The sequence below is a fragment of the Pan paniscus genome, chromosome 8, assembly GCF_029289425.2.
Source record: "Pan paniscus chromosome 8, NHGRI_mPanPan1-v2.0_pri, whole genome shotgun sequence".
NCBI lineage: Eukaryota > Metazoa > Chordata > Mammalia > Primates > Hominidae > Pan > Pan paniscus.
The window spans coordinates 56,301,458-56,445,636 of record NC_073257.2 but is presented as its reverse complement, the minus strand read 5'-3'; the positions used below and the strand labels follow the sequence as shown (position 1 = coordinate 56,445,636).

Genomic DNA, 144,179 nt, shown 5'->3' with positions numbered 1-144,179 from the left:
CACTTGTCTAGTGGATAGAGCTTGTGACTTAAGCCCTCTCACTCAGGCATCGTAAAGGTTGCTAGAGACACCGCAGGTACATTTTGGAGCTTGAAATTAATCAAAAGATCAACAACATCTCAGCCTTTTTGGAGCACCTTGCAAAATATACAAGTTTACAATATTCTGCTAACTCCCTCTAAACTCCTAAAAGCTCAACAGTGATTTTGTTCTCCCAATTTCCTGAAACCATCGTACCCACTGGATTGGACAGCCTCAGCTGGTGGCCATGTGTGCTACAAGAATCATCCATTGTGGACATTAGATTTGGAGAATATTTCCCTGGTTCAAGCAAAAAAGCTCTTCTATCTTTCTGTCATAACAGTCATTTCCACAGTAAACTCTATAGGCCTCTTTGTAAATTTGGAGGCTAAGCCAAGAGGAGAGAGACATTTTCCCTCTTTTGAGAGTAGGCACGTGAGTACCTTAGAGGCACAAACAGCTCTCAAGACTCATTGTCATGCCGCTTGGTTTCCAATTCTTTGCTTTCAACAAAATTGAAGGAAAACCTAGTGAATTTGTCAGCTGACAAATCACTGAAAATAATATTTGATGATAGATTATGATTTGATTTTTGGCAAATACCTAGGAAAGAGTTCAAAGTACTGACAAAACAAAACTCCATTCTCATCTACTTACATAACAGAGTAAAGGTTCTCAGGCTTAGATTTATAGAAACTGAAAATAAGTAATATTCATCTCTCTATGCATGAACTAATCTATTAAAATGTCCCATATATCTCCTTTAATACTAAATAAATAAATTTACCATAAAATTTTTACTTTTATATACTTTCTCCAAATTTATAATATTTTCATGGTATTTTCATCAATTGAATACTAATAATATTATAATAATTCAACTAACAATAAACATTCTTTTTTTATTATTTTATTATACTTTAAGTTTTAGGGTACATGTGCACAATGTGCAGGTTAGTTACATATGTATACATGTGCCATGTTGGTGTGCTGCACCCATTAACTCGTCATTTAACATTAGGTATATCTCCTAATGCTATCCCTCTCCCCTCCCCCCACCCCACAACAGGCTCTAGTGTGTGATGTTCCACTTCCTGTGTCCATGTGTTCTCATTGTTCAGTTCCCACCTATGAGTGAGAACATGCGGTGTTTGGCTTTTTGTCCTTGCAATAGTTTGCTGAGAATGATGGTTTCCAGCTTCATCCATGTCCCTACAAAGGACATGACCTCATCATCTTTTATGGCTGTATAGTATTCCATGGTGTATGTGTGCCACATTTTCTCAATCCAGCCTATCATTGTTAGACATTTGGGTTGGTTCCAAGTCTTTGCTATTGTGAATAGTGCCGCAATAAACATACACGTGCATGTGTCTTTATAGCAGCATGATTTATAACCCTCAGGTATATACCCAGTAATGGGATTGCTGGGTCAAATGGTATTTCTAGTTCTAGATCCCTGAGGAATCACCACACTGACTTCCACAATGGTTGAACTAGTTTACAGTCCCACCAACAGTGTAAAAGTGTTCCTATTTCTCCACATCCTCTCCAGCACCTGTTGTTTCCTGACTTTTTAATGATTGCCATTCTAACTGGTGTGAGATGGTATCCCATTGTGGTTTTCATTTGCATTTCTCTGATGGCCAGTGATGAAGAGCATTTTTTCATGTGTCTTTAGCTGCATAAATGTCTTCTTTTGAGAAGTGTCTGTTCATATCCTTTGCCCACTTTTTGATGGAGTTGTTTGTTTTTTTCTTGTAAATTTGTTTGAGTTCATTGTAGATTCTGGATATTAGCCCTTTGTCAGATGAATAGATTGCAAAAATTTTCTCCCATTCTGTAGGTTGCCTGTTCACCATGATGGTAGTTTCTTTTGCTGTGCATAAGCTCTTTAGTTTAATTAGATCCCATTTGTCAATTTTGGCTTTTGTTGCCATTGCTTTTGGTGTTTTAGACATGAAGTCCTTGCCCATGCCTATGTCCTGAATGGTATTGCCCAGGTTTTCTTCTAGGGTTTTTATGGTTTTAGGTCTAACATTTAAGTCTTTAATCCATCTTGAATTAATTTTTTATAAGGTATAAGGAAGGGAATCCAGTTTCCGCTTTCTACATATGGCTAGCCAGTTTTCCCAGCACCATTTATTAAATAGGGAATCCTTTCCCCATTGCTTGTTTTTGTCAGGTTTATTTAACGATCAGATGGTTGTAGGTATGAGGCATTATTTCTGAGGGCTCTGTTCTGTTCCATTGGTCTATATCTCTGTTTTGGTACCAGTACCATGCTGTTTTGGTTACTGTAGCCTTGTAGTATAGTTTGAAGTCAGGTATCTTGATGCCTCCAGCTTTGTTCTTTTGGCTTAGGATTGACTTGGCAATGCAGGCTCTTTTTTGGTTCCATATGAACTTTAAAGTAGTTTTTTCCAATTCTGTGAAGAAAGTCATTGGTAGCTTGATGAGGATGGCATTGAATCTATAAATTACCTTGGGCAGTATGGCCATTTTCACAACATTGATTCTTCCTACCCATAAGCATGGAATGTTCTTCCATTTGTTTGTATCTTCTTTTATTTTGTTGAGCAGTGGTTTGTAGTTCTCCTTGAAGAAGTCCTTCACATCCCTTGTAAGTTGGATTCCTAGGTATTTTATTCTCTTTGAAGCAATTGTGAATGGGAGTTCACTCATGATCTGGCTCTCTGTTTGTCTGTTATTGTTGTATAAGAATGCTTGTGATTTTTGTACATTGATTTTCTATCCTGAGACTTTGCTGAAGTTGCTTATCAGCTTGAGGAGATTTTGGGCTGAGACGATGGGGTTTTCTAGATATACAATCATGTCATCTGCAAACAGGGACAATTTGACTTTCTCTTTTCCTAATTTAATGCCCTTTATTTCCTTCTCCTGCCTGATTGCCCTGGCCAGAACTTTCAACACTATGTTGAATAGGAGTGGTGAGAGAAGGCACCCCTGTCTTGTGCCAGTTTTCAAAGGGAATGCTTCCAGTTCTTGCCCATTCAGTATGATATTGGCTATGGGCTTGTCATAGATAGCTCTTATTGTTTTGAGATATGTCCCATCAATACCTAATTTATTGAGAGTTTTTAGCATGAAGGTTTGTTGAATTTTGTCAAAGGCCTTTTCTGCATCTATTGAGATAGTCATATGGTTTTTGTCATTGGTTCTGTTTATATGCTGGATTACGTTTATTGATTTGCGTATGTTGAACCAGCCTTACATCCCAGGGATGAAGCCCACTTGATCATGGTGGATAAGCTTTTTGATGTGCTGCTGGATTCTGTTTGCCAGTATTTTATTGAGGATTTCAGCATCAATGTTCATCAGGGTTATTGGTCTAAAATTCTCTTTTTTGGTTGTATCTCTGCCAGGCTTTGGTATCCAGTAATGCTGGCCTCATAAAATGAGTTAGGGAGGTTTCCCTCTTTTTCTATTGATTGGAATAGTTTCAGAAGGAATGGTACCAGCTCTTCCTTGTACCTCTGGTAGAATTCCGCTGTGAATCCATCTGGTCCTGGACTTCTTTTGGTTGGTAAGCTATTAATTATTGCCTCAATTTCAGAGCCTGTTATTGGTCTATTCAGAGATTCAACTTCTTCCTGGTTTAGTCTTGGGAAGGTGTGTGTGTCAAGGAATTTGTCCATTTCTTCTAGATTTTCTAGTTTATTTGCATAGGGTGTTTATAGTATTCTCTGATGGTAGTTTGTATTTCTGTGGGATCTCTGGTGATATCCTCTTTATCATTTTTTATTGTGTCTATTTGATTCTTCTTTCTTTTCTTCTTTATTAGTCTTGCTAGCGGTCTATCAATTTTGTTGATCTTTTCAAAAAACCAGCTCCTGAATTCATTGATTTTTTGAAGGGTTTTTTGTGTCTCTGTTTCCTTCAGTTCTGCTCTGATCTTAGTTATTTCTTGCCTTCTGCTAGCTTTTGAATGTGTTTGCTCTTGCTTCTCTAGTTCTTTTAATTGTGGTGTTAGGGTGTCAATTTTAGGTCTTTTCTGCTTTCTCTTGTGGGCATTTAGTGCTACAAATTTCCCTCTACACACTGCTTTGAATGTGTCCCAGAGATTCTGGTATGTTGTGTCTTTGTTCTCGTTGGTTTCAAAGAACATCTTTATTTCTGCCTTCATTTCCTTATGTACCCAGTAGTCATTCAGGAGCAGGTTGTTCAGTTTCCATGTAGTTGAGCAGTTTTGAGTGAGTTTCTTAATCCTGAGTTCTAGTTTGATTGCACTGTGGTCTGAGAGACAGTTTCTTATAATTTCTGTTCTTTTACATTTGCTGAGGAGTGCTTTACTTCCAACTATGTGGTCAATTATGGAATAAGTGTGGTGTGGTGCTGAGAAGAATGTATATTCTGTTGATTTGGGGTGGAGAGTTCTGTAGATGTCCATTAGGTCTGCTTGGTGCAGAGCTGAGTTCAATTCCTGGATATCCCTGTTAACTTGCTGTCTTGTTGATCTGTCTAATGTTGACAATGGGGTGTTAAAGTCTCCCATTATTATTGTGTGGGAGTCTAAGTCTTTTTCTAGGTCTCTAAGGACTTGCTTTATGAATCTGGGTGCTCCTGTATTGGGTGTGTATATATTTAGGATAGTTAGCTCTTCTTGTTGAATTGATTCCTTTACCATTATATAATGGTGTTGTCTCTTTTGATCTTTGTTGGTTTAAAGTCTGTTCTATCAGAGACTAGGATTGCAACCCCTCCCTTTTTTTGTTTTCTATTTGCTTGGTAGATCTTCCTCCATCCCTTTATTTTGAGCCTATGTGTGTCTCTGCACATGAGATGGGTTTCCTGAATACAGCACACTGATGGGTCTTGACTCTTTATCCAATTTGCCAGTCTGTGTCTTTTAATTGGAGCATTTAGCCCATTTACATTTAAGGTTAATCTTGTTATGTGTGAATTTTATCCTGTCATTATTATGTTAGCTGGTTATTTTGCTCACTAATTGATGCAGTTTCTTCCTAGCCTCGATGGTCTTTACAATTTGGCATGTTTTTGCAGTGGCTGGTACTGGTTGTTCCTTTCCACGTTTAGTGCTTCCTTCAGGAGCTCTTGTAGGGCAGGCCTGGTGGTGACAAAATCTCTCAGCATTTGCTTGTCTGTAAAGGATTTTATTTCTCCTTCACTTATGAAGCTTAGTTTGGCTGGATATGAGATTCTGGGTTGAAAATTCTTTTCTTTAAGAATGTTGAATATTGGCCCCCACTCTCTTCTGGCTTGTAGAGTTTCTGCCAAGAGATCCGCTGTTAGTTTGATGGGCTTCCCTTTGTGGGTAACCCGACCTTTCTCTCTGGCTGCCCTTAACATTTTTTCCTTCATTTCAACTTTGGTGAATCTGACAATTATGTGTCTTGGAGTTGCTCTTCTCGAGCAGTATCTTTGTGGCGTTCTCTGTATTTCCTGAATTTGAAGGTTGGCCTGCCTTGCTAGATTGGGGAAGTTTTCCTGGATAATATCCTGCAGAGTGTTTCCAACTTGGTTCCATTCTCCCCGTCACTTTCAGGTACACCAATCAGATGTAGATTTGGTCTTTTCACGTAGTCCCATATTTCTTGGAGGCTTTGTTCATTTCTTTTTACTCTTTTTTCTCTAAACTTCTCTTCTGGCTTCATTTCATTCATTTCATCTTCCATTACTGATACCCTTTCTTCCAGTTGATTGCATCGGCTACTGAGGCTTCTGCATTCATCACGTAGCTCTCGTGCCTTGGTTTTCAGCTCCATCAGGTCCTTTAAGGACTTCTCTGCATTGGTTATTCTAGTTAGCCATTCATCTAATTTTTTTCCAAGGTTTTTAGCTTCTTTGCCATGGGTTCGAATTTCCTCCTTTAGCTCGGAGTAGTTTGATCATCTGAAGCCTTCTTCTCTCCACTTGTCAAAGTCATTCTCCATCCAGCTTTGTTCCATTGCTGGTAAGGAGCTGTGTTCCTTTGGAGGAGGAGAGGCATTCTGATTTTTAGAGTTTCCAGTTTTTCTGCTCTGTTTTTTCCCCATCTTTGTGGATTTATCTACCTTTGGTCTTTGATGATGGTGACATACAGATGGGGTTTTGGTGTGGATGTCCTTGCTGTTTGTTAGTTTTCCTTCTAACAGTCAGGACCCTCAGCTGCAGGTCTGTTGGAGTTTTTTGGAGGTCCACTCCAGACCCTGTTTGCCTGGGTATCAGCAGCGGAGGCTGCAGAACAGCAGATACTGGTGAGCAGCAAATGTTGCTGCCTGATCGTTCCTCTGGAAGTTTTGTCTCAGAGGAGTACCCGGCTGTGTGAGGTGTCAGTCTGCCTACTGGGGGTTGCCTCCCAGTTAGGCTACTTGGGGGTAAGGGACCCACTTGAGGAGGCAGTCTGTCCATTCTCAGAGCTCCAGCTGCATGCTGGGAGAATCACTACTCTCTTCAAAACTGTCAGACAGGGACATTTAAGCCTGCAGAGGATCCTGCTGCCTTTTGTTTGGCTATTCCCTGCCCCTAGAGGTGGAGTCTACAGAGGCAGGCAGGCCTCCTTGAGCTGCGGTGGTCTCCACCCAGTTCGAGCTTCCCGGCCGCTTTGTTTACCTACTCAAGCCTCTGCAATGGCGGGTGCCCCTCCCCCAGCTTCGCTGCCACCTTGTAGTTGGATCTCAGACTGCTGTGCTAGCAATGAGTGAGGCTCAGTGGGTGTAGGACCCTCCAAGCCATGCGCGGGATATAATCTCCTGGTGTGCCGTTTGCTAAGACCATTTCAAAAGCACAGTATTAGGGTGGGAGTGACCCGATTTTCCAGGTGCCGTCTGTCACCCCTTTCTTTGACTAGGAAAGGGAATTCCCTGACCCCTTGTGCTTCCCGGGTGAGGCGATGCCTCACCCTGCTTCAGCTCATGCTGGGTGTGCTGCACCCACTGTCCTGCACCCACTTTCCAACACTCCCTAGAGAGATGAGCCTGGTACCTCAGTTGGAAATGCAGAAATCACTTGTCTTCTGCGTCACTCACGCTGGGAGCTCTAGACTGGAGCTGTTCCTATTCAGCCATCTTGGCTCCACCCAACAATAAATATTCTTAACACTTGTAAGAGCCTTGTAATCGCATGAACTACTTTGAAAAATCGATTTTTATTTATATACTTATTTTTGCCGTATACATATTTTTGCCACAAGGAAGTTTGATAAATATATCAATAAAAGACTTTCAGCCATTAAAAAATATATTAGGATAAAATTCAAAGAGGGAAGTGGGAAATGGAAATACAATGTAAGGAGGAAAAGGAACAGTGTTAATTTTCCAGCTATTAAAGTGTTAAGTTCATATATATATATATATTTTTTTTTTGTTATTGTTGTTTGTTTGTTTGTTTAAAGACAGAGTCTCCCTCTGTCACCCAGGTTGGAGTGCAATGGCATGATCTTGGCTCACTGCAGCCTCTGCCTCCCAGGTTCAAGCTATTGTCCTGCCTCAGTCTCCCAAGTAATTGGGACTACAGGCACACACCACCATGGCAGGCTAATTTTTGTATTTTTAGAAGAGACAGGGTTTCACCATGTTAGACACGCTAGTCTCGAACTCCTGACCTTGTCAAGTGATCCACCCACCTCGGCCTCCCAAGGTGCTGGGATTACAGGCTTGAGCCACCGCACCTGGCCTCAAATATATTTTTAAATAGGTGATGATGACTTTCAAATTGCAAGATACTTAAATTCTATTACATACAGTTTTTAAAGAGTGTTATAATATGTTTACTTTAAATGACTAATACATATGTGAATTACATCCCTTGTAATTATAAAATATAAGATAAAATAATTAAAATGTTATCTTTAAAATGTGCATCATTTTCAGAATTCCTGGGGAATATGCAAAAGGGTTAATTATGAAGGCCATGGCTTGGGGGTGCCTCAGGACTCTGCTGTCCACCTCTCCAGCTGCCTCTCTGGATCATACCTTTAGCACCTTTTACCTGGACTATAGCACAACCCCTTAGGGCATCTCCTTGGCTGGAAAGACCTGAGCATGCTACCTGGGAATCTCCTACAAACAAATCTTGTCACATGGCCCCTTCTTCAAAATCTCTGTTGATGTCATCCCACCTGTGGCTTATTGCTGACAGGACTCTGAGCTGAGTCAACTTTAAATCAAGCCATTAATTTAAGCCATAGCCATTAGTTTGAGATGAGGCCGTCAGAGGGTATTGACTTGGATTTTACTCTATCTTGTTCAATAAAGAGCTCCACATTTAGATGGCATAGAACACAGGAAGCAAACCAACCGCCCTGGGGCCGCATCAGGCCTGCAGGTGTGTTTGGCTTGAAATCAATGTGCTTTTCAGTACCTGGCAGGAGCACACTGGGCCAGCCCTCCCATGCAGCCATTCAACTCGGGTGCAGTCATCACTGTCCTTGTGGAGGAAGCCCTGCCTGCTTCCCTAAGTGTGTGTTATTGCCGGGCACCTGCAGGCAATTGTATCTGAGACCTGAAACAGAGTTTTTTCTGTGGTGTATATTAACTACATGATGGTATCATTGTGTCATAGACAACTTAAAGCATCTAATGTTAAGGGCACAATAAAATAATATTGATGAGCAAATTTAAAACAAAAACACTCACATCCCATTTTTCCAAAGGATTCCTTCTGGATCATCATCCTCTCTGGTTCCTGGTTGCTCTCCCCTCCTCATCCCCTGGCTCAGACTCCCTGTGCCATCTCTAAGGTTTGGCTGCTTTGTTTGCACAGGGCCCCAGGAAGTGTGGACAGAGGCAAAATCTCTGGAGGGCTGAAGCATTTGTGCCACGAGCAGGTCATCCTCAGAAGGACCTGAACTACAGAAGATGGAAGAGCACTTTGGGGGATCTTGCAGCTGGACTGCCGCACAGGAAGGGCTGGGACAGGGGCCCATCTGCAGAGCGTATGGCGGACGAGGCCTCTTGGGTACTGAGGGATCCAACTTGCGCCCAGTTCCAGGTGTCTAGGGTCTGGGACCTCTGTCATGGAATACTGGTGCCAGACAGGGCCTATTAGAAGCTGAGGACCCAGAGGTCCCCTTGACTGTTACAGGTCAGCTCTGGGTGGGGTTATTTCTAGGATCAGTTACACCATGCCCAAAATAATGAAACCAATACACTTCTGGTCAAGCTCTCATGTGCTTTGGGAATCTCAGCCAGCAGGCCACTCCTGCTGCCCACCCCACTTGATTGAAATTACAGAGACAAAGGATGCTCTTCCCCATCCATGTTCACAGCAGCACTGTCCACAGTAGCCAAAATATGGAAGCACCCAAGCATCATCACAGATGCTTATCACGGAGAAGCAAAATGTGCTGTAACCCTAACAAAGGAATATGATTCAACCTCAAAAAGGAAGGAGGTTCCGAAACATGCTACAACATGGATGAACCTTGAGACCATGATGCTTAGTGAAATATGCCTGTCACAGAAGGACAGAGACGGGGCCAGGCACAGTGGCTCATGCCTGTAATCCCAGCACTTTGGGAGGCCGAGGCAGGCAGATCACCTGAGGTCAGGAGTTCAAGCCCAGCCTGGGCAACATGGCAAAACCCCGTCTCTACTAAAAATACAAAAATTAGCTGGTCATGTTGGTGCCTGTAGTCCCAGCTACTCAGGAGGCTGAGGCAGGAGAATCGCTTGAACCTGGGAGGCGGAGGTTGCGGTGAACCAAGATCGCACTACTGCACTCCAGCCTGGGCGAGAGAGTGAGACTCTGTCTCAAAAAAAAGAAAAAAGAAGAAGGACAGAGACGGCATGATTCCACTAACAAGGTCCCGAGAATACCGAGAGTGATAGAGACAGAAAGTAGAATAGCACTGTTTCAGTCTTGCAAGCCAAAAAGGGCGCTGTGGATGGATGGTGATCATGTTTGCACAACATTATGAATGTATTTAATACCACTGAACTGTACATTTAAAAATGCCTAGGATTGTAAATTTTCTGTGATATATATTTTACCATAATTTAAAAATTGGGAAAAAACAAAGATTATCAAATTGAGGGAAACAAAGTTTAACTTCATTTAGTAGCAAAGAAAACTAAGTCTAAGAAGAAAAATTACAACTGAGAAGAGTGTGTATTTGTGTGTGATTCAGAGGACAGAAATGGACCCAAAGAGTAGAATTTAGAGGGACTCTGAGATCAGCTCAACACAAAGAGTGTTCTGATGTTCACTTGTCCAACAGATCCGTACCAAGCACCTCTGTGTGCCAGGCACTGGAGAGGCAGTAGGAGCGGAACAGAAGGTCCTGCCTGGGGATGGCCAGCTGGACTGCCCCACCAAGGGCCACTGCCCATCACTGCAGGAAGAACCTGGATACCTGTCTCAGGAGAGTGCCATGCAGCGAGTTCCAGATTTACAGTCAGGTGAGCTGGGTCCAATCTGAGGTTCCTGTGAACCCAATGGATAGTGGATGATAGTGTTTGTGCTTCTTAGGTACTCACAGCTCCGCTCTCAAAAGAGGGAAAACATCTTTCACCTCGCCCTTTGCTCAGCCACTTAAATTTACATAGAGACCTATAGTGTTTATGACAGAAATGATTGTTGGAAAGACAGTAACAAGCCATATTGCATCGGGTTCCCCAGTCCTGCACCAAGAAGGGCACACCAGCTCCAGACACTCCTGCCAGAAGTGTGTGACCTCATCATGAGAAAACTACAGACCCACCCAGACTGAGACATTCTGCCTAGTAACTGGCAGCATCCTTCTAAGTCTCGAGGGCATGAAAGAAAAGGGGCAAAATGAGGACTGTTACAGACTGGAGAAGACTGAGGAGACATGAGGGCTGTGTGCAAGGTGGGATCCTGGAAGAAAAACAGGATCACAGCGTGAAAAGCGCTGGAATCCGATAAAGGCTGCCATTCACTCAATGATACTGCTGCACTATTCATCTCTTAGTTTTCATTATCGTGCTAAGGGGGGGTCTCTAAAATGTACATACTGTATTGGTGAAAACTGTCTGTACTTTATTTGCAATTTTCCTGTAACTCTGAAATTATTTCTAAATAAAAAGCTTTGTAAAATCTCCCACCCCTGGCCTGGCTTGTACCTGTAATCCCAGCTCTTTGGGAGGCCAAGGCAGGAGGATTGCTTGAGCCTAGGAGTTTGCAGCCAGCCTGGGCAACTTGGCAAAACCCCGTCTCTACAGAAAATACAAAAATTATCTGGGTATGGTGATGCACACCTGTAGTCCCAGCTACGCAGGAGGCTGAGGTAGGAAGATTGATCGAGCCTAGGACACAGAGGTTAATGAGCCGAGATTGTGCCACTGCACTCCAGTCTGAGCAACAGAGCAAGGCCCTGTCTCAAAATAAAGAAAAAAAGAAAAGAAAAATTAAAATCCCCACCCTGAGCCCAGCCCCAGGGGCCCCAACCATCAGGCCAAATGTCTGCATTAAGGTCCACAGTGCTCGTCTGCAGGGCACAAAATGGCCTCTGCACAACCCTTGTCACTTGGAAGGTGTGTGCGTGGCTGTGTATCAGCTGATGCTCCCTGGGTCTCTCTGCTCATCTGTCTGCTCCCCACTTCAGCTGAAATCCCACCCCATGCTTCCCCCTTCAGTGCTGCCTGCACACATCCCCCCAGCAACCCTCCTCTGCATGGGCATGGGTGGGAACCATGTATCTTGTGACCTAGGCTCCAGAGGATACTGAGGAAATGTGAATCCACTTAGATTTTTAAAGGGCTGGGAGGAGAGAGGCATCGGTATTGCCAGAGTGACCTTTCCCCAAGGCCAACCTGACCGAGCCCTGTTGGTTCTGGTGCCTCTACCCTGCCCACCTCTTGGCATAGCACACAAATGCCTGGTATGACATCTACATCCTCGTCCAGCCTGGCCCTGGACCTGGTGTCTCTGGGCCGGTAATTCTCCTGGCCAGATAACAAGCATTGTGCCACCTGTGGACCCAATCGCCCTGAGACCTCAGGCCCCTCCCTCGCTCACTTGCCTCCTGGCTGCGCCTCCTCTAGTGCTCTTGCCACCTTCACCCCTGAGTGCCACCTCTAGTGAGCTGGTTAAACCACTGAGATTCCTGCCCACAGGAAGATGCACCTGCTTCCCTAATTCTTTCCTTCTCTCTCAGCCACAGCTGAGAGTGCCCAAAGAGAAGTCCTGCCTAATCACTTCCAGGCTGGGGGATAAAGGGCAACTTATTCTGGATCCAATGATGCTTGTAAATCCATGGAGCAGCCAACAGCATTATCAACAGAGAGGCTGCACATCCTGTCCGCAATGGCTATACATAACTTAATTTTACATACAAAACTGTAATTCAAAACTGTTGAGTCAGGAGCCATTTCAGTCATTCTCAACTCTTAAGAGCTTGTTTCTTTCCACCCCCTATCCCTTTAGCCTCCCACTCCAACTAAGTGTTTTCTTCCCAGAACTCATTAAATCCTCTTCCACTTTCATTTATTTTCTCATTTTCCCCCACAGCCCTTCTCGCTGGTTTTAATATTTTGTTTTCTTTTCACCACCCACTATGCAGCCTCTCTATGATGGCAAGCACTGTTCTTTCCAGAATTCCTAGCTCTTGTCCCCACTTTCGCTTCTCCCCTGTTTCCCCCTGGCTCTCCTGCCCTGATGGCATCATTTGTTGACTTCAGAGGTGTTTACCCTTTTAATCTTCTGAAGTTTGGAAAGGGGATTGCACATTTCCCTCCATGTGTTTTGCGAGAAGACCACATTTGGTGGCAGCTCAGGCACTGCTGAGCAGCCTTTTTGCGATTCAGTTGATCTGTTTGCCTGCTCCTTGGGTTGTTTAGTAAGGCCTCTGCCAGCATGCTTTAGAAAGGGCTGCATGGCTGTCCTGCCACCTACCCCTGGTCCACACTGGGCTCATGGGAAGGCAGCTCAGAGTCTTATCCCTCTCCCCTCCCAAGCACCCCTCCCTTCCAAGCCACATCTGCATTCTGTGAGCCCCATGCAAGATCCAGCTCCATCTGGCTCGTCCCTGTTTGATAACAACTATTTCCCCCATAGACCAATCAGTCTTTCTGTGTAGATGTGGCACTTTCAAGCTTCCATGACAACTTGAACGTGTAGACTTTTATCTTCAAAAATGGTCTTAGGAACCTTCTGCCATATACTATGTCCCCTAGATACAGAGTAATGGGGTCTGCGGTTGCACCTGCTGCAGTGCTGTGTGTAGAAGAGGTACTGCTATTCATGCCCTGCAGACCCCCTCTGGTGCCACATCATGATGCACCTGCCCTCTCCTGTGTGAACAGATACAGACTGAGCATGCAGCCAAGAGTCAGAAGAAAGACCTGGTGCTAGTCCCACATCCTTGTACTTACCGGCGTAGTCCCATATCCTAGTACTTACCGGGCTAGTCACATATCCTTATACTTACCGGGCTAGTCCCACATCCTTATACTTACCGGGCTAGTCCCACATCCTAGTACTTACCAGGCTAGACCCACATCCTAGTACTTACCGGGCTAGTCCCACATCCTAGCATTTACCAGGCTAGTCCCACATCCTAGTACTTACTAGGCTAGTCCCATATCCTTGTACTTACTGGGCCAGTCTCACATCCTTGTACTTACCGGCGTAGTCCCATATCCTAGTACTTACCGGGCTAGTCACATATCCTTATACTTACCGGGCTAGTCCCACATCCTAGTACTTACCAGGCTAGACCCACATCCTAGTACTTACCGGGCTAGTCCCACATCCTAGTACTTACCGGGCTAGTCCCACATCCTTATACTTACCGGGCTAGTCCCACATCCTAGCACTTACCAGGCTAGTCCCACATCCTAGTACTTACCGGGCTAGTCCCACATCCGTGTACTTACTGGGCTAGTCCCACATCCTAGCACTTACCGGGCTAGTCCCACATACTAGTACTTACTGGGCTAGTCCCACATCCTTGTACTTACCAGGCTAGTCCCATATCCTTGAACTTACTTAGTGCTCGGAACATCACTTTCTTAATTTTTTCAAATAAGATGACAATACCTCCCATGCTTAATTCACGAGACTGTAATGAGAATCACATGAGATAATGTATGTCAGCAAAATATTGCTGAAAATACTCTCCACTCAATTATGTTGCGAACCTGAAAATGCTCTTTAAAAATAATAAAATCTACTTTTTTAAAAAAGTGGCCCTTGGAGAGGTTAGCCAGTTTTCTTTCCCAGTCTCTGGACTGATTCTGTGGAGAGAGCATGGGAATGACTCAGTGGTGCAGCCCTCAGTGTGTCCCTCTGCCAGGCAGGAAGGGACTCCCCAGGCCCCACAAGGGGCATTACAGGCTGCTGCCCTTCTGCCTGCTGATAAACCAAAAATTAAGGATATTTGGGACACAGACTGCACAAAGGAAATGCTGGCTAATGAGAAACACAAATGTAAACACCACAAATCAAAGTGCCCTCTCTAAGTGGATGAGTGCAGTTAGGAGGAGTAAGGTCCAGGCCAGAGCCGGACGAGGCCCGACCTGGGGGGCACACTTCTCACACCAGGAACAGTGACCACATGGGGGGAGAGAGGTGTCCCGGCACAGGTAGGGCCACCACCCACTGTGGCCATAACTGAGTGAGGTCAGACTCAGAAAAATGTGAATGTCTATACGATAGGGTTAGCAGACTTCATTCACTGGACAAATAATTTCTTCATAATCAGGATAATTTTATCCATCACCTCTTAAGGGTAAGACATGAATGGTTTCCTTGTACCACTAGAGGAAATTCTGCTCAGAAACCAAGTGCTTGTTAGGGAAACTATTTGATTAAGTATTCTGGGTGAATATAATACTGATCTCAAACAACTGTAGCTGAAGTCATCACAAGTACAATGGTCATTGTAAGCATAAGAATCAGGGGCATATTTTATTTCTAGGTAAAAACTATTTTTAAGATACTTCATAAATCACTGGCAAGGTCAACCACACTAAACATTCCAGAACACACAGGGGAAATCTCCGTGGGCGTGCCCAGACCTCTGGGCTGCAGCGATGCATTGTTCTGAGGCTTCCTGCACGGAGCTGTCCCCGTCGTCAGCAAGTCTGCTGGGCCCAGAGCAGTGCCTGCGGGAGGCTTACTGTGACCCAGCTGTACAGGTGCAGCAGACACCATGGTCCACACCGCCAGTCCCCACACAGTGCGGTGATCACTACGAGGCACACCTACTGCAGGCCCGCTGTCTTCATGCAGCAAATAAGACCACAGCAGCCTATAGAGCTGTTGAGAACATGAAGTAGAGTAACAAAGACAGAGCACTTTACACCTGGCCTGTCATTCGGCCAGTGTTCATCATTTCACAGATAGGGATAATCACTTTTTATCCCAGGCCATGCTGATCACCTTACCCAGGTGCATTTAGTGGTAGGCTCAACCCCAAGCCTACTGCTGAATACACATGAATGCATGCATGAATAATGAATCGCGAATGAGCGAAGAGTTCCCTATTTTTACAGACGAGGATAGCAAGAATCTGAAAAGGCAATATAATGAAAATTGTGACTGGAATTCACAATTTCTTAACCAGGAAAGCAGGTTAAATGGGAGACCACTAAATGGCAGGAGGCCGTCATGCTTTTCTGTCCTCCCACTTTCTAGGTGTGAGAATACAGATGTGATGGCTGGAGGTCCAGCAGCCACCACAGACTCTGAGTTGACCTTGAGGACAGAAGTTGTGTTCTAAAGCTGAAAAAAAAACATAAAGATAAGTGGTGTCAGTGTCCCTCATATCTGTGGGGCAACTCTGTTGTCCCTAGGCACACAACCCACTTTTCACTAATAGAGGCCAGAACATGTCTATCTGATTCTAATCATTGTTATGTTTGGTCTCCATTACTAGAAGCCAAATACATTTCTAACTGAAAAACAAATATTCTGGGCTGGGTGCAGTGGCTCATGCTTATAATCCCAGCACTTTGGGAGGCCGAGGCAGGCGGATCATCTGAGGTTGGGGGTTCAAGAGCAGCCTGGCCAACATGGTGAAACCCTGCCTTTACTAAAAATATAAAAATTACCTGGGCGTGGTGGCAGATGCCTGTAATCCCAGCTACTTGGGAGGCTGAGGCAGGAGAATCGTTTGAATCCGGGAGGTGGAGGCTGCAGTGAGCCAAGATCATGCCACTGCACTCCAGCCTGGGCGATAGGTCTCATTTCAAAGAAAAAAAAAATACATAAATATATATATATATATATATATTCTATGTCATCCCCATCTCTCCTTACAAACTGCTGGCCCCTTCCCCGCCTACTTTGCTGGGCCCCGCTCCTCTCCCTTCTCTGAATACTGGATCAACACAGGGCTCAGGCCTGGGCCCTCCTCAAATCCCACAGCTAATTCCCCTCACTCCTCCCAAAACTCTTTATCTCCCACTCGCCAATCTCAGAACATGTTGTTCAGGCCAAAAGGCTCAGAATCTTCCTGAATTCCTCCCTCAGGCCATGAGCACAGCCCCCATCAGCCCACAGCCCCCTGCCCTGGGCCCCGGCACGTGCCAGCCCTTACAGCCTGCCCCGCACGCAGCCTCAGAGGGTCACTTTTCCACTCGTACCCTTCAACGGTGTCCTGTGGCCCTAAGGACAAAATCCATGTGCCCACCATGGTGGCCAGGGCTCTCTGGTCAGCCTTTGCCTGCCTCTCTGCCCACATATATGCCTTCTGGGCCCACATCAGCTTCCTTTCAATCAGGGCCTTTGCCCTCACCCCTGCTGCCTGGAAACCCCTCCCTGAGGGTGAGTGGCAGCCTCACACTGCAACTGCTGTCACCTCCTGGGCATCCCCTGACCACTGTGAGCAGCCTCCACTCTCTCCATCCTCCCTATCAGCACCTTGCGCTATTTTTTTTTGTAACTTTACTGTTGTCTGAAATCATCTCACTGATTTCTTTGTTTTCAGCCAGGCGCAGTGGCTCATGCCTGTAATCCCAGCAATTTGGGAGGCCGAGGCGGGTGGATCACTTGAGGCCAGGAGTCTGAGACCAGCTTGGCCAACATGGTGAAACCCCCATCTCTACTAAAAATACGAAAATTAGCCAGGCATAGTAGCACATGCTTGGAATCCCAGCTACTTGGGAGACTGAGGCAGGAGACTCATTTGAACCCGGGAGGCAGAGGTTGCAGGGAGCCGAGATCACACCACTGCACTCTAGCCTAAATGACAGAGTGAGACTCTGTCTAAAAATAAAAAATAAAAAATCATTGTTCTCTAGCATACTATTTAGGAAGTGCAACTCTAGAAAACCAGGAGCTCTCTTTGTCTTCATCCTTGGCTTCTGAACCTTGCCTGGCTTAGAGACATTTCTCACTCATCAGAAATTAAAGAGCCATGTCATGGTTACCAAGCTACAGTTTTTGTTCATTATGTATCTTCAGTCTTCATGCTGCTTTCTGGCTATTTCAACCAAACTGACAACAAGGTAGACTTTTGTGAACTGACCTTTCCATTCCTGAGTTCCTGTGGTTGATTATTCTCTCAGTTATAACACCATAAAGCTTAGCATAATTCCAGAGCCCTTGCACGTAAGAAGGGATTTGCTGTCTTAATATACAAAGTCAAATTGGGGATAAGAAAATCATTTCTCTGAAAATGGAGACATTGCCCTACTGTCTTCTGCAACTTGCTGCTGGGAACGGGTCTGACATCCTCCTGACAAGCAATTTATTCATTTCTGAGCAGCATGTGCTCTCAGATTGAATGTTTCTATACCTGTTTTTAATTTGTCAATTAAATTACCTATTTTTAATCACTGATAAAGTAATGGATATAGCTTTGTTTTTTAGAAAATTTGCCTTATACATCGTTACGTAAGTCAGTCTCTAGACCAAGCACTCTTTTCTCCCAGCTCAAGAAAGTTTTCAAATGTTCTATCCTTCATTATTGCTTCTTTGCAGTTATTTCTCGTTCTTCCTCACGATAGGCCATGTTATTCGAAGACTGCTTCTCCTTTTACTAGCCTCCTTGACGGCTGTATTTTTTCATTGCTTTCATCCCTTTGTCCTTTTCCTGTGGATTCTATGAGAGCAATTCGAATTTGCTCTACCGACTGGAGTGTGTTTCTAGGGCTTCAGTTCTTTCCTTTATGGCCACTGTGGAGCGCTGGGCTCTGCTGTTGCAGGTGGGCACCTTTGAAGCTTTTCCTCCTGTCTGGGGTGCTTTTCACTGGGGCTTGTGCCTCAGCCTCTGCATTATCTGAGCTCCTCTAATAATCTTATATCCCCATTGCTCACTGAGAATTTGAAATATGGATCTTTAAATTCTTTTTTATTTCTTCCTAAAAATATTTTTTTCAAACATTGTATTTTCAACCATAGTCAGTGTATTCGGTTCAGAAGATGTTCATTGGTTCGATTGGTCCGTGCTCCATAAAAACCTTGTTACAGAGACACACAGCACACTTTCACCCTCTTGCCACCCTGGGTCCCCTGGCTGAACACCCCTTGAAGAGCTAAAGCTGGAAGGCACAGTGGGTTCACCCCCAGTCCCGATGTCAGTGCTTTGGAGACAGGCACTCATTGGGTGTGGTTGGCTGGGCTGAGGAAGGCAGGTTCTCTGACCCACTTAGGGTCAATGTATGCCCTTGTGAATACAGGGAGGGGCTTATATTGTTCCACCAAATAGGCTACACGGAAGAAAAAGCCATGCCAGTCCTCCCTCCACCCGGCCAGCGGCATTGTACCTTCGGGGACCACATGGTTCAGGACTCAGTGGGACATGTCCGCCCCCTTACCTCCCCAACATTGCAAACCAGCAGGGAGGAGGAGAGGCAAGGCCCACGCTCAGGACAGATGAGCAGCAGTCCCTGCCCCAGGGGAGGGTAAGGTGCTCTCAGGGCTCTGCCAGGTTCAGTGATGGCCACTGGGCCACCAGGCCCCTTCTCACCTACATACCTCTGGCCAACTGAGCCACTAACAATGAAAATGTCCTCAAATGTGCCCGAGAGTGTCTCATTATTTTTGAAGATAATGGAAATCCCTCCCAAGGCTAACAATTGTTGACACTGTTCCTGTGCAGTTTTTGTGTTGCTTTTTGGCTGTTTTCTGTACTTTGATGTGTATTTTAAGAACAAGTTGGAAGAGAGATTACTCAGGGCTACAATAGCCTCAGGTCACCGCTAGTGTCCTTCTCCTTGAATCCCCATAACATGGAGCCCAGAAGCTGGCACTAACAGATTCTCAGTAAAAATAGACAAATGAGTCATGAGTTTTGGCTATTTGGGACTGGAAACTGATCTAGACCCAGGCTGGGATGGATCTAGGGCAGGGGTTGGGCTGTAACAGGTCACAGGGAGGGGGGGACGTCAGAAGCCTCTGAAGGCACAGACACCACCTGAACCGAGGCAAGAGGCAAGTCCCACGTGCAAACCAGGCTGCCCAGGAAGTACAGGGCTGGACGGCAGGACCTCAGTTGTCCGGAGCAGGAGCCCCACCCCTGTGGAGCTGATGCGAGCCACCACGCATCAGGGGGTTCAGGGATAGTGCAGGTAAAGGTGGAGCTGAGTGTCTCCAGCTGCTGCCTGGGCCTTGGGGCACAGGAGAGACCCAGACGCTGTGGCCACGCCTCCAGGGCCCCTGGGCAACATCTCCACCTGTGAACCTCCAGCCTTCGCATGCTGTCCTTGGCCTGCAGGGATCCCAGACCCCCACTGACAACAAGCCTTGCTTCTGCGAGGCCTGTTGCTGCCACGGCTGGTCCTAGTTCTAGGCATGAAATTTTGCCCTAAACACCTTTCTCTTCCACCTCTGGACACTCACAGTGGGATGGGGGAACTGGAGGACCTCCCTGCGCCCGGTGTCTTCATAAAGCAGAGCTTCTTGGGCCCAGGCCCCTCGGTCAGCCGCCCCCAGCGGCGCCTGCTGAGCGAGCACCAGCACCAGGAGTCCGGGCGTGCGTGGGAGTCGCCGTGACCAGGCGAGCCAGCATGGCCAAGGACCCTACCGTCCTCCTATTGCAGAGCGTAGTGACGCGAGGCCAGAGCTGGGCTAGAATAAGTGCCCGGGTCATTAGGGGAAACAAGGAAGGAAAGAGGAGGAAGGGCGAGAAGGCGAGCCCACCCAGCTCAGAAGCGCCTACCGGCAAGCCCACGCCAGCCTCCTGGCCTCGCCCTGCCCACCACCCTCCTTCTTCCCTAGAAAGTGAGTCCTTGACAGAAAAAACTGCCACCGTTCTATGCCTGGAAGGCGCTAGCAAATATGCCACGGGCCGCAGGCAGCCAGCTCTCAGGATCCTGGCCTTGGGCCACGCCCGGTGCGACTGTCACCTTGTCCATCAGAGCTGGGGTCTCTCAAAACTGCCTGCCTGCGTCCTGCCACAGTCAGGGCCGAGGGTGTCCGCATGGGCTTTCAGGAAAGAATTCTCTCCTGGGGAATTTCCCACTGTAGCTAGTTGTTCTCCAGCACATTCCACACAGGCATTAAAGGGAGGTTAAATAGCCGGTCTACAGCAGCAGAGACCCTGGGAGTTCTGAAAGCCGCCGGCTCCATGCCCCGCCTCTGTACAGGGGAGGCTGAAGCCTCTGCGGAAGGCGGGGATATGGGCAGGTGGCAGCGCCGGTGGCAGCGTCGGGGGGCAGCTCGGGGAATGCACCTGTACCCAGCCACCTGTGTAGTGCCTCCTGCCCCTCTGAACTGCCCCCGCGGGCTGGCCACAGGCGTCTCCATGAGTTCAACACTAACACCGCCTGCCATGCACCCTGTTGAAGAAGCCCCAGACAGAGGGCACCGGTAGGGACAGAAAGAAAACACCTCTTATCTTGCTTTTGTGAAACGTGGGCCAGGCACGGTGGCTCACCCCTGTAATCCCAGCACTTTGGGAGGCCGAGGCAGGTGGATTACCTGAGGTCAGGAGTTCAAGACCAGCCTACCCAACATGGTGAAACCCTGTCTCCACTAAAAAATACAAAAATTTGCCAGGCACGGTGGCGCACACCTGTAATCCCAGCTACTGGGAGAGGCAGGAGAATCGCTTGAACCCTGGAAGCGGAGATTACAGTGAGCTGAGATCGTGCCACTGCACTCCAGCCTGGGCGACAGAGTGAGAGTCCATCTCGAAAAAAACAAAAAATTGTGGAACTGTCGCACCTATCAAAACAATTTTTGTTGTGGAGTTTATTGGGGGGGGTGGGGGATGAGGGGAGAAGCAAGAATTATAAATAGAATACCGAAAAAAATGTTTATTAGTAGAGACAAAAAGCATTAGATAATGTCCCTCATGTTAACATCTCTAACAATATTTAAGTTAACGTTAGGTGAGTGGCCAAGCTGAGCGTACACTGGGGCGTAATCCCAGGAATGCAGGCTGGGATGGATCTAGGGCAGGGGTTGGGCTGTAACAGGTCACAAAGAAGGAGGGGTTGTCAAAAGCCTTTGAAGGCACAGACACCACCTGAACCGATGCAAGAGGCAAGTCCAGCATGCAAACCAGGCTGCCCAGGAAGAACAAGGGCTGGATGGCAGGGCCTCAGCTGTGGAGGGCAGGCGCCCCACTCCTGTGGAGCTGATGCGGAGCCACTGTGCATCAAGGGGTTCAGGGATAGTGCAGGTAAAGGTGGAGCTGAGTGTTGGGGGATGTGCTCCCAAGCCCTGCCCTCCTTGCTGCCTTCCAGCCTCTGTGCCCCCCAAGGTACTCTATACCATGGTTCTTTCTCTATTCCACTAACACAAAGGTCAGCCTGCATCCCTGCCTGCTCCAGGTATTTTAATGACAACCTCCAAACATTGGCTTCTTCTCCTCCGGCCCCCCTGCATCTGGTCCTGCCCATTTTCTCCTCCTCTCCTATGGGCCCCTTCAGTCCCAGCCCCTGGCCGGGACCCACTGGGGCACACATTCTGCCCTGTGCTTCTGTTCACCACCGTGGGCTGCCCTTCTCTTTCCATGGGCTTCTATCAAAATCCCACCCAGCCTTCAAGGGCTGCTTCAGTTCTGTCATCTCCAGGGAGCCTGAGTCTCAGCCAGGACTGTCCTCCAAAGCTCCACACTCCCCCCATAGGTATTCACACACTCACCGAGCCTCACTTTGAGACCCGAGCCCCTTGGGGGTAGTGGGGGTCTCCTCCTCTGTGCCCCTCAGCGCCTCACACCCTTCCCAACACTAGGACATTCAGTAGTTTGGAGGATGACTGAAAGTGCGGGTGATACGTGGCTCTGCGACTGTGTGGTTTGCCCCCCACTAATTTGTCACAGTTCAAGGAACATGCCTGAGCGTTTGCATGATAATGAGAGAAAAGACATGAAGGAGGAGAATGGAAATAGAGGCTTTGGAGAAGTTAAGAGTATTGAAGTTGTACTCACTGTGGCTCCCCGGAGTCCTGGAAATCTTGAGGGGACAGTTTAGTGGAAGACTTGATGATGAGCTCCTTCTCTTAAGAGTAGCACAGTGGACCAAAATCATGTGAAGCAAATCCCTCCCACGTGGCTGTGAGCTTTATAGATGTAGTTAGGCAGAACAATGTGTTACTCAAAATTCCTCTCTACTTATTCAGAGACAACTTGTTCTGAGGCCCATGAAGGGTAAAACTTGAGTGTCTTGGGGGCTCGGAGGGAGGAACGTTCCTGCCGGGACACAAAGGTGGCTGAGCTGAGCTGGGTGTAAGGAGAAGGGGCAGGAGAGAGGGGGCAGGCATCCCACCCTCCATAGAAGGACACAGAACTGCAGGGGCCTGCTGTATGTGGACTTCAGGAAACTAGTGTTGAGGGGGCTTCAGCAGGCAGAGATGCAGACAGCAGCAGGGACTCACCGACCTGGTAGGGGCCTCATCGCAGCCAAAAGAGCTCAGGTTTGGGCAAATTACATCAATGTTCTCCATTGGTAGTGAGAGTCTCTGCTTTCATTCATGTACACACAAACACACACACTCACACACAGGCTTAGCTAGCATGCAAACCAAGCGGGTTCTCCAAGTGTTTATCTGGATCAAGTTGACTTGAGTTTAAATGGCAAGCCGTAGTTTGGAGCAGGGTGCTGGCCCTGGTGGCCCACAGAGGGCCTGAATCTCAGTGGATCCTGATCCTCCCCTAGGTGCCCCCTCTCCCTCCCCTATGTACATCTATACATAGAGAGGGCTCCACGCCTGTTCAATTGGACCCCGTGAGTCCATCTGGAGGATGATTAAAAGGGGTGGAAGGATGATATACTAAGTAATGTAGAAAATGGAGTCTTGTTTACTTTAAAGAGGGAGAAGACAGTTTGCCAATAAAACATAGCACTCCATTTCCCTCTAGAATTCTGTTATTAATATTAATCTGCAATGAACTCCTGGCACCTCTCTCACAAGGCCTTCCAAAGGCTTTAAAAATAATAAGGCATGCTCCAGAAGAGCAGAGTGCATTCCAGCAAGACAGCTGGACCAAATTGCCTTCTGCTGGGTGGGGGGAGTGGGAAGGCAGGCAGCTGGCAGCTTCATAAATTAAGCACATTAAGGACACAATTAGGAAAGGAATGTCATCCCTCCATCTCTTCAGCGACACCCACAAACACAGTCTAAACACATACATGAATTCAGCTCACAACTTTACTCTTATACACACAGGCTCCAAAGAGACACACACAAACGCAGAACCACAAACACACACGCAGAGACTTGGGTACAATCTTGACATGGCACACATGCAAAATACACGTTGGCACACACAGACACAACATATGCACAGACATTAGGAAGAAAATACGCAGTGCACTTCCATTGCTTAAGTGTCAATGTCAGATGCTGGGCCCCTGCAGGTTTCTGAAAGTGGCCTGGGGGAAGAGGGAGTCAGAGTCCCACAGAGACCCTCCTGGGCAGAGCGCATCTTTTACGTAATCCTCTGGCATGAAATGGTGAAACACTGATACCCCCAGACCTCTTGAGCCCCGCAGATGATGAGGCTTTGTGGGCCCCTCTCCCTCCACACCCAGTTCTGAAGAATGCTTGGCGTCAAGCGATGCAGAGACCATCCCAAAGTCCCCCTGGGTCCTTTCCCTGGAAAGCATCCAGAGGAAGTCTGTGGTGGCCCAACCCTGCCCAGGCTGAGAATGAGATGATATTTGGCAACCTCCACTATCCCCTTGTTTTAAAGTCAATAATTTTGCAAAACTTTTCATTTAAATCATTGAACAGCGTAACTTTGAGAAATGAAATACATTTTGTAGGATGTAGGCATTATCGCGTGCAATTGCTGTCCTTCTCTGCCCACATCCCTACTCTCTTCTCAGCAAGAAGAGGAGCCTGGGGCACCTGTGGCCACTTTAAGCAAGGCTAAGTCAGGACAGAGAGGAGCCAAGACGTGGGCAGGAGGAGGGCGAGAAGAGGCCGTGACTTTGGTGCAGTCCTTGAGGGCAGCTAGTGTGAGTCAAGTGTTGATTAATACAGATAAGGTCAAGTCTAGAAGGCCAACTCTATTAAACTCAAATCTTATTATCACATCTCACATGGACATTAAAACCTCTCAGATAATGGCAGCTATGTGCACTGAGGGTGACATCGTGGTTTTTCAGGCACTGGAGAAATTATTTTGACAGGGAAACTTACGTGCTGAAGGCAAAACAGCAGATAAGCGAGCTGGGCCGTCTCCTGAGAGTCATGAGACAGGATACAATGCGGCTGTCATGCTAAGTGACATTCAGTCCCTTCAGAGGTCGGCCTGGTCAAGCCTGCGAGACATGGCCCCAGCAGCAGGGTCACCCTTGGGCCACAGAGCCTGCAGAGATGGCCAGGGCTGCACATCTGAGGGGACACCGGCAGGCGAGGCAGAGCCCACATGGCCTAGTGGTGTATTGGTTTATGCAAAAACATCTCTCGGTTTTTTGGATACCTAATACATTCTAAAAGATACTTTTTTAAACTAAATAACAATGGAAGAATAAAATTGTGGACTGTGTGCACCCCATAATGCAGAATGAGCACGAAGGTTTCTGTACATCTTTATTCCTAGATGCTTAAATGTCAAATAAATCACAACAAAATATTCTCTCCGCTCAATGCCATATTATTAATTCAATAGTTTCTTTTTCTCAACTCAGCTATCAGTAAACTTTCAGGAAGCCTCCTCTATATTATACACGGAAAGCACAAGGGTAAATGGTATTTGTTTCCTCTGGGAAATATTTGCTGATTGTAGAAAATTGTGTGAGATCCTTCCCACTTATGGAGAATACCTTCATGAGGCAGAATAGATTTCCTCAAAACTTCAAGAGTGAGCCTAGAGAATCAATGCATGCACACATGTACACACATGAGCACACACACACACGTGCAGTGGTGGGCAGTGGATGGCCCCCAAGGTCCCCGTCCCTGCTATAGAATCCCCTCCCCAGGGCTGTGAGGTATGGGCTATTCTCCCCCAGTGACCGCTCCCTCTACAGCAACAGGGATTCTGCAGAGGTAATTGAGGTCTCTTGTCAGTTGACTTTCAGTTAACCAAAAAGGAGATTCTCGCAGTTGTGAGCCTGACGTGATCAGGTGAGCCCTTACAAGGGCCCTTCTGGAGGGAGAGACTGGAAGTGAGAAAGGGCCGTGCCAGCAGCCCCGACACAAGGAGCTACGGATGACCACTAACAAGGAGCTAGGGGTGACCACTAGGAGCTAACAACCACCCCCAGGTGACACCCAGCATGAGAATGGGCATCCCTATCCTACAATTCAAGGAACTGAATCCTGCCAACAGTCACGTGAGTCTAAAGAAACAGCCCAGGCAACGCTTTGATTTCAGCTTCCTGAGACCCTACGTGGAGAGGCCAGCCACGTCGGGCCTGAACTTCTGTCCTAAAGAAACTGCAAGACAATAAGTAGCTGTTGGTTCCCCGTTGTGTGGTAATTTGTTATGCAGCAATAAAAATCCACGTGCTCACACCAGCACCCTTCCCATAGCCACCTGCTTCTGAGTCCATTCCACAAACAATTCCAATAATCAATATCATGGCATTCAGTAACTCCTGCATTTTATCCCTACGTCTACTTCCCAAATGTCCTGCAAGTGCACTGACACACACACATTCACTCACACACACACACATGCACTCACATGCAAATACATACACATTCACACACACTCACATGTGCACTCACATACAAATACACACACATGCACTCACATGCAAATACATTCACACACATGCACTCACAAATACACACACTCACACATGCACTCATATGCAAATACACACACATTCACACACATGCACTCACATACAAATACACACACATGCTTTCACAATCAAATACACATACATACTCTCACACATGCACTCACAAATACACACATTCACTCACATACACACATATACACATTCACTCACCTTCTCACATACCAATACACATTCACTCACACACATGCACTCACAAATACACACACATTGACACACAGATGCACTCACAAATACATTCACGCTCACACGTACTCACACATGCGCTCAAATACACATTCACTCCCACACTCACTGGCACACTCGCACATTCATTCACACAGTCACACATACACACACTTGCATACACGCACTCAGTCATACACACTTGCATACACACACTCAGTCATACACACATTCAAACATAAACATATTCACACTCATACACACATTCACTCACACTCATACACATACACAGTCACACACATGCACTCACATGCACTCACACACAGGGACTCACATACACATACTCAAATACACATGGACTCACACACGTGCAGTCACACATTCACACACACATTCACACACAGGTGCACACACACAGGCACTCACCTTCACACTCACACAGGCACACTCCAGGGCCGTCTTGCAAAGGAAGCAAGTTCTGGGGAGGATGGAAGATGGGAGGGTTACATGTGAGGGACGGAGCACAGAAGGTTCTTAAAGGCAGGAGTGGGAACGGGAGCCTGGTGGGTGCCCAGAAGGTGGCAGCCGGGTTCCGCTGGAGTCTGAGCTCTTTAACAGGGAAGGTCGGGGCCTGGAGCTGGCGAGGGGCACCCGCAGTGTGGATGTGGCGGAGAGCTCTGCCGGCCATGAGGAAAGGGGATGGCCCGAGCAGGCACCATCACCCAGGTCAGGGCTTGGCATGGATGGCGGCGGGGGGCTCCCAAGCAGAGCTGCTGCGCAAGGGCCTCCTGCCAGCAGAGCAAAAGCAAGGGCAGCACGGCCCTGCCGAGGGACAGAAGCGACTGCCGGAGCAGAAACCGGGAAAAAAAGGGCCCCTTGTCCCACAAGAAGTCAGTTGAGAGAGAAAAAGAGCAGGCCCTTATCCCACCAGGGTAAGTGCCCCCGGCAGAAAACAAAACAAAACAAAATGAGAGGATGCATTCTCCCCTGGTGCCTTCACATTCTCAGCTAAAGACCTGTGGCGCCCACAGTAAGGCTGAGGACGCCATGGAGGCAGAATGCCATGCAACTGTGGGGCCTGCATGCGGCTCCAGGAAACCAAAACCCACTGGGGCTCGGCTCCTCTGGGAAGCAGCCAAGCAGGTGCCCTGCCCTGGCAGGACCATGCCTACAACTCCCCACACAGCCTTTGCCCACCTCCCCCTCGCCCACCCGGACCTGCACCCCTGGGAGCTTGTCACACGTGTTCACTGCCCTGCCAAGCCCCTGGGGATGCCCTTGTGTTTGGCCGTAACTAAGTCCTCATGTTGTGATCCAATCATTTCCCTCGGGGAGTAAGGGAGTTCAAGAAGACCATGGACAGGGTGTTTATTACACAACTTCTTCACAGTAATTCTCCTGCCAGTACTTTCTCACTGTTTAAAATCAATAAGGAAGAGGTACTGTATTAGTCCGTTTTCACGCTGCTGATAAAGTCATACCCGAGACTGGGCAGTTTACAAAAGAAAGAGTTTTAATTGGACTTACAGTTCCACGTGGCAAGGGAAGCCTCACAATCATGGCAGAAGGCAAGGTGGAGCAAGTCACGTCTTCCGTGGATGGCAGCAGGCAAAGAGGGAGAAATTGGGCAAGGAAATTCCCCCTTACAATACTGTAAGATCTCATGAGACTTATTCACTATCAAGAGAACAGCATGGGAAAGACCTGCCCTCATAATTCAATTGCCTCCCACCAGGTCCCTCTTACAACACGTCAGAATTCAAGATGAGATTTGGGTGGGGAAATAGCCGAACTATATCAGGTACCAAGGGTAAAACCCAGGGAGCAGCTGAGGGGCCACCAGGGGCGAGAATGAGAGGAGAGGTGAAGGGCAAGTCCAGGACCCCAGGAGCGTGGGTCCCAGGCAGAGGCAGCCCTGAATGCAGGGAGCAGACCCTCCCCTCCTCCAGCCCCTCTGTTTGCCACCAAAGGGCTAACTCTCTGGGAACCAATCTTACGGTGACCACTGAGCGGGCAGGAAGCTTCCTGCAAGTTGAAAGCATGAAGGAGAGAAGAAGAGGTCTCAGGAGCACAAGCCAAGTGGGGCTGGCACAGGCGAGCAGGCAGAGAGGAAGCACACAGCGGGGGATACAGTGAGGGGGGCCTGGGGTCATGGCAGGCGATTCATGTGGCCAGGGTCCCACCTCCCTGTCAGAGTGCAGGGCAACCAACTGGTCTCTGGGTCAGGATGCTGCCTCACCACTCACCGTTGCACACCCCTGCCAGACAGAGGCCTGTAGCTACCTGGATTTTCCCCCAGCAGAAAGAATGTGGACTTCAGTGAGTGAAAGTCTTCATCACTGGTGGTCCAAGATGCTGATCAAAACAGAGCTTCCTCCTCAGCCTTGACCAATGACAGAGGTTCTGATAACATTACTGTGTATGGCACCATCACAGGCCAAAATTTATAGGGATGTTTTCTTGAATCTAATTTTTATTTTACTACGTATTTTTTGAAATAAATGCATATTTTCCTAGACACTGAGTCAATTCCATAAACACCTGTGGGTGCCAGCAGGCGTGCTAGGAGCAGAGGCCATTGGAGACATGAAGGCTCCTGCTGCTGGGAGATTCACTGGCCATAACCCAAGTGCTATGTGTTGGGTGAGGAAGGCTTCACCCAGGAAGGGACGTTGAGCACGGATAGGGGAGGAGAGGACCAGGTGGGATTTGCAGGGCAGACAAAAGAAAGGCAGTGCAGAAAGGAAATAACTCCTTCAAAGGCCAAGATCTTGATGAATTAAACTAAGGAAGTACCAATATAAATAAAGAAAGGGGGGAATATGAGACCCATTAAAGGAGAGTGAATTCCAAAGGCCTTCCATAACGGGGGTTAAGGAGCTGAGGCATTCACCATGACCCCCTGTGAGGGAGCGGAAGGTGGTGTCACCAGTGGAGACTTGGAAGAGGCCGGAGGAGCAGGCTGCAGGAAGGAAGTGAGTTCAGTCTTGACTGTGTCTGCTGGACATTCCAAAGCTGCTGTCTGCTAGGCAGTGAGGAGTTAGGCAGGTTCATCTGGAGACCAAGGAGCAGGGTTGGTGGTAAAAATAATGATAATAATAATTAATTAATTTAAAAAAACCCTGGAGTGTGAGTTACTCAGAAAGAGCATCTGTTAAATTAGCAGAGAGCAGAGCCATGTGGAGCACACATTTCCTACAGAGTTTGTAGGGTAAAAATACATAAGAGGTGGGTGCAGAGAGAGAAGATGTGGTTGCAGAGACTGATGAAGAACAGACATTGCAAGTAAGAGCAAGGGACATGCGGACCCACAAGCATTATCACTGTGAGCTGGGGATCAAAGCACTTTCTGGGTGCCACGTGCTTCATCGGCAAGGCCTCTTCAGTCTTCCCAAAGTTTCTGTGTAGTTACTTGCTCTCTTCCCCATTTTATAGATGAGAAAAAGAAGTCTCAGAGCTGGTAAGTGATGAGTCCAAAATCACACAGCTCTTACCTGGTGCAGCTGCCGTTGGAACTTACCACACAAAAAAAATGCTCTTTCCACTCTGCTGGGCGGCACCAGGTTTGTCACAGAAGAATGGGAAGGTCACACCTTCAGATTCTAGAAAGAGAACGGGTGAGAGGCGTGACTGTCACCTGCCGACAGGAGAGCAGTTTTGGTGGAGTTTGGGAAGTCGCAGCCAGATTGCAGAGACTAACGGAGGGGCTGGACGGGGAGCGACGTAGGCCAGTTTCTCTTGCCAGAAAGAAGCTCGACCATGGCATGAGACAGGCCTCACTCGGGCTTTGCAGTGAGGGCATTTTTGTTTTCTCTTTTTTGTTGCTGTTGGTGTTTTAAGCTTGTGCATGTTCATAATCTGTGGAGGAAAGAGTCAAAGAAGGAAACATTGAGGACTCGGGAAAGTAAGAAGTTAAATACAGGAAAGAACAAAGTACCCAAGAGGAAAAAGGTGAAGGTGTCAAGATGGAGAAGGAGAAATTATCCCTGGATGAGAGGACAGCGCCTTTGATTCAGAGACCTGAGAACAGCAGGGAAGGGCATTTGTCGGCTTGGGGCCAGGAAGCTGAAGGAATCTTCTTCTAACCTAGGGAAAGATGTGCATGCCAGCAGGGGCTGAGATGGGGCAGTGGGGAGAGGGAATGGAGGAGCATGGTAACAGTGGAATGGCCGTTCCCTGAGGAAGGAGAGCATACCCACCCGAGCCCCATGTGCAGCACAGCAGGAGACCTCACGCCAGTCCTTGACCAATCGCATAACTCTCCTATCTTCTTGGCCAGCCATCAGTTGCAGGTAAGCAGGAGGGGAGAGCAGATGGCTCTACGGGTTCACAGTTGGGCACTGGCAGAAAGTCAAGGGGAGAGGGACTGGCAGGGGCTGGAGTGACCTTCAGAAGACATTTACGAGAAGAAAGGCATGTTGCAATATGTGTTGTAATGGGAATTGGCAAGACCTTTATACCACCAAGCATCTAAGGATGCAGTTTTGAATCATGTCGAGACAGCTCTACTTGGAGCTTTGTTTAAAGGCTTCCTAATCTTCTCCCCCACCCGCCTCTCTTTCAACACATAGTAGATAAATGCTAAATAGACAAATGTCCCAGTTAGCCTCAGTAACAGAGGAAGCCTCAGTAACAGAGGAAACCCAAGCTGTAGGGTTTCCTACATTTTTCCATGGAGGAAAAATGTGAAATGTCCACACACACAGGTGGTGCTCTGTCCCCAGCCGCACTGCATGTGGCCTGGGTCCCTGATGCCATTCCTCTCCAGGAATGGCAAGCACGTCCTTTGGGGCTCTGCATCCTCAGAGCTGTCTTCTTCCACATTCTTCTCCTTGCAGCAGTCTTTGTTCCCTTATCTGTAAAACAGGGCCCAGGACTTCAGGGGCTGCAGCCCTTTAAAATTCTAGCAGTTCGTGAGCCCTCCTCCTCCTTCAGCAGCTGCTCTGTAGCCATTACTTCTGCATCCTCCTAAGACACTATAGAAAGGGTGCACCCAGCCCCAGAATGCTGGGTGACTCAGCCCTTCCTAGCTTCCAGATGGATCGCAAGCCCAGGGCTGCCAGCAGGGGCATGGGCTGGGGACAGAAAACAAGAATGAAAAAGAACAGTGCCTTTTGGCCATCTTCCCAGAGTCTTGCACCTCGTCACCACAGTCTTATTAACCATTTGGTCCAAAATATTACCTTAAAAAATGTGTTGAAAGTAAGCCACTTTTTAAAAATCATGCAACTGTCACTATGGAAAACAGTATGGCGTTCCTCAAAATATTCAACACAGGATTACCATCTGATCCAGCAACTCAACTCCATTTCTAGGCATATATACAAAAGAACTGAAAGCAGGATCTCAAACAGATATTTGTACGCCCGTGTTCATGGTAGCATTGTTCACAACAGCCAAGAGGTAGAACCAAACCCAGTGTCCATCGATGGATGAACAGATAAGCAAATTGTGGTATAGACATGCAATGGAATATTATTCAGCCTTAAAAAGGAGGGTCATTCTGACACTTGCTACTACATGGATGAACCTTGAGGTCATTATGCTACCTGAAATAAGCCAGTCACAAAGGACAGATGCTGTTTCATTAGACTTATATGAGATACCTAGAGTAGTCCAATTCCTAGAGACAAAGTAGAATGGTGGTTGCCAGGGCCTGGGGGAAGGGGGAAATGTGGAATTGTTGTTCAATAGGTACAAAGTTTCAGATTTTCAAGATGAAAAGACTTCTGTAAATGGATGGTGGTGACGATTGCACACCAATGTTCGATGAACTTAATGTCACTGAATAGTACATTAAAATAGTACTTAAAAATGGTTAACATGGTACATTTCATGTTATGTGTATTTTACCACGATAAAAAAAATATTTTAATCACGCAAATGCTTCCTTCTCCTTCCCTACTCCAGGATCAGCAGCCACACTTCTGTCCCAAGGAGTGAAGCTGAGTAGAGAGCGCACCCTCTGCCTGGGACCTGATGAAAGATCCAAGCAGACAGGGGCCCCCTGCGGAACCGTGGACACCGAGCTGCCTCCTGTTCCAGCAACAGCCTGGACCCCCGACTCTGGGTGCAGGGTCCTCACCGGTGTCCCGTGACAGCCGACACGCACTGCGCAGCCCGAGTCGACTGCTCCCACTCCGCGCTCCCCTCCTGGACCCCGCGCAGCTCTCCTGCGCAGCGGCCAGGCTACCTTCCCAGTCTCCATCAAAGACAGAAATTATCGAAATTCTGCCGCTACTCCTGACAGAAGCGAACGTGAGGGGTCTGTGGGCCTCCGACCCTGGAAGGAGCGCGCGGTGCCAGTGTTGGATGAGGACGCAGCGTCGAGCAGGAGAACGCAGCACGAAGGAGGGCGCGGCCGGCAGCAGGGCGCAGCAGGCAGGCTGTGCTGGGTCCCCTGACGCTCTCCCCTGCTTGTTCCACGGCCGCCCCGCAGCGCCCTCTGCCGGCCCAGCCCAGAGCGCCGCTCCCCGACACAGTGCCGCTCCCCGACACACAGCGCGCGCCGGATGTGCGCGCCCCCAGGACCCAGAAGCTCTCCCTGCCGGGCCTCGGACGCGCAAATGCGAAGCCCTACTCTCCGGAGGCACGGGGCTCTAGTGGGTATTATTTTTTATCCCTCTTCAAAAGGCCAGGATGTGTTAGATATGGGCATCGCGTTTCTAGTGTCCCTCTGAATCGACCAGTGAATGGACCCATTTCCAGTAAACTTTCGCAGCAAAATGCGAAAGAGTGAGCCCGGCGGGAGACGAGAAGGGCGTTCACGACGAGGACCCCAAGGGGGAGAGCTTGCGGTTTGAGGGGCTAGGCCCACAGCGAAGGCCTGGCTTCTCTCTTCCCTAAAAAGTCCTTGTGCAAACGAGTCACTGACCACGGCGGAAAGGCTTGCCCGGCCGGGCTCTCTGCAGCCTGCACCGCGCACAAGGCGGAAGGCGTGAGGGCTCCAGACTCCGCCCTTCCCTCTTCCTCCCGCTCACAGCTCCGGGGCCACCTCGGGCCAGGGTCTGGCCCAGTGGACCTCGCCGGCTCACAGTGGTCACCAAGACACTCACGGCGCCCGAGTCCTGCTCACCCCCAGCTTCCGTCCGCTTTCTGACCCTGTGTCGCACGCCCTCACCCCCTAACCACCCCCCGCACCCTGATGCCCTCCGTACCCTCACTCCCATAGTCCTGGCCTCACTGGGAGCTTCAGGCCACTAATCTCACCTCCGTCCCCGGCTCCTCCTGTCCTGCCCCAGCTGGAACTCCATGGCCCTTTCCTTAAAGCGCTGCCTTGAAGACGCCCTGGCCCCCGGCTCAGCCCCTCACCCTCGCGTCCCTCCTGCTCTCCGCCTGCGCGCCGCCTCGCCTGGGCAGCTGGAGGTGTTGGGAGAGGGTGGCTTTGTGCATTATGACCCCGGCATCCTCAGGGGGACCCACGGCTGCTGGGAGCTAATCCCCCTGCAGCCCCGCACCTCCGACCCGCTCCACTCCTCAGCCGCCCAGCACCTCTAAGTATGACGGCCTTGTTTCTGTCGCCCTGAGAAGGCAGGGGGTCAGGGGATCTGCACAGGCCGCCTCCGACACCCCGCCCCCGTGTGCCATCTGCTGCCCCCGCGGCCCCTGGTCCTGCCCTAAGACCTTCCCAAGAGCTCTCTGGGCCAGGCCCCCCCAGGCCATCTACTCAGCCACCAGCCACGCCCTCACCTCCAACTTCCCCCTCCTCTAGGGTATTCCAGTGAAGGCCAAATCCAGTAGGAATTCTCCACCTTACCTTTCAAAGGCCCCCTCAGGACCCCACACCTCTTTCCCCAGCAACCTCCCCCTTTCCCAGCACCTGTTTCCGCACAGCTCCTATTTCTCCTTCACACCCTGACACGTTCACCTTTACCCAGCACTCCACCAAAACCACTCAGACATGGTCAGTCTCTTTTCCGCCTCGCCCTGCTGCACTCTGAGGTACTGGCCACCGCTAAACATTCCCAGCTTGCAATGCTTTCCCACAGGAGGGTCTCAGCCTGCCCCTCGCTCTCCAGCCCCTCAAGCCTCCCTCGCAGCCCCTGTAGCCCAGGAGAGCCCAGCTTCAGGCACAGTCCCTGGCCCTCTGGAGGCACGCTCCTGCCCCGATGACTTCACCCACCCTCACTGTTTAAAGGCCACCTTTCCGCCCGTGAGTCACCAAGGAACAGCCCTGTCCCAGCCAGCTTCTCACACCAGCTCCACACTCGCCTTTCCTGTAGTCCACCAGACAGCTCCTCCCAAATGCCGAATCTTAAACTGAAAACACAAAGGGCAAACTCCTGATTCCCCTCCCCCCCCCATAAAAAAATAGTCCGCAGGCTGGGTGCGGGGGGGGCTCACGCTTGTAATCCCAGCACATTGGGAGGCCGAGGCAGGCAGATCACAAGGTCAAGAGATAGAGACCATCCTCGCCAACATGGTGAAACCCCATTTCTACTAAAAATACAAAAATTAGCTAGGCGTAGTGGCGCGTGCCTGTAATCCCATCTACTCGGGAGGATGAGGCAGGAGAATCGCTTGAACCCAGTAGGCGGAGGTGCAGTGAGCCGAGATTGTGCCACTGCACTCCAGCCTGGGCGACAAAGCAAGACTCCTTCTCAAAAACAAAACAAACAAACAAAAGCAGTCCGCTGGGAACTTCTTTGCCTTTCTTTCGGTTGCTTAGATCCAAATCTCATTTGTCTTCAACTACCCTGCTTCTCCTCCATCCAAACCCACTGTCAGCAAATCCTGCTGGACTTGCCTACAAGGAAAACCCAGAGAGCAGCCACTTCTCGTCACCTCCCTCACGCTCAGCCCAGGACACGCCACCACCGTCACTCCCAGAATCATGTCGCGTCCTCCCTCTTCTTCCTACTTCTGCCCTTACCGACCCCTCCAGGAATCTAGTCACAACACAGCAGCCAGAATGGTCTTGTTAAAGCATTAAGTGAAAGTCATGTCACTTCTTTGTTGAAAATCCCTCAATGGCTTTCCATCCCAGAGTCCTAAGATGTCCCAAATGGGCCTCCTCTGCTGAGCACTTCCCCTCCTCCACCCACAGTGGCCCCCCAAACTCCCCAGCTCAAGCCCTCCCCGCAATGCCACCACCATCTCAGGGTCTCCACAGCACCAACCCCCTGCTTGGAATGCAGCCCCCACGTCTCCCCGCTTGCTCCCTGATGCCTTCAGCTCTCTGCTCAGAGCTCCCTGCACAGCAGGCTCCTTCTGGCCACCTTATTTAAGACTGCAGCTCTCTCCCTCGTCCCCACCCCTTCTTTTCCTCTTCCTCAGTCTAGGTTTCCAAAGCCCTGGCCGCTTTCTCTCATTCGATGTGTCCTGACTTGCTTATTGTCTTTCATCCCTCACTAAACATGTGCTTCAAGCAAGCAGGGATTTTTTTTTTAAGAGACAGGGCCCCACTCTGTTGCCCAGACTGAAGTGCAGTGGCTTTTCACAGGTGTGATCATAGCCTGCAGCAGCTTCAACCTCCCAGGTTCAAGCAGTCCTCCCACCTCAGCTTCGCCAGTAGCTGGGATGACAGGCACGTGCCACCACCGTGCCCAGCTGATTTTCTTCACTGCTAGATGCCCCTTGCTAAGACCATTGAGGAGGATCTAGTGGATCTTTGCCCACTAAATGCATGAGGGAATCCTGTATCTGCCTTCTCTCCGCTCTTTCCTGCCATTTCCATCACATTTTACTCTTGCTCTGCTCCGTAAGGATTTCTCCAGGTGGAGTCTTTCCTGCCTCAGATTTTAGAGTCCATTTTGGGACTCACCGCCTCTAGTGGGTTTTGCTTTAATTTGGGCCACTGTGGACCATTTCAATTTCTAAGAACACTCCCTTGTTCTCCCACTGCTGCTTTTTCATAATTGCCTACGCTTGTGTTTAATCAAAGTTCTGGCCCCTTAATGCCCTCTGAGATGCAGGCTGAAATTGTGTAAACGTGTTTCTGCCTTCTACAGTAACTATTTGGGTCAGGGTATTTTGTGGTTCTAAGCACTGCTGGCTTGCTGACCCACCTGGACGTCTTCTGTGGCCCATCCACATTTGTGAACTTGATTAACTGCCATGGAGCTGGTGGGAGTCTATCAACCGGATGTTGAGGCTCCCCTAGAGGCATCCACATGTAATTATTTGACTTGAAGGAAAGGCCTCCCCACTGAGAGATGAGTGAATCTTATACCTTACACCTTTCCTTCAGGGTGTTCAGCTAAGAGGCTGACCAGCAGAACGAGGCCCTCTCAGAAGGGAAGTAGGTGATCAACCACATGGGGTCCTCGGGGTGCACCCGCCTCGGCTAACAGGTGGCCAAGCTGAGCCCCGGGAAAAGCTGTGGCCTGCTGTTCTGTGTGTGCTCTAAAAGAGTTCCGGAAATCTTTTCCTTTATTCTCCCATAACTGCTTCCTGACCCACCTGTTCCTCCAGCCTCTGGACTTTAGATTTATTCAGTCAGATCTGTAATTATAACAACAAGAGCTAAAATCATCCTGACATTTGCTGTATGCCAATATTGTTGTTAGGACTTTATAGAAATTAACTCATTTAGTTAGCTCATATCACCCCAATCAAGTAGTTACTATTGTTTTGCCAGTTTTGAGAGGAGGGAACTGAACCGCAGAGAAGTGAAGACCTGCCCGTGGTCAAGCAGCTGCTAAGAGGCGTCCCTGAGACCACAGCTCACTCACCAGTGGGGAGCGAGAAAAACAGAGGGCGAGCACATCTGAGACCTGCCGTGCTCGGCCTTTGGGAGTGTCTGTGAGCACATGAGCGTGTATGCAGTCAGGAGTCACCTGGGGAGCTGGCCCAGGGCTCTCACATGAAAGCCCAACCAGCCACAGCCACAGTCGCCCTGCTATTCCTATCAAGACCTTGCATAACAATAAATTGTTCACATGCCAAGGCTAGAAAGGCAACAGACTCTGCAAAGCCAAGCTCTCATTGACCTTATAACCAGAGGACCTAGCTTGTGCATATAGTAGGTTGCTTAATAAATATTTGTTGGAATAAAGACATTAGAAACATCAGAAGTCTCCTTTTGATTTTTTTATTCTGTATGTGCATGTATTTATGTATGCATGTGTACAATGTATATCTGTAGGTACATGTATTATACATGTTTTCATGTATGTGTATAATATACATACACATGCCTACATATACTATATGTAAAATATATTATAAGCATGTGTGTGTTGTCAGAAGTAGCTTTTTACAATCAAACTCTACTGAGGGACACACGATTTGCCTAGTAAAGGATTCCCAAACCAGTAGGAAGCCAGTTTTGTTTCCAGTCTTGAAAAAGAAATATAACTAGCATCAATCAGAATTGAGAAGAATAGTCCTTCTCAACAATATTTCATATTATTAGAGAGTAATCCTGAAAAGATCAGGCTACTACATATACCACACCTGTAGTTAAAATTCAGTTCTGTAAAACCCTGTCTTCTAAGTATATCATTTATGGAGTCAGAACATAAAAGATCTTAAAAATAAATCCTTCAGAAGGTTAAAAAAATCACCAACTTAAAAATAAACACTGAGACATTGATTTTGGAAAGACTCTAACAAGGATGTTGCAGAAAGTCCACAAACACAGCACCAACCAAATTCAGGTTCAAGGCTGCACACCAATCAACAAGAACTGGTTGCGCATGAAACACCCATCCCACTTTTACAAATCTGCATAGAGAAGCCTTAGAAAGCCACAGAGTGCACTCCATATTCCAGTCTGTAAAGGCTATGACTGATTAGCATCACTTTAATATTCAATATAGATTTCTCACAAAGCCCAATATGTATTAGTCTGTTCTCACACTGCTGATAAAGACATACCGAAGACTGCGCAATTTACAAAAGAAAGAGGTTTATTGGACTTACAATTCCACATGGCCTGTAGGCCTCATGATCATGGCAGAAGGTGAAAGGCATGTCTCACATGGCGGCAGACAAGAGAGCTTGGGCAGGCAAACTCCCATTATTAAAGTCATCAGATCTCATGAGACTCCTTCACTATCACAAGAACAGTGCAGGAAAGACACGCCCCCATAATTCAATCACCTCCCAGTGGGTTCCTCCCACAACACAGGGGAATTGTGGGAGTTACAATTCAAAATAAGATTTGGGTGGGGACACAGCCAAACCATATCACAATGTGTTAATAAAACTACACAATTGAAAACCTCTACTATAAGCCAAATATGTAAAACCTTTAAAAAAAATCTCAAACCGAAGATTAGAGGATAAATGGTTTTTTTTTTTCACATGAAATTTCATAAGAAATTGGCTGAGTATGGTGGCTCACATCTGTAATCCCAAAACTTTGAAGGCCAAGGCAGGAGAATCACTTGAGCCCAGGAATATGAGATCAGCCTGCACAACATAGTGAGACTAGTCTTTACAAAAAACAATTTTTAATAAAATAATTTTTTAAAGAAATTGTCCAGAATACAGGGCCAACTAGACTTGAGGGATTGCAGAAAGTGTCCTCAAACTTGGACGTCAAGAAAGATGAACTTGAAAAAACAGTCCTGCGTCCCATCATCCTTGAAGTTAGAACTGTCTGAAATGTGTACAGTATGCATTGCAAAAACCTATTCAAATGTTCCTGTTTTTCTATCCAGATATGTTTTGGTTCTGTGCCTGTCTCACACTTGTCCAGAATGTCTTGCCTGCTACTGAGTCATTTGCTTGAAATCTGTAAGTTCTATCTCAGTGTGCTTAGCACGAAGAACCACACAGGAAGGATACAGGTTCTTGGTGACAGGAATGAATGAGGAGGGATACAGGTTCTTGGGTGATGAATAAGAGATAACCAGGGGAAAAAAAGTCAAAGGAATTGTGTCCAGAAAGAGGAATTAACTTCATGTTAGGTCAAAGACATGACAGGACAAAACTCAACTGAAGAACTGTAAGTTATTTTAAAAAGCTGGATTCATACGGTGGATGGGTGGCGGAGGGAATCATGAGAAACGGGCTGGAGACTTGAGCAGAAGCAACACCACAGGGCAGAACTCTCGCTGAACTCTAGAGGGAGCCGCTGAGCTTCACATCGACCCCCTTCACTCCATCCCTGGGCTAGAGGGCTGGGGGTGCTCTGGTCTAAGTGATGAATCTCTGCAGCACTGAGCAAGGTGTGTTGTCTAATGGGAGAAATTTCAACGGTAATCAAAATTACAGGGCTGACAGGCAGGTCCTCTCCTTTCTCTGCACAAGGCTGGGAAGATACAGCTGGAGGCAGCTGCTATGGGAGGCTCAAAGGATAAACCCAGTACTTGAAGTTTTAACACTTTCACATTTCCAGGGACTGTTCATCATCACAGATTTCTTCTCCCATTTTTTGCTTGCACCCTCTCTCTCTCTCTCTCTGAAATTTTAACATTTAAACAAGTTCAAATCTCTCCTATCGTCAAAGCAAAAAGCAAACAAAAAAATGCCTCAACTGCAATGTTCCTTCTAGCCACCATCCCCCTGTCTCCCACTTAACATCAAGCTTCTCAAGAGAACTGTCTGTATTCATTTTTGTTGACTCACATCTCACTGACTCTCCATGCAGTCCACACAGATTTCTGCCTTCATTAGCTCCCCAGGAGCATATTCCCTCGAGTCATCAATGCTCTCCATGTAACTGGTTTCAGTGGATGGTTGTCAGACTCCTTCTGACTTTCTCATACTTCTCCTGGTTTCCCTAACTCCACATTCTCTTAGTTGTCCTCCTCTATCTCTGGCTACTCCTTCTCAGTTTTCTTTGCCAGTCCACCTTTTTCTAACTGTCTGTATATGTACAGACGACTCAAGGGCCCGTCCTTAATAAGCTCCTCATCTTCAAACTCCATCTTCTCTTCCCAGGGGGTTCTCATTCATAACAACATTCATTACCATGGTTACCTGGCTAGATGCTTACCAACCTCTGTTCCTCTTGTGGGGCACATAGACCAACTATAATTCCCAGTTTCTCTTACAGTTACGTTGGGGACACATGACTGGGTTCCAGCTCATGGGACAAGGACCAAAGTGGCATACAGCATAAATCATCCTGAACGAGCCCTTTTGTTCTGGAACCTGAGTTCAGTCACCATTTGGAAGATGGCCATTCAGAGGAACATTCTGACCCACAACAGACTTTGTGAGAGCAAGAAATCAACTTTTATATGTTCACTCACTGAGATTTTCCAGGGTTTGTTTCAAAAGCGAGCATTAATTACCCTAATACACGTCTACCGTCTGCCGGTAGCTGACTCCCAAAGGTACATCTCTACCTAGATCTCATCTCTGAGCTCTGAATCTAAATATATGTGTCTCCTCAATATCTCCCATCATAAGTCCAAGGGCCTTTCTTCCAGAATATGCAAACCTGACCTCATGGCACTGCCAATTGCTTCTCTTCCTGGGTTCCTATCCCAGTGAATGGCACCTTATCCATCAGCTGCTGAAGCCAGAAACTCGGAAATCATCTTCCACATCTTCTTTCCCTCACATTCCCCAATATGCACCATCAGACATCTAGTCTATCCCTAAACCTAGTGGATTTTTCTCTCCTAAGTTGTACTTTTTCACCATTACTTCCCTAGTACCAGCCACCATCAGCTCTTGCCTGAGCTGCTGTGAATCCTCTGTTGCACACCTTTAATCTGCATACCTCTAACCCTGCAGTCTAAATTTTCAAAGAACAAAACTAGCCACAGCCCTGGCTGACTATTGCTCCCAGAATAAAAAGTTGGCATCCTCAATGCAGCTGCAAGACCCCACCTGATTAAGTCCCTATGAGTTTCCCAAACCTCATTTTATGTCCCTCGGCCCTCAGGCTCAGCGCTCCAACCACTTGGCCCTTCGTCCAGTCCTTGAACCCACTGGGCTCCTTCCTTCCTCATAGCCCATGCTGCCAGGTGCCACGACCCTGCTCCACAGAGACAGAGAGCTCTTGTGCCCTCGCCTGCAGCCCAGGCTAGAGGCTCCACATGTATCACTACACCTAATCCTCGAAACAATCCTCTGAGGTATGTGTTTTTACGCACATCCTATAGATGGGAAATTTGAAGTTCTGGGGATTTAGGAAACTTTTCAAGGTTTACATATCCAGTAAATGATAAAAGTATAATTCAAATGTCAGCCTGCTTGGCTGCAGCGTCCGTGCTGTCACTCCCTGCACTGTGAGGGAGACACCTGCAATGGTTGAGAGGACCATGGTGGAGGACCAGGAAGGATGGGCTTCATTGAGGAAGAATCAAGGCCCCAAAACACCCATTCCTGGAAAACTACAGGCGACAGGACCTGCAGGGATGGAGGAGGAAGCCAAGCCAATAACAAGGCTGGCGCTCTGCCTGAAGCATCTGCCGTGCTCCTTCCTCTTCCCAGGGCCCCAAAGGGCTCCAGTGATTGTCCCCACAACTCATGAGGGAGTCCACGACTAACATACTTAACAGTATTTGATAGCTAGTGGATAATTTTCTTATCATCAAGGAAATTATCGAGATAATTCCACGTCCTCATCACTATCACACATTTATAAAGTGTCTTGCCAAGCACAGAGAGGAAATTGGTTTTTAAAAATAAAAATGCTTATTGAGCACCACTGGATCCAAAGTTTTAGGTTGTCAAGAGATGTGATCCTTATTCCTGTGAAGCTTAAGTACCCATTGGGGTGTGTTCTGGTTATCCACAATCATGGAACAGACAAATCCAAACTTAGTGGGTAAAAACAGCCACTGCTTCTTTATGTCTCATTTTTTTGTGGCTGGGGAAATTGGGCAAGGTTTGGCTGGGTGACTTCTCTGTCCCACATGGCACTGCAGAGGTCACTTGGTGGTATTCAGCTGGCAAGCAGGCTCTTCTGGAGGGACCAAGCTGACCTCACTGACACATCTAGTGACTTGGAAGACATAGGGGATGGCTCAGCCAGGCCTATCCATCAGAGCTCTATACAACAGACTACTACCGAGCAGTAAAAAGACAAATTACCGATCCATGCAACAAGCTGGCTGAATCTCAAAGGCATTACACTGAGTAAAAGAAGCCAGTCTCAGAAGTTACATACTCTATGATTCCATTTATATGACATTCTCAAAACAGACAAAACTATAGTCATGGAGTGGGTACCAGGGGCTGGGGGTGAAGGAAGGGACAGTGTGACTATAAAGGAACAGCATCAGGAAGCTTTGGGGGAGATGGAACAGTTCTGTGTCCTGATTGTGGTGGAACGGCCCATTCCCAAAAGGTCACACTTACTGCATGTTAATTTTAAAAATAAAATAACTTTGAGTCAAGTAACAACTTCTTCTGTACTGAATACATGAGCACAGAAGTAATTCTGAATAGAAGTCTGAGCAGTCTGTGCTAGGGACATGATGTGCTGAAGAAGTGCCTCAGTCCATTGTGTGCTGCTATAACAAAATACCTGAGACTGGGTAGTTTATAAAGGAGAGAAATTTCTCTCACAGTCTGGGGGCTAAGTGCAAATTAAGGCTCCAGCATCTGGTGACTCATTCTTGCTGAGTCATCCCATGGTGGAAGGTAAGAGGGCAGGAGAGGATGAGAGAGGGTAGGGGAAGGCAGAAAAGGCAAGGCAAACACCCTTTAGTAAGGAACCCACGCCTGTGATAACGAACCCACTCCCAAGATAATAGAGTCAATCCATTCATGAGGGCAGACCTTCCTAAAGGTCCTGCCTCTTCATATTGTTAAAATGGCAATTAAATTTCAGCATGCATTTTGGAGGGACATTCAAACCATAGGTGGAAGTGAGGAAGGAATCCCTACCATGAGCCTCACCCTTCATCCAGGGCTCACCCGGTTGACTCCATTCATCCCAGCAGAACTCTGGGGAGTGGAGCCATGGTGAGTCCTGTCATGTCCCAAACAGGCATGAGGAGAAAGGCACAGAAAGACTCCGAACCTAGGAGAAGGCCGGGCCAAATCAGCATGCTCTGGTTTCCCCGCCTCCTGGTTACCAGAGCTCCTTGGGCCATGCCAGCACTTGACAGCAGGCACCGGGACACCAGCCAAAACTCCTCAAAACCACCTCCCTAAGTTGCACTTGTCAGCAATTAAAACATTTGTCAAAGAGTATTTAATCCTAGTGTTATAAAGTGCTATGGCAAACAGATTTGGCTCGATATTTTTTAAAGTTCTGCAAAATGGCTACTCCCAACTGTAATTCAATTATGTTACTATGGCTTTAAACAAAAACACTAACTAAAAAGATCATATTTTGATGTACCAGGAAAAAGTCATTTGGAACCACAAAGTCATCAATACTTTTTTAAAAATAAAAATAATAATTCCAACTATAGAAGGGATCCTTAAAGCCAAGCCCCAGAAACCTCATTAGTCAAAGGACAAATACAACACACAGGATAGCAGAGGTCACGGCACTTACACCAAACTGTGGAAGAGACTGCGTTTTCTTGGGAGACCTTCAACTCCTTTTACCTCCCTTTCTGTTCACCACATTTGGCAGGGTTTATCCCCTTGAATTAGGAGTAGTGTGAAAACCAGTGGTTATTGTAAATCCAGAGGTTATCGTAAATCCAGATCATAGATATTTCCTTCAGTCGAAATGTATGTGTGAGTAGGATTTAATTTACATGAAGGTGTTTGCCAAATGTTAACAACTGGTGGCCTGAGACGGTGCTGGGAGGTAGCAGGAAGCGAAGTGCAAGGCTGAGGAAGACCCTCTATAAGGGCCAGGGCCTGTGCAGAGACGTGGCGGGCAGCATGGAGATGGGGAGACAGAGCAGGCAGAGGAACATGGCAGACGGAGGAAGATGGCTGCGAGCAGAGAACATGGCAGACGGAGGAACATGGCAGACGGAGGAAGATGGCAGCGAGCAGAGAACATGGTGGGCAGACAGGGAAGATGGCAGCAAGCAGCGAACACGGTGGGCAGGAGGGGGCGTGGTGGGCTTGGAAAACGTGGCATCAAGGATGGAGAACTTGGTGGGCAGGGAAGATGGTGGGTGGTGAATATGATGGGCAGAGAACAATGCAGTCCCCAGACAACCCTTCTCCTGCCTGGATTCTGACTGATGGTGCAGTCTCCAGACATCACTCCCTGCCTCCACTACACCCAGATAAGAAGATGAAAATCTCATGCCAGCTGCCCAAAGTGGAACACTGCCCCTTAGGTTTCCCTGAGGGCCACCCCTGCTTTCTTCTCTGCCTATGAGTTCCTAAGCATCAGCAGTATCATTGCATCTGCCATATATCTCCGGTTCTGCCCTCTGTCTTCATTTTTTTTTTGTTTGCTTGCTTGTTGCTCGCAAATAAAGAATAAATGAGGAATAAATAATCTTTTAAAGAAGCCAAGTTGTGCCTTTTGTTCATGGTCCCCAAGTCATCTTAGGGCAGAGCTGTCTGATGGGAAGGGTACAAGTTAGACTCGATAGATTTTTTTGATGTTTACACAACACACAGGAACTAGAATTCTAGAGGAAGGAAAAGGCATGCAGAGATACAAAGTGAATCACGTTATGACGATCAGAGGCACCAGCAAAAAAGAACACACAGCCCTCACCATCACATGAGGCTCAAATAACATGCTATGCCAACACATGAAGTAACTCCTGCAGGAATTACAAAGACAAAGTAGAATAAACAAGTGTCCTGGGATGTTTTATTGCACCTATTTTAATATAATTTATGACAGATTAAGTACATTAAAATGAAAATATATAAGGAATCTAATAATATATAATGAGTCCTTGGTTCAGACTCTTTCGGAATAGTACTTGTGGGGCACATATAATAATAAATCATTATTTCAATTACAAAGGAAAAATGAAATGTTAGCTCCAAATCCACCATAAAACTCGCTTCCCTGCTTAAAGAGAGTTGAAATGCGCTTCTGGAGACAGTGAAATGCAGGTCCCTGAGACCTGACCAACTGTGCCTGCGTCCGGTTCTGGTCACTAACAGTGTGGCATTAGGCACCTCTCTCTGCCTTAGTTGTCATCTTCTGTAAAATAGGGAAATGGTGATCTTGGCTTCAAAGTGTTACTGTAGAGATTACAAAATATACACATAAAATGCTTAGGAGAGTGCCCAACAAATAGGAAACACACACTCAATATGAGTTGTTATTATTAATACTACCAATAGTCGTAATACTGCTACTGCTATTATTATTACTACTACCTGCTCCTGGGGCTTCAAAACAATATTTAAAAAGAAGCAATTCAAAGGAAGAAATGGTTAGTTTTGGATATTTGTAACTTCAAGGCCATAAGTGAGGATGCATCACAGAAAGGGAAGTGAAAAAATCTTACACTCACAAAATTATGGAGAATCATTCTCACCTCTGTATTACTCAGGACCTTTCCAGTATATGTAAGAGGAGGCCCAACGCAGCCTGGCTTAAAAAAAATTAAAACACATAACCACTAAGTCTAAGAGTTAACACAGCTTCAGAATTGGTTAGCCCAGGGGCTCCCCAATAGCACGGATTTCTTCATTTCCTTCTTTCTGCCACAGTGTCAGCTCCATCTCCTCATGACTGAAATTCAGTGCTGTGTAAAGATCACACTCCATGCTTCCTTATTCTTGCCTAGCAAGAGGTCTCACCATTCCAACAAGCACTCTGCACCCCTCCCAAGAGAGTATGGCTAGAGGAAGAGTCTGCCAATCCAGTGAAGCCAACCAGCTCCATGGCAAGAACCGGGATGGGTCGTCGGCTTCATCCCAGATAGGAGAAGACAGAACACAGGAGAAATTCAAGAGAAAATGTGGATGAGAATAAGTGCTGAATAGTGCATCACGGAGTGGGCTGTCTCCCGGAGGGGGTTTTTCAGAATAAGAACACTGGATGGTTAATTGTGTCCACTACACACATCTTTGAGACAAATTCGCCACATTCAAGTGGGTCCAGTTCTGCCCAAAGGGTGGTCAGTGAGTTATCCTGCGAGAAACCATCTGCTAATCTCATTAAATGTCTGAAGACTACAACCAGCTTCTAATGTAGTCCCTTTCAGCCACATGTTTCTGTGCTGGGTACCATGAAAACCCAGGTTCCACTGGGCTCAAGACGGAGATGCGGCCCAGAAGCCACAGACTCACCAGACTCACTAAGATGGGGTCAGGAGGCCCAGTGCTGACCTGGCCCGGGCTGGGCTCCAACCATCCTACTTCCTCAAATTAGCAGTCCTGATTACATAAATTACACAGCTTACTAAATGCATCCAAATTTCTGACAAAATTTTTTTTCCAAGTCTGGTTTATTTCCAAAGGTGAAAAGTCTAAATTATAAAATATTACAATGTCCCAATGAAAGTAAACAAGGGAGAATTAGGTGAAAAATCGTGGAAGTTTATAAAAACCCCTTCACAGAATGAAGAATTCCCAAGAGCATTTTGTCTGGTTTAAATTGATAACTTATGATTAAAACACCATTTGTACGAATCCTCCAGTTAATCCACATAATGAGAAAGGTCAAAGCGTGACCGGTTGTATGGTTGTGGCCCTGCTCACACTCTTCCATTTGAAATGAGCTGCTCTCCTAGCCCTTCCTGGAGGCTCTTGGCCATCAGCACAGGAGCATGTGCCCCTCTGAATCTCAGGAACCTTTAATTCCACTTCTTGCCTGGAGTGAAAATATCTATGGGCTCTGCCTGCACTTTTATCTTTAAAATTCAAAAAAAGTTAATAGCCATAAGACATAAACAGGGAGCCAAAGATAGAGTGAGATGATAGTTTTTAACTGACAGGCAGAATCACTCAGAGAATCACGGCTTAGAGAAAATATTAATTTAACCCTGAAAGTATTTACTCTCTTGGAAAAAAATGAAAGGTCACAGCCATATCTGTTTACCTTTTCAAGCACTGCACTCAGTAGTGGTGCTTGCAGAAGAGTTTTACAGCTTCTCACATGTGTTTTCTGACATCTCTGCAGATCACAAGGTTACTCTGTTTCCACTCTAGTAACATGGTAGTAATGTTCACAGATTTCCTTTTGTTGAACTATCCTTGCATTGCTCACAAACCTTTCTTGGTCAGGATGCACTATCCTTGAGAGCACTGCTTGTTTGATTTGTTACCTTTTTTTTCTTCTTTAAAGAATGGAAGACAAGGTGCCTCAAACCTGTAATCCCAGCACTTTGGGAGAGGCCAAGACAGGTGGATCACCTGAGGTCAGGAGTTCGAGACCAGCCTGGCCAACAAGGTGAAATCCTGTCTCTACTAAAAATACAAAAAATTAGCCAAGCATGGTGGTGGACGCCTACTCATGTGTCCCAGCTACTCAGGAGGCTGAGGCAGGAGAATCGCTTGAACCTGGGAGGCAGAGGTTGCAGTGAGCCAATGCACTCCAGCCTGGGCGACAAGAGAGAGACTCTGTCTCAAAAACAAAAAAAAAAAAAAACAAGATAAAGACTGTTTCATCCTTTGCTGTGTTCTGGAACAGTTTAAAATGACAGAAGTTATCAGTTCCTTAAAAGATGGTGACTATTATTTAATAGGTAACTGTGGAAGGACTTGTGAGCAGTGTTTTAGCTACAGGAGGAAATAGACAAGCACGCACGAGGTGATTCGTACACTACACAGGATTGTCCATGCACAGGTCCTTGCTGTGTACTAAATGCCTGCTACCCGCAGTGCAAGTGGCCATAATCCTGACTGGGTTCTCATAGGCTCATGGTTGCTTGGTAACACTGACATTCCCTCTCGGCTCATCACAACCTCCACCACACTGATGTGTGAAAAGAGGTAACAGGAGAACCCCAGAGCCCCAATGATGAGGCAACGCCTCCGTGACATGCCTGCCCCCTTGGCTCCAGAGCCCCAAAGCATGGTGGCTCCCTATCACAGAAATCTGAGCTCACACTGAGGCCAAGACTGGGACAAAGGACACGTGGAAAGAAGTAACAGTCTTAATATGTTCGTGCCAGATTATGAGTTTCTCTGGAGTCTGTCCTAAAGGAAATGGAAAATCACTGAAGGTGCAGCAACGGGAGGCAAGTTAACAGCAGGTTGGCAAGAGGGACAGCAGTAAGGAATTTAATTGAAAAACACTAAAACGTTTTCCAGGAATATGTGCCAAATGTGACACTTTAGCAAGATGGGAGACTTCTGCAGACCGCCAGAAAGGGTTTCTGCTTAGACTTTAAATCCTTCCTCTAGATGTTGGATTTTACTATAAACCCATTTTTAACATCTTTTCCATTTCTAGAATTCCCTAACCCTGTCATGCTGTGGTTGTTTTTTGTTCATCTTTCCACATGTTTCTGAAGAGGAATAAGTCATAGAATATTTACTGATTATATATAAGCCACAGAATATGTACACAATGTGAGCATAATAAAATTAACCATTCAAATGTGCAATAAATGATTCAGTTCCAATCATCCCAGCTACATAGTCATGTAGAAAATAATATCTTAATATTTCTTCCATTCTATGTGCCAAATTAAATGAAATTGGCCAAAATATTGTACTTGTTATGGTTGTCATGCTATGTTGTCATACATGTTATGGTTGTCATACATGTTATGGTTTGTTTCATTAAAACCAAAAAGGTTTTAATGAAACAAAACAGCTAAAAGTAGAATGATGGTATGTATTCTCTAACCCAGTCCTTGAAAACATCTGCATCAAGGTGCCAAACTGGTTTTCCAGTCTTGTGGGTCACAGTCCTCATCACAATTTAATCATAGCCACATTCATGATGGGTGGCATTTACGGAGTGTGAGGAGCTTTGTCGGGTGCCTGTCAGATGGGGCTTTCCTCAACAGCCCTGCAGAGTGGGTCTTAGTGGGCCCTCTTTGCACTGATAGAACCTGAAGAGCAGAGAGTTCTGTCTTTCACTTCAAGAAGCCGACTCACGGATCCTGGCCAGGAGCCCTGTTAAAACAATACCCAAACTTTTTGAGATAATTTGTTAATGGAGGAAGTACCTACAGTTCCAACCCAGTCTTCAGTACTTGGGCAGGCTTGCCTCTCAAGAATTCATTTCGTTATTTATTCATTCAACAAATATGTGCTAGGCACCTGCTGCATGCCAGATACTGCTCTAAGCACTTGCGGCACATCAATAAACAAAGCATGCTTGGCCTTGTGGAGCTCGCATTCTAGAAGGAAAAGCAGTCAGCACTAGATAATAAATAAGCAAATCCAATAGGATGCTGGGGGATAAGTGCTGCAGCGTAAGTAACAGCACAACACCAGGGGGTGGGGAGACAGAGTGCAACATGAAGGAGGGTCGAGATAGACCTTGGGGAGAAAAGGACATCTGGGCAAAAGCTGAGAAGAGAAAAGTGTCTGCGGAGGAGTGTTCCAGACAGAAGTACCCAGCAGTGTGAATGTTCTCAGCAGGTGTGTGCCCAGTGCCCCAGAGGAATAGCAAGGAGAGCACTGGGGACAGACTGGAAAAGGCACAAACACAAAAGGTCAGAGACATACAGGGCCAGAAGGCAGAGGGCCTTGGCCATCAGTGAGCTGAGGGGCATTGTGGGATTTTAAGCAATGGAGGGTGAGGAGCTCCCTGCTGGTTTGATGGCCACTGTGCTCGCTCTCTTGACAATAGCCTATAACAGGCCAAGGACTGAAGCGGTGAGAGCCATTGAGAAATTTTTGCAATAACCCTTAGGAATGAGGTGGCAGAGTCTTGGACCAGGTGACAGCAGAGGAAGAGGTAGGTGGTTGGATTCTGGACCTTTTTTGAAGGTAGAGACAGCTGAATTTCCTGATAATGCTGAATATTTGATCAGATATCATAACCATACTTCTTTTAACAGAACATATTCTGGAAAATCAATTTGCTGTGGAAATTACTTTCTTGAGTTGGTCTGTTGAGGATGTTTCCATGAGAACCCAGGCCTGCTAGAGCAGGGACTGTAAGTTCAGATTTTCAGAGTTTAGCAAGTTCTTGTCAAATGTCAACTTGACCCTATCATCCATTACCCATCCAAGACTCATGAAGGAGTTCCCTTACACAGTGTTGAAAACCAGCTGGGATTTCAGACAGGGCTGACATTAGCAGATGCTCAAATTGTCACCCAAGGAGTTTGAAAATCTGGAAGCATTATTCTGCTAGGTCCAGGAATCAAAGTTGGTGCACGGACTAGGACCCTCAGACCAGCAGGGATGCTGAAGCAAGAATGTAACGTTGAAGACAGGGCCACAGGAACTGCAGCTAGTCCTAGGACTGAGGGGGATCACTTCTGCCAAGGCCTGCCCCCCCACTTCCCAGACAGGGTGCTGTGCCCTGGAATAAGAGAGCTCATAACCACCTTCTCCCAGCCGCCGGGTCTTCCCATTAGGTCTCGGCCCTCGCTTGCTCTCTTCTTACTTCCAAACACACAAAAATACTGTGAGGGTTTGCAGCTGATGAAGTCCCAAAGGAGCAATCCAGGGCTTTGCACGTTTTCCTGTAAAGGGCCAGACAGTAAATATTCTAGGCTCTGCGGCCACACGGTGTCTGCGGCGGCTTCTCAACTCAAAGCAGCAGAGACAACACTGAACAAATGAGCACTCATGTGTCCAACAAAACTTCATTTACAAACCCTGAAATTTGAATTTTATGTGAGTTTTACGTTCCACAAAATATTATTTTCTTTTTTTTGTCAGTCATTCAAAAATGTTAAAACCATTCTTACCTTGCTGGCCAAACAAAACCAGGCAATGGCCAATGTGAGCCCTGAACTAAACCGCGTGTTTTGAAAGGGCTCTGGTGCAGCCAGGCCGACTTGGAGCCCCTAGGTCATGCAAAACGCAGTGGTCTTTCTGCTGTGGCCTTGGCTTAGTAGTGACTCCAGTAAGTCCAGTGTGTGAAGCCTGGTCGCCGCTAACTCACAAAGGTGCAGCACAGGTCACCAGGCAACTGTTTCATGACACTTTACTGCCATCTGCTGGACAATTGTTGCAATACAATTACATACAGATTGCGCCGACCGTGAATTTGAAGAGTCCCGTTGTAGTTTTGTGATGCATCATTTGTTCAATTTAAGCAGTGGCCCTGGGTTGTGGAAATATAGAAGGAAGAAGCAACTAATTCACAGGAGTCCCAGAAGTCATCATGCAAATGACACAAAGATCCCATCACTTTCTAGTTTGGGGAGGGGGCGCAAGGGGAAGGAAGGAGGGAAGAAAGACATCTTCCAACTGTTATTATCTAGTCTCTGCAGGCTTAGATTGGTGCTCTGCCTACATTGGAGGTGTTCTGCAAACTGGAGTCTTCCTCGCCAGAGTCCCATAAATGTGCCTCAGTCAGATGCTGGAGAGACAGAGAAGGGAAGAGTCCATCAGAGCCTCCTGATTCGAGCATCACACAGCAACCCTTCTGAGCTCGGTGGTCCACACAGCGCAGGGTTCTATGAACTCCTGAGGAGAGCCAGGAGTGCTGCTAAGCTTTCCCAGGTATGCGTGACCATGTGTGCCTTCATCTGTGTGTGACTTGGGCCAGCACCTGCCCTCCTCCTTCCTTGGTTTCTCTGCCCCCTCAATGGGGATAACACTCCTAGACGTTGCTGCCTCATAGAGACAGTGTGACCGTGGAACGAACACCCTTTGCACAGCATAATCAGGATCAGCAGTCCTGAAGCTGCAAGGCTGGAGAGAGAACAGGAGGTGAAAGAAAAGGGTGAGTTAGACCACAATTGGGTGCAGTCAAGAAGCCACAGCACGCAAGAGATTGCCTGTGATGGGGCTCCAGGATTCCAGGCCTGGCAACAGACCCCCAGGTTTCAAAATGAAAAAGGAAAAGAGCTAGAGACCAAGACCAAGGGATATGTTCAAAGACTATGAGGTCCACTGTCTCTGATTTAAAACCAAAACGTTTGCCATTTGCTCTAGGGAATCAGGGAAGAAAGATACAGGGTGATCTGTTTGGCCCCGCCCCCAGGCTTCTGGACATTTCCAGGACTCCAGGCAAAGGCAGAAGCCAAGTCAAGAGTCCCACAGCAAAACAGGTGTGCCCAGGACCGGGGAAGGCTTAGGAAGCCCATAGTACATATCAGCTGGAACTTGGGGGGCCCGGGACTCAAAGTGCCCTGTGTCTGGCCTGGGGGTACCTGGGGCGGGCGACACGATGTGCAAACCTCAGACCCAACTCTAGTAACACAAAGCTGTCCCAGGGAAAAGCGAGCAGATTCCAGTGTTGTGACAGCTCAGGCTCAGGACGAAGACGCCTGCGTGGGTACAGTGGGTCCTCTGGGGGTGCAGTAGAGGTCTTTGTGGGGGAGGGCAGTGCATGGGGGTCTGGTGGCCCCTTCAGCTCCTTCTAGAACCCTTGGGAAAGAGACACTGCATGGGAAAGGCTGAGTGTCATGATTCACCCAACCCCTTGTCCAACATGAAGTGACCAAGCCCTTGATCAGCTTTAAAAACTAGTTTACGGCTGGGCACAGTGGCTCACGCCTGTAGTCTCCGCACTTTGGGAGGCCAATGCGGAAGGATCGCTTGAGCCCAGGAGTTCAAGAACAGCCTGGGTAACACAGGGAGACTCTGTCTCCACAAAAAATTTAAAAAATTAGCCAGGCATACTGACACGTGCTTGTGGTCCCAGCTACTCAGGAGGCTGAGGCAGAAGGATCTCTGGAGCCCAGGAGTTCGAGGCTGCAATGAGCTAGCTATGATGGCACCACTGCACTCCAGCCTGGGAGACAGAGTCTTGCTCTGTCTCAAAAGACTAAAAATACAAACTAGTTTCCGTCTCCTCAGCCACACACCATGATTAAACTTCAGCACTAACACTTTCATGCAGGACAGTGGTTGACATGCTTTAAGACTGCCTCCTTAGCGCACAGAGGACAATGGCACAACACCATGGCCAACCAAGCCCAGGCCAAGGTGGGATTCCACTCTCACCCGGATCTGGAAGGCAGAGTACCCCTGGTCACTGGCCAGCGCTGTTTAGAACTATCCAGGGGGCTCAAGGACTCATGGGCTCTCTTCCTCCCTTCCCTTCTCCCAGCTCCCATCTCCCTCCACACTTTTCCTGCTCACAGCCCCGGGGAGTCAGGTCCACAGGGCTCTGCCCTGTGGTAAGCCTTGCTGTCCTAGGAAGCAGGCTCTGTCCCTCTGGGCTGCTCACCAAGCCACATGCACAAAACCCTGCCAGTCCCCCCAGCAGCCTGCCACGCTGCTGAGCCCAGATGGTATCTTTTAGTGGAAATTTCCTGAAGACACAGGAAGAAGCCAAGGGAAATGTAACAGAGAACTTAGCAGCAGGCTTTGCCTCTATCCTAGAGTCCCTGAACTGACCCCCTGCCTGGCCCAGGAGGCCTGTGCATGACAGAGGTGTGACCTGCCCACTAGCACTAGTCAGGGTCAAGCCGTGCCTTGGCCCCCACCCTTCACTCTTGGGGGAAAACTCTCAATTTGTTCAGTACCTACACATAAGGGGCTGTCTTTACGGGTTTGCCCAGACATCCCAGGCCCTCCCGAGTCCATGCCCTTCCCTAAGAGTCTCCACTTCCCAGGATGGTGACAATAAAGGCCCATTCCCCTCAGGAGAAGCCCCCTCTGCTCAAGATGTGGCCTTGGAGATGTGCTCCGACCATGCCCAGAGCCACACAGACCCAAGTGCAGCCAGGACCACCCACACTGGCCTGCCCCTGCCCTCTGATGGCTCCTTCTGGCCCAAGGACCATCCCCTCCTCATTGAAACCCTGACTCAGGGATGCTCTGGGGAAAGGGGAGGTCACTGTGGAACCAGAAAATAAAGATACAACCCTAGCTTCTCATCTAGAGAGTGCCATCCAGCTGTGAGACCAAAGATTGGAAAGGCAATGAAGCAGAGCGACCCCAGAGCTGGTGTAGTCCTCACCCGCAGCGCGTGCAGACACATGGCACTGCAAGCTACAGGCACGGCTTCTCCATATCTAGAATTGTGTATGTGTGTCCATGTGTGTCTGTGTCTCTCTGTGTACATCCATGTATGTGTGTCTGGGTCTGTGTGTGTGTCTGTGTGTCTCTGTGTACATCTATGCGTGTCTGTGTCTGCGTGTCTGTGTGTGTGTGTCTCTGCATATCTGTGTGTGTCTATATGTGTCTGTGCCCTCCAGGCCGGGTAGGGGCAGGAAGAGTTGGGAGAGGAAGCCTGATACAGGCCCAGGCCCCAGGCCCTGCTCACTCCCCTCGGCTCCTTGGGCTGAGTGCAGTGGGCTTGAGGGTGGATGTGCAGTGGCCTCCTTCCCGAAGTCTGAGGCCTTGGTCTAGGGCTGAGGTTGAAGGACAGCCTGGATGGCACAATACCAAGGCTCTTGGAGAGGCTGTGTCACCCGCCTCAGGGGTGCAGGTGGTTTGGGCACATTTGGCACCCACAGCAGCCCCATCTTCCCTGAAAGGCTGAGGAGGGAGGGCAGCCAGAAGTTCCATGGGGACCCCGGTGGACTTGAAAGCTGGACAACCCAGGCGAATCTGATCGCTGGAGTCGGAGGTGCGGAGGCTGCAGTGAGCCGTGATCGCTCCACTGCACTCCAGCCTGGTCGACACAGCAGAACCTTGTCTCTAAAAGAATTAATTAACATGACTGAGAAGTGACTAACTTGGCAGAATTCACCAAGAAGGGGTCGATTGCTCTCTATCAAGCATGAAATAGGGGCTAAACTAGAATTACAGAACATAATGGGAGTTAGGTTTTTTTCGTGGGCGTCCTACTGGGAACTCTGCACCCACGGCCAGGCCTCCTGCCGCGTGCGAGTCTTCTGACAACCCCCTGCGCAAGCGGGGCCCCTCCGGCCGCCCCGGGACGTGCGTGTTCCTCCCGCTCGCGGCCCACCCCACTCGCGGGGCGTCCTCCCGCCAGCGGGACCTGCCGTAGGAGGGGAAGGGAAGGGAAGGGAAGAAGGCCGAGTCGCCTCCCCTTAGGTGTAATCCGTGCTGCTGACTTCAGAAGGATGTCTTCGGGTTGGAAGATTTAACTTGGAGCGAAAGTCAGTAAACAGCCCACGAAACAAAGGCCAAAGCTCTCCAGGCCCTTCCAAAGGTTTTTCGTATGATGAAGCCCGGCAGTGGGGAGGGCCCCGGAGCGCACCCGCCGCGCCCCTGCTGGGAGCTTCCCACTCCGCGGAGGCCCGGGGCAGTCCCGGCCAGCGTTTCCATCCGCGAAAAACACCCACTAGGCCACGTCTAAGTCGCGCTTGGAAATCGCTAAGTGCGGGACCCTGGCTCGGGCCAGTGGACACCCGGACTCCCCGCGCGCACAGCAGCCCGGCCGAGCCTGGGCGCCAAGCCTGGGCCGGGCTCCACATGGCTCCCCTTGGCCCCAGGGAACTGTCGCCCCTGGGTTCCGCCGCGGCTGTCCTCTCGACCCTCTGCTGGCGCATCAGCACAGTGGTTTTCCGAGGCAGGGGTTGGGTCCAGCCTGTGCTGCTTCTGAGCCGCAGGAAGTCGCTGAGACCAGCGTAAGGAGGAAACCCCAAAACCTCTAACTGGACAGGAGAACCCCTGAGGAACCTTCCGAAAGGAGGGGCCGCAGCTGAAGCCGGCAAGCAGAGACGGAGAGAAATTTGACGTCGTCATAATCAGCACCAATACATATATACATAAATACTTGGAAAACCACCCAATGTTAAATTTCAAATTAGAAACGTCCTAAATGTCCAACAGCAGGGGAATGGCTAAGTAAAGTATAATACCTAGCTAGAACAGATGGTACCAGCCAGTCTAAAAGGAGGGTTCAGAGTTTGCTGTAATTTTGGAAATTGTAATTAATACCCATTTAACTGAGGAGATAATTTTTATTAACTAACATGATCTCATTTATAGCTTTAAAATGCGCCTAAAAATAGCAATTGTCATGGTGATTTTATTTGTTTGATAGAATGGGTGACAATTCATATATGAATGAACAAGTTACCCCAAGAAGACAAACAGGTTAGAGTAACCTTGTGCAAAAAAAAAAAAAAACTCCATCTGCTTCCGAAGGAGGCGTGAGGTTGCCTGTGTGGTGCCTGCCTTCTTGAACGTGGTGCAGAAGAGCTGGGGCTCTGCCCGGCAGTGCCCACTTCCTCTGTAACAGGCAGGATGATGTCTGCTGAGGAAAGAGCTGTGGCCTGAGGAGGGGACAGCGGATTCGTGAAAGTAGAGCCCAGGGAGTGAAGGAGGGATGGGATGGGGGATGGTTAGGGGACAGGGAGTCCAGAATCAGAAGCGTGAACCCCGGGGCCCGGGCCACTTGGGCTGGTGATGCAGCCTCCCAGCTTGGCAGCAGGAGGTGAGCCCTTGACTATGGCCCCCATGAGGTCCCCTTCTCTCAGGAGGGTAGTAATGGTCCCTGCTGCTGTGATTTGAATACTCCTCCCTTCAAAACTCATGTTGAAACCTAATCCTCAATATGGCAGTATTGAGAGGTGGGGCCTTTAAGAGGTGACTGGGTGATGAAGGTTCTGCCCTCTTGAATAGGTTAGTCCATTCCTGGATTAATGGATTGATGAAGGGGTTGATGGATTGATGTGTTATGCAGTAGGACTGTTGGCTTATAAAAAGGGAAAAGAGACTTGAGATGGCACGCTCAGCCCCCTGCCATATGATGCCCTGAACCACCTCTGGGCTCTGCAGAGTCCCCGCCAGCAAAAAAAATGCTCACCAGATGCACCCACTCAACCTTGGACTTCCCAGCCCCCAGAACTGTGAGAAATACATTTCTTTTCTTTATAAATTACCCAGTTTCAGGTATTCTGTTATAAGCAACAGAAAACAGACTAAGACCCCTGCTTCCTAGAGCTGTAGAGAGGGGCCCACACCAGCATCCACAGAGCACTAGGAAGAGGGCCTCCATGGCATAGGCACCCAGGAAATAAGTGTCCGCTGAACCTGTGGATTCACAGGTGCCTCTGATGGACTTTGGGATGGGCTGGTGGTGCCGTTAAAGACCAGTGGCTGCCTCTGCTGTGTTCGTGTTGTCCACATCACTGCTGGGATGACAAACCTGCAGAGGCTCCATCTGCACACAGTTTTGATGAAGCTGGAAATTCTCCCTCTCTCCTTGCACCTCTTTCTCAGACTTTCTTCAGGGATTTTTATGGTTTTCTAAATTATTTTTGCATAAACACTATTTTAACAGCAAAGAATAAAAATTTTTAAGTGTAAACATTCACACTTCATCTCACTGCTCTCAAATTATCTTTTACATTTTCATATTTATCTCCTATCCCTTCTCATATTCAGACATAATTTGACATAGTGCTAATTATAGCATTAATTCATATTCTGTCTTTGCTGTTCAAAGGAGTTTGGGGTAGATTGGTGGAAAAGTCAGATTAAATGAACATGAAGCAAGGTAGCATCAAGCTGCCCCTCTGCAATCATAAGCATCAGATCTTTGGGAGGATCAACAAGTGTTACATTCAGAATAGCCAGCTTCAAGAGCAAAGGCAAACCCAAATAAGCCATTTCTGAAAATATTATCCCAAGTGTATTATGTGTGTGTGTCAAAATTATGCAATGGTTTCATGCAAATTGTTGAGTAGTGAATGAGAACATTGCCGTTTAAAACAAACAAACAAAAAGCCCTAGATGAGTCCAAAACCACTTACTGGAAGGGATGAAGAATTAAAGAAAATCACTAAACTGCAATAAGAGAGGATATATTACTAACAAGTCTGATGAACCAAGTGAACTAGATGCAACCCCTCTCTCTCTCTCTCTTTCTCTCTCTCTCTCTGTCTACACACACACACACACACACACACACACTCCCATCAGGAAAAGAGAGTAAGTTAGCATCATTTTAAACCAGCATTTAAGATCACAAACTAAACAATAAAGAATAGAAACAGGTGGGAAATTGGACAGAGGGAAACCGAAAATCATTAAAGACTTACGCTTCCATAAAGGGCAGACCAAGTTTTGTGTGTTTGTTGCCAATTGTAGATATATTTTAAATGAGACTGATACTGTTTTAGGATAACAACCATAGGATCAAAACTGGGCTGATTTCCTGGCTGACCCTTAGTAAGAGATGGAAGCAAATGGAATGTGGCTCACTCATCCAAAGACAGCAAATAGAGAAAGAAGACAGAAAGCTGGGCCTACTCTGCAGGTGTCCATGGTAGGCACCGCTAATGGGGCAGGGGCTCCCTCACCTCCCATGCTCCCCCCAACATGAGTCCTCGCAACCTTCCTCTTAATCATTTAGTAGATCTGCCACCTCCTTCTTCCCTTTCCATCACTCCACACCATCTGTGTGAACTTTTTCTGGATTTCTGGGTGGGCTCCTAAACGTTGATTTGTCTAAAATATAAAACCCGTTTTACAGAGTAGGTACCCAACAAATATAAAATGTGAGTATTTTGGTATATTCATTTTATTTACATCAAGTTTCTTTCTATCTACATAAGTGTAATACTGTATATCAGCATGTTTCAGATTTTACTATGATGGTTCTGCTAGCTACAGTAAAGGAAGAAGGCTTTTATGTTTGTGTGCATGTGGCTGTCTTGCAAAATGTATATGGGATATGCATTGTCTGTTCTTTAAAAACATACAATGATTCGTCTATGTATTTCCAACTTATTAGTTCTGTTTACTTAGTCATTTCCACTCTCAACTTCTATTAGTCTGCTCGGTTTGCCATAACAGAATACCACAAACTATTTGAACGTGTCTTAAACAACAGAAATTTATTTCTCACAGCTCTGGAGGCTGGAAGTTTGAGATCAGAGTGCTGGGCAGTTTGGTTCCTGGTGAGGGCTCCCTTCCTGGCTTGTAGACAAACACCTTCTTGCTGTATCCTCACATGGCCTTCTTTTGATGAACATGCATCCCTTGTGCTATGGTGTGAGTGTTTGTGTCCCTGCCGACATTCAGTTTCATGTTGAAACTGAATTTCAACAGTATTAAGAGGTGGAGCTTCTAGGAGATGATTAGGCCATGAAGTCTCTGCCCTCATAAATGGGATCAGAAACCTTGTAAAAGGGCTCAAAGAAACTAGTTCAGCCCTTTTTTGCCCTTCCATCCCTTCCAGCACGTGAGGACACCTAGACGGTGCCATCTTGGAAGCAAAGACTGGACCCTCACCACACACTAAACCTGCCTGGGCCTTGCTCTTGGACTTCCCAGCCTCCAGAACAGTGAGAAATAGGCTCTATTATTTATAAATTACCCAGTTTGTGGTATTTTTTATAGTAGCACAAATGGACTAAGAAAACTGCTATCTCTTCCTCTTCTTCTCAGGACATCAGCGCTGTGGCATTAGGTCCCTGTCCTCATGGCCTCATTTAACCTTAATTACCTGTTCAAAGTCCTCATCCCAAAATACAGTCACATTGGGGATTAGAGCTTCAACATGTGGATTTTGAGGGGACACAATTCAGTCCATACCACAATTTTTCTGGCCAATTGTAGGATGGTGCTTCTTGGCACACTTAGGGATGAATTAGATTGTGTAATTAGTTCTGGACAACAATTTGTGAGCTGTTATGATTTGAATATTTGACCCCTGAAAACCTCATGATGAAATTTGATCCCCAGTGTTGAAGGTAAGAGCCTAATAGAAGGTGTTTGGGTCATGAGGGTGGACCCCTCATAAATAGATTAGTGTCCAGGGGTGGGGCTGAGTAAGTTCCTGCAAAGAGCCTGGCATTTCCCCCTTGCTTCCTCTCTCAACATGTGATCTCCACACACAGAGATCCCCTTCACCTTCTGCCATGAGGGGAAGCAGCCTGAGGCTCTCACCTAATGTTGGTGCCATGCTTCTGGTACAGCCTGCAGAACTGTGAGCCAAATAAACCTCTTTTCTTCAGCTGGGTGCAATAGCTCACACCTGTAATCCCAGCACTCTGGGAGGCTGAGACAGGAGGATCACTTGAACCCAGAAGTTTGAGGTTATAGTAAGCTATAATTGCTTCACTGTATTCCAGGCTGGGTGACACAGCAGAACCCTGTCATTCATAAATAAATCAATAAACAAACAAACAAATAAATAAATAAATAAATAATTTTTTAAACTCTTTTTCTTATAAATTACCTAGCCTCAGGTATTCCTGTATAGCAACACTAAAAAGACTAAGATATGAACAAATGTGATTTATGTCACTACTGGGCTGTGCACTTAATTGCCAGTATAAGATGTTCCAAAGCTTTCTTATCTCTCTGCCATAGTAACTGGCACTGTAAAGATACTGGCTGCTTTGTCAGCTTGGGTTGCTGAATGTCTACAATGAGTAGAATTCCCTGCAATAAGATAGCATGAGAATGGAATAGAGAAGAAATACACCTTTTTGACTTGTCACTAGGATTTTACTGTTTTTGCTGCAGTATAATCTAATCTACTTTCACTGATACAACTTCTTTGGTGGTAATTTTTAGTGGAGATGTAATTTAGACACACAAAAAAATGCAAAACATTCATTTCGATATGCTTTGGTAATTATATTACTCCTGTGCAATCACTGTAAACAAGAGATGGTGCATGTCCATTACCCCAAGTGTTTCAAGCTCTTTCCAACTAGTCCTCCCACCTTCTTCCATCCCAGAGAAACTATGCTCTGATGCTCTGATTTCTGTCATCATAGATTAATTTTTCTCTTCCTGAGCTTCATATAAATGGGATCATATTGTCTGTATTTGTGTCTTGCTTAAGTTCAATCCACATAATGTTTTTTTGAGATCGATGTATATTGTGCGAGTCAGGTGAGCATCCTTTTGTTGCTTGCTGACTACTATTCTATAGTATTAACATGCCACAGTTTGTATATCCATTCTACTATTGATGGACATTTGGTTGTTTTCCCTTTTGGGTTATTCGAATAAGGCTACATTCTTGTGCAAGTCTTTTTGTAGACGTGTTTTATTCCTGTTGGCAAATACCTAGGAGTGAAATTTCCGAACCATAGGGTAGATGTATCTTGAAACTTATAAGAAATTAACAAAAGGTCTCTAAAGTTCTCCAGCCATTTTATACTCCTTTCAGCAATATTTGAGAGTTCAGTGCTATATACTCTTGCCTATATTTGGTTGCGTTGTCTTTTATAATTTTAGCTAGCCCAGACTGCTGTTAGCATTCAGTCCAGAAGGCCTCGGGAGAGAGGGCCTTTGCTTTCTTTCCCAAAAAGTCTTCCTTAACAAATGGTGCTCAAGCACTGATTATTCACATGGAAAAAATGAACTTTGACCTCTACGTCACTACATACACAAAAATTAAAATGGGTTATAGACCTAAAAATAAAAGCTAGAACCATAAAGCATCTAGAGGATAACACAGGAGATTCTTAAAAAAAAAATTAGAGTAGGCAAAGGGTTCTTAGGACACAGAAACATTAAATCATTAAAAAATGATAAATTTGACTTCATAAAAGTATTTCTCCCAAAATACTTGAGTTATAATTAATTATATTTGAGCACCACCATGCCAGGCTAATTTTCATATTTTTAGTAGAGACGGGGTTCCACCATGTTGGCCAGGCTGGTCTTGAACTCCTGACCTCAAGAGATCTGCTCACCTCACCCTCCCAAAGTTCTGGGATTACAGGTATGAGCCACTGCGCCTGGCTGATTTTCTTTGTATTTTCTAATGCTTTGATCCTTTTTATGTCATAATGATTTACCATATTTTGTAAACATTTTAGACACCAGAAAGTCCCTAGGCAGGACCTGATGGCTCACGCCTGTAATCCCAACACTTTGGAAGGCTGCAGTGGGAGGATCTCTTGAGCCCAAGAGTTTGAGATCAGCCTGAGCAACATAGTGAGATCCTGTCTCTACAAAAAATTTTACAAATTAGATGGTGTGGTGGTGTGTGCCTATAGTCCCAGCTACTCAGGAAGCTGAGGTGGGAGGGTGGCTTGAGCCCAGGAAGTTGAGGCTGCAGTGAGCTATGATCTCCACTGCACCCCAGCCTGGGCAACAGAGTGAGACCCTGTCTCAAAGAAAGCCTCCAAAGTCAGAATCTATCGATGAATTCTGTTTTGTATTTTTGTAATTTCTACTTACCTTTGCCAGCTTGACTTTAATAATGGTGAGTCAAATTGTCTAACATATTTTGTCAAATTGCTCCTAACTCTACATCTTATGTCTTTATGTCAAAAAGTAACAAAATTCATAAAGTTTCAAAGACATTATCCTTAATATTGATCATAATTTTTGTTAAATGTTGTTTATACATATTTTGCCAATTGCAGTTGACTAAACCATGCCCTTTTAATATTAATATTGGTGTCAGTGCCTGTGATCCTATTTGGCAAAGGCTTTCTGGTTATTCTGTTGCTGCCCAATGCATATCCCGTCATGAAAGCCTGGTGAGTTGGAAGGAACAAGGTACTTGAGTCAGACCTGGGTAGAATCCCACATCGACTGCTCACTGGTTGTGAGATCTTGGATATGTGTGGTAACCTCTCCAAACCATGGAGGGAAGAACAATGCCTACTACAAAGGATGAAATTATAGATTCTATGCAGCAATGGCTACATACCAAGAGCGACCAAGAGCAACAGACGTGGATTGTTTCCAAGCCCATTTTTTAAATTATATTTATATTTGAGCATAGTGGTGCTCAAATAGAAATATAATACCAAACCATCACTATGGTTTGGTATTTTTGAGACAGGTTCTCGCTCTGTTGCCCAGGCGAAGTGCAGTGGCACGATCTTGGCTCACTGTAGCTCCGCCTCCCGGGTTCAAGCAATTCTCGTGCCTCAGCCTCCTGAGTAGCTGGGATTACAGGAATGCACCACCACGCCCAGCTAAGTTTTGTATTTTTAGTAGAGACGGGGTTTCACCATGTTGACCAGGCTAGTCTAGATCTCCTGACCTCAAGTGATCCGCCCACACTGGCCTCCCAAAGTGCTGGGATTACAGGCGTGAGCCACCGCGCCCGGCCGGAAACCGGTCTTTAGGGGCTTTTGTGTATTCATTATGGTTTGGAATTTATTGGGTGCCTAATATACACAATACTTGTATATTTTAGACAAGTCAACATTTAGAAGCCCATCCAGAAATCCAGAAAAAGTTCACACAGATGGTGTGGAGTGATGGAGAGAGAAGAAGGAGGCGGCAGATCTACTAAATGATTAACAGGAAAGCTGGAAGGACCCGTGTAGGGAAATCGTGGGAGGTGAGGGAGCCCCCGCCCCACTGGCAGTGCCTACCATGGACACCTGCAGAGCAGGCCCAGCTTTTCATCTTCCTTATCTATTTACTGTCTTGGGATAAGGGAGCCACATTCTTGTTTGCTTCCATCTTTTACTAAGGTCAGCCAAGAAATCAGCCCAGTTTTGATCCTAGAGTTGTTATCCTAAAACAGTATCAGTCTCATTTAAAATATATCTAGGCTGGGCTCAGGGGCTCATGCCTGTAATCCAAGCACTTCGGGAGGCCGAGGTGGGCAGATCACCTGAGGTCAGGAGTTGGAGACCAGCCTGGCCAACATGGTGAAATCCCATCTCCACTTTAAAAAACAAAAATACAAAAATTAGCTGGGCGTGGTGGTGGGTGCCTGTAATCCCAGCTACTTAGGAGGCTGAGGCAGGAGAAACATTTGAACCCAGGAGGCAGAGGTTACAGTGAGCCAAGATTGCGCTATTGCACTCCAGCCTGGGTGACAGAGCAAGACTCCATCTAAAAATAATAATAAATAAATATACTGGTAATGAACACACAAAACTTGGTTTGCCCTTTATGGAAGTGTAAGTCTTTAATGATTTTTGGTTTCCCTCCGTCCACTTTCCCACCTGTTTCTATTCTTTATTATTTAGCTCATGATCTTAAACGCTGGTTTAAAATGATACTATCTTCTCTTCCATTACTTACGTGTGTGTGTGTGCATTATGTGTTTTGTATCCGTTTCCTTGGCCCTTCCTGTTGGAGTTTAGTGATTTTCCTGAATTCCCCATTACTTCAAGTAGCTTCGGGGCCACCACAAGCTTTCGACACCCCCCATAAGCCTGGGGGTGCTGTTGAGTCACCTGGTGCACATGGCATCTTCTGCTGGCCTCCCCAAAAAGGAGACTCTGAGACAGGCTTGGGGCTAGTCGTTTGGGAAGCACTGTAAGCCACTGAGCAATGAGCCAGAACCAGAAGCTGTGCCACACACAGGTGCAAGAATGAGTGGGGTACCACTGTGGCAAACGGGGTACAATCCCACTGAGGCACTGTAAGAGAACATGAAACACGGCAGGACTGACTCACAGAAAAGGGGGTGAGCTGGGATAGTCCTCCAGGAACTCCTAGTCCTTATCGATGGAAGGTGCCTCCTGGAAGCATTAAATCCCCAGCACCTGAAGCTGGGCACACCCACAGGGCAGGCAAATTCCTGTGGCCACTGAAAGGCCTCAAGCAGGGAGCTCAAGTTCTTGAGGTGGGGAGCCCTCAACATACAGGGACATTGGCCACCAAAGCACAAGGTGAGCTCAAGAGATGTGAGGGGCGCTACCAGCAGCTGCTGCGTGCCATGTTTTATGAAGTGTCAGAGCATGAGGGGCTCTGCCAACTGAACGTGGCTGGGAACGGCTGCCTTATGGTGCCCTTCACCAACATCACAGAACCTAGGCCATGGGAACACCTTCCCAGGAGGACCTCCAGGTATGGACCAATGCCAGGGGCCCAAAACTGAAGTAACAACTTCTCCTTCTGCTGTAGAAAAATTGCAGAAAAATATTGTCTCTAATTTTATTAGAAGTACTTCTAAATGTAAAATGTTTCCAATTAAGTATTTTAAATTTGTATCTCTCTAGGCATTTCTGAAAATGTTATTCGGAAAAATGTAGGAAAATACTTTTCAGCAGCTCTTTTTATGAGTTAAAAACAACTTATTTCAACTCCTAGTGCAATAAATTTTATTTTAAAAGCATTAATAAACTGGCAAGTTCAGAATTAAATACTGGAACAGTTCTAAATCAAAGTTTACAAACATTTGAAATGCTAACAGACTGCAGTACTTTTTAATAGTTGGAACTTTTAGGTAGTTGGAAGGATTTCAGAAATAAAGAGGACAAAAGTACAGAAAAATGACGTGTTCCCATGTGCACATTTACATATTTGCCATATATTGAAACTTTTTAAATGAAAAAAATATGTTCCAAAAAATGCCATGGCATAAAACATTTTCATGGTTAACATCCATTTTTGCTCTGAAAACAGCAGTCTTTGATAATGTAAACATCAATTTAGCCTTCACCCTATAATTTGTCTTTTCTCTTAAGTAAATATTGGTACTTCTGTTTCAGAAACTTAATAACCACAAGGCAAGTTCAAGTGCCTAGAAAATACTCTGCACTTGATGCGTCTGGTTCCCATAATGAAAAGATGCATCAATTCAGAGCAAACCTATCATAGAGCTGCGCCTTCAGAAAGATACCCCTGTTGCCAAAACACACCACCACCCCCGCTGGAATTACATAAATGTGTTTAGTGTTCATATGGAATTTTCTAAAAGAAAACAAGTCAATCAAGCTGTTTTGTAGTCCTAAAGAACTTAGGTCTTGGCAGAACACTGGAGACATTTTAAAAGCTCTGGACTTAAGACAGATTCATGAGTGACGGGTCAAGATCAAGGTCTTTACAGACAGTGGATGTACATTGTTTAATCTCCATTGTTTAGAAGAAATCTAGTCCTCGTTATGTTCCCCCTCCTGTGTCCACATGTGCACATACACCCTAGAACTTAAAGTATAATAAAAATATATAAAAAAAAGAAATAAATAAATTTAGAAAAAAAGAAAAGAAGAAATCTAGTGCTCGTTATAAACCCTCAATGCAAGTGAGATAACTTCAGGTCTTAAACTGACCATAGTTCTATTGGGTTCTTATAAATTAAACATGTTGAAGTGCATTTGCTAAATTGAAAATGACACTTTACTAGTGACAATCTCTTGTTTGTCTTGGGAGAAGGGTTATTTTTATCTTCAAGTGCAAAGACATGGTTTCAGATTCAACTTTTTTTATTGTTATTATACTTTAAGTTCTAGGGTACATGTGCACAATGTGCAGGTTTGTTACATAGGTATGCATGTGCCATTTTGGTTTGCTGCACCCATTAACTCGTCATTTACATTAGGTAGTTCTCCTAATGCTATCCCTCCCCCAGTCCCCCACCCCATGACAGGCCCCGGTGTGTGATGTTCCCCGCCCTGTGTCCAAGTGTTCTCATTGTTGAGTTCTCACCTATGAATGAGAACATGTAGTGTTTGGTTTTCTGTCCTTGTGATAGTTTTTTGAGAATGATGGTTTCCAGCTTCATCCATGTCCCTGCAAAGGACATAAACTCATCCTTTTTATGGCTTCATAGTATTCCATGGTGTATATGTGCCACATTTTCTTAATCCAGTCTATCATTGATGGACATTTGGGTTGGTTCCAAGTCTTTGCTATTGTGAATAGTGCCGCAATAAACATACGTATGCATGTGTCTTTATAGTAGAATGATTTATAATCCTCGGGTATATACCCAGTAATGGGATTTCTGGGTCAAATGGTATTTCTAGTTCTAGATCCTTGAGGAATCGCCACACTGTCTTCCACAATGGTTGAACTAGTTTACACTCCCACTAACAGTGTAAAAGTGTTCCTATTTCTCCACATCCTCTCCAGCATCAGATTCAACTTTTAAAGTCATTGCAAAAGTTAAGGCCAACTGCAAAGTTAGAGAAACAGTCCACAAGACTGCCTTCACTTTTTTTTTTTTTTTTTTTTTTTTTTTTGAGACAGGGTCTAGCTCTGTCTACCCAGGCTGGAGTGCAGTGGCACAATCACAGCTTACTGCAGTCTTGACTTCGCAGGCTCAGGCAATTCTCTCATTTCAGCCTCCAGAGTAGCTGGGACTACAGGCATGCACCACCACATGCAGGGTTTTTTTTGTTTGTTTTTGTTTTTTTTAGAGACAGTGTCCCACTGTGTGGCCCAGGCTGGTCTCCAACTCCTAAGCTCAAGCAATCTTCCTGCCCTGGCCTGTCAGAGTACTGAGATTATAGGCATGAGCCACTGCACCCAGCCAAGACTGCCCTCACTTCTGACACTAGCTGTCAATTTGGTGGGGAGGTTCCCAAAACCACCCTCAGATTCAATCATTTGCTAGGAAGACACAGAACCGACTGAGAGCTGCTGTCATTGTAGGTAGGGTTTATTACAGTGAAAGTCTAGATTAAAATTGGCCAAGGGCAGGGTGCAGGGAAAGTACCGCATGCAGTTCCCACTGTCCCCTCCCCATGGAGTGAGGAAGGCGTGGCTTTCCCAGCATCGCTGTGTAACAGTAGGCATGCAGCAGGGCCACCCTGCAAAGCCACTCCAGCATTGGGTCTGAGGTGTCTGCTAGAGCTCCCTCACATGCATGTGACTGATTGTTCCCCTGGCCGATCTCAGCCTCCAGCCTCCTGCCCTCCCGAGGTTGACTGATTCCATGTGACCCCCAAATCCCCCACCCATAGCATGTCGTTACCACCTGGAGTGTCCAGGTCCCATCCTGAGACTACCCAGTGGGGCAGCCCCACCGTAAATCACATCTAGACTACCCAGCGTGAGCCCAGGCCACTGGCAAATGAAGACAATCCTATTAAGCACTATACTCCAAGGGCTTGGAGATAGATCACCTGCCAGAAGCTGAGGACAAAGTCAGAGCTCTTTAGGGCAAGGTTAAACTCCTTACTACACAAATCAGTTGTATGATTATTACAGTCATGTATTTTATATTTCAAGAAATGTGTTTGACTATTGTGAAATAGAGTTGAAGCCTTTCGAACCTTTAAAACCAACAACTATATGTTTTGCATATGTTAAAATAAAAGTTATGACATACTTTACTTTGGTGATAGCAAATGAAAATAAACTTAATTTTAAGTTTTGCTTGGGACAGAAAAAGAATAAGAAGGCAAGAAGCAAGAAGGGCAGATCATTTGTGTGTCCCTACAGTTATCTTGCAGTTTACCATCATTGCTACCAACAGATTTTATTTTCTTCTTTAAAATGAGAAAATGCCACCGATTCAAAGAGATTATGGAGACACAACAATTGGGTGCAATGTAGGATCCTGGATTGGATCCTTGGAAAGAAAATGAACGTTAGGGGGGAAACTAGTGAAACACAAACAAGGTCAGCAGTTTACTATTAATTATTACCATGATGCCTTTGGGAAGCCGAGATGGGTGGATCATGAGGTCAGGAATTCAAGACCAGCCTGACCAACATAGTGAAACCCCATCTCTACTAAAAATACAAAAATTAGCGGGGCATGGCAGCGGGTGCCTGTAATCCTAGCTACTCGAGAGGCTGAGGCAGGAGAATCACTTGACCTGGGAGGCAGAAGTAGCAGGGAGCGGAGATCGCGCCACCGCACTCCATCCAGCCTGGGAGACAGAGCAAGACTGTCTCAAAAAATAATAATAATAATAATAATAATAATAATTACCATGATGCATGGTACCAATGCTAATTTTCTGGTGTTATTATAATTCTGTGAGTTGTTAATATTAGGGGAAGGTGAGTGAAAAATATATGTGAATCCTCTGCATTGTTTTTGCAACTTTTCTGTAAGTCTAAAATCATTTCAAAATGAAAAGTTAAAAGAAAAAAGTTTAAAATGATCTGTCTCTGCATATTCAAGGATTCTCAATCATTTTCATCTTTTTGGAGATCAACCAACTCTTTGATGAAAAGTAGGTACCTTCAGCCAACTCTTTGATGAAAAGTATGTACCATCTGTCCTAAAGAGCCTCAAGTCCACTTCATAGTTTGGATGTTTGTACCCCAAACCTTACGTTGAAATTTGATCCCCATGTTGGAAGTGGTGCCTCACAGGAAGTGTCTGGGTCATGAGGGCAGATCCTCATGAATAGATTCATGCTCTGAGTAAGTTCTCACTCTATTAGCTCCCTTGAGAGTTCCCCCATTAGCTGGTTGTTAAAAGAACCTGGCACCTCCTCTGTCTCTCTTGCTTCCTCTTTCACCGTGTGATCTCTACACACCACTCTCCTTCACCTCCCGCCATGAGCAGAAGCAGCCTGAGGCCTCCCCAGAAGCAGATGTTGGCACCAGGCTTCTTGTACAGCCTGCAGAACCATGAGCCAAATAACCCTCTTTTCTTTATAAATTACTCAACTTCAGGCATTCCTTTATAGCAACACTAAATGGACTAAGACATCCACTGTTGCCATTTCATCAGTTCACAGACCCACATGGAGCCCATCTGTGGGCCTCAGTGAAGAACCCTAGCTCCAGGGTCCACAGCTCAGGACTCAGGTGTGAGAGGAAGTAGCATCCAATAGTTGATCTGATGAGGAACACGTAGCTCCCACTTCAGCTAAGGAAGGAGACCACCCCTCATATTGTCTTATGCCCAATTTCTGCCTCCAAAGAAAAAAGCAGTGAAAACTAAAAGGCAGAAATGAAATCTACGGGCAGACAGCCCGGTGCCACACCCTGGGCCTCATAGTTAAAGATCAACCCCTGACCTAATCGGGTTATATTATCTATAGATTACAGACATTGTATGGAAAAGCACTGTGAAAATCCCTGTTCTGTTATGTTCCGTTCTAATTACCAGTGCATGCAGCCCCCAGTCACGTACCCCCTGTTGCTCAATCGATCATGACCCTCTCACGCGGACCCCCTTAGAGTTGTAAGCCCTTAAGAGGGACAGGAATTGCTCACTAGGGGAGCTCGGTTTTTGAGACGTGAGTCTTGCCGATGCTTCCTGCTGAATAAAGCCCTGCCTTCAACTCGGTGTCTGAGGAGTTTTGTCTGCAGCTCATCCTGCTACACAGCCACATTCATGTCTCCAGCCTCTGGCCACGTGGGAGACCTTCCTACAAAATGGGAGACAGGAATGCAGGACTTCATGCTCCTCCATGACATTTCCTCAAAAGGTTCATTATGAAAGCACAGCAATCACGCCCACAATACAGGGCACATAGTCTTTGTGAGCTGAGGAGCACCATAAATACATCCTAAAGGGGTCCTGACTGCAGCCCCACTAAGTGACACCAAACAGGGTAATCAGATCTGGGTATCAGAGCCTCTGCAGGAAATGTTGGCTTAGCCCACAGTGCTGAAAACAAATGCAAATTTGTACTAGGTGTGGGTCATCTGCTCCACCCCACACTTTCCCTCCCACTTTCTGGCTTATAAGCAATTCCATCAAGAGGTTAAAGAAGGGCACAGCTGGCTAAATGGTAGAAATGAAAGGCAAGACCAAAAATCTGCCTGAAGCCTGCAGGGATAGCTTCCATCAGTATGATTTTTATATGAATAGTTGTGGGAGTTATGAGGGGACAAGAGTAACGATGCACACACTGGGCTCATGAAGGCCAAAGTCTTCATATCCTGAGTTTATAAATCAGGTGCTAGTGAAATCAAACACAAGACACATTTGCTCTAAAGGACAAAGGCGGCTTCAGAGAAAAGGAATGGTTTGTCCAAGGAGAATCCATGATCACTTCCAGCCCTGAGAAATGGCTAGCACATCAGGAAATGCTTGGACAGCTCTGGCCCAGGTTCAATAACCTTTCCAAAGAATCACACTAAAGCACAGATCCCTTTATCCTGGGGGTCCAGCTGCCCAAGCTTGGCCACCAAGACAGAGGGATCTGCAAGAAAGCTGACTTTCTCCAAGCACTGCTCCATAACGGACAGAGTGAGAGGAGAGTGTGGAGTGGACAGAAGGCTCGCACAGTGCAGTGAGTGTGCAGAGCACTGAGGAAGGAGGAACACAGCCAGTGGGGACTGAAGAGGCCTGCATTTCTGACAGGGACTGGAGTAGACACAGATGGTAAGCACGATGGAAAGTGTTCTGATCAACCCCCTAGCCCAGGAGGGTGGGCTCTCATTCTGCCACTCTAGACCCAGGTGCAGTCATGCGCCGCATTATAACCTTTCAGTCAACGACTGGCCATATATACAACGGTGGTCCCAGAAGATTATACCACCGTATTTTTACTATACCATTTCTATGTTTAGATACACAAATACTTGCCATTGTGTTACAATTGCATGCAGTATTCAGTACAGTCACTAGCATGTGACTGTACTGAATAGAGTCTAAACCACTGAGCCTTACACTGAGTCTTACACTGAGTGTGTAATGGGAGGTACCATCTAGGTTTGTGTAAGTACATTCTACGATGTTCAAAGATGAAATTGCCTAACGATGCATTTCTCAGAAGGTGTCCCCATCACTAAGCACCAAATGACTGTATTTGTTCAGAACTATGGCAGCAAGTGAAGGCTTCAGCTTCCCTAGACCTTCACAGTCTCATGGAAACTTCTAGGGCAGCCAATCCTTTCAAAGGAACTAAAAGTCCTTTCAAAGCCAATAATTCACTTCAGCAACCTGGACCCTAAGGCTTTCATTCCACAATTAGGATACAATTATCTGATTATTTTTCCCCAAAGAAAAAATTCTAGAAGGAATATGTGCATTTTTAGGACTTTTGGTATGCACTGCCAAATGTCCTATCAGAGCAGTCATCTCAATTTACACACGGACAGACATGTCCACTTCCCCAGTCTCCTTTGCAATCTTTGCCATTTAGTACTTGGGAGGTAATTTTCATTTGTTTCAACTGGAAATTTTATAAAATGAATAATGAATGTATTTTCCTTTCATTTGTGTGTGTGTGAGTTGCTGTCCTTTGCCACATTTCTAGTGAACTGTCTTCTTCTTATTGATTTGTATGGTGTCTTTAAGTATGACGATTGCTAATATTTTCCCAGCTTGTCACATGTTAACTTCATTTAGTGGTACTTTGGCCACACAGAAGTGCTGGATTTAAATCTTCTTCCTTATTGTTTCTGCCTTTGTTACATTGGTTAAGAAAGCCTTCCCTGGCAGAGCTTGCAGTGAGCCGAGATAGCGCCACTGCACTCCAGCCTGGGCGACTGAGTGAGACTCCATCTCAAAAAAAAAACAAAAATGAAAGCCTTCCCTATGACAAGATTATAAGAAGATTAATCCATGTGTTCTTCTGGGCCTTTGTGGCTCTGTGCTTCCCATTTTACATTAATCCATCTGGAGGTTCTCTTGGCATGGGAGTTAGGTAAACATTCAACTCCCCGACCCCACCAATGTCTAGCCCTTGTCATAACACCATTTATTGAATTATCTGTCCTTCCCCTAATATTCTGAAATGCCTGCAAAGTGAGGAAATTGTTCTTTGGCAATTTTTCAAATCTACACTGCGGACGATTTCCCTTTCACCCCCACCCCACACCCTCCCTTTTGTTGAGTATTTGCCTTAAGATGCAGGTGGTGGGTGAGGATGTGCCCCATTTTGCAGCTGGGCAGTCTGTCTATGGAGGCTGGGGTCACATCAACCCCAATCCTAACAGCTTTCTCCCCTGCTTTGGGCCCTTCAATGTGTCCACTTTCCTGAGACGCCTTAAGGGAATTTATGCAGATCTATAAAAGTGACGATGGTCCCCCCTCACAGCCACCTTTTCCCACCAATGCTTTGTCATGTACCTTCACGGCAGGATCTGAAACTTGTCCTAGTGTCCACGGCCGGTCTTGACCTTAACAGAACCTATGTACCCTTGTGTGAAGCAGAGGCCGCAGCCTTAGGACTCTGAGCCTTGGCCTTTGCTGTGTGCCGCCCTCCACCCCTTTCTCTCTCAGACTTGGGAGGAGTGAGGAGAGGAGCCACCTGGGGCAGTTCAGGAATGGGGAGCTTCAGGACAGTTTGCACCACACACTCTGGGACTTAGCTGTGCAACACCCCGACCCCCAAGTGAGGAAGGTGGTGTCTGTTTGCTCCACCAGACTGTCAGCTCCTCCCTAGGAGCACGGAGTGTGTCTTGCTCACATTCGTATCCCCAGTGTCAGCACTTAAAATGGATTCAACGGATAAATGTTGAATGAAATTCAGAAATGATGTGCAATAGTAAAAGCTAACATTTAGGAATCAACTTATTACTTACACGACACCTTTGCATATTGAGTGAAACTAAGTTGTTTGATTTAACAAATGTGTGGCTTTGGGGTAGAGAACAAGAACATAGCAAGAGGAAGCATTCTTTATTAGTCCTTCACGAAAGAGGATGGACAGACACATCTACGGAGAGGGGCTCCAGAGGCAGGGACCCAGAGATACACCCGGCCAGGCAGAAGAGCTCCAGGATGTGGCCCCGATCCTGGGAAAAGTGCGTTTAAAAGAGGCTTAAGGCATATCAGACAGCCTGGCCAACATGGTAAAACCTTCATCTCTACTAAAAATACAAAAAAATTAGCCGGGCATGGTGGCACAGACCTGTAGTCCCAGCTACTTGGGAGGCTGGGGCAGGAGAATCACTTGAGCCCAGAAGGCGGAGGTTGCAGTGAGGCGACACCGTGCCACTGCACTCCAGCCTGGGAGACAGAGTGAAGGAAAAAAAAAAAAAAAACAGGCATTATTAGAGAGGCTTTATCTCCTACGTGTTCAAAAGCAACCATGCTCCTCCCAGTATCTCAGGGCGACTGGACTGCCTGTGTTCCTGTTGCTCTTCACAGAAGCTCCATGAAAGCGGGCTTCGCTTTTGTTCATGCAGCCAGAGGCTCAACACATGACCTCGAAGCCGCCAAGGCTTTATCAACGGATTTCTCCCAAAAACTTCGTTTCCTTCCGCGACGCCCTGCAAGAACACTGCATTCCTGAGTCCCTGGCTCAGCGTCTGCTACCCCGATGCTGTCAATCAGATCCTGCTAATCTGAGCGGCCGTGGCTCCGTCCCGGCTCCGCGTCCGCTGACAGGTCAGCGCTGTGAGTCTCCGGATTACCAGTCCAAACGGGACGGCTTGAGGTCCCCGCGCCCTAGGGACCTGCGGGGCCCGAGCGCACGGCGCGCCAGAGAACTACATTTCCCACAGTGCTCTTGGGAAGCCGGGGCCGCCGAGACCCACGGCCCGGCGGGCGGGCTCGCGGGGAGACTCCTGGGAGTTGTAGTCCATTCCGCCGGCGCCGGCGCTGGCGCTGCTGCGGGCTCGGCGCCGGCCTTTGTCTGCGGGCACGCGCCGCTGCGGTGAGTGAGGCCGCTGGCCGGGTCAGAGCGCCGGGGCAAGGCGGGGCTGCGCCATCAGACCGCTGTCCCGGGCCCTCCGTGTGGCCGCCTTATGCCAGCGGCCGCCAAGGAAATGAGCAGGCCTGGCCGGCCCGGGCCCCGAGGGAGGCCAGCCGCGAGCGGAGAGGTCGGCGGTCCGCAGAGCAGGGTCCCGTGGACCGGAGAGCGGGATGCCGAGGTTCAGGACGCAGGGCGGGCCCGGTGCCCGGGGCCCGGGGCCTGAGGCGGGAGGGCAGCGTCTGCGGAGAGGAGCAGGGCCCATGGGGTCGGGGCGTGGGAGGGGGAGGCCGCGGCAGGCTCACCCGGCCTCCGTGCGGGCTTCAGCGAGTGCGGGAAGCCGGTGCCGGCCTTCCGGGGTGGGAGGAGAGGCAGCCCCTGCGGGGGAGAGTAGGAAGCCAGGCAGCGTGTGGGAAACCACGCTACCCACAAGCTCCTAAACCTGAAACTGGCCTCAGGACATTTTCCAGACCGCCAAGTGTACCCCTCTTCTCATCCGCCCTCCAGAGGACGCCGGATTTTAGATCTTAAATCTGGTGGTCTCGTCTGATACTCCTCTTGTTTGGTTCTTTCCTTCTCATTGTCCTACCTGATAGGACAGTGTTAGTAACCTGTTTAATAAGTGGGGAAGCAGAGTCAGGGCTGCTGGGTTACTCGCCCAAGATCATATCCTGGGGGAGCCACGGCAAGAAGCCAAGACTCTCACGGACTACTTCTAAGCTTTTTCCAAAGGATATAGTAGCCTTTCTAATAGGAAAATCAATGTTTTTAATTATAAAGCCACTTTTACAAAATCTTGGGGAAACTGCTTCCTCAGACCTGTGATCTAGGGAGAAAAATATGACAATTTCTCCCTTACTAATCACGGAGGTCCCTGATAGGCGGCGGAGTTGTAACTTGAAGACCTCACAGCAGGTGGAGAGGCAGAGCTGTGAATTCTACTCTAATTTCTGGAATCCCTGGCGACAGAGTCCAACCCCAGGCAGCAGGCGCCATGTACCCCAGGGACTTTTAATGTGTGTGCAGCTGTTGAGCAAGAATACCTTGAAATTCCAAATGATGTGCTGGCATGCTGGTAGGGAATTCCTTTGCAGCTTGTGTTCCAAGTTGGAAGTGAGTCCTCCAAATAAAAATTTAAATGATTCTCCTGGTCATCACAGCATGTAGCAGAATGTGCAGTTGTCAAGAAGAACCAGCTGCTTAGGTTGACAAAACAAAGAATGGTAGCATCATACTATTATTTCATTAAATCAGAAGGCCAGCATTTTGATAGGACAAATTAGAGGGAAACAAGGAGTATGCATTGAACCACTGCATTTCTTAAAAGTGTAAGAATTCAGTAATTAGGATCCTGAAGTAAGAAGAAATATTTTTTTAAAAAAATAGATCATGTGGGCCAGGTGTAGTAGCTCATGCCTACATGTCTTGGGAGGCCGAGGCAGGAGGGTCACTTCAGGCCAAGAGTTGGAGACCAGCCTGGGCAGGATAATGAGACCCGATCTCTACAAAAAAAAGTTAAAATAATTTTTAAAAATTAGCCAGGCTTGGTGGTGCTTACCTGTAGTCCTAGTTATTTGGGAGGCTGAAGTGGGAGGATCCGTTGAGTCCTGGAGTTCAAAGTCACAGCAAGCTATGATTGAGTCACTGTACTCCAGCCTGGGCAACAGAGCAAAATCTTGACTCAGAATTTTAAAAAAATTAAAAAATAATTTAGAGCACATACAAGAGGATTCCTAGGATCTGGAAGAGTACTTCAATCTGGTCAAACTCTCTTCCTTTCTGTTCAATTTTATAAGCATTCTGACCAGCTCTTTAGTGATCAGGAACTAGACAACTGTCTAATGTAAGAGCATACATTTTGGATCCAGAAAGTCTTGGATTTGAACCTTTGCTCCACTTTGACTCCTTGTTTTCTGTGGGTTTTTGGGCAAGTTACTTAACCTAGTTGGAGTGCCTTGGGCTTGGAGTCCAGAGTAGGTCTTTCTTTTCCAAGAATTGACAAGTGTTTACACTTGGTCAGAACTGGTATTCTTGTATCTTCAAGAGCAAGAGAAAGGCGAGTCTGGGTCTGGAGCCTCCTAAGAATTGTTCAGTGGTAACAAATGGACTCTCTTGTTAAGTCTTTGTAACTACAGATAACTGGAGAGCTGATTGGTTCCAACCAATCGTGAAGGCTGAAATGTTGTTTTCTTAGATTCTGAATTCCTCTGGGGCTTGGAGGGAAGAAAGTAGTAGGTGGTTAGGTGGGGAACCAAAATGGAAGATCCCAATTACATGCCAAGACCAAAGTGTAAACAGGAGTGACTATTAACTTGGGATTGGCAGGAAGAGATATATGTTTATGTGTTCTCTGCTTTCCCACATCCTGCTTCCTCCTAGACTCATTTGTGTGTGGTCCTGGTACCTTTGGGCCCATTTTGCAGTGATATTTTAGTAACTGACATTATGTCAAGCAATCTAGGTTTCTTACATTCACTTATGTCTCAACAACTGTTGACTTTTTCCTTCTCACATATCAATTATTCTGCCCTTTCCTGTTTGTTTCTGTTTGTTTTTCTCCCTCAGGTGCTCAGGAACAGCCCATGGAAGAATCATATGAAGAGGTGGTGACTGAGGTCGTAAGCAGGAGTGGACATGTTTGGATTTCCAACAGCTACCCTGCTGGACTGTCATGGAAGATATGCCCAGAATGTAGCGTTCTTCAGTGAGTGAGTCAGTTGATGGCTGGATGCGCTCAGCTCACAGATATTCAGTGTCCCTGTTCTCAGCACTGGTCGGCAGTCTGAGGAAGCAGAGGAGACCTTGCTTTGGTAGAGCTTGCTGTTCCTAGGGTTATAAGAAAAGCCTGTGAGCTGGAGTTAGAAGTAATAGTAGAAACAGAGCAAGAGAACCATCTTGATATGGAGGTAGCGTTGAAGTAGTCTCTGAGAATGAATGAGCAGCTTAAATCTCAGCACTGTCTCTGAATAAGGCAAGGGAACAAGGAGAAGATTACCCTGGAGTGACAGACACCAAGAAAACTGTTAATGGTGATGAATGGACCCATATTTAAAGTGCACCAGGAGGCTCAGATGCAGGGCAGTATTTGGAAAAAAAAAAGTCAATATCTGCATAGAGAATAACTTCCAAACCAAAATTGATTTCAGTTTTGCCATAGCTTAGTAGACTGAAAATAGCAAGGATTTTAATGGGAAAAATTCCTTGGATCAGATTCTATAATTGCCATGGCTAGATCTGCAGTATCAGACAGGTTATTTAACTTCCTTAAGCTCCAGGTTCGTCTGTAAAATAGGACAATAAGTTCTATCTTGTAGGGTTGCAGGGATTAGCAATGATAGATGTAAAGTACCCAGGATTGTGCTACATATTTTCTGAGGTCATGGTGCTTATTCTATTGTCAGAACAGATTGGACAGAGGTGGATTTCTGAAGAAGCAAATGCAGCTTCAGTTTTAGGACCCCTCACTTGGATTGGTCTCTCCAAGACCCTGTGCTTAATTTTATACATTTTCTTAAAAGGGTGCCTCTAAAATGGGAAAGTTTTAGGCCTTATACAGCCTGGATCCACACCTGTTTTGGAGTCAAATAAAAGTTGGGTATGGGGCTCTGTGTGATTCTGTATAGTTTTCTAAATTTTCTGAGCCTGTTTTCTGACCTGTAAAATAGAGAAAACCATGTCTATCTTACAAGGTTATTTGTTGGCCTAAATTAAATTTAGAGGCAGTACACTGCTATGGAGAATGCCTATTTGAGTCAGCTCTAACTTACCTAGCTCTGTGACCTTTGACAGGCTCCCTTTGCTCCCATTATCTGTATCACTCTCATGGCATTGTTTTCAGGATTGCATTGTCTATGCAAAGAATAAGGCCTGGCACATCATAAGCACTCAAAGTATTATGTTTCTTTTTCCCTATTCTAACTCAGCATTATTGGTGCTTCTTATATGACTTCCCTCTCATTTTATCAGATGTGATGACTGAAGCCCACCACAAATATGACCACTCTGAGGCTACAGGATCCTCAAGCTGGGATATCCAAAATTCTTTCAGAAGAGAGAAGCTGGAACAAAAATCCCCAGATTCGAAGACACTACAGGAAGATTCACCTGGAGTGAGACAAAGGGTCTATGAGTGCCAGGAGTGTGGAAAATCCTTCCGGCAAAAAGGTAGTCTAACGTTACATGAGAGAATCCACACTGGTCAAAAGCCTTTTGAGTGCACCCACTGTGGAAAAAGCTTCAGGGCCAAAGGCAATCTTGTTACACATCAACGGATACACACGGGAGAGAAGCCTTATCAGTGCAAGGAGTGTGGGAAAAGCTTCAGTCAACGAGGTAGTCTCGCTGTCCACGAGAGACTCCACACTGGACAGAAACCCTACGAGTGTGCTATTTGTCAGAGAAGCTTCAGGAATCAGAGTAACCTTGCTGTTCACAGGAGAGTTCACAGTGGTGAGAAGCCCTATAGATGTGATCAGTGTGGAAAAGCCTTCAGTCAGAAAGGAAGCTTAATTGTTCACATCAGAGTCCACACAGGCCTGAAGCCCTATGCCTGTACCCAGTGCAGGAAGAGTTTCCACACCAGGGGGAATTGTATTCTGCATGGCAAAATCCACACAGGAGAGACACCCTATCTGTGCGGCCAGTGTGGAAAAAGCTTCACCCAGAGAGGGAGTCTGGCTGTGCACCAGCGAAGCTGCTCACAGAGGCTCACCCTTTGACCACTCTCCTGAAGAGAAGTTCTCTTTATGAATTAAGAGTACAAAATCCTCTGAGATGAAGCAACCTATCCAGTTCTATGGAATGAATGGAGAATCTTTCAGAAAGACCATCATTGGGTAGGGCAAACTGACTTTTTTCCTTTCCCCCAAAAGAGTATGAAAAATAAATGTCTTGTTTATTATCATTATCATGTATGTTTTATAATTTCTGTCACTTTATTCTGACCTGATTTTCCAAGGTACCCCCATTAATCTGGTGCCACACTAGAGATTGTTCTGTGTATACCCAATACAGATTTTAAATTTGTAGTTGACACCATCAGGCTTTTATAAATGTAAAAAATCAGCCCCTTATCAATCCCAAGTTATTTTTCTTCCTTACATATTCAAATTAATCTTGTTTTGCCTTCAAAACCACTGGGCAAAATCCATGGGGCAAATCTAGTTACCTTTATAATCTTCTTGTTGAACATTTCATTACCTGGATGATACCCCCAATAACCTATTGTAACTAATCACTCATGTCTATAGCAAGAGGCCTAGCCTTTTATTACAAAAGAAAATTTCTTTCCAAGCCTGCACAGCCCTAGTTTGTGCATTGAGACATACTTCAGTCCTCCACTCCTAACTAGGATAGAGATAATTCACCTGTAACCAAAGAGCAAACAACTACTGTCTGTGCAATTTTTAAAAATCTTTAACCCATTTCTCCCCATCTACTAAAGGGACTCCTACATTTTCAGAGACCTTCACTCCCTCTTTGGTAACAGCAGCAATATCTTGGGGTTGGGTTATCTAGAAAGGTTATAAGTGTTATTACTGAACCCAGACTTGTAGTTTGTAGTCAATAATGAACTTCCACTTTCCAACAATAGTATCCTCTTCCTCCTGCACACACACCAAGAAATTTGGAATTCTAACCCATCCTTTTTTCTGACCTCCAGGGGATGAGATTTGAAGAAGGCTGCAGAGGAGAAATTGGTTTTGAGGGGAAATTTCCATTTCCATTTTTTAAAATCTTAGCCATCTCTATAATTTTTCATACTGAGCATTTATGTAAGTGAAATGATGAATGATAGAGATTTTGGTTTTCTTGGTAAGACACCATTCCATCCTTTCTAGTGGATCCTATAAATCAGTGGTCCCCAACCTTTTTGGCACCAGGGACCAGTTTCATAAAGACAATTTTCCCACAGACAGAGGGGGATGGTTTTGGGATGATCCAAGCACATTACATTTATTGTGCACTTTATTATTATTACATTGAAGTATATAATGAAACAATTATAAGGTACTCACCATAAGGCAGAATCAGTGGGAGTCCTGAGCTTATTTTCCTGCTACTAGACAGTCCCATCTAGGGGTGATGGGAGACAGTGACAGATCATAAGGCATTAAATTCTCATAAGGAGTGCACAACCTAGATCCGTTGCATGCACAGTTCACAATGGGGTTCACACTCTTATGAGAATCTAATGCTGCCACTATCTGACAGGAGGCAGAGCTCAGGTAGTAATGTGAGCGGCAGGCAGCAGCTGTAAATACAGATGAAGCTTCGCTTGCTCTCCCACCACTCACCTCCTGCTGTGTGCCCCAGTTCCTAACAGGCCATGGACTGGTACTGATCCATGGCCCAGGGTTGGGAACCCCCTGCTATAAATTATTGCTTCCTTAATCCCAAAAAGCTTGTAATAGTAAATCTTTACCATGTAGAGAGGTAAATTTCAAAGGTCTTTGAGCACTGAAACAATTTAGAAACACTGGATTCTAATAATACAAAAATATTCCAAAGATACCACAATAACATTTGAAGCTGTATACAAGAATGTTCATGTCATCTTCATTTATAATAGCCACACACTTAGAAATGTCCAACAATGGGTGAGGGATAAAGAAACTGTAGTATATCCATACAGTGAAATACAACTCAGCAATAAAAAAGAACATACACGTGGTACATCAACAATATGGATGAATCTGAAAGTTTTATTTGAGTTGAAGAAGCCAAATACACAAATAGTATAATTCCACTTATGTGCCTTCACAGAACAGGAAAAACTATGTGTGAGGATTGACTTGAAAGGCACTCAAGGGAAGTTTACAGAGTGAAAACAATGTTCTGTACCTGACATCAGGCAGTTGATGCAGGGGTCTAAACAATTACCAAAATTCATTGAACTCGATGCTTAAGATCCGTGCATTTTATTATATGTAAGATATACTTCAGTAACCATGAAACAGTATAAATGTATTGCCCACAAGCTCTTTGACACTCATCCCATGAAGAGATGGGGGGCTATGTCACCACCACTTGAATCTGGACACGCTTGTGACTGCTTCAAACGATAGAACACAACAGAAATGATACTACACCAAGTATAGTTCTGAAAAGCCTCTAAAAGGTCTGAAAATTTTCTGCCTGGTTCTCTTGAGACACTTCCTCTCAGGTGAAACCAGCCCATGTAAAAAGTCCAGTTATCCTGAAATCACTGTCATGGACAAGCTGCATATAAATGCTCCAGCCAACAGTTTCAGCTGAGCTCCCAACAGCCTGCCAGCCATGTGTGAGGGTCATTGTAGGTTTCCGGCCCAGTAGAACCTTCACATGACTGCAGCCCCATCTGACATCTGGCCAAAACTGCATGACAGACTCCAAAGTGAGACTGCCTCACCTAATCCCTGACAAACAAAATCATGAGAAAAATGAAACATTATGGTTGGATACCACTAAATTTTCAGGTAATTTGTTATGCAGCAATAATAGAATAACTTAAGTACTTTTTAAGGATAAGCCATTGTAAAATTTATATATAGGAAAAATCTGAGGCCAGGCACGATGGCTCACGCCTGTAATCCCAGCACTTTGGGAGGCCAAGGTGGGTGGATCACCTGAGGTCGGGAGTTCAAGACCAGCCTGACCAACATGGAGAAACTCTGTCTCTATTAAAGATACAAAATTAGCCAGGCATGGTGGCGCATGCCTATAATCCCAGCTACTTGGGAGGCTGAGGCAGAAGAGTCACTTGAACCCAGGAGGCAGAGGTTACAGTGAGCTGAGATTGCACCACTGCACTCCAGCCTGGGCAACAAGAACAAAAACTCTGTCTCAAAGAAAAAAAAAAAAAGAAAAAGAAAAAGCTGGGGAAGCAACTTGATATTACCTCACTGGCTAAATCAAAATAGGAAATTATGGTTTATGATTCATCAGAAAGCTTAAGGTTTAAAAATAAACATTCTCTTTGACAAAATAAGAGGCATGGTATAGGTTAGTTAACTGAGATCTAATCCAAGTTATAAAATGAAGAAGTAGATGCTGGACTCCAGCAGTACTGCACTATAAGAAATGTAAAAATATATGCCTATATGTATACTTATACTTTCAGAACCTCAAATATATATATGTGTATATATAGATAGATATAGAGAAAGAGCTATATAGATATATATAATCTTAAAAGCATAGTTCTGCAAAAAGGAATGAGTAAATAATAAAGAGTAAAGAGGTCAGAAAATATATCATTGGCCATTGGTGATCAACTAAACCTTTAGACCCTCTCCCCTCCCTTTGGTAGGGGGGTGCTGAAAGTTCCAGTCCCCTAATCCTACTTTGGTCTTTATGGTGACCAGCCCCATCCTGAAGCTACCTTGGGGCCTCTGGCCATAGTCATCTCATTAGCATAAAAAAGACACTCTTATCACTCAGGAGATTCCAAGAGAGTTAGAAGATGTTATGTCAGGAAATGGAGACAAAAACCAAATATATAAGCCAGGGTACGGTGGTTTATGTCTGTAATCCCAGCACTTTGGGAGGCTGACGTGGGTGGATCACTTGAGATCAGGAGTTCGAGGCCAGTCTAGCCAACATGGTGAAACCCCATCTCTACTAAAGATACAAAAATTAGACAGGAGTGGTGGTGGACACCTGTAATCCCAGCTACTTGGGACTCTGAGACAGGAGAACCACTTGAATCCAGGAGATGGAGGCTGCAGTGAGCCAAGATTGTGCCACTGCACTCCAGCCTGGGTGACAGAGTGAGACTCTGTCTCAAAAAAATAAATTAAAATTAAAATTAAAATATATATATATATAATGCAATATCACAGGTCCCAAATACATAAAGCAAAAATTGAGAGAACAAAGGAAATATAGACACCACCAAAATCCCATAGTTAGAGATGTTGACACCCCCTCTCTCAACAGCTGGTAAAATTAGGGAAAAAAAAAACAGTAAGGATATGGAAGATTTGAATAGCACTATCAACCAACTTGATGCCATTGGTATTTGTGGGACACTACACACATCAAAAGTGGCATACACATTCCTTTCAAGTGCACATGAAACCTTCACCAAAACAGACCATATGCTGGGCCACAAAACAAGTCTCAATAAATTTAAAACATTTGAATTATACAGAGTATATTCTTTGGCCACTACAGCATTAAATTAGTAATCAATAATAATAAAATACCTAGAAAATTCCCCCAATTGTTTGGAAATTAAACTGTACACTTCTAAATCACTTATAGTTCAAAGAATAAGTCACAAAGAAAATTGGAAAATATTTTGAACTGAATGATAATACATGTCAAAATCTGAGGGCTGCAGTTAAAGCAGCTCTTTAGGGGAATTGTGTAGCTTTAAAATGCCTGGATTAGAAAAGAAAAAACATAAAATCACTATCTGTTACCCACTTGAGAAGCTAGAAAAAGAGTTAATCAAAACCAAAGTAAGAAGATATTTGTTCATAATAGAGTAGATCAATGAAACTGAATATCAGCAAACCAGAAGTTAGCTCTTTGAAAAGGTTAATAAAACTGATAAACTCATACCAAGGCTAATCAAAAAAAACACAAATTACAAATATCAGTAATAAAAGAAAGGACATCACAACAAATTACAAAGATATTAAAGGAATAATGAAAGCATACTGTGAACAATGTTATGTCGATAAGTTCAACAACAAAAATGAAGTTTACAAAGTCTTTAAAAGACACAACTTGCCAAAATGACACAAGAAGAAACAGAAAATCAGCCGGGTGCAGTGGGTCACACCTGTAATCCTAGCACTTTGAGAGACCAAGACAGGAAGATCACCCTGAGGCCAGGCATTTAAAATTAGCCTGGGCAACATACTGAGACCCTGTCTCCACCAAAAAAAAAAAAAAAAGAAAAGAAAAGAAATAGAAAATCCAAGTATCCCTATATCTAATAAAGAATTTCAAATACCTTCACACAAAGAAAACTGCAGGCCAAAATGGCTTCATTGATAAAACGTAAAACATAAAAAAAAAGTATTCCTACACATTTTTTCAGAAAATGAAAGAGAATATGCACCAAGTCATTGTATAAAATCAGTATTACTTTGACTCTAGAACCAAAGATATCATAAGAAAAGAAAATTATACATCAGCATCCCTCATGAACATAGACACAAAAATACTTAATATTTTAGCAAATCTAATCAAACAATACATAAAATACATAATACATCATGATAAAGTGTAGTTTGTAAAATTAATGTGCCTTTGCAAGCCTAAAATTTTTCCCCATCACAGCACCATATTATATGCCCAAGTAAAGACCCAAATCTGTTTCATCTACCTAGAATGTCGATAATTAAGAAAATGTATATATGTAGGGGTGTGTGTGTGTGTGTGTGTGTGTGTGTGTGTGTGTCTGTAGAGCTGATCTTCATTATTCATACATTCCATTCTTACAAATATACCTACTTGCTAAGTTTTATTTGTAACCCTCGAATCAATTCACTGTGCTTTTGTGGTCAGTCATTCACAGACATGCAGAGGACAATGAGAAATTCGAGTCATGCAACATGCACATTCCCAGCTAAGATCAAACAAAGTATTATTCTGTCTTCTTGTTTCAATTCTCATATTATAAACAAGTGGCCTTTTCACAATATATTTAGTGCTATGTTTTTCACAGGTTTGTGCTTTTTGTTGATGATTTTGCTGTTTAAAATGACTTCAAATGTAGTGCTGAAGTGCTCTCTGCTGTTCCTAAGCTGTGATGTGCCTTGTGAAGGGAGAAAACACATGTGTTACATAAGCTTTGTTCAGGGATGAGTTATATTCCTCTTGGCAATGAGTTTAAAGTAAATGAATCAACAATATATATTGAATTAGGTTTCTTTAAACAAACATACATAAAACAAGGTTATATGTTGATCAGATTATTAAAATGTTGTGACTAGAAGCTTGTAGGAACCTAACCCTGTATTTCTCCTAGGAACAATGGTTCCATATTTGCTAATCAATGTTCACAGAGACTTTACAGAACATAACTACTGTGAATAATGAGAATCAACTATATATGTATACATAATACATACATCTGTATATATATATGTATCTATATATGTATATACAATACATATATCTGCATAAATGTGCATATATTTGTATAATATGTATAACACATAAAATATACTTAAAACAAATCATAAAATATCAAAATGTTAAATTAAAATTTTAGGCTAAAGTTCCTAATGTATGGGTACATTAAGAATGAGTAAACATATTCCACTGAAGTGCAGAATTTTGCTCTGGTAAAATGAGAATCTAACTTCCCACTGACTTTCATTGTAAAATATCAATGTGTCTGTAAGGTGGGACTGACCCCCATACAATAAAAATCATACACCAGAAAACCAGAAATATTTGATATTAGTATGTAGAAAAATGATTTTTAAATGGGAACTAACATTTTTGAAATGTTTAGGCTTTGCTAGGTGCTGAGCTAAGCTTTATATCCTTGGCTCTCACAGCAAACTTGGGTAAGTGCTAATTATAATTCAGGAAACTAAAGTCTAGAGGGGTTAAAAAACTACACAAGGTCATGCAGGTGGTGAATAAAAAAGAATCAAATGGAAATTTTAGAACCGGAAAATAAATTTAAAACTCACTAGATGGCTCAATAGCAGCAAGAATATGGTAGTGCAAGGAATCAATAAATTTGAAAATAGAATAATAGAAATTACCCAATCTGAATGAGAGAGAAAATAGACTGAAAAGAAATGAACAGATTATCAGGGACCTGTGAGACAATAACAAAAGAGATAACATTGGCATCACTGTTATTTTAGAAAAGAAAATAAAGTAAGGCTGAGAAAGTACTTGAAAAAAATAATGGCTGAAAATTGCCCAAATTTGGTGAAAGCCACAAACTTCCAGATTCAAGAAGCAGAGCAAACTTTAAACATGATATACCCAAAGAAACACACAGCAAGACACATCGTAATCAAACTTCGTTAAATCAATCATGATGAAAAAATCTTGAAAGCAGCTAGAGAGAAACAAAACATAATCTATAGCGAATGAATGATTTGAGTAACAATGGATATGTCACTAGAAATTATAGGGGCCAGAAGGAATTGGCACACATTTTTCAGGGAGAAGAACTCTCAACCCAAAATTTTATATCAGTGAAAATATATCATTCAAGAACAAAGGGGAAGGAAGGACTCCTCCCTAACTCATTCTATGAGGCCAGCATCATTCTGATGCCAAAACCTGGCAGAGACACAACAAAAAAAGAAAACGTCAGGCCAACATCCTTGAAGAACATCAATGCAAAAATCCTCAACAAAATAGGCTTTATCTCTGGGATGCAAGTTTGGTTGGTCCAACATATACAAATCAATAAATGTAATTCATCACATCAACAGAACTAAAGACAAAAACCACATGATCATCTATAGTATATGCAGAAAAGGCTTTTGATAAAATGCAACATCCCTTCATGTTAAAAATTCTCAATAACCTAGGTATGGAAGGAACATACCTCAAAATAATAAGAGCCACCTATGACAAGCCCACAGCCTGAATGGGGAAAAGCTGGAAGCAGCATTCCCCTTGAAAACTGGCACAAGACAAGGATGCCCCCTCTCACCACTCCTATTCAACATAATATTGAAAGTCCTGGCCAGAGCAATCAGACAAGAGAAAGAAATAAAAGGCATCCAAATAGGAAGAGAGGAAGTCAAACTCTCCCTGTTTGCTGATGATAAGAACCTATATCTAGAAAACCCCATAGTCTCAGCCTAAAAGCTCCTTAAGCTGATAAACAACTTCAGCAAAGTCTCAGGATACAAAATCAATATGCAAAAATCGCTAACATTCCTTTACACCAACAACAGTCAAGCTGAGGGCCAAATCAGGAATGCAGTCCCATTCACAATTGCCAAAAAATAAAATAAAATACCTAGGAATACAGCTAACCAGGGAGGTGAAAGATCTTTCTCTATAAGAAGAGCTATAAAACACTGTTCAAAGAAATCAGAGATGACACAAACAAATGGAAAAATATTCCATGCTCATGAATAGGAAGACTCAATATCATTAAAATGGCCATATTGCCCAAAGCAATTTACAGATTCAATGCTATTCCTATTAAACTACCATTGACATTCTTCACAGAACTAGAAAAAACTATTTTAAAATTCATATGGAACCAAAAAAGAGCCTGAAGAGCCAAGGCAATCCTAAGCAAAAAGAACAAAGCTGGAGGCATCATGCTACCTAACTTCAAACTATATTACAGGGCTACAGTAACCAAAACAGCACGATACTGGTACAAAAACAGAGAGACCAATAGAACAGAATAGAGAAGCCAGAAATAAGGCCACCCACCTACAACTATCCAATCTTCAACAAACCTGATGAAAACAAGCAATGAGGAAAGGATTCTCTATTCAATAAATAGTGCTGGGATAACTGGCTAGCCATATGCAGAAGATTGAATCTGAAACCCTTCCTTACACAATATACAAAAATTAACTCAAGATGGATTAAAGACTTAAATGTAAAACCCGAAGCTATAATAACCCTGGAAGACAACCTAGGCAATACCATTCTGGACATAGAAATGAGCAAAGATTTCATGATAAAGACACCAAAAGCAATTGCAGAAAAAGCAAAAATTGACAAATGGCATCTAATTAAACTAAAGAGCTTCTGTACAGCAAAGGAAACTATCAATAGAGTGAACAGACAGCCTATAGAATGGGAAAAAATTTTTGCAAACTATGCACCTGACAAAGGTCTAATACCCAGCATCTATCAGGAACTTAAACAAATTTACAAGAGAAAAACAAACAACCCATTAAAAAGTGGGCAAACAGATGGAGCACAGTGGCTCACGTCTTTAATCCCAGCACTTTGGGAGGCTGAGGCAGACGGATCACTTGAGGTAAGGAGTTCAAGACTAACCTGGCCATCCCTCCTAAAAATACAAAAATTAGCCGGGCATGGTGGCATGCACCTGTAATCCCAGCTACTCAGGAGGCTGAGGCAGGAGAATCACTTGAACCTGGGAAGCAGAGGTTGCAGTGAGCCAAGCTAATGCCACTGCACTGCCAGGGCAATAGAGCGAGGCTCTGTCTCAAAAAAAAGAAAAAGAAAAAGTGGACAATGGACATGAACAGACACTTTTCAAAAGAAGACATACATGGGGCCAACAATCACACTTTTTAAAAACTCAACATCACTGATCATTAGAGAAATGCAAATCAAAACCACAATGAGATACCATCTCACGCCAATCAGAATGGCTATTACTAAAAAGTCTAAACATAACTGATGCTCGTGAAGGTGTAGATAGAAAAAAGGAATGCTTTTACTCTGTTGTTGGGAGTGTAAATTATTTCAAACATTGTGGAAGACAATATGGTGATTCCTCAAAGACCTATAAATGGAAATACCATTTGACCCAGCAATTAAATTACTAGGTATACATCCAAAGGAATATAAGTCATTCCATTATAAAGACACATGCACACATGTGTTCACTGCAGCACTACTCACAATAGTAAAGACATAGACTCAACCTAAATGTTCATCAGTGATAGACTGGATAAAGAAAATGTGGTACATATACACCATGGAATACTATGCAGCCATAAAAAAGAATGAGATCACATCCTTTGCAGGAACATGGATGGAGCTGGAGACCATTATCCTTAGCAAACTAATGCAGGAACAGAAAACCAAATGCTGCATGTTCTCACTTATAAGTGGGAGCTAAATGATGAGAACACATGGACACATAGAGGAGAACAACACACATTGGGGCCTATTGGAGGTTGGGAGCAGGGAGAGGATCAGGAAAAACTGCTAATGGGTACTAGGCTTAATACTTGAGTGATGAAATAATCTGTACAACAAATCCCCATCACACTAGTTTACCTTCATAACAAACCGGCACATGTACCGGGAACTTAAAAGTTAATTTTTTTAAGTATGAAAAGGAACATGAAGGGGAAATCAATCATTTCTTTCAGATGAAAGAAAACCAACAGAATTTGTCAACAGCAGACCATCCCTAAATTAATGGCTAAAAAAGTTCTTCGAGCAGAAAAAATGATAAAACAAGGAAACTTGAAGCATGAGAAAATAAGAAATAAAAACAGAAAGAGGCCAGGTCCGGTGGCTCATGCCTGTAATCCCACCACTTTGGGAGGCCGAGCTGGGTGGATCACCTGAGGTGAGGAGTTCGAGACCAGCCTGGCAAAAATGGTGAAACCCCGTCTCTACTAAAAATACAAAAATTAGCCAGGTGTGGTGGTGTGTGCCTGTAATCTCAGCTACTCGGGAGGCTGAGATAGGAGAATCGCTTGAACCCAGGAGGCAGAGGCTACAGTGAGCTGAGATCACGCCACTGCACTCCAGCCTGGGCAACAGAGCAAGACTCTATCTCAAAAAAAAATTAGCCTGGCATGGTGGCAGACGCCTGTAATCCCAGCTACTCGGGAGGCTGAGGCAGGAGAATCACTTGAACTTGGAAGGCAAAGGTTGCAGTGAGCCAAGATCGCACCACTGTATTCCAGCCTGGGCAACAGAGTGAGATTGTCTCAAAAAACAAAACAAACAAACAAAAAACAGAAAGAGTAGAAATATGGGTAGATATAATAGATTATCCTTCTCTTAAGTTTTCTAAACTATGTTAGGCTTCTGAAGCAATAACTATAACACTGATGTGGTTCTCAATGTGTGCAGAGGAAACATTCAGAGCAATTTCACTATAAAAAGAGTGAGGAAGGGAGCTTGGAGTTACACATATGGTTTATTTCCTTAACAGGATCAAACCACACATAATGATCTACATCAGGCGGGTCTAGTCTTTTGGCTTCCCTGGGCCACATTGGAAGAAGAATTGTCTTGAGCCACACATAAAATACGCTAACATTAACAATAGCTAAAGAGCTTTAAAAAAAATCGCCAAAAAAATCTCATAATGTTTTAAGAAAGTTTACGAATTTGTGTTGGGCCGCATTCAAAGCTATCTGGGCCGTATGCGGCCATGGGCCATGGGTTGGACAAGCTTGATCTACACATTTACTTTTTCCCCTGAAAATATTCTGATTTTCTACATTACTTCATCTAGATCTGCCTGGATTGTTAATTGACAATTATAAGCTGTATGTCAGGAAATGAGGACAAAGATTAAATATATATATTTCACAATATCACAGGTTATATTTCATTTACAAGTTTCTCTGTTGATTTATTAGCTTAGAAGTGTTTACTATCACAAACGATGCCGCAGGGAACATCTTTATGCATATCTTTTCATGTAACTGTGAACAGTTAAACATAAAATACATTCGTAGAAGTAGAATTGCTAGATTAAATTATATACACTTTAATGGCTGTTGTTGTTGTTTTGAGACAGGGTCTCACTCTGTCGCCCAGGCTGGAGTGTAGTGATATGATCACAGCTCACTGCAGCCTCAACCTCCCAGGCTCAAGCGATCCTCTCACCTCAGCCTTCCAACTACCTGGGACCCCAGGCATGCACCACCACACCCAGCTATTTTTGTATTTTTTGTAGAGACAGGGTCTCCCTATGTTGCCCAATCTGGTCTCGAACTCCTGGACTTAAGCTATCCTCCCACCTCGGCCTCCCAAAGTGCTGGGACTGCAGGTGTGTGCCACCGTGCCTGGCCCTTTAATTGTTTCATATTAAAATTTTTTCTATTTAAAAAATTATTTCCAGAGCTCCTTAGGCTTGAAAGTGTGGATTAAACATTAACAGACTTTTTTTAAACAAACTATCCAACCTCATAATCAAATTTTCCCAGGAAATAAAAGGTGGTGACAAGTAAACTCCAGAAGAGAACCACTGGATCTCCTCTGCCACAGGGTGGAAATTTTAGCTTAAACAAGTCAGGGAGCACTGTTCCTGAGAGTTCTTAGGGGTTAGGGTCGCAGATAGAAACAGAGAATTCAGAAAGGGAGGGAAATAAACACAAGGTGGGACAAAATTCAGAAGCAGCGGCTGCGACTGTTCAGCACTGTGAATATGACTTCCATCAACCCCAAAGAGGCTCTGAGACCAAACACAAACTGGGCCGGCGCTTTTGCTAAAGTCCATAAACATCAACACGCAATTTACTCCACTGTTCCGTAGTTTACATGTGTTGTGTTATATATGTTTGTGTATACAAAATATTAAATATATTATTAAATATAATGTTTAAAAGGTGAACTGTTAAAAGCAAGGATTACATAGTGTTTATCTTCTGGAGGGGTGCTCATGATTTTCTTTTTTTTACAATCCAGAGGTCTTCTATTTTATTTTTTTTAACACCGATTATGCCATGAATCAATCCATAGGGAAGAGGTTCCAGCAGCTCAAGCTCCTTCCCATTTGTTCTCACACAGTGCGCTTCTCTGGGCAGAGCAGACTGGCACTTCTGTTGAACCCAGGTACCTTTCTCTTTGGCTTCCTTCTTTTTCTGATCATTTTCCTTCACAAGTTTCAGGAAGCTAGCTCAGCTCTCAGAGCGCTTAATGTGCTCAATACCCACATGAATTCTCTTGGCAAGAACTTGCCCTTAACTTGTGTGTTTACAACAATGCCGACAGCCTGCTGGGTAACACTGTAGACTCTTCCAGTTCTGCCATGATAACACTTGTGGGGCATTCCTTCTTGAACAGTGCCCACTCCTTTAATGTCTACAATATCATCTTTCTTACAGATTCACATATACGTGACCAAAGGGAACAACTCCATGCTTCCTAAAAGGCCTAGAAGACATCTACCAGGAGCCTCTCCTCTTTCCCTTTGTGTTTGTCATTTTGTCGAATTACTGGAAGATGGTGGTTCTGGCCAAAAGGGCCATAATAAACTTTTATTTTCTTGTTTCTGTGTTTTTCTATAATAAACATACATTATTTTTATAACCAAAAATGACCAACAACATACATTAATTTTCTCTTTAATAAACTTTATCTGATTTTCCCATTAAAGCTAAACATGCTCCTTACCACTTCCAAAGAAAAAGTTATACTAAAAAAAGCCAATAATCTCCCTACTCCAAAAACCCAAGTGTTACATCACTCCAAATAACATCACTCCAAAGTTACACACACACACACACACACACACACACACCACAGTATACTGGTCGTGTGTATTTCTATATACTATTTGATATATATACTTACACAAACCATGGAATTTGAACATATTTTCTTATTTCATTCTTTTTAAATAAAAAAGGACCACTCTATACACATTGTTTGGGAGTTTAGTTTTTCTTTTTTCATTAATAAACGTATCTACCTTTACATTCTAGTAACACATTACTGCAAACTTAGCAGGTTGAAAAACACAAATACATTAACTCACAATTTTGCGTGGTTCTGAAGTTCAGGAGGGGCCAAGCTGGGAACTCTGCTCAGGGTCTCACCAGCCTGAAATCAGGTTGCCAGCCAAGCCGTGTCCATCTGGTCTCAACTAGAGAAGATCCCTCCTTAGCCCATTCAGATGGTGGCACAATGCATTTCCCGATGGCTGTAGTACTAAGGGTCCCAGCTTCTTACTATTAGCTGAAGTTTGCCCTGAGGTCCTGCAGGCCACTTAAACTTCTCTGCCACCACATGGCAGTTTGCCTCGTTAAGTCCAACAGAAGAGAATTTATCTTCCAAGTCTGCTAAGAGTCTGCTTATCTTCCAAGTCTGCTAAGAGTCTCCAGAGTCTTATATAACATAACCACCATAGGAGTGGTGTCCCATCACCTCTGCCATATTCTATCAGAGGCAAGTCTCTGGTTATTCCCACAAAGGGAGAGGTTACACAAGGGCGTGACCCATTGAAGGTAACTTTAGTGTGTTACTTTTCTAAGGATTCTATAATAAAGTACAACAAACCAGGTGGCTTAAATAACAGAAATTTATTATCTGGCAGTTCTGGAGGCTAGAAGTCCAAAATCAAGGCCGTGCTCCCTCTGAAACTGTAGCGAGAGCCCCTCCTTGCCTGTCCCTAGCTCTGGTGGTTTGCTGTCAACCCTTGGCGCTCTTGGCTTGCAGCTGCAGGACTTCACTTTCGCCCGTGCCATCACATGGCCTTCTCCCATGTGTCTGTGTCTCTACATTTCTCCACCTCTTATATGGACACCAGTCACACTGGATTAAAGGCCCACCCTATGCCACTATGATGTCATCCTAACTAATTACATCTGCAAAGATCCTATTTCCAAGCAGGACATGGTCTGAGGTACTGGCAGTTAGGACTTCAACATATCTTTTTGGAGGACAGAATTGAACCCATAACACTTGGGGTGTATCCTCCACGGTATCAAAAACATTCTTCTGCAGAAATACATATAAATCCAACCTAGTGGTTCCTGAGGACATCAGCATCACCTGGGAACTTATAGGAAATGCAAATCCTCAGGCCCTATCCCAGACCTACTGACCCAGAAACTGCAGAGATTGGGGAGAAGGGAGGGAGAGACAGCACACTGTGTTTTAACAAGCCTACAGCCCATTCTTCTTACCAGCTGCACAGTTTGACTCTCAACCCTACCAGACTCTCTAGGCAGACCCAAAACTCCCTTCAGGGCAATAAAAGAGCAGGAAGAAAATTCCAAGCAGCAGGGGGCCTGGATTACCCTACTCCTTACACAGGGCATTGAGACAGTGCATGTCTGTCCTCCTTTTCCACGCCAAGTTCCTCATTGCTAGGGCTTCCATTCAAGAATCAATGCCACAGAAAACTAGAAAAGTCAACAAGGATGAATAAATACATGATTTCTTACCTAATTTTGATGTCAAGTCACAGGAAGGAGTACAGACAAGTCAACCATGCCAAAAAGGCCCCACACATGCAAACTCAAAGGAACACCTTCATCTTCCCTTTTATCGTGGACACAGGTCTCTCCCAAAGTCCCTTCCACACCATCCACCAAGTCCAGTTCACCAGATCACCTGTAGCCCTGCCCTGATTTTGTTTACTTTACTTGCATTTGGGGTCATGATGTCGTTGCCATAGGGTCAGGGACTTAGTGACAACAGAATGTACAATCCAGCCATGACCAAGACTTGTGTTTCTGCAGTGCTGAATCTCACCTTACTCTTAGAGAGCCTCATTCCTTTGATTAAAGAATGCAAATCACTCTACAATTCTGCTTGTTTTCTAATTTCTGTCTCTTCCCAGTAATTCTGGCCAGCCTGCCTAGTTTTTCTTGATTTTACCGATTATACTCCTTTTATGTTTTCAGGCCACTAACCTCCCTAGCTTTGCCATAGTCCGAGATGGCAACTGTAATCAATACATCTCATTCAACACAAGCTACAGATGTGATGGAAAAACTTGTTTTACTATTACCATAACCTTTCAGGAAGTTTCTTGGGGTTTTGCCTATACAAACATCTCATATAATCCTGACTATAGCCTGTTGTGACCCTGTCTCTGCTTGCTTCAAGGCAATACTCTCTCCCTCCCTCTTAACTCCAACGTTGAGTCTCTTGCCTTAAAGCCATTGTACACATTATTCCTCTTTGCAGCAATCATCTATCACCTGGGTCGCCCCTTGAAGATTTTAGTTCCTGTATCATTATCACTCACTCCAGCTCTACTGTCATCACACTTGGAGTGCTTATAAATGACTCATCACTTTTCCTCCTTACTTCCAATGAACTTCCTCTCCAGGAGACCAGAGCCACTCACCTCCATCCATGATCATATTTGTAACTTCTGCATTATTAATCCAACAATGGTCTCAATTTTAATCATCTCATTTTCTGATTATCAACTCCTGTCTTTGCATCTCACTTCCTCTAGTGAACTAAAGCCAATAAATTGTCAGCTGCATCAATAATTCATGGATCCTGCTACTCTCCCACTACTCTTCAACCTTCCTTACCAGCTTACATTATATGGTCCCTCTTTGAATCACCTGCTTGCAAACACCCTCAACTCCCATATCTTGCTATTATTTTTAAAAACAGTTTTATCGAGGCATAATTCACATACAATAACACTCACTTATTTTAGGTGTACAATTCAATTATTTTTAGAAAATGTGCAGAGCTGAACAACTAACATTGCAATCTATCATTAGAACATTTGCACTACACCATTAACAAACTTCATTTCCATTTGCAATCATCCCTCATTGCTACCCTCTGCTCCACGGGACCATAAATCTAATATCTGTTTCTATAGACTTGCCTTTTCTGGACATTTCATATAAAAGGAATTATACAATATATGGCTTATTTTATTTAGTATAATGTTTTTGAGGTCCATCCATATAGTAACACGTATCAGTACTTTATTCCTTTTATTGTTGAGTAATATTTCATTGTGTGAATATAGCAGATATTGTTTATCCAATCATAAGTTGATGGACATTTTGGTTGTTTTCAGTTTTTGGCTATTTTGAAAAATGACGGCTGGATGCGGTGGGTCACGCCTGTAATCCTAGCACTTTGGGAGGCTGAGGCAGGTCGATCACCTGAGGTCAAGAGTTCAAGACCAGTCTGGCCAAAATGGTGAAACCCTGTCTCAAATAAAAATACAAAAATTAGCCAGGCATGATAGTGCATGTCTGTAATCCCAGCTACTCTGGAGGCTGAGGCAGGAGAATCGCTTGAACCTGGGGGCAGAGGTTACAGTGAGCCGAGATTGCGCCACTGCACTCCAGCCTGAGTGACACAGCAAGACTCCATCTCAAAAAAAAAAAAAGAAAGAAAGAAAAATGATGCTATGAATATTTACATATAAGTTTTTATGTGGACATATATTTTAATTTTCTTGGGTATACCTCAGAGTAGAATCACTGGGTCATATGGTAAAACTGTATTTAGCATTTTAAGAAACTGGAAAACTGTTGTCAAAATGGCATTTTACATTTCCACCAACAATGTATGAAGGCTCCAGTTTCTTCACATTCTCCCCTGTATTTGTCCATCCTGTGTTGCTATAAAGCAAGCTTGTCCAACCTGAAGCCCAACACAAATGCATAAACTTTCTTAAAACATTATAAGAATTTTGCAATTTTTTTTTAGCTCATCAGCTATCATTAGCATTAGTGTATTTTATGTGGGGCCCAAGACAATTCTTCCAATGTGGCCCAGGGAAGCCAAATGATTGGACACCCCTGCTAAAAAGGAATACACAAGTCTGGGTAATCTGTAAAGAAAAGAGGTTTATTTGGCTCACAATTCCGCAGGCTGTACAAGCATGGTACCAGCATCTGCTCAGCTTCTGGTGAGACCTTAAGAAGCTTACAATCATGGCAGAAGGTGAGGGGGAGCCAGCACATCACATGGTGAGAAAGAGAGTGGGGTGGCAGTGGGGGAGGTCCCAGGCTCTTTTAAACAATTAGATCTCAAGGTAACTCATTACCACCGGGAGTGCACCAAGCCATTCATGAGGGATCCACTCCTATGACCCAAATACCTCCCACCAGGCCCCACCTCCAACACTGGAGACCACATTTCAACATGATAATTGGAGGGAACAAATATCCAAATTATACCATCCCTCAACACTTGTTAGTGAATTTTTATTACAGACAACACTCCCTGGGGCATAAAGCATCAGTGGCATCTCATTGTGTTTTAATTTACATTTCTCTAATATCTAACGATGTTTTCATGTGCTTATTGAACTTTCTTTTTTTTTTTTTTTTTTGAGACAGAGTCTCGCTCTGTCACCAGGCTGGAGTGCTATGGTGTGATCTCAGCTCACTGCAACCTCCACCTCCTGGATTCAAGTGATTGTCCTGCCTCAGCCTCCCGAGTAGCTGGGACTACCACACCCGGCTAATTTTTGTATTTTTAGTAGAGATGGGGTTTCACCATGTTGGCCAGGCTGGTCTTGAACTCCTGACCTCGTGATCTGCCTGCCCCAGCCTCCCAAAGTGCTGGGATTACAGGCGTGAGCCACCACGCCCGGCCTCTTTTTATTTATTTATTTATTTATTTATTTTAGATGGAATCTTGCTCTGTTGCCCAGGCTGGAGTACAATGGCGCCATCTCGGCTCACTGCAACCTCCACCTCCCAGGTTCAAGCAATTCTCCTGCCTCAGCCTCCCAAGGAACTGGGATTACAGGCGCATGCCTGTTTCAAGTAAAACTATGATCAAATAAATGTGCATGCCTTTTCTATTAATCTGCCTTTTGTCAGTGATTTTCAGCAAACTTTCAGAGGGCAATGGGGAAGTTTTCCCTTCGCTTTTACATCCCAAACCAAATTTATAGTTATACCTCTTATATTTAGGTCAAGTATCTTTCTTGATTTTTATGTATGATGTAAAATGACTAAACGTATATTTTTTTACATGAGGATATCCAATTATTCCAGCACCATTTGTTGAAAAACCTATCCTTTCTCCACATTGAATTGCCTTGGCACATCTGTCAAAAATCCATTGGTAATGGGCTCAGGTGATCCTCCCGTCTCAGCCTCCCAAGTAGCTGGGACTACAGAGATCACTTGAGCCCATTAAAAAAAAAAATCCAATGATGGTGGGCCCGGTGGCTTACACCTATAATCCCAGCACTTTGAGAGGTTGATGCAAGAGGATTGCTTGAGCCCAGGAGTTCAAGACTAGCCTGATCAACATAGGGAGACCCCATTTCTATAAAAATATTTTAAAATTAGCCAGTGTTGTGTTGCACATCTGTAGTCCCACCTACTCAGGAGGCTGAGGTGGGAGGATCGTTTGAGCCTGGGAGGTCGAGGCTGCAGTGAGCCATGATCTTACCACTGCACTCCAGCCTGGGCAATAGAGTGAGAGACCCTGTCTGAAAAAAAAAAAATCCACTGACCAAAAACATAAGGGTTTATTTCTATTATTATCTCTATTCTGTTTGATGGGTCTATATGTCTACTTTTATGCTATGACCACAGTGTCTTGATAAATGTAGTAGCTGTGACATTGTGAAATACATAATATATAAATCATTTCCTAGCATACAACTCCTAAAACCCTTAGAAACACCAAAGTGATGTCTTATTGTATGTTAATGCATTGACAGCCCCCCAGGTAGCTTCAGGATGGGGCTGTCACCATAAAGACCAAGGGAGGATTACAGGGTTGGGACTTTCAGGCCCACCTCCTCTGGAGAGGGTTGAGGGACTGAAGGTTATGTTGATCACCAATGGCCAGTGGTTTAAACAATCATGGCTATGTAATGAAGCCTCCATAATAACCTCAAGGACAGGGTTCAGAGAGCTTCTAGATAGCAAAACCTATGGAGGTTCTGGAGAGTGGCACACTCCAGGAGGGCATGAAAGCTCCATACCCCTTCCCACATGCCTCACCCTAGGCACCTCCTCATCACTTTCCTTTGTAATATCCTTAAGAATAAACCAGTAAATTTAAGTAGGTGTTTCCCTGAGTTCTGTGAGCTGTTCTAGCAAATTAATTGTGTGGTGACAGCAGTTATGTAAATGAAACCCAAAGAGGTGATTGCGGGGCCCCAACTTGAAGCTGGTGGGTCAGAAGTTTTGGTGGCCAGGGCTTACCTCCAGAATGCCTCCAGATGCACCTAGCAACTGAGAGGGTGTAGGCAGTCTTATAGGCTTGAGCCCTCAACCGGTGGGGTCTGACACTATCTGTCAGGAAAAATCCCCACACATTTGGTCACAGAAGTCTTCTGTGTTGCTTGTCATCGTGGTGTGAGAGCAGATGGAAAAGTTTGTTTTTTCCCCTTAGTAGTTGTATAGCACGCTCTGAAACTGGGATGAATTTTGTCCTTTGTTCTTTTTCAAGATTGTTTTGACCATTCTCAATTCTTCTTTTAGTATAAATTGCAGAATCAGTTTGTCAATTGTTCAGAACAACCCTGCTGCAAATGTGATAGGTGCTGCATTGAACCTATAGATCAATTTGAAGAGTTCTGCAATCTTAAAATTTTGAGCTTCAACTCCATTAATGCAGAGTGTCCCTGCATTTATTTAGATTTTTAAAAATTTCTTTCTGGAATGGTTGTAGTTTTCAGTGTACAAGTCTCACATTTATTTCGTTAAATTTATCTCAAATATTTTATTGTTGCTATGGTTTGAATTTGTTCCCCCAAAATCATGTGTTGGAAACTTATTCCCAATGCAAGTTTGGGGAGGTGGGGCCTAATGAGAGATGATAAGGCCATGTGGGTACAGTGAATGGATTAATGCTGTTGGCATGGCAGTGGGTTTGTTATAAAAGGAGGGAATTCAACCCCTTTTACTTTCACTTTCACTTTCTCTCTCTCACTCTCTTACCTCCCACCATGGGATGACATAGCGAGAAGTTCCTCACTAGATGCCAGAAACTTAATACTGGACTTCCCACCTTCCAGAACTGTGAACTGCAGTTTATCAATATTTTTCTGCATGGATTATGGTTTTTGTGTTGTGTAAGAATTCTGTACCTAACCCAGATCATGAAGATTTTCTCCTGTGTTTGCTTCTAAAATTTTTACAGGTTTGTGCTCTATTTTCAGCTCTATAATCCTTTCTGAGTTAATCTATGTGTGAAGTGTGAAGTATTGGTCAAAGATCATTTTTAATACATGTCTAAATGCTCCAATACCATCTGTTGAAAAGACTATGCTTTCTCTATTGAATTGTTTTTGCACCCACGTTTAAAATTTTTTAACTAGTCATATTTCTGTGGGTCCATTCTTGACTATTTTGTTCCACTGATGTGTATTTCTATACCTCCACCAATACCACAGTCTTGATTACTGTATCTTTAGAGTCTTAAATTGTGTAAAGTGAGTCAAAGTTTTTTCTAGTTTTGTGAAAACTTGTTTTAGCTATTCCAGTTCCTTTGCCTTGGATAACACTTTAGAATCCACTTATCTACATCTACAAAACAATCCTTCCAGGATTTTGACTGATATTTTGTTAAATCTAAAGATCAATTTATGGAGAACTGACATCTTGACTATGGTGAATCTTCCCATTCATGAATATGACATGTCTCTCCATTTATTTAGGTCTTTTATTACTTTCATCAGCATTTTATAGTTCTCAGTGTACAGGTCCTATGCATGTTTTGATTTATACCTAAGGATTTCATTATTTTATGAACTATTGCAAATGACAGTTTTTAATCTCAGCTTTCAATTGTACATTGCTAGTGTGTAGAAACAATTTTTGTATGTGGCCTTGGATCCTATAATCTTGCTAAACTCACTTATTAGTTATTAGATTTTGTTTTTTTGTTGTTGTTGCTGTTTTCTTTTTGAAACAGTCTTGCTCTGTCACCCAAGCTGGAGTGCAGTGGTGCAATCTCAGCCCACTGCAACCTCCACCTTCCGGGTTCAAGCAATTCTCCTGCCTCAGCCTCCCAGATAGCTGGGACTACAGGCATGCACTTTAATGCCTGGCTAATTTTTGTAATTTCATCCAGATGGGGTTTCACCATGTTGCCCAGGCTGGTCTGAACTCCCAGCCTTATGTGATCCACCTGCCTCGGGCTCCCAAAGTGCTGGGATTACAGGCATTGAGCCACCACGCCTGGCCAGGGATTTTGCTTTTTATAGCTTCCTTTGTATGTTCTACATATTCAATCATGTCCTTTGTAAACAGAGACAGTTACAGTCTTTCCTTTACAATCTGTATGATTTTTATTTCCTTTTTTTGATTTATTGCACTGGCCAGGATTGCCAGTCCTATGTTAAATAAGAGTAGTGACAGCAGATATCCTAACCTTGTTTTCATCTTATAGGGAAAATATTCAGTCTTTCACCATTAAGTATGAGGTTAACTGTAGGTTTTTCATAGTTGGCCTCTATGCGGTTGAGGAACTTCCCTTCTACTAGCTTGCCAAGAGCTTGTATCATGAATGGATATTGTATATTGTCAAATGCTTTTTCTGCATCAGTTGGTATGATCAGGTGGTTTTTCCTCTTTGGTCTTTAATCTTCTTTAATGTAGATAACATTGATTGATTTCCAAACACTGAACCAGCCATAACCCCATTTGATCATGATTCTATATTATTAATTCTATATATTGCTGGATTTTATTTGCTAATATTCTATTCAAGATTTTTGCTTCTATGCTCATAAGGAATATTGGTCAGCTTTCTTTTATTGTCCTGTCTTGTCCCATTTTGAATAAACACCCTATTCTTTTAAATGAAAACTTCTTAAATGAAATACATTACCAAAAATCCCATAATTATCATTACCATTTTGAAATATTTTATTCGTTTTCATATGTTAAAGTAGGTTTCCTCAATAAGACAAGCCAGTACCCAGGCTTTGTTCATGGTGTTTGACAGCAGGTAAAACCACTGGTCCCTCTTGAGCCTTGTGCACACGATATAGATGATGGTGGAGCATGTTCTTTTGAGATCTTTAATCAATTCTGTAAGAGACCTCTCATATATATATATATATATGAGAGAAATTTTTTTATTTTATATTTTTATGCAGAAATTTTAATTTTATATTTTTAAAAAATATATAGGTGAAATATATGTATATACATGTGTACATATATATGTGTGCATGTACATATATACATACTATACATTTTTTAAAAAAAACAGAAATGAGTATCACTAACACAACACCAGTTAACATTTACCTTGCACTTTGCATCTGGTATTCAGCTAAGCACTTTATAAAATTACCTCCTTTAAACAAAACTAGTTTTTTTTTATCTGTACATGGTAGACAATTCAACAGGCTACATAACTAGCCAGTGGTTTCACAAAGTATATTAAGAGGTAAGCTGCATCTTGCACCCTGACTCCAAAGATTATACTTCAAAGTTGCTGCCATAAGCTTTCAGATACTGTCCTGTAACCTATTTCTTCATCCAAAATATCCACTTTATCCTTTTTAATGGTTGTATCATATTCCATGATAGATCATATTTTCCAAAATTATTGCAATAATATATTCCATCGAATATACTTTTCTGGTAATGTGACTCTGATACTCCTCTGAAGAAGTATGGTCTATGTTCCCTCCCCTTTGAGTTTGGACAGGCTTGACTATGGAGGAAGAGACACTGAATTTTTTGTTGTTGTTATTGTTTGTTTGAGACAAGGTCTCACTCCAGTTGCCCAGACTGGAGTGCAGTGGTGCAATCTTGGTTCACTGTAACCTCTGCCTCCCAGGCTCAAGCAATCCTCCCACCTCAGCCTCCCCAGCACTACAGGCACGTGCCACAGACCTGGCTAATTTTTTTTTGTATTTTTTTGTAGAGACAGGGCTTCACCAAGTTGCCAAGACTGGTCTTGAACTCCTGGCCCCAAGCAATCCACCCACCTCAGCCTCCAAAGTGGTGGGATTACAGGTATGAGCCGCCACGCCCAGCCGAGATGCTGTTATTTCTGATGCTAGATCACAACAAGCAATAACAGTTTCTCTGCCTGACTCCTCAGAACCCAGGCACCAAGCTGAGGAGGCCTATGCAGCCACATAAAAAGGTCACATGTAGGTGTTCATATGCAACTGCCCTAGCTGAGGTCCCAGCCAACAGTATCAACCACCCAATTTGTGATGGAGCCTTCAGTTGTGTTGTCTGATAGCAACATGCGAACCATATATGTAGGCCGCATATGTAAATTTAAATTTTCTAGTAGTCACATTAAAATTCAATTTTAATACATTGAGTTTAACCTATCTAAGATATAATCAATATAAAAACAATTAAGATAGTTTAGTTTCTTTTTTTATACAAAGTCTTCGAAATCTGATGCACATTTTATACTTACAGTCCTATTTTCAATCAACACACTAGTCTCCATTCAGACTGGCCTCACTTCAACTGCTCAGTAGCCACTTGTGGCTATCATAGTGTGGCCGCTTCAAATGACCCCACTGACCAACTGTTGATTCCAACCTTGAGTTTTCCCAACTGAAACCCCAGACATCATGGAGTTACAAAGCTGTTCCTGCTGTGCCCTTTCTGAATCCTTGACTCACAAAATCTGTGAACACAAATACTGGCAACTAAGTGTGTGACAGTTTATTATACATCTGTAGTAACTGGGATGCTAGCCTATGAGAGTTTCATAACTTATTTAAACATTTCCCTACTTAGATATTTCTCCCACCTCTTTCCAGGATATTAGTATAACCAGTGATGATGAGCAATACAAGCTCTGTAAGTTAGTCAAATTATTTCCTGAAATGTTTGAGGGTGGCATTTCTGGGTCAATGAGAACATACATTTACATTTACATTCATGTTGCCAAACTGTTATCCAAAGCAACTTAACCAGTTCTTACCAACAATCATCTATGTGTGTGCAACCGTGCTTCTTTTGATTAAATCTGGCCCTCTGCAATCATGAGTTGAATACTTAGATCCTTTCTTTTCTATTTTATAACATTCCTAAGTTTGCTTTATTGCTTTTACATTGTGAACTATATCCGTGATATATTTTTATCACAAAATATTCAGGCAATGCATTGACTATACAAAAGAAGTACTATACCATTATTCTTTACTTTGGATCTTTTTCAACTTAATGTCATAGACAACTTTGCCTGTCAGCTCATAAAAGTCTAACTCACCAAATGTTAATTAATTAAAGGACTGTCTTTTAATTAAATGTTGAGTGACTACATGGTAGTCCAAAGACTGCATATATCTTAAACATTCCTCTGATGACAGATATTACAGTGATGCCACCTCTTCATTACTACAATGCTGTAAAGACCACCTTTACTTTTTAATTAGATTTTAAGTAGAAATGTTAGGTCAAAGGGTCAAAGTTGGTAGGCATAATCATTTATATTTCTTTTTCTGACAACTGTACATTCACATCCAAGACCGTTTCTCCACTGGAATTTTTATATTTATGTATTTTAAGGACTCTCTAAATATTCTAAGTGTTACCTGTTAAATATGATGATGGTAATATTTTCTCCAAGTCCAGCCCTTTGTATTTTAATACTACGAAGCCTCTAGTTGCAGAAACTAAAAGCTTTTAGTTTCTGTGTGGCATTTGTCTTATTTTTATGACTTCTGAGTTTTCTTATATAGGAAGATAACTATACTAAGTTACAGAAGATACATGAATGATGCTTGATTAAATATTTCATTTCAAAGAACTCAGTCAAAGTCATAATTTCACTTCATCATACCAATATAGGTCGAGTATCCCTTGTCTGAAATGCATGAGACCAGAAGTATTTAGGATTTCAGACTTTTTTGGACTTTGCAATATTTACATGCACATAATAAGGAATCTTGGGGGTGCATTTTAACTGCAACCCATCACATAAGGTCTGGTGTAGAATTTTGCACCTGTTGGTGCTCAGACAAATTTTGGATTTTGGAGCACTTCAGATTTCAGATTTTCCAGTTATGGATGCTCAACCTATACTACATCCTCATCAAAGATAACTGCTGTTAGCTGAGTGTGGTGGTACGTGCCTGTAGCCCCAGCTACTCCAGAGACTGAAGTGGGAAGGTTGTTCAAGCCCAAGTTCAAAACTACAGTGAGCTATGATCACATGGCACTCCAGCCTGGGTGACAGAGTAAGAGCTAGTTTCTTTAAAAAAAAAAAAAAAGAGAGAGAGAGAGAGATAACTGCTGTTAAGATTGGTCTTTATTTGTCCAGGTCTTTTTGAATGCATATAATATAGATTTCCTGAAACTTGCTTCTTTAACAAGGGTATATTGGGTATATTATCATGGGTATATTTCTACTGTTGTATTTTTTTACTTAGAGATGGAGTCTTGCTATGTTGCCCAGGCTGGAGTGCAGTGGCTATTCACATGCACAATCATAGTGCATTACAGACTCAAACTCCTGGGCTTAAGCAATCCTGTCTCAGCCTCCCAAGTAACTGGGACTACAGGCATATGCCACCATGCCTGGCTTTGTACAGTATTTACAGCTCCACCTCATTCTTTTCAATTAGCACACAGTATGCTATAACTACTTCCATACTGACATACATTTAGTTTCTTCAAATATTTCACTAGTAGAACCTCACAATGAATATCCTCACAAGTGATATGTTCTCTCAGAAGTACACAGAGTATTTCTGTTAAATGCATAATTTATTTAATGTCTCCTCTATGATGGTCAGAAGGAATAAACTACTCTGCACAATTTGCCACACTAACTACATTTCATGGCTCTTTCTTTATTATGAATTTTCTTATGTTGCTTAAGGGCTGAACTTCGGGGAAAAGCTTTCCCACATTCATTACATTTATAAGGTTTTTCCCCAGTATGGAGTCTCTGATGTTCAACAAGGCCTGAGCTGTGCCGAAAGGCTTTCCCACATTTCTTACAGTGATAGGGTTTTTCTCCAGTATGAATTCTCTGATGTCCAGTAAGGGTTGAGCTCTTTGTAAAGGCCTTCCCACAGTCACGACACTGATACGGTTTATTTCCACTGTGAGTTTTCTGATGACCAGCAAAGGATGAGCTATACCTGAAAGATTTTCCACATTTACTGCAGTGATAGGGTTTCTCCCCAGTATGCATTCTTTGGTGACTAATAAGAGTTGAGCTCTTCCTAAAGGCTTTTCCACATTCATTACACTGATATGGCTTCTCACCAGTATGGATTTTCTGATGTTCCAACACAGTTGAATTATCCCTGAAAGCTCTCCCACACTTGTTACATTTAAAAGGCTTCTCTCCACTATGTATTCTTTCATGACGAGTAAGAGCTGCATTCTGAGCGAAGGCTTTCCCACAGTCATTACATTTGTAGGGTTTCTGGCCAGTATGAATTCTCTGATGACTCAAAAGGATTGAGTTCTTTCTGAAAGTTTTTCCACATTCAATGCATCTGTGGGGTTTCTCCCTAGAATGAATTCTCTGATGGTTGATAAACGTTGAGTGCTTCTTCAGGAACTTCCCACATTCAATACATCTATAAGGCTGTTTGCCTGCATGAACCTTATGGTGATTTAAAAGGGATGAACTGTTCATAAAGGCGATCCCACATTCTTTACATTTATGTGGTTTCTCACTGGTGTGATTTCTCTGGTGGCTAATAAAGGACGAATTGTATTTGAAGACTTTCCCACATTCCTTGCACTTATAGTTCTTCTCTATGGAGCTTCTGCCCTCCCAGTCCAGGCCTTTTTCCATCATGACACTTTTCGTTCGCTCTCCCAGAACAGATCCTTCAGAAGTGCTTTGCTTTAGGGCTGACATCTTTGTTTCAAACCAGTAATCCTGGACTGAAAGAAAATTTTAAAAATTCAAATGTTCTTTATGTTGAAATGCTGAAAGTGAGAGTTGTGCAAGGACTTGAATAATGTTCTATTCTACACAACTAAAGGTTATGAAAAATTATTAATGTGTCCCACTTGTGATTCTTGCTGAGAAAAGATGGCCAGACTAAGGGCAGGAAAAGGAAGTATGATTTTAAAGAAAAGAAAAGAATCTGTACTATAAACATTGCATTTAAAGAATGCAGTGAGCCCCTAAGAAGTTGCCAAGTTAGGAAGACAACACAGGAAACAGCTAAAAAAGAAAAAAGACAATGTGAGAATAAATACAAAATTGAGGAGAAAGCCCAGAGTCACAAAGCAAGCTATAATTACTACTAGGGCAGATTTCTGCAGGTGGTATATTTGAGAACATTATGATGTCACCAAGAACTTGAGAAAAATATTTCTCTGTGAGGATTTAAGAGTGAACCAATATTTAATTGCTCAGTGGAAAAAAGAAAACAGAAAAAATATTCAAGGAACAAAAATAGTTCTCAGGCCAATAAGATTTTACTATAAACTAAATTTTTAACATATCTAAAAAACAACATACCTATGCCAGGCACGGTGGCTCATGCCTGTAATCCCAGCACTTTGGGAGGCCGAGACGGGTGGATTACTTGAGGTCAGGAGTTCAAGCCCAGCCTGGCCAACATGGCAAAACCCTGTCTCTACTAAAAATGCAAAAACTAGCCAGCCATGGTAGCACATGCCTTCAATCCCAGCTACTCGGGAGGCTGAGGCAGGAGAATCGCTTGAACCCGGGAGGCAGAAGTTGCAGTGAGCTGCATGCCACTGCACTCCAGCCTAGGTGACAGAGCAAGACTCTGTCTCAAAAAACAAAAAAAAATTACCAATCAATGGGTGTACTATGTGAATTTTCTCTAGCTTTTTACAAAGTACAGACACAAGACCTAAGACAGACAGAGTGAAATGATTCAGACAAAAACGTTCTGAAAAACTAATAGAGCCAAACTTGTAGTAAAATTAACAATCACCAACCAATTATTTTACTAAATGCGCTTTTCTTATAAACATAAGTTGTATCTATCTATACCTAAAGATATATACACATACATATATTTATATGTATTTATACTTAGTAGTCTGGGGAGAAATTCCATGCAATGGATATTAGAGCTAAGACTTATTTTTTCAAGGAAATGTAAGTTGAAGGTGAAGCCCAGTCAGAAACAGCCCACATTCTTCCAATGGCCTTTGATGGGATATGTGTTTAATGTATTATGATCAAACTAGAGAAAATTTCAAGATACTGATTGTAAAGCTGGCAACGTGAAGACACATATGGGCACTTGTTCTATGACAAAGGTGGTCTTGCAAAGCAGTGAGGAAGAGGAGGTTCTGCATTAGTACATTTTAGGAGAAAAAAAATATATAAACCCTAACTCATATGACGCACAGAAATCCATTCTAAGAGGATGGTAAATGTAAACATAAAAACCAAATAATAAAGCTTCTAGAAATTAACACAGAAGAATATCTTCATGATCTCGGGAAAAGAAAAAATATTAAAATCACAAAAATAATAAATGTTAATAAATAATTGTTAATATATAATTTAAAATAAACATTTTAAATAAAGCATGACACAAAAAAGCACTGACAAAAAAGAAAGGGATTGATCAAATGGAAGAACTGGGCTGGGCACGGTGGCTCATGCCTGTAATCCCAGCACTTTGGGAGGCTGAGGCAGGAGGATAGCTTGAGGTCAGGAGGTCCAGACCCACCACCTGGGCAGCATAGCAAGTCTCCATCTCTACAGAAAAAAAACATGTTTTGAATTAGCTGAGCATGGTGGCATGTGTCTGTAGTCCCAGCTACTCAGGAAGCTGAGACAGGATTGCTTGAGCCCAGAAAAAGGAAGAACTGCTATTCATCAAGACCATTAACAGTCAGTAACAACAGAGAGAGGGATGGTACAATACATGTAATCAATAACAGGCTCTTCAAATAGTTACCCAATCAGAGATGCTCTATAGGGACCAATAAATATTCTAAAAGGTCTTTTTTTTTTTTGATACGGAGTCTCACTCTGTCGCCCAGGCTGAGTGCAATGGCGCAATCTCAGCTCACTGCAACCTCCACCTCCCAGGTTCGAGTGATTCTCCTGTCTTAGCTCCCCGAGTAGCTGGGACTACAGGTGTGTGCCACCACACCCAGCTAATTTTTTGTATTTTTAGTAGAGACAGGGCTTCACCATGTTGGCCAGGCTGGTCTCGAACTCCTGACCTCAGGTGATCCGCCCACCTCAGCCTCCCAAAGTGCTGGGATTACAGGCGTGAGCCACCATGCCCAGCCCTAAAATGTCTTTAACTTCATTAGATATAGAGACATGGATATGAAAACCACAATGAGGCACACAGAACATCCACCAGAATGACTAACTTCACAAGACTGACCACAGGAAGTGCTAGCCAGGACATGGAACAAGGAGTGCTCTCACACACTGATGAAGGAGTATAACTGGGTACAAAACTCTGGAAGATTATCTGACATTATATACTAAAGCTGAATACATGCCCAACAGAAATGTAGCCACGTAGGAACCAAAAAATAAAGTATAAGAATGTTTACAGCACTTGCAATAGCCAAAAGCTGGAAAATGCCATATATGCATCTGAATGTAAGAGAGAAACTGCAGTAGAGTCACACAATGAGTCACTCTAGAACAGTGATTTTCCAAGCATGGGCTCCAGCCCCGCAGCACCAGCATCAGCATGCCTGAGAACCTGCTGAATAAAGAACTCTGCAGGGGGCCCCGCAACTGTACTGCAGCATGCATTCTGAGGCACGCTACAGTTTTCAGAAGCATTGATCCACAGCAAAGAAATAACTAAAAATGAATTTGAAAACATGTTATGCATAAGCCAGACCAAAAATTATATGTACTATATGATACCATTCACATAAAGTTAAAAACAGGCAAAAATAAACTATAGTGTTAGTTCAAGGGGAGGAGAATGGACAATAATTGGGAGGAATTATGATGTGATTTACTCGGGTATTGCCAAAGTTCTATTTTTTAACCTAAGTTTTGGTTACATGGGTATAGAGTTTTAAAATACTAATTTAGGCTGTATACATATTTTATCAGCTTTTCTATATATGTGTTAATTTTTTTAAAGGCTTTAAGAAAAGGAGAGTCTAGCTTATCAATCTCTTAGTACTTCAATCACAGAAATCAAAACACAAATTGTAAAATATCTAAAAAATGATAATGAAAGCTCTACATACTGTAACCTACTGAATATAACTAAAACATTACATAGACAAAGTTTAAGGCTTTAAATATTTATATTACATCAGTAAGAAAGAAGAAAAATCAATGAATGAATAACTAAAATGTTTAGGAGAAAGTAAGTAAACCCAAGGAAAGCAAAAGGGAAAAGGAACTTAAGATTCAAAACACAGAAAACAGTAACACTAATAAATACATCCAAATGCTTTTGTTCAAAAAAATAAAACAGAGCTAATAAAGGGGAAATAGGAAAATATAGGAAATGGAAAAAAGACAAAGTAAGAAATCAGGGAAAAGTAACCAAAGATGTGGAGAATATTACTAAGAGTTATAAAAAGCTACTTTGTTCAACACAAGTAACTTATGACCTTGAATTACTGGATGCTTTTTAGGAAATTATAAATTACTAAAACTGTTTCCTAGAGAGAGAAAATCTATTTGGACAAGTCAGTATTGACAACACTGTCAAAAAAAGTACCCGCAATTCCTCCCCTCTGCTCCACATCACAATAAATAAGCAAAAACGGGACAAAGGACCCAAACCTTTAGGGAACAGCTATCATGTGAGTTAAACTAGACTAAAGGATAAAAATATGAAAGACCAAAAAAATGTTTTATGAAAGTATTACAAAATTAAAATCAAAGCCCAATGAAAATGGGCAGATGAAAAAGAAAATGTAAATACACTTAAGTATCAGTGCAAAAATTTAAATAAAAGATTGGCAAACAGAATCATCCACTGTCATATTCAGAGAATGATATAATGTGTCATGGCCAAGATAAATGAGAATAAAATCTACCACAGAAACAGATCAAAATGGAAAAGACAGATATTTCCATATACCTCGAAAAGGCATTTAATAAAATTCAGCAATCATGCTTGATTTAAAAAACTAAAATTTCTTAACAAAACATGTGAATGAAATACTTCCTTTAAATAACAATGTATGTGTATCCCAACTCAACAGCCAGCTCAAATGAGAAGGCCAGACACAATGCAAAGATGCAAAGACAAGCATATCCATCATTACCTTTGTTAATATAAAGCTGATATAAAACAAACTTTTTAAAAAAAATCTGTGATATATATGATATACAATTAATTTCCTGAATGTATAAAGAACCCTTCACACTGACAATAAAAAGACCAACAATCTAACAGTAAAACGGGCAAAGGACTGAACAGGCAGTTCTCAGGAAAGATAAATACAAGGGTTGCTGAAAATGTTGAAACATGCTAAATCACACTCCTGATAAGAGAAAGGCAAATTAAAATTATAATAAAATATTTTCACCTCTCAGATTTGCAAGGATCAAAGCATATAAGACACTGCTGACAAGCTATAAGAGTGGCACTCATATGTTGTCATTAGGAGTATAAACATGTATTATCTTTATGAATAGTGGAAATACCCACCAAATTTGGTGGATTTAAAAATTTTAACCTTTAACAATTCTTATAGGAATTTATTCTATAGATTTACTTGTACACAAGAGAATTGATGTGTATGAGGATAATCACTGCAACATCGTTCAGAGTCATTATGTCCACTAAAGATAACTGATTACATAAATTATAGGACATCCATAAAGTGGAACACTATGCAGGCATCAAAAAGAAAGATAAGCTGGCATGGTGACGCACGCCTGTAATCCCAGTACTTTAGGAAACTGAGGCAAGAGGAATGCTTGAGGCCACGAGTTCCAGACCAGCCTGGGCAAAATAGCAAGATCTCATCTCTACAAAAAAAAAATTTAAGAATAAATAAATAAAATTAAAAATAAAAAAATTTAGCCAGGTGTGGTAGCATGCTCCTGTGGTCCCAGCTACTCAGGAGGCTGAGGCAGGAGGATCACTTGAGCCAGGAGGTCAAGGTTGCAGTGAGCCATGATCACACCACTGTACTTCAGCCTAGGAAACAGTGAGACTCTGTCTCCAAAAGAAAGAAAGAGAGAGAGGAGAGAGAGAGAGAAGCTCTAAACAATATAGTTATGTCAAATGACTTCTAAGACATAAATGCCAAAGTAACAGGCAAAAGAGCGTGCTACCATGTGCTTAAAGAATTCATGGATACTCTCACAAAGTATACATCACACCTACAAATCTCCACAAGAAACTGACACAGGGATGCCTCTGGGGAGGGGAACTGAGTGATGGGAAAGGTATGTGAAGGAGACTGTATACCATTTGAACCATCTGAATGTGGTACCATAAGCATGTCTAACAACTAACAGAAAGGGAAATATACACACACAAAAAAAAACATAAAATACTGACTGGTTGTGAAGTCTTTGTAGAAAGATTTACTAGTCCTCTAAGCAGATGAAAGAAATATTAGGGGAAACATTGCTTGTTTTCATTACGTCCAAGTTTTAAACATTCTATTTCAAATAACAACCAAAATTAAAACAGAAAGAACAAAGAATAAAGAAGACTGAGTGACTTTTGTTACTATATAAAGAATCTACACAAGAATTTAGGGGGGAAATGTTAAACACAGTAAGAATAAAAGGAATTACTTCAAAAGCATCCCACCCACAACCAGCAAAGACCTAGGTTAAGCAAGACTATGTATTACTGGTATTTTACATGAAATACAGTTATAAACATTCTCCTGAAGAGGATAGAGGCAAAATGACAATTAGAGTTTTAGAAGAAAAAATACTGGCAGGATAAATATTTTAGGTGAGAGAAATATTCAGGCTTAGAGATTTAGAAATGAACTACGGCACACAGAAAGTGACATACAAAAACATATACAAAGTATACACAGAAAAAAATGAGAGCCAAGAGCAAAGGACAGTAGAAAAGACAAATAAAAGAAGATCCCTAAGAAAAGGAAAGAAAATGCTTCCCCAACAATGTGTTTGCCAAAAATCGCAATTACCTGAGAGCTAAAAAACCATGCTTATGTTTGGAATCTGCGACTACCACCAGGAAGTGGTATATAGTGAGTTAGCAAGCTTCCATGAGAGAGTGGGTAAGGAATGGAAAATGAACATGGGCCAGGCGTGGTGGCTCACATCTGTAATCCCAGCACTTTGAGAGGCCAAGGTGGAAGGACCACTTGAGGCCAGGAGTTCGAGACCAGCCGTGACTAATATAGGGACACTCCATCACTACATAAAATAAAAATTTAAAAATTAGCCAAGCATTGTGGTGGACGCCTGTAGTCCCAGCTACTCCTACTCAGGGGCCTGAGGCAGGAGGATGGCTTGAGTCCAGACTTTGAGGTTGCAGTGAGCTACAATTACACTCCAGCCTGGGCGACAGGGCGAGACTGTCTCAAAAAATATTAAAAAAAGAAAGAAAGAAAATGGAACAGAAGTAGAAAGAAACAAAAGATACCTGGCGAATGCCTGGAAAGAAAGAGAGAAAAATCACATAAAGAGCTTGAGGATTTCAGAAGGCTGGGAGATGGCACAGATGGGCCTGAGGCCCTCAGGAAGGCAGCAGCCCTCCCAAGTGCAGAAAGGCTGGGGAGAAAAGCGGCCAGCCACTTGACAGGAGGATGACATCAAAAGAGGAAACCAGTGCCTTTCTGCACCAACAGGGCACTCAAAGATGAGCTTTCCACTCAGGAACCCCCGTACTGCTCCGTGTGCTCAGCTTCTGCCGGGATGTTCCCCACCCACTCACCTGCATGTGTGCCTGATGGAGCCTCTCGCACCTCAGTCCAGGGCTCTGCCCCTTGCTCCAACTGAGTAATTAGTTTTGGTTTGGAAGAGAGAAGCCCTGTTCATAAAGAAAAAGGATCTTAGAGGAAGAAAAAAAAAATGAATGAAAAGGAATGTGATGGCGGTTACAAGCACAAGCAGTCACCCCAGACCTCAGTGTCAACTTGAGCATCTGCAATGAGCATGGACAGGTCAGAGAGGCCTACAGGGTGGCACCCAGGATGTCCAACTCATGGAGTAAAGCAAATGGAGGGGGCAAAGTCAACTAGAAAACCAGGTCCTCCTGGAGGACGAGAAACTCCTATTTTGGGAGGCAGATGAATCATGACACAGAAACATTCCAGAACTGGGCTAGCTGGCACCACAAAGCTACCCATCTTAACTCTGTATGGCTCTGACCTTTCTTGAGGGGTGTAAGGGGCATAAACTCCAGCCTCTAAGCCCATACTTAAGAAAAACAAAACAAAAAGCACATCATTTAAGATTTTTTCAATACCCCAAACCATTCACCCTATGAAAACACAAAGTTGCCCAGCAGACCAATCCTGAGTCAAGGAGAAAGCCATCCTCACCCACAGACACCAGATTCCCATAGTTCTCCAGCATCACATCCCTGTACAGGGCCCGCTGAGCAGCATCCAGGTGTCTCCACTCAATCCGGGTAAAGGCCACAGCCACATCCCCAAATGTCAGCGGTCCCTGCAAAACCAAACCCAATTCTGCTCATCCGGGAATCCCCGAGGGAGGCATCCCAAGAGAAGGAAGCAAGGTGGTCAAAGCCAGCTTCTGACAGTTCCAACAGTGCTCATGGAAACCAACAAGTAAAAGCTGAGGGCTGAGGGGATGTGCGACTCCTCCCTTGAGCGGGTTCTTCCTGCATGCCTGTCCTGCTCCCTCCTCCAGGCCTAGCCTCTGCTCACTCCACCCTTCATGTTACCTCATCAAAAAGGTCTTCTATTTCTCCACCCCATCCTCTGCCACTCAGTCTCGAAACCCATTTCACTTTTCTTCACAGGATTTCTCACCACCTGGCAGGAGAGGTTTGCACTGACTGTCAGCATCCTCTCTAATGTGAGCTCCAGGGGGACAGTGTGGGTCACTGCTGCCTCCCAGCCAAAAACACTGCCTGACACAGAAGTGTTCAGGCTTTATTCAATCAACAAATGAATAGAAACTTTGAAAAGACATGGAAAGTGATTAGCTTTATCCGAGAATTTACAGGGAGTATGATCTGACTCTGGGGCAGAATATTTTTAAAAAAGAAAAAAAAATTGCTTTTCATAACAGTAACAACTTACTATGTACCAGCCACGGTGCTAAACCCTGAGATACATATCATCTCTCTAAATTTCTGCCGTAACTATATAAAGTAAAATCTATTTCATAGCTAAAGACACAAAGGTTCAGAGAGTTGGAAGAACTTGCTCAAGGTCCCAGGGCTGGTTGAAGGCACAGTATAAAAGGAAGCTACAAAAAGTGGTAATGAAACTAGAACAAATTGGAATGGCTATGAAATATTAAAAGAAAAAATGAGTAAGCCTTAAAAAAATGAAAAGTGTGTTTCAAATGAAATTACTTGACTTGTTAGAGCAGTAGAAATGTAGGTGATCTTTAATTTTTTTAATTTTATTTCTATAATAGACACTCAAATGTTTATCACTTCCTTTCAAAATACCAATTATTTAATCAGCTTCTCAAAATCCTTCAAAACCTAGTTTTCTCCAGGATAAAAGCAAACTCCAGTCTGGGATTCTAGACCATGAATGTTTCCAACTTTCTCAGACCAGTTTGTTCATGGTCCCGCCATAATGACTTCATTCAGGCAGCGCTTTCCCCTAGTATCCTCTGCAATTATGCAAATCTCATTTATTCTTCAGGAAGAACTAAGGCGCCCACTACTCCACCCCTCCCACCCTACCACACACTAAAGGTCAAGAGAGCACTGCTATCACCCTATGTCTTTATGGCCTACGTCTTTACATGCTAACGTGTATTTTTTTCATCGTCTGCCAGTTTGCAAAGCACTTTTCTGTTTCAAGCACTCTAGAAAACATGGGTAGCAATAATCTACTTGGTGAATGACTACGTAATGGGTAGACAGGACAGAAATCGCGGGACCCATCCAGGACTGGTTCGGGTAGCTTTGTCCACACACAGGGCAGGGCATTGTCCGGGCAAGAGGCATAAACCCCACCTCGCTGAAACACGTGGTTTCTCAAGAAATGGAAAAATCAAACTTGCCTGGATCTGGGCTCTTGGGGCCATCTGTCTCCTGAACTGTTCTCCCAGGCAAGGGCAGAGAATCCTGCGTAAGTCAATCTGGGAAAGAAGAGAGGAAATTGAGGAAGTCCCTCCGTGCCCTAGCCTAGCTAGAATCTGCCCTCTGGACCAGGTCCCCGCCCGCCCGTTCCCTCCACAGGTGGGCAGACAGGTCCAGGTGGGTACGCTCGGGAAGAAAGGAAAGGGAACGGCTGCTGGGATCCGGCCTGGACTGCAGCCAGCTCCACGCCAAACACTTTTGGCAGCACCGGGGGACGGCCTTGTCAGTGGCCCAATCTGTCGGCCGGGGCGCAAGGCTGGAGCGCTCTGTGATGCACCAGCCTCGAGCGGTCGCTCCACACGGCGCAGCCACTGCGGGTGGGCACTGCCCACCGCCGCCTTCCCCTCCCACCCCGGCTCGCCCCTCGACCCGCCCCTGGGAAAGGCGGGGAGCACCCGCCAGGGGCTCGAGGCTTCAGGGACCCAGCCTGACCCCGGCCGCTCACGAACCGAACCGAGCCGGCAGGGCTGCGGAGCTGCACGCCCAGAGAGACAGCGACCACACCACGCTGTTCGGACAGTAACCACCAGCCAGGGGCTGGTGCAGCGCTCGCACCACGCGGAGACAGGCTGGGCCGGAAGCGGAAGTGGCTGAGGCCGCGGAGGCCTCTGGGAAACGTAGTCTGGGCCGCTTGGGGTCTTAGGGGCTCCATCCGCAGAGCAGGTTGGCATCACCTGGGAATCTTTGAAAAGTGAAGGTGCGGGAAGTGGAGAGCGGCTGATCGCAGTCGGGAGGTGATACATTATGACTGACATGCAAAATCTGGTAAAAAATTGGACAGGGCAGTGGGCCGCCTGGAGGCAGTATCCCATACCTCTGACATGCACCGTGGATATGGAGATAGTCCTTCAACAGCAGGAGCAGCTCCATATGCGCAGGCATTTGACTCGCTGCTTGCCTGCCCTGTGGCAGAGTACTTGAAGATCAGTAAAGAGATTGGGGAAGACGTGCAGAAAGATGTGGAGATGGTACACACAGTTTTGAAGTTGGAGTGAGCTCTCTTGGTTACAGCTTCTCAGTGTCAATAGCCGGCAGGTAATAAGCTTTCCGATTTGTTGGCACCTATCTCAGAGCAGATCCAAGAAGTGATAACCTTTTGGGAGAAGAACCGAGGCAGCAAGTTGTTTAATCAGCTGTCAGCTGTCAGTGAAAGTATCCAGGCCCTAGGCTGGGTGGCTATGGCTCCCAATCCTGGCCCTTATGTGAAAGAAATGAATCATGCTGCTGTGTTTTATACAAACTGAGTCCTTAAAGAGTACAAAGATGTGGATAAGAAGCATGTAGACTGAGTCAAAGCTTATTTAAGTATATGCACAGAGCTGCAGGCTTACATTAAGGAGTTCCATACCACCGGACTGCCTGGAGCAAAACGGGGCCTGTGACAAAAGAACTGAGTGGACTGCCATCTGGACCCTCTGCTGGATCAGCTACTCCTCCCCCACCACCAGGCCCCCCTCCTCCACTAGTCTTTGTCAGTTCAGGCTCAGATGAGTCCGCTTCCCTCTCAGCACTGTTTGCGCAGATTAATCAGGGGGAGAGCATCACACATGCCCTGAAACGTGTATCTGATGACATGAAGACTCACAAGAACCCTACCCTGAAGGCTCAGAGTGGTCCAGTACGCGGTGGCCCCAAGCCATTCTCTGCACCTAAACCCCAAACCAGCCACAAAGAAGGAGCCAGCTGTACTTGAACTGGAGGGCAAGAAGTGGAGAGTAGAAAATCAGGAAAATGTTTCCAATCTGGTGATTGATGACACAGAGCTGAAACAGGCGGCTTACATATACAAGTGTGTCAACACGATGTTGCAAATCAAGGGCAAAATTAACTCCATTACAGTAGATAATTGTAAGAAACCTGGTCTGGTATTCGATGATATGGTGGGCATTGTGGAGATAATCAACAATAGGGATGTCAAAGTTCAGGTGATGAGTAAAGTGCCAACCATTTCCATCAACAAAACAGATGGCTGCCATGCTTACCGGAGCAAGAATTCCCTGGATTGTGAAATAGCCAGTGCCAAATCTTCTGAGATGAATGTCCTCATTCCTACAGAAGGCGGTGACTTTAATGAATTCCCAGTTCCTGAGCAGTTCAAGACCCTCTGGAATGGGCAGAAGTTTGTTGCCACAGTGACAGAAATTGCTGGATAAGCGAAGTGCCACTGGGTTCTTTGCCCTCCCTTCACACCATGGGATAAATCTGTATCAAGACGGTTCTTTTCTAGATTTCCTCTACCTTTCTGCTCTTAAAACTGCTTCTCTGCTCTGAAAAGCACAGCTACCTGCCTTCACTGAAATATACCTCAGGTTTGCAGTGGGATAGCAGGTCAGTTGATCTTCTGCAGGAAGGTGCAGCTTTTCCAAATCAGCTCAACTGCCAACGAGGACTAATGATGCATTTTAGCTTTGAGCTTTGGGGGTTATTCTACCAACAAACAGTCCACTGGGAAGAAAACAGTCCCAGGAATTAACAGATCAGAATGTTCACACTGGTTAATCTTTTTCTGACAATGAGCATGAAGGTAGCAGAAGCTGGTGTGTTTCCAGATGGTTCTTCTAACCAAACTAATTTTTCACTATTGACAAGTGAGGCAAGGATTGCACTGGACCAGAGGCTGAGGCTTGGCCATCTAGCATTCCATGCAAAATTGTTTCCTATAAGCATTCCTTTTATTCACTATTCTATCCTGGGTCTGCCTCAACCATGAGATAGGAGAGTCTCCGGTACTAGCTGCTGTAGCAGTGCCCTTCATCCAGGGCAGTTAAAGGAGTATTCGACCCTTTCTTTCTCTGGGATCCCTGCCCAGCACCTTCCTAAAGAGATGAAAAAAAAAAAGGAAAAACAGCACTCCATTCCAAGGAGTCTGGGATTCCTGAATCCTCCTTCCCTGCTAGGTGCCTGTCACCTGTCTTCACTGCCTCCTTTTCCCTGTCACACTCACCAGCTTATGGCTTCCGTCCAAGCACCTGAACAGGGGACCAAAACCTCCACTGCAAGCTGCTTTTAGGTCTTGATTTATGTAAGAATCTTGCACAGCACTGCTAATGTAAGTTTCAGTTTTTTCCCTCTAGGACAAACACTTACCAAAATATGCAACTTTTTTGGTGGGAAGAGAGATTGTCCTGTGATTTCTACCCATTTCCTGATCCTGTGGAAATAAATCTTTATGTACTTAAAGTTATACAGAAAATAGAATAAAATAAATACCAAAAAAAAAAAAAAAGCAAAGTGAAGGTACCTGGGTCCCAGCTTCAGAGATTCTGAATTAATTGCCCTAAGTGTGGTCCTGGCATTCGGATTTTTTAAAGCCCCCAAGTGGTTCTAATGTACTGCTTAGGTTGACATCTGCCACCAGAAACTGATACGGAAAGTATGAGAGACATATTTTCTGTGCCTTTGGATAGCTATTTGTTTCCAAATAATCCTGTTTTTATTTCATACAAATAAAAAGCATGTTAGAAAAGTACATCACCTAGAACACTAAAAACATTATTTCCTCACCATTTGCTGACATAGAAAATGAAAGTAGGTTGAATCTGTTTTAACAAATGTATTATTTTCTAGGAAAAACATATGTTTCTATTTATTAACTCCAGGAATTGGAAAGCTAAGGGAGGAAAATGTATCTCTCTCATTCAATTAGGGCCTTTTTTTTTTAAGAAAATTTCTCAGGATGGTGCGTTCATTTACCAATTTACCAGTGATTGACCAAAGGCCCACTGCGTGCTACTCACTTCTGGATGCTAAGGATAGAACAGCTGACAAGCGTCCCTCCTAGACTAAAGTGGAGTCAGGCTCCTTTGCATCCTCCTTTCAACTATGCCTTGTCCTGGCCTGGTGAGCCGAGTTTTAGCCAAGAATCCTACAAAGCCACTTTATCAAGAATCATGGCCAGGCATGGTGGTTCACACCTGTAATCCTAGGACTTTGGGAGGCTGAGGCGGGCGGATTGCCTGAGCTCAGGAGTTCGAGACCAGCCTGGGCAACACAGTGAAACCCCGTCTCTACTAAAATACAAAAGAAATTAGCTAGGCGTGACAGCGTGCGCCTATAGTTCCAGCTACTCAGGAGGCTGAGACAGGAGAATTGCTGGAACCTGGGAGGTGGAGGTTGCAGTGAGCTGACATCGCGCCACTGCATTCCATCCTAGGTGACCGAGTGAGACTCTACAAAAAACAAAAGAATCACACTTTTTCCATCACACTTTTTCCATCCCACTTTTTCCAGCAAGGGCACCTAAGGACCAGTCTTTCCTTACTTTGGGGGCTGGATCCAGAATCTGCATTTATTTATGTATGGCTACCATTTGCTGAGTCCAGAGGACATGCAGAGCCTTTTACATACATCATTACACTGAGCTCTCACCACCAAAGAAGGTACAATTATTATTCTCATTTTGCAGATGAGGAAATTGGCTCAGAGAACGTAACTTGTCTTTGGTCCCTCACCTAGTAAATAGCAGAGCTGGGTACCAACGGTCATTGTTGGATCCCAAAGCAAAGTTGCCGTCATTGGCTTTCCATCATTCCTCGACTGTCTGAACTCCTTGCCTAACCTGCGGGGCCCCTCCACCCTTTCCTGCCTGCTTTGCCATCTTCACCTCTCCCTCGGCCAGAGCTCATGTGGCTCTGCCCCAGCGGCTTCCTTAGCCCCTTGCTCACCAAGCTTCACACCACCTAGGGAGCTGGACCCATGCAGGAGCTGCCCTGGGCTCTTCCTTCTGCTTGCCTAACTTGGGCCCCCACTCTTGTCCTGGCCAACTCCTCTCCATCCTTCCTATCTGAACTAAAATATCAATTTCACTTCTGTGGCCCAAGACTAAGAGACATCCTCTCTTAGTACACTCCACTATAAGTGCTCCTGTGTGGGGCTTGAACAAAGTGTCAATTGCCAGTGGACAGATAAAGGCAGAGCCTGCAGGAGTTACGTCAATCATTTGAAAAGAACATTATTTACTGATAATAGAGATTAAGGACTCAAAATGGGGTGTTGGGAGCAAGCCCCCCAAAATCAGGCCATAAACTGGCCCCCAAACTGGCCATAAACAAAATCTCTGCAGCACTGTAACATGTTCAAAATGGCCCTAATGCCCACACTGGAAGGTTGTGGGTTTACGGGAATGAGGACAAGGAACACCTGGCCCGCCCAGGGCAGAAAACAGCTTAAAGGCATTCTTAAGCCACAAACAACAGCATGAGCGACCTATGCCTTAGGACATGCTCCTGCTGCAGTTAACTAGGGCAACCTGTTCCTTTAATTTGGCCCATCCCTTCATTTCCCATAAGGGATACTTTTAGTTAATTTAACATCTATAGAAACAATGCTAATGACTGGTTTGCTGCTAATAAATATGTGGGTAAATCTCTGTTCGGGGCTCTCAGCTCTGAAGGCTGTGAGACCCCTGATTTCCGACTTCACACCTCTATATTTCTGTATGTGTGTCTTTAATTCCTCTAGCGTCACTGGGTTAGGGTCTCCCCAGCCGAGCTGGTCTCAGCAATGGGGAGTTCACGGTTTCAATCACTACCAGCTAAAACTTACAAAGAGACAGGCTCCGTGCTAAATGCTTAACTTCCCCACTTCTTTAGCCAGTTGGCAATGTGAAGGGGATGGTGTAATCTGTCCCCATTTTTCAGATGAACTCAAGGCCAAGTGGAGATGTGGTGCTCCAGCCAGTGGGCGGCACCAAGGCTGGCAAGAGGCTGGGCCAGGATGAAGTTTGGACCTTTCCCTGCAGGCAATGGGAAGCCTTGGAAAGTTTTACACAGGATAAGACAGGAACAGGCCTTTTTCTGAAAAGACCACCCTTGGGGGGCCTGGGGTAGTGAGAACTTTAAGGGAAGGGACTCACAGCCAGAAAGGTAAGGAGCACATTGTGAGCACATCCAGTGACCCAGTGAGTACCCTTCCATGGGCTCATCCTAAAGAGATAATCAGCCTAGTGTCCAAAGGTGTGTGTGTGTGAGAACACCAATTAACAAGGAGTATAGTTGTGCACCATCACCCCCAGCTAATTTTTTTATTTTTTTGAGACAGAGTCTCACTCCATCACCCAGGCTGCAGTGCAGTGACCAAGCCAAGGATTCGCCATCAGACTGTACCTGTCTTACCTGTACAAACTAGATAAATTCCTCTCTTCTCTAGGTCTCAAAATATATTGAGTTTCCTGTGCCTGTCAGAAACTGATATCCTTTTTTTTTTTTTTTTAAATTGGAGTCTCGCTCTGTCACCCAGGCTGGAGTGCAGTGGTGCAATCTCAGCTCACTGCAACCTCCGCCTCCCGGGTTAAAGCAATTCTATGACTCAGACTCCAGAGTAGCTGGGATTACAGGTTCCTGCCACCATGCTTGGCTAATTTTTTTGTATTTTTAGTAGAGACAGGGTTTCACCATCTTGGCCAGGCTGGTCTTAAACTGCTGACATTGTGATCCACCTGCCTCAGCCTCTGAAAGTGCTGGGATTACAAGCATGAGCCACCATATGTGGCCAGAAACTGATATTCTTTTCTTACCACAAGATCAGGAACTTTGTAAGGGAACTGTGTAGACAAGGTACCAGGCCAGTCATTCCCCATGTCTATCAGCTTTATAAGTCAACTTCAGTTATTTAAAGCAGTCTGGTCATATCAGAAAATATGTCATTCCAGTCAAATGGTGGTTTAAAAAAGAAAACAGTGTCTCCACTTGCGTCCTGTTTAAAAAAAATGGATTCTTACTGAGCTTATGCAAATAACTATATTGCCAAAATGTAAGAATACACACAAATAGTTTCTGAATTCTGGAGAAATCAGGTAGAGAGAAAGGTAAATGTCTCAATCTGCTCCCAAAAGTATATTTTAGGCTGGGTGCAGTAGCTCATGCCTGTAATCCCAGCACTTTGGGAAGCCAAGGAGGGCAGATCACTTGAGGTCAGGAGTTTGAGACCAGCCTGGCCAACATGGTGAAACCCCACTGATAAAAATACAAAAATTAGCTGGGCATGGCGGCAGTCACCTGTAATGCCAGCTACTTGGGAGGCTGAGGCAGGAGAATCACTTGAACCCAGGAGGCAGAGGTTGCAGTGAGCCGAGATCACACCATTGTACTCCAGCCTGGGCAACAAGAGCAAAACTCTGTTTCAAAAAAAAAAAAAAAAACAGTATATTTTACCCAATTTCTGTGACTTACAAGTAGCTCAAAAGAAATAAAGTTTTCTTGATTCCGCAAAACAAAACATGAAAAGAATCAGCAATGTTTCAAACAAATAGACATAAAAATCATTTCACTCCTCCATCAGTTCAGTCCCATGTAATTAATTCTTGTTCTGCTTGATGTTGAGTTAGTGATATGGTTTGAATCTGTGTCCCAAATCGCATGTCAAGTTGTAATCCCAGTGTTGGAGGTGGGGCCTGGTGGGAGGTGATTGGGTTGTGGGGACAGATTTCCCCTTTGGTGCTATTCTCATGAGAGTGAGTGAGTTCTCATGAGATCCGGTTGTTTAAAAGTGTGTAGCACCTCCTCTCTCTCTCTTCCTCCTGCTCTGGCCATGTAAGATAAGCCTGCTTCCCCTCTGCCATGATTGAAGGTTTCTTGAGGCCTCCCCAGCCATGCTTCCTGTACAGCCTGCAGAACCCTTGAGCCAATTAAACCTCTTTTCTTTATAAATTATACTTTCTTTCAGGTATTCTTTATAGCAGTGCAAGAATGGACTAACACAATTAGTGATCTTCACGAACACACCAGTTTTTTATTAGTGTTCTGTAAGTTTTTACTTAGTCTAATGATATGATCTACAAAGCGGTCAGAAACCTCTATTCAAGAGTATAATTCCTGGTTCTTTCCATGAATATCCTTGAAGACATAACACTCTAGGATTTGCACAGAGCTAAAAGCTCTATACAGAAAAGCATCAGATTAAAGCAATTCACTACATGTACCAAGATATATCAACTTTTTAGAAATCTCATACAATTTTGAAATAATATTCGTAACATATTTATGGTATTGGGCTCTTTGCAGGCTTTCACAGGCTGAGCCTCTGTGCAGCCATAATGCTGCATGGAAGCCACATCATCACTTGCATGGCCCCTCCAGCCAGTCGGGCACCTGAGATGAGAACTGCACCCAACCCAGCACCTCAGCTCAGCCCCCAGCAGCAGCCCCACCCTCTGCAACTGGCTTTTGTGCTGCTGCACCTTGGTAGCTAGCTCTGATGGCCCAAATGGCAACCACTGCAGCTGGCATTGCTGCAGGCTCTACTGTGGGGCACACACTGGGGGCTTTAGTGGAAGAAATAATGCTGAGCCTCCAAGGCCTGGCCTCACTTACCAAGAACCTCAGGGAACCCGGCCAGCACAGCAGCAGCAGCCTTGCTTCTGAGATGAAACAGTTTTTGGAGCATGGCCAGAACCAGGATGACATAAAGCTCTGTGAGGTCTCAATGAGGTGCTGAAACAGTGCAGATTTGCAAATGGAATAGCCTAATCAAGAAGTCCAAACTGAAGAAATGAAAATGGCTCTCATGACCAAGTTAATTTAGCATAAAATATAATTGACAGTAAAGGTATAAAGTATAAAACCACCAGTTAAAATTCTCCTCTGTCATTCATATCTTTCCTGCTTCAGAATTACAGTGGAAGAGGGTGTTCTCAATGTGTAGAATTTCACTGAGATGGTATAGAATTTTGGGCTGGACAAATATTTCTGTGGTTTCCTTAAACGAGCTGTTGTAATTTTATTGTTTGAGCGTTAATTAGAATAAAGTGATTTTCTCACCACCCCCCACCCAAAACAAAATTAATATAGGCATGCTGGCTCACATCTGCAATCCTAGCACTTTGGGAGTTCAAAGCTGAGGACCTCTTGAGCCCATGAGTTTGAAACCAGCCTGAGCAACATGGTGAAACCCCATCTCTACAACAAATACAAAAAAATTAGCTGAGTGTGGTGGCATGAACCTGTGGTCCCAGCTACTTGGGAGGCCGATGTGGGAGGATCGCTTGAGCCCAATAGTCCAGGCTGCAGTGAGCCGTGACTGTGCCCCTGCACTCCAGCCTGGGTGACAGAGTGAGACTCTCAAAAAAAAAAAAAAAGCGTACATTCATGCAAATACGAATCAAAGAAAGTTAAACATTTCTTTCTTTTTCTTTTCTTTTTTTTTTTTTTTTGACAGGGTCTCTCTCTGTCATCCACGCTGGAGTGGCAGTCACTGCTCACTGCAGCCTCCACCTCCCAAGCTCAAACCATCCTTCCACATCAGCCTCCCAAGTAGCTGGGACAACAAGCATCAGCCACCATACCCAGCTAATTTTTTAGTTTTTTGTAAAAACAGGGGTCTCACTATGTTGCCCAGGCTCTAAACATCATTTCTTATTTGTCATTGCTCCCGATATGATTCTAACGTACCAGGCCTGGAACAGTGGGCTCACACCTATAATCCCAACACTTTGGGAGGCCAAGGTAGGAGGATCACTTGAGTCCAGGAGTTGGAGACCAGCCAGGGCAACATAGTGCGACCTCATCTCTACAAAAAAAATAAAATAAAATAAAATACAAAAAATAAACAAAATTAGCCTGGTGTGGTGGTGCATGCCTGTAGTCTCAGCTACTAGAGAGACTGAGGTGGGAGGGTCACTTGAGCTCAGGAGGCTGAGGCTGCAGTGAGCCAATATTGCACCACTGCACTCCAACCTGGGTAAGAAAAGGAGATCCTGTCTCAAAAGAAAAAAAGCCCTGAAAGAATTCACTGCCACCAGACCCATCTTACAAGAAATGTTCAAGTGACTTCTTCAGTCTGAAAAAAAAATCGCTAATGTGAAAAAAATGGAAGTATAAAACACACTAGTAAAATTAAATACATAGAAAAACCCGGAATGCTCTAATACTGTAATTGTGGCATACAATCCACTCACAATTCTACTATGGAGCCCAATAGGCATGAGACAGAAATTTAAAAATAATAATAACAATAAGTACTGCATTTATTCACTCCAAGAAAAGTGAATAAATGCAGTAATTAAAGGTGAAGTGAGAAACACAAGTTTTTCTCTGCTGCAGGCAAGGGTATAGACAGGTCGTGGTGACCTAGCCTGCAGAAATGAACTCCAGACACCCCCAAGCAAGGTTAAAAGAAGAAAAACAAATTCCTTTACTGTCTCTCCTGTATTGTACTATTAGTTATGACTATGTTTGCCAATGCTTGTATTTAGTAGGATTTGCAAAGTTCCTGTTTTTCTTTTGATGCAGCTGCTAGCCACTAGCTATGCAAGGCCACAGGTTATTGCCAAGGTCAGCAGTTATGCTATGGATTACATGACTAGTCACTGTAAAACTCACTGCCTTTGTTTTGCTTTTGAATGCTAGCCTATATAAGCTAAACTCTGTTTTGTTCAATGCTTAGTTTTTGGATGTGAATCCACTAAGCCGGTGCGTGCCTTAAATAAACATCCTCTTATATTCCCCATTTCGATCTCTCTGGTCCTCAGTTTACCACAACATTTTGGCAAGCCAGCCAGGAGTGGAGAAGACAGGCTTACTATCTCCTTTGCCTGTTGGGCTGGAGCCCCGGGTCAAGGGAAAACTGTGACCCCAGGCGTGGCTGGGAGAACTTCAGCCCAGAGGGGAGATAGGCTCTCCTGTGACCCAGTGCCCCTACCCAGCAGTGCAACAGAACCTGAGAGGGGCTACAGGAGGATTACCAGGAGCAGCATGCTTCAGGAACCACGGTGAGGTATTGGGGCCCAAGGCAGGACCTGTTCCATAAGGACAGAAGGGGAGCCTGATCACCTCCTGGGGTGTAACTCATAATCCGACCCAGAGAGGTAGGGAGCAGTGAGAGTGGCTCACCAATTTAGATTAAACTCACACCCCAACCAACACAGGATGCGAGAGTGGCTCACTAAGTTGGTTAGGAAAAGGAAATTGGAGGTGGTGAGAGTGGCTCACTACCCTAAATAGGAACACAGGAACTGGGAGTGGGGAGGTGTGTGAAAGTGTGTGAAAGAGACAGTTTCAAAAGGAACCAATGCGGGGAGTGATGTGGGGAGTCATAAATCTCTTAGCGTGCACTGTGTGCTCCAAGCAAAGTGTGGGGCTGACCTGGACTAGTGGCAAGCTGCATGCAACTAATAGGAGCTGCCCCACAGCTCAGAGTTGTGGTGGGAATAAGAACCCCTCCAAAGCTAAGCGGCATCTGAAAACTCCCTCAATAGGAGACAGTCTGGTCAGCCTGAGGCAAAAGGAACAGTGAGTGTACTGCGCCACAAAGGGAGGAATGGAAGGAAAGTCATCAAAACCCACTCCATTGGAGTGCAAGTTACAGACCTTTAAGAAATATTTTGCAGGGGATTATGGAGTTAAGCTGACCCCCCAAAGGTTGAGAACTCTCTGTGAATTAGAATGGCCTCCTTTTGGTATTGGATGGCTGACCAAAGGACTATAGACAGGGAAATAATTGGCCATGTATTTAAGGTGGTGACAGGGGTCGGAGGACAGCCTGGGCATCCAGATCAATTTCTTATATTGACTCATGGTTAAATATAGTACAAACAAGACTGGCCTGGATCCAGCCCTGTTTAGCAGCTTATCGGAAAACACTTGTGGCCTGAGCTGAGCCAAAAATGAAAGTAAGAGCAGCTTCGCTGGCAGACACAGAGTTAAAGGGAAAGTCCCAGAGGAAGCAAAAGAAGCCAGTCTTGCAGGAGCTGCCAGAAGGAGCAGAGATTCTTCCTCCATGTGTTCCACCCTTTGCTGAGGCCAACAGCCCCCCAAGAACGAAATTCAGGAGCTAGCACACCCCAGGTTTCACCCCAAAGGGAAGGATCGGAGCCTCGAGAGGCCAGGGAAGGAAGTCAAGATAGTCAAGCAGGCCGTCTCAGATCTGACCATGCTCAAGCTATGCAAGTGCCTCTCAGGGAGACATGAGGACCCATTTATTGTGATGACCAAGGCCAAGTCCAGTGGGGGGCAATGGACTTGCATCTATCAGCCCTTTTCAACCACTGATCTCTTAAACTGGAAACACCATACTCCCTCCTATATGGAGAATCTCCAAGCTCTTATAGATCTGATGCAGTCCATCCTTCTGACACACAATCTAACCTGGCCAAACTGCAGGCAGCTTCTTCTCACACTGTTTAACACTGAGGAACACAGGAGAGTAACCCAGGCAGCTCTCCACCGGCTTGAAGCCCATGCACCAGCAGACACAGTGAATGCTCAGGCATACACTCTGGGCCAGTTCCCAGACCAAGATCCCAGCTGGGACCTGGAAGATGTGACCCAGCTTCAGCATTTGCAGAGGTACTAAGAGGCACTTCTGCAAGGGCTAAGGGATGGTGGAAAAGAGGCAATCAATATAGGAAAGATCTCAGAGGTGCTTCAGGGAAGTGATGAGAGCCCTAGCCAGTTTTATGAAAGACTCTGTGGGGTATACCAGCTTTTCACCCCATTTGTCCCTGAGGCTGTTGAACAACAGCATATGGTAAATACATCATTTATAGGACAGGCCCAGGGTGACATAAAGTGAAAGCTTCAGAAACTGGGAGACTTCTCAGGCATGAATGCCACCCAGCTTATAGAAGTGGCCACTAAGGTGTATGTTAACTGTGACCAGGAGGCAAAGAAGGAAGCAGATCAGAGGCTTAAGAAAAAGGCCAATTTGTTGGCAGCAGCCCTCATAGAAAGAGAGATTAGTAATGTGAGAGGACATGGACACGGACGTGGATGTGGAAGAGGTCTAGTTAGACAGGGATTCAAGAGCTGACCAAGGCTAGAGAAGGATCAATGTGCACAATGTAAAAAGAAGGAACACTAGAAGGATGAATGTCCAAAAGGCAATGAGGGAAATGGCCAAGGCTGTGAGACAAAGAGGCCATCGGCCAGGGGCTGCTGCACCCTAGAGGAACCAGATACTGATCTAATCAGGCTGGCAGGGGCTGAAGGATATGAGGACTAGGACAGACCAGGATCATTCTCATTGGGCCTCCAGGAGCTTATGGTCACATTAGAAGTTGGAGGACAATTGATGGACTTTATGGTAGATACTGGGGCTGAACACTCTGTAGTAACTCAACCCTTAGTGCCATTATCCAAGAACTATAAAACTATTGCAGGGGCTACTGGAGTCTCAGAGAAGAGGCCATTCTGCCAGTCAAGGAGGAGTGTTATAGGAGGATGAAAAGTTCAGCATGAATTCCTATAGCTCCTAAACCGTCCAGTTCCCTTGTTAGGGAGAGACCTACTTCAAAAACTGCACGCAGAGGTTACTTTTGGCCCACAGGAAGATATGACTTTAAATCTAAGTCACCCGAAGGCCATGGTGTTAATCTCTATCATCCCACAGGCTGAGGAGTGGAGACTTTATGGAAAGAAACTACAGGCACCAACGCAGCCTTGTACACAGGATGAAGAGAAATTATTTCAGTTAGTTAGAGAAATTCCTGGAGTTGGGCTGAAGACAATCCATCTGGGTTAGCTGTAAATCAGGCACCAGTAGTAATAGAATTAAAACCAGGAGCAACTCCTGTTCGGGTTCGTCAGTACCCAGTTCCCCAAAAGGCTGTATGGGGCATCTGTAAACACTTAGAGTGGCTCTATAAACATGGCATTTTAGTCCAATGCCAGTCGCCCTAAAATATTCCACTTTTACCAGTACAAAACCTGCTGCCAGGACCAAGGTCTGATGAGTATAGACCAGTGCAGGACTTGTGTGTTGTGAACCGGGCCACAGTAACCATCCATCCAGTGGTACCCAACCTGTATACTTTAATAGGACTTATTCCAGCAAGTGCTACCTGGTTTACAGTCTTAGAATTAAAGGGCGCTTTCTTTTGTATCCACTTGGCACCAATTAGTCAGCCTATCTTTGCATTTCAATAGGACAAAGAAGCTACACAGTTCACCTGGACTAGGCTCCCACAAGGGTTTAAAAACTCTCCCACAATCTTTAGGGAAGCATTGGCCTCAGACCTCAAGGCCTATACCCCACCAAATGATAACTGCCCCTTGTTACAGTACTTGGATGACCTTCTTGTGGCAGCCCCAAACCGAGAGGACTGTTATCAGGGAAACCAGGATCTCCTCTATCTCCTGTAGAAAGCAGGTTACAAAGTATCTAAAAAGAAAGCCCAAATTTGCCATGAAGAGGTTAAATATCTAGGTTTCATAGTGAGCCACAGGGAATGCCGGCTTGGCTATGAGTGAAAGCAAGCCATTTGTGTGCTTCCAACCCCAACCACCCGACATCAAATAAGAGAATTTTTAGGGACAGCAGGATTCTGCCACATCTGGATTCCAAATTTCCCACTGATGGCTAAGCTGTTATATATGAAGCCACAAAGGGGGGAGAAAAGGAGCCCCTCCTTTTGGAAACTAATCAGGAAATAGCAGTCAAACAGCTCAAGGAAGCTTTAACTCAGGCTCCAGCCTTAGGACTACCAGACATAACTAAGCCTTTCTTTCTATATGTTCATGAACGAAAAGGAATGGCTGTAGGGGTTCTGATTCAAGTGATAGGGTCATGGCATCACCCAGTGGCATATTTATCCAAACAATTGGACTCCATGGTGCTGGGATTGCCTCCTTGCCTTAAGGCATTAGCCGCCACCATCTTGTTAACACAAGAAGCTAGCAAATTCATTTTAGGACAGCAGCTAACCATCTGGGTGCCACATTCAGTTTTAACTTTGATGGATCAAAGAGGGCATCATTGGTTATCAAACCAGAGGATGACTCAGTACCACAGGCTTCTGTGTAAAAATGCTTACATTATTTTAGAAAGAATGAACACCCTAAACCCGGCTACTCTGCTGTCAGTTGAACCAGGAGCTCCCCTCCATGACTGTGTCAAAACAGTAGATGCAGGTATTCTCCAGTTGGAAAGATCTTACAGACAGACCCCTCAGAGACCCAGATGTCAAGTACTTCACAGATGGGAGTAGTTTTGTGCTAGAAGGGGTTCAACATGCCAGGTATGCAGTGGTAACATTGAACTCAGTATTAGAGACTCAGCCTCTGCCTACTGGAACATCTGCTCATGCCAAGACCAACTCAGTCGTGGAGACCATAACCCAGCGGCACTAGAGGAATTAAAGACAAACACACAGAAATATAGAGTGTGCAGTGGGAAATCAGGGGGCTGACAGCCTTCAGAGCTGAGAGCCATGAACAAGGATTTACCCACATATTTATTGACAGCGACCCAATGATAAGCATTGTTTCTATAGATTATAGATTAACTAAAAGTATTTCTTATGAGAAACAAAGAGATGAGCCGAAACAAAGAGATAAGCTCTGGCTAGTTATCTGCAGCAGGAACATGTCCTTAAGGCACAGAAAGCTCATGCTATTGTTTATGGTTTAGGAATGGCTTTAAGTGGTTTTCCACCCTGGGTGGGCCAGGTGTTCCTTGCCCTCATTCCAGTAAACCAACAACCTTCAGCATGGGCATCGTGACCATCAAGAATATGTCACAGGCCTGCAGAAATTTTGTTTATGGACAGTTTTGGGGCCAGTTTATGACCAGATTTGGGGGCCTGTTCCCAACATGTTACCCCTTTTTGTGTTTGCAAGATGATAAAAGCAAAGACGGCTTTATCACACTGAGCTACTTCTTGCAGGAGTCAGGAGCCACATCTGCAGACTGTATAAAGACAACACAGATTAAAAGCACAATCATCATTGAAATCACAAAGCCTTCAAGTGTTTTTATCTATTTTAATGGGTTACTAGCTGCTAATCCGTCTGCAGCTCCTTCAAGCATTCCAGTTCCTGGCATTAAGGTCAGGTGTGCCTGGGATACTTTAAATACTTGTTCTTTTAATTTTTCAACATCCAAAGACAAGTTTGTAGAGTGTTCTTCTGGATGCTTTTTTTAATTATTTCCCAAATTTTTATGTTATTAAGAGCCATTAATAGTTTCCACAAATCCTTATGTTTAGCTCCTACAGTAGGCCATATCATTTGAGGTTGAGGTGCCACTATACCGCCATGTTTCCAGATAATAGGAACTCTTGACGTACTTCTTACCATTTCTACCATCTGACCATTTCGTTTACACCAGCTGAACATAGTGTGGCCGTGGTATGCAGACTGACAGGTGCAATTCAACCTAAACATCCCCTTAGGGGACCAATCAATAATGATTCCATAGGAATCATTGCGCAGCACCTCTGCCTGTTCTGCAAATGCAATGTTCCCAAACAAGTACATTCATTATTTCTGACCAGGTCCAATTCTGTTTACAAATAGGTTTTTGAGGGCGATATGCCTCAATTATAGGAGCATATTTATTATGGTAAATACTGAGATCAGAAAGCATGTGTAACTGTGTCAAAGAGTGATTACATCCAGGCATTATTGCCAGCCAAGATTGATAAATATGCCCAATAAGTATAATTGTTCTCTGTGTCAGCCCTTGCTAAAGGAATACTCATGGCAATGGTGATCACCGCTATCATAGCTATCATTAAATTACGCATTATGACTGGTTGCCACACTTTCCTCAGGTTCTCTTCCACCATCTGTGACAGCTTCTTGATCTGTCCCCAGGTAGGTGGCTGTGTTCGACAGATGTTGCTTGTGACAGTTGGGTCCTCCTCGCATCAGTCTTGACATGGCTGCAACCGGGGGGGTCCTGGGGATCCTCCCAGAATCTCTTCCTCAGCATCTGGATCATGATAAGATTTCAGGTGTCTTGATGGTATCCAAAGTGGCTGCTGGTTCTGTCCTAGAGAAACACAAGCATAACCTCTACCCCAAGTTATTATTTTACCTATTTCCCAACTTTTTGTTATCGGATCTCTCCACCAAACCAGTTGTCCTGCTTCTGCCTTTGCAGTTGGTTTCTGTAGATGCTGTTCAGCTGCCGATAGCATCTGGCCTTTAGGCAGGCTCAAAAAATTTAAAGTCAATAATGCTAGATTCAACTGCATATGGGGTGTCCTGTAGTCCCTGTTTCTCCTCTTTTGCTTTTTCAACTGCTGTTTCAGGGAGAGATTCATTATTTCCACTATGGCTTGTCCTTGAGAATTATAGGGGATGCCAGTAATGTGCTTAATATTCCACATAGAGAAAAATGTAGCTAGAGCTTGGCTACTATAGCCTGAGGCATTATCTGTTTTAATAGAAGCTGGAATGCCCATCACTGCAAAACACTGCAAAGGTGACATTTAACACAGGCAGAAGACTCTCCTGATTGGCATATAGCCCAAAGTGAGAAAAGGTGTCCACACATACATGTACATAAGCTAGTCTCCCAAACGAGGGAACATGTGCGATGTCCATTTGCTAAAAAGAATTAGGTTCCAATCCTCGAGGATTAACTCCTCCTATAAAAGATGAGGAATGCACCATTTGGCAAGTTGGGCATCGCTGGATAATAGCTTTAGCTTCTTTCCAGGTAATGCTGTATCTGTGTTTGAGACCAACGACATTAACATGGGTTAAATTGTGAAAGTGCCTGGCATTAGATATTGTGGTAGCAACTAGGTGATCAGCCATCTGATTCCCTGCAGTCAAAGGTCCTGGAAGAGGTGTATGAGCCCTAATGTGAGTGATGTAAAAAAGGTGCATTCTACTCCTAACTGCTATTTGTAATTGGGTAGATAAAGTCATCAGTTGCTCATCTGTATGAAATCGCAACTGAGCATTTTCAATTAACTGTGTGGAATGAACCATGTATGAAGAATCAGAAATCACATTAATAGGCATATTAAAAGTAGTCAATACCTCAATTACAGCTACAAGCTCTGCTTTTTGAGCTGAAGTATAGGGCGTCTGGAAAACTTTACCTTTCAAGCCAGAATAAGAAGCTTTACCATTACTAGACCCTTCCGTAAAAACATTCTCAGCACCGTCAATTGGTTTAAATTTAGTTATTTTAGGCAGAATCCAATTCGTTAATTTCAAAAATTGAAACAGTTTCATTTTAGGAAAATGATTATTGAGAATACCCACAAAGTCAGCTAAATGGATTTGCCAAGTAAGACTATTTTATAAAAGCTTGCTGTATTTGTGTCTTCGTGAGTGGGACAATAATTTTTCCAGGATCATATCCATGTAATTTAACAATCCAAGTTCTCCCATTTCCTATCATAGTAGCGATTTCATCCAAATAAGGAGTTAGAGTCTGTGAATTAGTATGTGGAAGAAAAAGCTATTCTACTAAGTCCTGCTCCTGGACAATAATACGGGTAGGTGAATGCTGAGTTGGAAAAATTAGCAAATCTAGAGTCTTCTCTGGGTCTATTCTATTTATTTGGGCTTTATGGACGTGCTTTTCAATTCGCTGTAACTCTGCCTCAGCCTCCTTTGTTAATTGTCAAGGGCTAGTGAGACTAGAATCTCCTCTAAGGATAGAAAATAGATTACTCATGGCACACGCAGGAATGCCTAAAGCACGTCGCATGCAATTACTGTCCCCTAGTAATTTTTGAAAGTCATTTAATGTTATCAGTTGATCCCTATGTATGGTTACTTTCTGTGGCACAATGGTAGTGTCATTTACTAAGGTACCCAAGTAGGAGTAGGGAGTAGTAGTCTGAATTTTGTCCTGAGCTATAATTAAACCAGTGCAAGAAATCCAGTTTTGCAAGTGATCATAACCTTGGAATAATATTTCTTGAGTGGGGGCAGCACAAAGTATATTGTCCATATAATGAATAATGTAACACTGTGAAAATGTTTTACCAGTAGATTCAATTGCTTGCCCTACATAAGTCTGGCAAATTGTTGGACTGTTTAACATGCCTTGTGGCAACACTTTCCAGTGAAAATGCTTAGCAGGCTGCAGGTTGTTCACCGCAGGATTTGCAAATGCAAATCGTTCACAGTCTTGCTCAGCTAAAGGGATAGTAAAGAAACAGTCTTTTAAGTCTATGACTATTAAAGGCCAATTTTTCGGAATCATAGCAGGAGAAGGCAGTCCTGGCTGTAATGTCCCCATAGGTTGTATAACTGAATTAATGGCTCTTAAGACAGTTAACATTCTCCATTTACCTGATTTTTTCTTAATTATGAAAACTGGAGAATTCCAAGGGAAAATGTTGGAGCTACATGTCCTTTTTCTAATTGTTCAGTAACTAAGTCCTCTAAAGACTCCAGTTTATCTTTACTCGGGGGCCATTATTCTATCCAAATTGGCTTATCTGTTAACCATTTTAAAGGTATAGGTTCTGGAGGCTTAACAATGGCCACCATCAAAAATGATATCCTAAACCTTGGCAGGAACTTTGTCTTTCTCTGTGAAGCGGTTCCTTCAAAACTTGCAAATTTTTTTCTAGTCCCATACCAAGGACATACCCCATTTCATGCATCATATGTTGACTTTGAGGGCTATATAATTGCTCTGGAATTAGAACTTGTGCTCCCCATTGTTGTAATAAATCTCTTCCTTATAAATTTATAGGTAGAGAAGTTACAATTGGTTCAATAGTCCCAGGTTGTCCATCAGGCCCTTCATAATGCAAAATATAACTACTTTGATATATTTCAGGGGCTTTATCAACTCCAACCATGTTAAATTGAGCAGGTTGAATTGGCCACATGGACAGCCAGTGCTGTAGAGAAATGATTGAATTGTCCACTCCTGTATCTAGCAAACCTTTAAATTTCTTTCCCTGAATAGTTATTTCACAGGTAGGATATTTACCAGTAATTTGATTCACTCAATGAGCTGCTTTGCCTTGTTTATCTGTGTTTCCAAATCCTCCTGTTTGTTTAATTTCACTTTTCCCCATTTCCACATATGGCACAATCAGGAGCTGTGCTATACGCTCTCCTGGCTCTGCTTTCCAGGGAACAGAAGTAGATATAACAATTTGAATTTCCCCATTGTAATCTGAATCAGTGACTCCTGTATGTACTTGCACTCCTTTTAAATTTAAACTAGATCTACCTAGAAGTAATCCTATCATCCCCGCTGGCAAGGGTCCACAGACCCCTGTTGGAACTTTTTGCAGGGGTTCCCCAGGCAGAAGGCTCACAGCTTTTGTGCAGCATAAATCTACTGCAGCACTACCGGCTGTGTTGGGGGACAGATATTGTACAGGGGTGAGGGAGTGGCCTCAGCCGGAAATGCCCCAGTAAACCAACAACCTTCAGCATGGGTGTCATGGCCCTCATGAACATGTCACAGGCCTGCAGAGATTTTGTTTATGGCCAGTTTATGGCCAGATTTGGGGGCCTATTCCCAACATGCTCAAAAGGCAGAATTAATAGCCCTGACAAGAGCACTGTGTTAGCAGAGACAAGAAGGTTAATATTTACACTGATTCTAAGTATGCTTTTACTACATTGCATGTACATGAAGCTATATACAAAGAGAGAGGACTTTTAACAGCTGGAGGCAAAGAAATAAAGTACAAGGAAGAAATTCTACAGCTCTTGGAGGCTGTATAGGCTCCAGAAAAAGTAGCTGTAACGCACTGCAGAGGACACCAAAAGGCAGGGATGCCAGAAGCCAAAGGAAACAGAAAGGCAGACAGAGAGGCAAAGCAGGCAGCAATGATTACACCGCATTTTCAAGAGGAAGCCTTAGCTATGCCTCTCCTGCCAGAACCTCCTCTCCAAGGGACCCAAGTTATACTCCAAATGAAAGAGCCTGGTTTGCCCAGGAAGCTAGAAAATATATTAAAGGAAGGTGGTAGAAATTATTCGATAAGAGATTAGCCATTCCAGTGATGTTAGCTCCTAAGTTTGTGAAGCAAATTCATCAAGGAACTCATATGGGAAAAACGGCACTAGAAACGTTACTGAAATGCCATTTCTATGTGCCACAGCTCTCTGCTATCACTCAAGCCATTGGTGAACAATGCTTAACCTGTGCTCAGAACAACCCATGACAGGGGCCCACTTGGCCCCCAGGAATTCAGGAAGTAGGAGCCACGCCTTGTGAAAACTTGCTTATAGACTTTACCGAACTGCCCCGTGCTGGAGGCTGTCAGTATATGCTACTGCTTATTTGCATCTTTTCAGGATAGGTTGAGGCTTTCCCCACCAAAACAGAAAAAGCACGAGTAGTGACCAAAGTACTGCTAAAAGACATTATCCCCAAGTTTGGACTGCCTCTATCTTTAGGATCAGACAATAGGCTGGCATTTGTAGCTGAAATGGTGCAAGATTTAACAAGACTATTAAAAATAAAATGGAAGTTACACACAGCCTGTTGGCCGCAAAGTTCAGGAAAAGTGGAACGCATGAACTGGACACTCAAGCAGCTACTGAAGAAATATTGCCAAAAAACTCATCTGAGATAGGATCAGGTCTAGCCTATGGTCCTCCTCTGAGTCAGATGCACCCCCACCAAACAACTAAGAATTCACCATATGAGATTTTGTTCAGTCGGCCTCCCCCAATCATAGGTCAAATTAAAGGTGATCTCCGTGAACTAGGAGAATTAATCTTAAGAAAGCCAATGCAGGTTTTAAGGACAGCCTTGCAAAGTGTCCATAGTTAGGTACATGAAAGAATACCTATAAGCCTGACAGACCCAGTACACCCCTTTAAACCTGGAGATTTTGTTTAGGTTAAGAAGTAGAACCAAACTTCTCTAGGACCCATATGGGATGGGCCCTATACTATAATCTTGTCCACTCCCACTGCTGTTAAAGTTGCAGGTGTTGTGCCTTGGATCCACCACAGTCTGCTGAAACCGGAAGCTCAGGACAAGTGGACCAGCCAGCAGGACCCAGATCATCCAATTCAGCCGATCCTAAGACGAGACCAAGCTGCTGTTAAAGACAACCAGCCTGCTGTGGTCACTCCGGAAGCTGACCAGTCTACTCATGGCTGAAGCTTGAGGAGACAACAAGCCCTGCTCTAGTCATACACCGGAAGCTGACTAGTCTATACATGGCTGAAGCTTGAGGACTCATCAAGCAAGTAAAGGTGGTTAGAAATCTTAGGACTAGTAGTTTTCCTTGTAATACTAACTGTTTTCCTATTGTTCTGTTGCTGTACTCAACCTCCTCCCCCTCTTCTGTCCTTGCTGGATATGAATATGCCATACATTGTTTTGCTGTTGTTACCCCCCTTAACCATGCTAGAAGAAGCACCTATAGAAGGGTGTCCCCACTGTACACATACTACCTGGTCAAGGAACAGTATAACTATAACTCTATTGTACCATACTTATAAGTGTACAAGGACTCACTTAAGAACTTGTACTTACAATCAGACCATCTATTCAGTCTGTGACCCAGAGGATGGCCAGCCTTATGTATGCTATGGCCCTAAATTTTTACCTGGTGAATGGTTTGAGATTCATGCAGAGTCAAAGGAAGGTCCCCTTTTAAAACCAGACCAAGTTCCCTCTTTTTTACCAAGGGCCTATTTCTCTGTACTTTGATGCCTGTCAGGCAGCATACCTAGACTCACCTGTCTGTGGTAACTTACCTTTAGAAAGATACTATAGAAATGACTACAAATATGTATGCATGCCAAGAGCAACTCCACCTTGTTCCCCTGGGACCCCAGAAAAACATTGTCAGTAATGCATATCATGGCACCCTAGCACACAACAAAGGCCATTTATGCTTACTGAAATGCCGGTAAACCAGATTATGAAACAAAAACCTGTAATCCTGTAAACTTCACCATTCTAAAGCCAGACCTACCCATGTGGACTGCAGGTTGCCCCATACATGTCTACATACACACATACCCAGCAACTTACCTATATGTTATCAAAAAAGGAACCCGGAGCCGTCCAGCCCAGCAACAGTTCCAAGTCTTTAAGTCATTCTATAAGCATGTAGACCAAAAGTTACCAGAGCCTCCTCCTGTAGCCAAAAATCTGTTTGCTCAGTTGGCTGAAAACATTGCTGGCAGCCTAGGCATTTCCTCATGTTATGTTTGTGGAGGAACTAACATGGGAGACCAGTGGCCTTAGGAAGCAAAAGAGTCAATGCCACAAGATAATTTTACTCTGACTGACTTTTCCCCCGAACCGATGCCCACAAGTTCAAGCGTCTGGCTCTTAAAAAGTTCTATTAGGCCAGGCGTGGTGGCTCACTTTGGGAGGCCAAGGCGGGCAGATCATGTGAGATCAGGAGTTCGAGACCAGCCTGACCAACATGGAGAAACCCCATCTCTACTAAAAACACAAAATTAGCTGGGTGTGGTGGTGCATGCCTGTAATCCCAACGACTCAGGAGGCTGAGGCAGGAGAATCGCTTGAATCTGGGAAGCTGAGGTTGCAGTGAGCTGAGATTGCACCATTGCACTCCAGCCAGGGCAACAAGAGTAAAACTCCATCTCAAACAAACAAACAAACAAAAAAGCCACTTCTATTATCAGGAGATACTGTGTTGCTTACTGGGGAAAAGCTTTTACAGACCCAGTAAGAGAATTAACATGCTTAGGACAGCAATATTATAATGAAAAACTAAGAAAAACTTTGTGGCGAGGTAAAAATAGTTCCAAATCACCTCATCCAAATCCATTCTCCTGCTTTCTCTTCTGTAAATCACACCTGCTATCAGCCTGAAGCTTTTTGGATGTGAATCCACTGAGCTGGTGAGTTCCTTAAATAAACATCCTCCTGTATTCCCCATATCGGTCTCTCTGGTCCTCAGTTTACCGCAACAGGCATGATAGATTTGTCATGAACAATAATAGCTATAGCAACCTGTCAAGAGGTAAGTAATATAAATATATGTAAATTCAGACAACTAAAAGTCAAAATGGGGGGATAGAGTTAAAGTGTAGAACTGGTCTTTTTTTCCTTTTTTATCTTCTTTGTGATCGAAGTTTAGTTGTCATCTGTTTAAAATAACTTGTTATATCTGTAAGATACATTTTTTGGTTTCCTCACGGGAACCACAATGCAAAAAAAAAAAAATAGATTCACTGCAAGTAAAAAAAACAACGAATTAAAACATACTACCAAAGAAGATCACATAGCCACAAAAGAAGACAAGAAAGGAAGACAAAATTACAAAATCACCAGAAAACAAACAACAAAATGGCAGTAGTAAGTCCTTTCTTATCAATAATTAAACAGAATGTAAATGGACTCAATTCTCCAATTAAAAGGGTTAGAGTGACTGAGTATATAAAGAAATAAGACCCAACTATATGCTACTACAAGAAACCCACCTCACCTCTGAAGACACGCATAGACTGAAAGTGAAGGGATGGAAAAAGATGCTTCATGAAACTGGAAACCAAAAGACAGCAGGACTCACTATACTTAGATCAAATAGAATACAAAATAAGACTGTAGAAAGACACAAAAGCGGTCACTATATAATGATAAAGGGATCAATTCAGCAGGTGGATATAATAATTATAAATTTGCATGCAACACCAGAGCTCCCAAGTTTAAAAAGCAAACATCAATAGGTCTGAAGGGAGAGATGGCATGCAATACAATAATAGTAGGGGACTGTCTCAGTAATGGATAAATCATACAGACAAAAAAATCAATAGAGTAACATCACAATTAAACTGCACACTATACTTAATAGGCCTAAGTAACATCTACATAACATTTGCCCAAATGCTGCATAACACACATTATTTTCATCAGCACATGGAACATTTTCCATAATAGACCACACCTTAGGCCACAAAACAAATCTCAATAATTTTTTTTTTTTTTTTGAGACAGAGTCTCGCTGTTACCCAGGCCAGAGTGCAGTGGCCTGATGTTGGCTCACTACAGCCTCTGTCTCCCAGGTTCAAACAATTCTCCTGCCTCAGCCTCCTGAGTAGCTGGGATTACAGGTTCCTGCCACCATGCCCAGCTAATTTTTGTATTTTTAGTAGAGACAGGGTTTCACCATGTTGGCCAGGCTGGTCTCGAACTCCTGACCTCAAGTGATCCACATGCCTTGGCCTCCCAAAATGATAGGATTATAGGCATGGCCACTGTGCCCAGCCTCAGTAAATTTTAAAAAGTAGAAATCAGGCCAGGCATGGTGGTTTACACCTGTAATCCCAGTATTTTGGGAGACTGAGGCAAGAGGATCACTTGAGGCCAGGAGTTTGAGACAAGCCTGGCAACAAAGTGAAACTCCATCTCTACAAAACATTTTAAAATTAGCTGGGCATGGTGGCACATACCTGTAGTCCTAGCTACTCAGGTTGTTGAGTGGGGAGGATCTCATAAGCCCAGGAGGTCAAGGCTGCAGTGAGCCATCATCATGCCACTGCACTCCAGCCTGGGCAACAAAGCAAGACCCCGTCTCAAAAAAAAAAAAAGAAGTAAAAATCATATCAAGTATCTTTCCTAACTACAATGGAATAAAACTAGAAATCAAGAAGAAAAGAAACATCAGAAACTTCACAAACACATGGAAACTATGCAACATGCTCCTCAGTGACCAAAAGGTCAATAAAGAAATTAGGAAGAAAAATTTAAAATTTCTTGGACAAATGAACAGGGAAATACAACATATCAAAATCTATTGAACACAGAAAAAGCAGTACTAAGAGGGAAGTTTTTAGCAATAAACACCTTCACCAAAAAAGCAGAAAGACAGGCCAGGCACAGTGACTCATGCCTGTAATCCCGGCACTTTGGGAGGCCAAAGTGGGAAGTCTGCTTGAGGCCAAGAGTTCGATACCAGCCTGGACAAACACAGTGAGACCTCATCTCTACAAAAATTTTTAAAATTAGCTGTTGTAGTGGCACATACCTGTAGTCCCAGCTACTCGGGAGGCTGAGGTGGGAGGATCACTTGAGCCTGGGAAGTCGAGGCTGCAGAGAGCCATAATTGCACCCCTGCACTCCAGCCTGGGTGACAGAGCAAGACTCTGTCTCAAAAAAGAAAGAAAAAAGAAAGAAAGAGTAGACAGACTTCAAATAAAAAATCTAACAATGTGCCCCAAGGAACTAGAAAAGCAAGAACACACTTAATCCAAAATTAGAAGGGAAGAAACAATAAGTATCAGAGCAGAAATAAATGAAGTTGAGGTAAAAAATATATATATACAGAATATCAACAAAATAATTAGTTTTTTGAAAAGATAAAATCGACAAACCTTTAGCAAGTCTAAGGAAAAAAGAGAGAAGACCCAAATACATAAAACCAGAAACAACAAAAGGAGACTAAATAACTGAGACCACAGAAATACAAAGAAACATTAGAGACTATGAACAACTATACAACAACAAATTGGAAAACCTAGAATAAATGGATAAATTGGACACATAGAACCTGCCAAGTTTGAACCATGAAGGAAAGAAAACATCAACAAGCCATAACAAGTAATGAGATCAAAGCTGTAATAAAGTCTCCCATCAAAGAAAAGTCCAGGTGGCTTCACTGCTGAATTCTACCAAACATTTAAAGAACTAACACCAACTCTACTCAAACTCTTCAAAAAAATGAAAAGGAGAAAATACTTCCAAACTCATTCTATGAGGCCAGCATTACCCTGATATCAAACCAGACACACACACAAAAAAAGAAAATGAGAAGCTAATAACACTGATGAATGTAGATGCAAAAATCCTCAACAAAATACTAGCAAACTGAATTCAACAACAGATTAAAAAGATCATTCACCATGGTCAAGTGGGATTCATCCCAGAAATGCAAAGATGGTTCAACATACATAAATCAAGAAATATTAAACATTTATTGATTTATGTTATACATTATTTAATAAACATTTATTGATTTACATGATACATTAATGTGATACATTGCATTTACAGAACCAAGAACAGAAGCCATATAATTTCAATAGATGCTGAGAAAGCATTCAGTAAAATTTAACATCCCTTTATGATAAAAATGCTCAACAAACTGGGTGTATCCCATACCTCAAAGTAATACAAGCCATATATTAGACAAACCCAAAGCCAATATCATACTTAATGGGGAAAAATTGAAAATCCTTTCTCTAACATCTGGAGCCAGACAAAGATCCCCACTTTCACCACTTTTATTCAGTATAATTCTGGAAGTCCTGGCCAGAGCAATTAGCTGAGAGAAAAAATAAAGGGCATCCGAACTAGAAAGGAAGAAGTCAAGTTAGACTTGTTGGCAGACAATGTGATCTTCTATTTAGAAAATCCTAAAAACTCTACCAAAAAACTCTTTGAACTGACAAATTCAGTAAAGTTCCAGGATACAAAATCAATATACAAAAATCAGTAGCATTTATATACATCAACAGCAAACAATCTGAAAAAGAAATCAAAAAGCATTTTTTGATTTACAATTTGTCCCCATTTACAATAGCTACAAAGAATATAAAATACATAGGAACCAATTTAACCAAAGAAGTAAAAGATCGATACAAGGAAAACTATAAAACACTGATGAAAAAAATTGAAGAGGACACCAAAATATGGAAAGATAGTCCATGCTCATGGACTGGAAGAACTGGTATTGTTAAAAAGACAATACTACTGGCCGGGTGTGGTTGCTCACACCTGTAATCCTAGTACTTTGGGAGGCCGAGGCAGGTGGATTGCCTGAGCTCAGGAGTTCAAGACCAGCCTAGGCAACACGGTGAAACTCTGTCTCTACTAAAATACAAAAAATTAGCCAGGTGTGGCAGCGGGCGCCTGTAGCCCCTGCTACTCAGGAGGCTGAGGCAGGAGAATCACTGGAACCCAGGAGGCAGAAGTTGCAGTGAGCTGAGATCACACCACTGCACTCCAGCTTGGGTGACAAAGAGAGACTCTGTCTCAAAGAAAAAAAAAAAGAAAGACAATACTACGCAAAGCAATTTATACATTCAACGCAATTCCTAACAAAATACCAATAACATTCTTCACAAAAAACATTCTTCACAGAAATAGGAAAAAAATCCTAAAATTTATGTGGAACCACAAAAGACCCCAAATAGCCAATGCAATCCTGAGCAAAAAGAACAAAGCTGAAGATAGCATAATACCTGATTTCAAAATATAGTATGAAGCTATAGTAACCAAATCAGTATGGGACTGGCATAAAAACAGACAAACAGTCGAATGGAACAGAATAGAGAACCCAGATACAAATCCATGCACTTACAGCCAACTCATTTTCAACAAAGGAACCAATAACATACATTGGAGAAAGGGACAGTCTTTTCAATAAATGATGCTGGGAAACTGAATAACCATATGCAGAAGAATGAAACTAGACCCCTATCTCTCACCATAAACAAAAATCAAATAAAATGGATTAAAGACTTAAATCTAAATCCTGAAACTATGAATCTACTAGAAGAAAACATTGAGGAAACACTCTAGGACATTGGTCTGGGCAAAAATTTTTTTGTGTAAGACCTCAAAAGCATAGGCAACAAAGGCAAAAATAGACAAATGGAATTACATCAAACTAAAAAGCTTCTGCACAGCAAAGGAAACAACCAACAAAGTGAACAGACAACCCCACAGAATAGGAGAAAATACCACAACCTATCCACCTGACAAGGGATTAATAACCAGAATATACAAGGAGCTCCAACAACTCTATAGTAAAATCACAAATAATCCAGTTTAAAAATGGACAAAAGAGATCCGAATAAACATTTCTCAAAAGAAGACATAAAATTGCTAACAGGTATATAAAAGAATGTTAAACATCACTAATCATGAGAAAAATGCAAATCAAAAGCACAATGAGCTATCTTCTCACCACAGTTAAAATGACTTTTATCTGAAAAACAGGGAATAACAGATGCTGGCGAGGATTTG

The 144,179-nt window shown here is 44.2% G+C and overlaps 2 protein-coding genes, 1 long non-coding RNA gene and 1 pseudogene across 10 annotated transcripts; 2 read left to right on the top strand and 2 right to left on the bottom strand.

The window, feature by feature from the left end:
• Nucleotides 1-48,207: 48,207 nt before the first annotated feature.
• On the bottom strand, nucleotides 48,208-94,068 carry LOC130540528 (uncharacterized). Its single transcript, XR_008954514.1, has 5 exons — nucleotides 93,907-94,068; nucleotides 51,379-51,779; nucleotides 50,828-51,186; nucleotides 50,462-50,599; nucleotides 48,208-49,073 (listed from the first exon to the last, which is right to left on the bottom strand). It is a non-coding gene; the product is annotated as an uncharacterized LOC130540528 (long non-coding RNA).
• ZNF32 (zinc finger protein 32) lies at nucleotides 73,397-79,031 on the top strand. Of its 8 annotated transcripts, none has more exons than XM_063607358.1 (3): nucleotides 73,397-73,821; nucleotides 76,691-76,935; nucleotides 78,092-79,031. In XM_063607358.1, the coding sequence occupies exons 2-3, from the start codon at nucleotides 76,854-76,856 to the stop codon at nucleotides 78,841-78,843; spliced, it is 834 nt and encodes a 277-aa protein (XP_063463428.1). In that variant the 5' UTR covers nucleotides 73,397-73,821; nucleotides 76,691-76,853; the 3' UTR covers nucleotides 78,844-79,031. The 8 variants fall into 8 exon arrangements, with proteins under 8 accessions (XP_063463428.1, XP_034786277.1, XP_003816788.1 ...); XM_034930386.3 differs by having other exon boundaries at nucleotides 73,413-73,821; nucleotides 76,691-76,829; XM_003816740.5 differs by having other exon boundaries at nucleotides 73,691-74,089; nucleotides 76,691-76,829.
• Nucleotides 94,069-103,752: 9,684 nt separating the features above from the next.
• On the bottom strand, nucleotides 103,753-119,037 carry ZNF485 (zinc finger protein 485). The gene is made up of 5 exons (XM_003816735.5): nucleotides 116,006-119,037; nucleotides 115,478-115,555; nucleotides 113,809-113,935; nucleotides 113,199-113,294; nucleotides 103,753-106,266 (listed from the first exon to the last, which is right to left on the bottom strand). The coding sequence occupies exons 1-5, from the start codon at nucleotides 116,366-116,368 to the stop codon at nucleotides 105,188-105,190; spliced, it is 1,743 nt and encodes a 580-aa protein (XP_003816783.2). The 5' UTR covers nucleotides 116,369-119,037; the 3' UTR covers nucleotides 103,753-105,187.
• Nucleotides 119,038-123,588: 4,551 nt separating this feature from the next.
• On the top strand, nucleotides 123,589-124,184 carry LOC100984439 (coiled-coil-helix-coiled-coil-helix domain-containing protein 2-like; annotated as a pseudogene).
• Nucleotides 124,185-144,179: the final 19,995 nt, after the last annotated feature.

Bases quoted from the DNA above. Each gene is read 5' to 3' on its own strand.
- ZNF32 (XM_063607358.1), top strand. From the start codon at position 76,854: ATGCGCTCAGCTCACAGATATTCAGTGTCCCTGTTCTCAGCACTGGTC. The intron at 76,936-78,091 runs GTAGAGCTTGCT...TCATTTTATCAG, and splicing joins GCAGAGGAGACCTTGCTTTG to ATGTGATGACTGAAGCCCAC.
- ZNF485 (XM_003816735.5), bottom strand. From the start codon at position 116,368: ATGGGATACTGCCTCCAGGCGGCCCACTGCCCTGTCCAATTTTTTACC. The intron at 115,556-116,005 runs GTTCGTGAGCGG...CTTCTTTCCCAG, and splicing joins AGCCCTGCCGGCTCGGTTCG to ATTGACTTACGCAGGATTCT. The intron at 106,267-113,198 runs GTGAGTGGGTGG...ATTTTCTTTCAG, and splicing joins TCCATCAGGCACACATGCAG to TCCAGGATTACTGGTTTGAA.